Genomic DNA, 129,243 nt, shown 5'->3' with positions numbered 1-129,243 from the left:
CAACCAGCTAATTATTTGTGCCTCAGTCATACTGAGTCTAATACTTGATATCCATGCCATTATGACCCTGGTTCTACCTAAAGGATTCATTCATTAAAAAAAAGAAAAAAAAAGTCAATAAGCATTTACCACGTGCTGGAAATAAAGTTCCTGCACATTCCAGAAGGAGAATGCAGCAATAAATAAGTAAACTTTTATATACATATATGTAAATATATTAAAATTATATAGTAAATATAAATATATCAATATCATATATAATATTACATACATTATATGTATATAATATTTATGTATACACACGCAGGATAATTTCAGATTATAAAAAGTTCCAGAAGGAAATAGGGCAATATGATAGGGTGTACCTGGGGGAAGGAGGACACTTTAGATAGAACAGTCAGGAAAAACTGTTCTGTGCATTCCTTTTGATACACAAATATATACCATCACCCCCTATATACTATGAGACCACTTCTTTTTTATTTATAGGTGAAGAGTCATGATATATTTGTATAACCATACACTTCTAAAATGATAGGGAAAATTAGGTACAGCAATCCCAGGTACAGACACCTGGGTCATGTTATCGACTAGAATCAGGGCTGAAAATATGCAAAATACTCGTGAAGAACCAGTAAGTGTGGAGTGAAGAGCCCTCAGCCTAAGTGGGGACAGTGAAGACATCAATGGGATTAACACATGCGGTAAGAGCCCTACAAGAAGTTCAAGCTTCTATGAGAACACAGAAGAAAGAGAGGAAGAACTCATTTATCTGCGATTGCAATAGGCTCTGCTAATACCATTGATCTGAAAAACACAGAACGTGCAAGCTGATTAAAATTCTGAAACCGCCTACATTTTACGCTTTTAGCATTTTCTGAATTGCCTCTTTCTCATCAGCCAGTCTTTAGAAAAACATAAATGAGACTTTTAAAAGCAAAGGTAAAACGACCCTGTGTTTGTTCATTCAATTCCATATAAAATGTTTCCAACTCATTGTCTTTCTAACTGAGAAATTAAGCCCATAAAACTTTAGGGATCTTTTTTTCTTCTTGCAATCTATTTTTCTACTCCTAGTTAGTTTTTTTTCAATGTTTTCTCATTTTAATTAAGATATGAGGTCTCATAATATGGTAAGGAAAGGGCTCTGAGACTCAGGGGATCCACTATGAGACAGCGCGTTGTTTGGGGCATATATTCACAAGTCCTTGGTCTCAGTTATATGACACACCATTCAAAGCAATTTAATTATTGCCTGTCCATATCAGCCTGCTTGGTCAAGAGTTCCCCCCCAAGAAGGATGAAGATGGTCATTCTTTTCTGGTTCACTTTGCCAAATTAATTGTGAGTAGACACGCTGGAACACACCAAAGGAAGCGACTTTTCCATTTACTTTAAGGAAACAGATTTTGTTGCCACATTCCTAAGATTGTTCTACGTGGATGTTCTATGCAGTAGCTGGCCCCTGACACTTTCTGGGTTCCTGGGGAAGCAAATGAGGACAGGTGAGGAGAAAATCAAGCTCTCCCCATCAACACCAGAAGCCAAATACTCAGGTCTCCATCTTTCCTCCCTGTTACACCCAAGCCTGCCCATTACAGAGTGCCTTTTCTCCTGTCTCTAGCCTCCACTAATCTCAGTCTTTTTATACTAGCAGCCATTGTCACAGAATTCAGGAGGGCAAGGAATGTATTTAATAATTTCTTTGATCCTCTCCGCAGAATAAGCCTGGGACACAGGAGCGACCGAAAAACAAACTGTGACCGCTTGAACTTAAAATAACACTCTGGGGCTTCCCCGGTGGCGCAGTGGTTGAGAGTCCGCCTGCCGATGCAGGGGACACGGGTTCGTGCCCCAGTCCAGGAAGATCCCACATGCCGCGGAGCGGCTGGGCCCGTGAGCCATGGCCGCTGAGCCTGCGCTCCGCAACAGGAGAGGCCACAACAGTGAGAGGCCCGCGTACCGCAAAAAATAATAATAATAATAAAATAACACTCTGGTTTCGGTTTGAGGAATAGCTACACAAAATAGAGAAATCTAAATATTCTTCTAACTAGACAGTAAGGATACTCCTGCATTTGCTTAGAAGTTATCCCTCTTTTATACCTGACGATCTTTGAGGTCTCACTTTTTACATTTCTATTCTGGGTGTCTTTTTTTTTTTTTTTTTTAAGAATTTCTAAAGAGAAGAAAAAAGGGACAAGAAGAAAAGAAACAGCTTTATCTTCAATAGCGGTAGAAATACAGAAGCCATCCTTTGAGTCATTTAGAAATTCTGAGGGCCACTGAGACAATTGGTACCACCCCACTGGGTGTCAGAAAACCTGGGTTCTATTCTTCACTTTCTTTCCCAAAGAATGCGGACCAGAGTCAAAAGCCTCTTTCTCTGGGCCTCCACCCCACCTCTCCCTCTGCAAAAGAATCAATATTTCCTCTGTCCACCAACCTCTCCTCTTCCACTGTAAACCTTCTTTGCTGAAAGTACAGGGGACTTGGTCTCTATCTCTAATTCCATCACTAACTTGGCTAAGTGACTTTGAGCAAATTATTCCCTCTGGGATATGCCCATCTGTAAAATCAGGGGACCAGCAATGAGATCCATTCCCAAGGATAAGCGTCTTCAAGTCTATGGCTGAGACATTAAATTCAATTACTCCTCCAAGCAACTTCCTGATTAAATATATCTGACTCGGACCGTCTCGGTCCTGATGTACTCACACAGTGTGGTGGCTCTATATCAAATTTCCCCCGTATATAGCTCTTCACAATGAATCTCATGTCTTTTCTGAGTATCTGGACCTTCCGGGAACCAGGATGGTTGGTGTCTTGGTCTTTCTGTGTCCTGTGCCGCGCTGACCCTTAGCTCTGGGAGGACATGAATCCGCAGGGGCCCTGCCTCTCTTCCCATCCATCCATCCTAGTGCTTTTTCTGTCAGCTAAAGGCTTGGCCTGACTAGCAAATGCTCGATTTTTAAAGAAAAGATTCCAGTAAAAGACAGTTTTCGCCTCTGGAAGTAGTGCAGGAAATCCTGGAAGCCCGGCACCAAAGTCAGAGGAAAACAAAACTGGAAAAACACCCAAAGCGCCACCTCTGCCCGGTTCTGGCCATCGCCCCATCTCCTCCTGCCTCTCCTGAGAGCCACGCACCAAAGCAGGGCTTGCAACTCACAGCTGAAATGCCCCGACACCAGGACCAAGCTTTCTATGGGAATTTTCTGTCCTTAGTAATAAGCGATCAGACGCCCGGCTTCAACCTTGAGATCAGCTTAATTACACTTCAGAGCATATCCTCCAGCAGCCAGTAATAACCACCAGTTCAAAAAGATTAGACTTGAGTAGCTTTAATCTGCCTGGATATGCAAAGATGGGATGAAAGGGCAATTCATGGTGTGTCCGGCAAGTCTCCCCACCCCCGCCTTGGTGACAGGCACTTTCTCTGCTCTAGATTTTTACAGGACTGTAGGCCAGCCCTAGGTTCTATTTTGCTGGTAAATTTTCAATGAGAGGAGAGCAATCCTTTCAACGAACTGCATTTTAGCAATTAAGTTCACTTGATTCAACAAGATGTATTAACCACCTTCCACCACCAGGCTCTTCTGCAATCTCTTTTCCATAAGAAAATCGGATCAGGTTCATTCTGCCGAACTTGTATGAACAAAACAGCCTGGCTGACCAAACCTCACCAAACCATTTCACCCACTGGAAGGTGGGAAACAGCACTGCACTTAATCTCAGGGTGAGGCATTAGAGAGTATGTTTATGATGACCAAACACCTCAGAATTCCTGGGACAGCTCCTCTTCCAAAAAGTCTTGTCCCGACGTCCCCACAAATATACTCCAACTTGTCAGTTTTCAAGACCTGAGTTTTAGTTGAGAAAATAGGATAAGTATGATGTGGGGTGCAGATTTGTGCATATTCAAAAAGTATAACTGGGTTGTCACTGGAAAGGTAAACTTAGATATGACATCCAACCATCGTGTAGAAATCAATGCATAGGGGTCCCCCCTTCTAGCTGAGGCAACTCACATGGCAGGGAAGAAGGAAAAGAAGCCAAGTTCAGCTCACTGGATCTACTTTTCACGGCTGGGGAAACCCGCAAGATCCTGAGAGGCAGCAGGAAACAATGAATGGAATACTTTAAAACTATCCACCTAGCGTAGCTCAGTGACTCTAGGGCTGGAAGGGAGCCCACCGGGTAGGTAGCAGGCACACCCTTAAACTAGCTCAGGGCAAAATTCCATGTGGATCTAGTTCTCCTAACACTTTTCAACATGAATCAGCTCTTTCCTGAAGCAATGTAGCAAGGGGAGAGTCAGGGGCTGTCACATTTTGACAAGGTACAGGCACTGTCCCAGGAATGTGACACAGATTATCTTATTGAATTCTACAGCAAATCTGCAAGGCATGTGTAATATATAATTACCACTGAAGCCCAGGAAAGGAAAACTCAGGAGGTCAAAGGACTTGTGTGGGCTGTAAATCCTCTAGTGGCACACCCTGAACCAAAATCCCTGCCTGCAGAATCTGTGTTCTTTCTGTTTGGGTTTGTTTGCACTAACTATGACTGGGTTTGTTATTTTTTTCTGAATATAAAAGCGCATACCAAGTAAAGGAGCAAGTTAGAATTTTTTTTTTTTTTTTGGCCACACGGCGCAGCCTATGGGATCTTAGTTCCCCGACCAGGGATTGAACCCGGGTCCTCAGCAGTAAAAGCGTGGAGTCCTAACCTCTGGACTGCCAGGGAATTCCCAGCAAGTCAGAATTTAAGAACCAGCTGCCTCTCTGACCCCAATGCCCCCGGTTTTGCCATTTCACCAGGCAACCACGTCCTCCTTCACAGCGTTCCCTCCTTTCCTGATCAAGCACTGAAAATGCCCGGTAAATAGGTTCCAATGCAGGATCAGCAATGCAGGCAAAGCTCGTCAGAAACTGCGGTGCATTTGCAGGCAGCATCTGCGTGCTTCCCTTTTCCTTTCTGGAATGATCCCTGTCTCTTGGACTGGAACCTAAGCTAAGGACGCTCACTATCTACGGGGAGAAACACATAGACTAGCTACTGAGTGCTCAAGGCCTCTCCGCCTAAGACCACACACAAGACAAAGGAAGTGACCTTGGATAAGGGGGAACAGGGAAGGGAGCTTCAGAGTCTCCCAGTCTGGCCAGAGCTACGGCGAGCCAGGCTGCCCCGAGGGAGGACGGACGTCCAGGGTGGCGACTGTTTCCAGCTAAGACATCAAGACTCTCATGCTCACGTTTGCAGAGTCCTTGAGGGTCTGCCTGTGCGATGGTTTCTTTTTTTTTTTTTTCACACTACGATAGTTAATTTTATTTGTTCAAGGACTCATCTTGCAAGCATTAAACCAAGCTTGGGCTTTGATTCTGGGAGCCCAGATTCACATACTTAGGAAGATAAGAGCAGACTGTGCTCCATGTATAGGGATGAAAACTAAAGGCTCGTGGTTAATCACACTGCAGTTTTAAGTTTCTACAGCCTAGCGGCCAGATGTCACAGGTCCTTTAGGTCCTTCTGGATGTCCCAGATGATTTCTTTTTATACCCTCACAACGCTATGGAGTAAACAAGGCAGATTTTGCATCATTTTAACAGATGGGTACAATCCAGCAGACACTTGGAGACTTCAAGCACTTCGTCCAAAACCAGAGTCAGTTAGGGCAGGGCCTGGATGAGAAACCATGCTTCCTAATTTCTAGTCCCCTGTCTGTCCCCTACAGCTTGCTTCTTCTCCAAAGCATACAGGAAAGATAATAAATTCATAAATAATACTAATATAACAAAGAGAAAAAAGGAACGTGCGGGAATTACCATTTCTTCTTTCTACTCTGGATGGGTGGGTTCCTCTCTCCTTGGCATGGCCGCCACATCCCCACTTTAAAACATATTTATGGTAATTTCACAAGATTATGGTATGACTGCTAAAAGAAATCACAGCTATACAAATATCTTTCCCTTCTAGAATAATTACGTGTGTCTACATGGCTGGGCTTAACATGGTTAGTGGATTGTATTTTCTTCTCACTTAAGACTCTGTACCTACCTCCTAAATTTCTCATGAACTGAGACTGATAAGAAGAGAACTAAGAAATGTGTTGTAGAGAAAGGCGGAGGCTCTAAGATGTCTTTAAAGACACCAAACACAATGCCTGGTTTCATAATCTGTGGGAGAAAATGCGTGAGAGATAAAAGTACTGATGTAGATTAGGAAATCCTGTATTCATCTTTACACAGACTGAAGGAACTTACACACAGAATCAGAAAGCAAACACCAATAAAAATGCTTGTGTGGGGCCTCCCTGGTGGCGCAGTGGTTAAGAATCTGCCTGCCAATGCAGGGGACACGGGTATGAGCCCTGGTCCGGGAAGATCTCACATGCCGCTTGCAGAGCAACTCAGCCCATGCGCCACAACTACTGAGCCTGCGCTCTAGAGCCCGTGAGCCACAGCTACTGAGTCCGCTCACCACAACTACTGAGCCCATGCGCCACAACTACCGAAGCCCGTGTGCCTAGAACCCATGCTCCGCAGCAAGAGAAGCCACTGCAATGAGAAACCCGTGCACCACAATGAAGAACAGCCCCCTCTCGCCGCAACTAGAGAAAGCTCGCGCGCAGCAACAAAGACCCAGTGCAGTCAAAAATAAATAAATTAAATAAATAAACTTATTTTTTTAAAAAACATGTGTGTGTACGCGCGCATGTCTCGGGGCGGGGGGGCGGTGATTGAAACCTACAGATCTGAGTTCCCTTAACTTTTTTCCCAGTGAATCATAGTATTTAAGGCTTGTTACTTTTTTTAATATAATATTTATTTATTTATCTAGGCTGCGCCGGGTCTTAGTTGCAGCACGGAGGATCTTCATTGCAGCATGTTTATTTGCAGCACGTAGGCTCTTAGTTGCGGCACGCGGGATCTAGTTCCCTGACCAAGGGTCAAACCTGGGTCCCCTGGATTGGGAGCATGGAGTCTTACCCGCTGGACCACCAGGGAAGCCCCAAGGCTGGCTACTTTGACATACAGATGTTTGAGAAAGCATTTCAGAAATTCTGCCTGAAGTGAACTGTCAATGCTTTAGGAAGGGACAGAAAAAAGAAAGCCAAGATTTCCATTTGAAATGGATCATTTCTGAATGGGTGAGCATGCTATCAAAAGAAGGAGCAGATTCTCAGCCCTATCAACTGATTAACATCCCCACAATGAATACCTTCTAGTCAACCAATAGCAGCTATAAGACATCTAAAAAATAACTCACAACAACAAAATAATTATTTTATGAGATGTCAAGATTAAGATGGGAAATGTGCTGCCCCCCCCCGAGAGGAGGGTGGAATTTTCTTTTTTTTTTTTTTTAACTTAGAACTCAATTCTGCTATTAAATAGTGGAACTTCCACATAGGAAATCCTCAACCAGAGCTTAAAAGATTTTGGAAACACAAATACAGGAATCATATTTCTTCCTCCCTGGCTCACTTATTTCTCATTCCTAGTCAATAGCAGACTTGGCACAATTATCTGTGGACACGTACTAGACACAGATCATGAACTAAGCACAAGAGTTGTGTTTTAGCAAGAAGAAAACTCTAGCTCATTCCTGCTCTCCACTCTTGTAGATTTTTACAGCTGTAAAAATCTCATTTCCCAGTACTTATTAGCTAATACGTTTTTCACCACTCGCCAATTTCCAGAAAGACTATGTTGAGGAACTCACCCATCCATCAACCTCGTTACATCCACCACTAACCAATCGATTAACCGGAACCAGAGAGTGCTTTCAATAGAAGGAGATCGATGTAGGCAAAGGGCTTAAAACAGCATCTCTCCCCAGCTTGTGAGTTAAGAATTTACAGGTTAGCTCTCTCCTCGATGAAACATAAAGAGATCAAAAGATCACTTGCATTACAAGGCACTGTGCCCCAGGGGCCAGATGATTGGTTCAGGAGGAAGTGCTCCCATAGTCCAGAAGGAAACATTATGGATTGGTGTGTTTGGAGACACATTATGAAGAAAAAAGGACTTCAGCGGGGGCCTTGAAGGATGGGCAGGCGGAGAAAAATCACGTGCTTTTCCACAGAAGGGGTTGGTGATTTCTATTGCTGTGCTCCACCCTGGGAAACCAAAGCCCTGGGAAATGATCTTATACTAACTGCTAGAAGTTATGCTAGAATGAGTTTCGATTCCTGTTTTTAGTACAAGGGTCTAGAGTGAGGTGCTCCCAGTTACTTAGTAAGATTGGCTTTTGAGAGTTAAAATGTACAATCGATATATGACTGAAAAAAACTTAGACGAACTAAGCCACATAAGGAAAGAGACTGGCTCCCAGGCATTGAGTCGAGTCCTGACTAATCTCATTCACACATTGGGCCAGGGAATATATCTGTACATTCCTAGGAATTCTTAGTCAGCCATGGAAGCCTGGAAGATGCCTACAGAAGGCAAGACCTAATGATGCCTACCCACAAGGTCTCCAGGAAAGAGGAAACTTTAGAAAACAGTGTCTGTGCATTCACAGTGCCTGAGAAAGGAGCTTCCTAAAGTGGACATGGGTGCAGGCTTGTTGCCACAAGACTCAAGGTTCTTGGCCTCCTGCAAGATGGCTGCCCCAGGTGTTCTCAGCCTGATAATATTATTAAGTGCTAGATTTACCTTGCCTTGACTGTAAACCCACACACAAAACTTGTGATTATGGTTTATCAGGGAGAGAATGTGCTGGTTCCTCTGTCATTTCCCACTGACCTGGCATATCTTATTAGCATCCTAAGGTCAAACCATTGCTGCGAGAAACAGTACTATGAGTTGGCCTCAAAAAGAAGACTCTTCAGAGCATGGTTTAATGTGATTCATGTTCCAGCATCGGTAAGGTACACAGAAGGTAGAGAGTGCACCCTCATAGGAGCCCTCATGGGGCTGAGCACTGAAACAGTGACAAATGTCTATTCACTGGGATACACACAGAGGCTAAGAGCAGGTCCCTCAATTTCCCCATTGATAGACTGGTAATAATTACAGCTACTTTATAGGAGTGTTATGAGGATTAATAGTTCCTGGCACTTAGTAGGGACGATGTGTTTGCAGCTCTTACTATCCTTATAACTTTACAATCAGCATGCGAGTTGGGAAAATACTGACCTAATGATTATGCCCACCTCCTCCACCACCCACATCATCAACCGCTCTACATGGCGAAAGTGGGAATCTGCTGGTTATCAGCCATTGCGCTGTCCAGGTAAGATACACCCACTCCATACAGAGAGCTAATGAGTGGCCGATCCCTTGCAGCGGAACAGATGGGCTGAGGGCCCAGGAATAATGCCACAGGCTCCAAGCACCAGGGGCAAACTCACCACGTAGAGCTTGCGCCAGATGACGGCCCATTCCCGCAGTGTCGAGGTGAGCTCCTGTACCAGTGGGAGCTCCCCGGGAATCACAGTCTCGTGCTGCCTAAAGAGAACAGAAAGATGCTCCCTTCACTCTGGGTGGATCACCGTGGCTTTTCTTGATGGAGGTCATGATCCCCACAACTCAAAGATGGGAATGGGCTGGCTGGGCTTCAACCAAAAAAAAAACCTTGTCCATTTAGGGAAGGTTTGGGTAGAGAATTTTTACCACATCAAGCAGCTGAGAAAAGAGAAAGAGCTTAACACACCCCGATTTCTCAAAATGAATGGGTATAGAGCCCAGCCTCTATCTCCCCATTCTGGATCTTTACAGGAGCTTCAAATACCAACCAGGCTGGCTACAGCCATTGCCAGGGATGGAAGCCCAAATCCAGTACTTTCGCTTGTTCTGCCAAGCAGCCATTTCACTAGGGAGGGTGTGTGGGTGGAGAAGTGTTCATGGCACAAGGGTCCTGGGGCTTGGAGCCTCACACAGGACCTGCTGTGGGACTGAGGTGGGACCCTCTTCTGCAGTGGTACTAGGTTTGTTTCTCATCTGCTGTCTCACTGCACAGAAAACGTACATATACCCAAATCCTCACTTAAAGCAGACTTTTAACAAGGCAAACCTGACACTCATGCACATAAATCGCGTCTGGTATTTTTATGATTAGCAAAAGGAGAAAAGGAGAGAGCGAAAGCAGGCAAACAAATGGGGATTAGTGGTGGGACTGCCAGGCGTAAATAAGAATACAAGACACCCCGTTAGGTTTGGATTTCAGATAGATTAAAATAATTTTTAAGTGTAAGTATGTCTCAGGAAATATCTGAGACATGCATGCAAAAAATTACTTGTTATCTGAATTTCAAATTTAACTGGGCATCCTGCATTTTACCTGGCAACATTAGTTGGTTGGGAATATGCCCCCAACCCTGCCCTTCCACCAACGTGGCTGTAAGTCACCCTGGAGGCTGCCTAGGAATCAGAAAGAAGATTCTCCAGGAGGGCAAGACAACTGTTTTTCAGCCCCGATTATGTGTGAATTTGGGCACGTCTCCATCTCTCGTCTATAAAACGAGGGTGCAGGACTTATGGCTGAGAATGTTCTCTGCCGCTGTTAGCCACAGTGCCTCTGTGACCCACTCCACACTCTCTAACGGCCCTGGGATTCCTGCTCTAGGCTCTCTTTATTCCCTCCTTAACTCTCCTGTCCGCTGGCTCACCAGCTAAGTGGATTTTCTCTGCAGAGCGCATTCGCACACATTAGTTAGTTCATAATTTCATATCAAGTTCATGACCTACGTGGGGACGGGTTTGTTTTCTCTGATTTGCAGGGGGAAAGCCCCAGGTGCACTGACTCGTCCAAGGTTCAGAGCTGAATAGTGCAGGGTGTTGTATGCTCACCTATCACCCCCCAAGGTTCCCAAACAGGCGGCTCTCAGGTCTTAAGGGCCAAAGAGCACCAAATATTCGTGTACGTGCACACTCACGCGCGCACGCACACACACACGTGCACACGATCAGTGAGCAGCCAGTGCAAGAGGAAAGTAAAGGCCCTCTCCATTCATTATCTGTCTTTACTGTTCTGTGGAAGGAATAAGTATCGAAACAGAAGACAGAAGAAGGAAAGATGTCAGGAAACAGTTTTTATTCATTTCCCTTTCATCCGAGAAGTGGAATTGATGAGCTGAGACAATAATGCACAAAATGGTATTTTCTGACTTCATAAAATCTATAAGGATACTTTACATCTTCCTCACCTGGTAGGCGTCTTCCTACATTAGAACTTACCCACGGTCTTCTACAGTGGCCTCTTTCAAATGGATATATGTTTCAGGAAAAATACCCTACGGAGAGAAGAACTTGGGTTACGTGGCCGTAAAAATCTCAGCCCAAAGTAAGGAGCACAGACAGCAGCAAGGATGAGTGGGGGAGGGGAAAGGACGCCTGGATAACAGCTACAGTTTGCAGTCAAGGTTGCGGGACATCAATTACATCCCCTGCCTACCTAAATGAAAGCAAGCCTGAAACACTGAAAAGGTATAAATTAATCCTCGGGTTCAGAGAGCATAAAATAAATGCTCTGTAAATGACCAGGCATACATGCCCGGGTCAGCTCACAGCTGCCATAATGGTAAAGTGTTTAATAGTGAGATCTTAAAACCCCTCCAGGTCCTACATGCCATGATATGCTTCCCTTAAAGGGTTTCATATAATTAGTGAGATGGAGGGCTATGTACTTACTGGCCCATAAAATTATAGTGATTTTCTAGTGTCATTCCCCTCAGCACTTTCACTTAAACAAAATGCATGGAATCAATTAGGACTTGTTATCTGGTTATTTTTAGCACTTTCCAGTCTCAAATTGCTCTCCATTCTATGTCCCTAAGAGGCAATTCGTCGACGGTATTGTGACATTGCCCGTGGGGAAACTAAGCCCAGAAAGACCTAAGAGAAACACTGTAAAGTGGTGGGTAAAAACTGCAGAACTGAAGATTGCATCTAACCAACAGGAAGCAAGCCATGGATGTGAGTTTTCTTAAAAGCCGAAAGCTTCTGTTATTCAACCGCATGATATGCTCATCAATAAACAGACACTGCCATCTAGAAAAGCACTGCTGGTCCCTGTTTTATGGTACTTCTCAGGCCAGACCGGGAGAAGCAGAAGAAGCTGTTCAACAGGCCCCATTGGCTCAACTGCTCATAGCCCTGAGCCTGTAGATGTGCGACCACGTGGACACCCAACGTCAGGGGAGACTGATCACAGGATGGGAGAGGGATGGCTCACTCCCTGGGAGGCTGGGTCAGGGATGCGTGCGTACCCAGTGATCCTTAATCCATTCAGAGCCAGAAAACTAGTGCATTTCAACCCCGGTTGGTCTTGCGTCTAGTTTTATGTGCTATGTTTATCTGAGCAATTCTCTCCTTTCTCTCTTTTAATCCTTTGCCAGTAAAACAGGAAACAGCAAGAAAATTGGAGACTATGCTGCTCCCAGCATTGGTGATGACAAGGTAGATCCTGCCACTGCTCGAGTCAGAAGCAAAATGGCCATCCTTTCCCACCAGGCAGGAAGAACCAAAAAAAAAAAATCACAGGCATACCCGCCCTTCCTCGCGTTCAGAAACGGGCAGGTGTGGGGCATATGAGTGAGAAAGCATTATCCCAATCTTGTGACTCATGAAGACCCAGAACACACGTAGAGACAAGGTAACACCGACCTCTTTCATTATAGGGACAGGATTCAGAGTGATTTTGGAAAACCAATCAAAGAGTTAAATACAAACAAAAATTCAATGTGTGTGTAATTCCTTCTGGGCCAGATTAACGGGGTTCCAAAGCTCCAGATCTGTCCTAAGGATGCCTAAGAAACCTTGGGTGTTTCTTCTATCCGCTAGGTTGAGGTAAATGTTTTGTTGACGACGATCTTACGACGATCTTTGTGGAGAACCAGGCTTGGATGCCCATCGCTCACCTTGATGACAGGATGCTGAGTGAAATGAGCCAGACACGAAAGGACAATTACTGTCTGATCTCACTTGTATGAAGGACCTAGAGGAGTCAAATTCATAGGGACAGAAGTAGAACGGGGGTTAACAGGGGCTGGAGGAGGGAGGAAGGGGAAGTTTGCATTTAGTGGGTACAGAGTTTCAGTTTGGGATCATGAAAAAGTTCTAGAGTTGGATCGTGGTATGTTTGCACAACAATGTGAACGTACTTAATACCCCTGCACTGGCCATTTTAAAAGAGTTAACGTAGTAATTTTTTTATCAAGTATCTTTTACTACAATAAAAATGCTGTCCAGAAATCATAAAAAGGTGGAGCGTCGAAACCACTCAAAGTAGCAGTTATCAGGAGCCGTATTTGCAGGTTAAAATAAGATGTAACACCGCTGGTCCCAAGGAATATCCTGGCAGAAGATTTTTCAAATCAAGATAAAGGACCAATTAACTGTTTCAAACATCTATAATCTGATGACTGGTCTCCCAATAACTGGGAGAAATCCAAAATTGAAACATTCGTAATACAAGTGGCTTATTTTGTGATGTCTAAGCAGATAATTTATACTGGGTATACAGACATGATTTTCACATTAAGAGAGTATCTATGTTGTTGTATTTTCACTCTGTTACTTGCAGGCATCATCTTTCCATGATAACATAGGTCCACTTACAGCCATTTAATTGCTCTGGTAAATCGGAGGCTGTAGGCCCTTTCCTACACCATTCTGACACACAGAGAGCCAGAGTAAACCTAGGTAATATATTTCTGATTCACAGCCTATCTCTCAGTTTTGCTTGTGCTATCTCAATGCAACCTACCCACTTGAGGGGGGGGAAGAATGAACTGATGATTTTCCAGATATTGCCCTTATCTAGAATTCCATAATCCTGCCAGGATCAATAATCAGTTTCTGCAAAGCTCTTGCCTTCTTCCATTTGTAAAACCACTAGCATGTTTTATCACCACTCTAACCCGTTAGGTCTGCTTGTAAATAACACCAAAAATTTCCATTAAAACAATAGGCTTTTCAAATAGCTCTTCCCCTAAAGCCTGGCAAACAAGGAAATAGCATTAGGAATAGCATTTCAACTAGGCTGGATTCCCTAAGGAAGGGGTGTCAAAGTTGAGCATAATTCATGACAGCTGACTTGGAATTCCCTGTTTTTCCTACTACAAAGATATTTCAATTTATAAGTCAACAAAGAAATGCATGGCCCTTGTTTGTACTATTATTTCACTGAACTACAAAGTTTAGCTATCAAGAACTAAGAAAAGCTCTTACTGAAATAATTCTTTTCAAGAGTGAGATTGGAAGTTTAAAAGGGTTTCAAAAAACTTTAAAACACACCGAGACCTTGTCATTTATATCTTAGTGAAGCACCCCATCCACTCACTTTCCAAAGCAGACAACAGATGGGTTCTGATGTATCACAGGATACCTTAGAGATGTCCCGAAAAGATTCTTACAGACTGTAGACTCTCTGAAAGGGAAAACTGTGGTCTGGGGCCTTGTTTCAACACAATTCACATTCACCAGTCAAAAAATTCCCTTGGATCTTAAAGTTCAGATGATCTTATCTGAGAGTGGATTTTTGTTTATGTTTTAAAATTAACTTTTTTTTAAAGGATTGGTAATTAAGCGACATTAAGTATTGCTGCTCCTGAAGAAACTGAGAACTTCAAAATTGTTCACTCTATTCATGCTTTGAAAAATAACTACCACCTCCATAATTATGAGTAAAATAAACACTATACGGTTAAACCCAAACCAAGAAGCAGAGGTGGCTGTAAACGAGGTTCTCTAGTTAACAAGCATCCCAGAAGAAAAGCTCTTCTGCTTTGGTCCTATCATGCTCTCATTCACGCCAGAACGTCTGCTATCTTAGGTCCTTATATGAAAGCTTGGGGAAACTAAAGTCAGCAAGAGATTATTCATTTAATCAAATAATTTATCATTGTTTTCATTATAATTAAGCTGAAAATGAAGACATGGGACACAAGCATCCAACTGTGGGTAGAAAAATTCAGCATCAGGATTTGGGGAGGGATAAAAGGATCAAAATTGTGGGAGTTGATACCTGCATTAAAAGCAAATACGCCTTTATTTGGGTAGATGAGTAACCTGTCACAGTTAATAAACTGTGTGTGTACACACACATGCGCAAATACTGAGTGCTATCTGAGAGTCAACAACATAGAAAGCTTGAGTAGGACAGTCCTGTTTTTTGGGTTTTTTTGAGTGTACCACGCAGCACATGGGATCTTAGCTCCCTGACCAGAAATCGAACCCAAGCCTGCTGCACTGGAAGCATAGAGCCTTAACCATTGGACCACCAGGGAAGTCCAGGACAGTCCTGGTTTTAAATGGCCCTACACCTTGTGGGAAAGTGTTTTTCTGGGCCCGTAGCTCTTTTGAGACTGTGTGCTAGCATCACTTCTGTACTGTGCCACAACTGAAGAGTAAAGCCTGTGGATTTGTGAGGGGTTTTTTTGTTTTTGTTTTCTTTCCTTAGCTGTTGATAAATTCTAAAATGTTCCTCTCACCCCTCCCAATTCACTATTTTGCATGTGAACTAACTGTGAAACAGTACGACCCTATCCACTTTGTTCTTTTCAAAAGAAAAGTGCTGACAGGCTATGCTGTCCCAACGTGCAGTGTCACAGGAAAAGTGCTGACCTGACCTAAAATACACTGAGGGGGTATTAACCTAACTCACAGATTTTCTATAGCCTGATGATTAGCAGTTTTGGCACTGCCAAAAGGAACCCACGAGGGTCAGTATTTTTCAAACTCTTTGCCCGTGATGAGACAGCAACCCAGCACCACTATCATAAAATAGAATGAAAAATCCATAAAATACTGTAAAATATATACCTAACACAAAAGTTTCCTGAAACACTACTTACCGTCGCATTCTATTCTCTATTTTTCAGTGTTGTTTTTAAAGAAAATGTTGGTCATAACCCACTCTACTGATTTCAGTTTGAAAACTACTATTCTGGTTTAACCATTTTTTAATAAAGGAAAGAGTCAAGTGGAAATGGGGAGACCCTCTGGTTCTGAGATTTCAGCACTGGAACTAAAGGATAAAGGGAGAAGCCCACGTCCCCCCGCAAAACAGAGCAATGTCCCCGTGTGACCCTACGGCTCAGCTTGAGGGAACCAGTAGCAAGAAGTCCGCAGAGGCCCTACCTGGGGTGTCAAATTCACCTCCGGCCTTTATCCTTGAGTTGGCTGGTGGGAAATATGGCCAAGGTCAGAGAATTTGCTTTCAAATCTAAAGACTAGCCGTCAAAGAGAAAGCAAACTAGGTCTACAGACAGCAGATAATGGAATCAGATACGACCACACAAAACTAGCACACAGATTTCAAACTAAAACGATAAGCCATACCTTTTTAGATTTATTTTGGAGGGTATATCCTCTGTACCAACCTGTCAGGGTAGAAGAGAACACAAAATCTTTTGTTATCTGGGACAATATAAAGACATTAGCAATATACGTCCTCATCTTAGGATACTGGGATGGAATCTAGATCTACTTCAGAGCTTTATTCTCTTGATAACTAAAGGATTTAAAGTTCACTTAGAACCATGCCTCATCCCTACTCCTTTGGAGAAAGGATAGAACAACAAAAAAACAAACAAGACAGAAGGCAGCCCAACCTCTCAACACCTTAATACCTCCCAGCATTCAATGAATGTTTTTGTATAAATGAACATGAACTTTCATCCATTTATATACATTGTGAAAGTCACCTTATCCTATTACGATAGATTATACTATTAAAATAGATATTTTAAAATAATTTATATATATTCTCTCCCTCTCGCCTTCTCTCCTCCTCCCACTTCCCTCCTCCCAAGTTCCCAAGTTAAGAACCAATATTCTGGAACAATTTTAAATCGGAGTAGCAAACCTTATATGTATAAATATTTACACCTAAAAACAAACTGAAATAAATAATGAAACAACATTTTAAACAATTCTTGGCAATGCTACAATACCCCCTACAACGAAAAGATTTTATGTGTTTGCTTAACAAGGCTTTAAGTAAAGTCTTTAACTTCCTTTTAAAAATTCCGATCAATACACATATTCCAAAAAAAAATACACATATTCCTATGGATGTGTTTCCCACCCTCTATCTTGTAAAGGGAGTATACTAATCTAATCTGTCCGTAAACAGATACTGTATACAAAATATTTATTGAACACCTACTATAGGTAATTCACTGTAATAATTTTCCTCATTCCCCATGCCCATGAGGCATCAGTGTGGTCATCTTGCTTAAGTAAACCCTGTTGTCCGTGGTCCAGATGTGTAAAGTAGCCATACACACACAGTGAGCAGACGCAGGCTGTAATGAAAACTTTAGGCATCATATTTCTGGACAAAACTATTATATAACTGGAAAATATACACACACTCCCATGTTCATAGCAGCACTACTTACAATAGCCAAGACATGGAAACGACCTAAATGTCCACCAACCAATGAATGGATAAAGAAAATGTGGTACATATATACAATGGAATACTACTCAGCCATAATGCATTAACATGGATGGACCTAAAGATGATCATACTAAGTTATATGTGGAATCTAAAATACGACACAAGTAAACCTATCTACGAAACAGAAACAGACTCACAGACATAGAGAACAGACCTGTGGTTGCCAAGGGGGAGGGGGAGGGGGAAGTGATGGATTGGGAGTTTGGGATTAGCAAACTACTATATAGAGAATGGATAAACAACAAGATCCTACTGTATAGCACAGGGAACTATATCCGATATCCTGTAATAAACTATAATGGAAAAGAATACAAAAAAGAACATATATAACTGAATCACTTTGCTGTAGACCAGAAGCTAACACAACATTGTAAATCAACTACACTTCTATAAAAAAATAAATTAAAAAAATATTTCAGGCAGCTGTTAACAGCATTCTAGAACTCTCTTGTAATTTGTTCTATATGAAACCATCCAACACTGGACACGCAATCTGTTTTGGATATGTTAAAGCAGAGAGTTGAATTTACCTTCTTTGAGCATGGATTTATTAATATTTTCACAAATTTTTAAACTGTCAGTATTCACACATGTTAAGGATTTTGCTATTTTTTTACCAGTTAGAATGGGGTATTATGCTGTGAACTGGTTATAGGTTTGCATCAAGGCCCATGGTTGACAAAAAGATATCTGAACAGGAAAACACTGCTCCCAATTTAAGATGCCAAAATGCATGCGAGATCCAGTTATACCCACACCAAACAATTCTCCCAGGCCTCAAGAGTCTTCACCCATCTATACACACTTGCTTGGTTCTGCTAACACATGAAAATGACTTCCGCGGGACTTCCCTGGTGGCGCAGTGGTTAAGAATCCGCCTGCCAATGCAGGGGACACGGGTTCGAGCCCTGGTCCGGGAAGATCCTACATGCCGCGGAACAGCTAAGCCCGTGTGCCACAGGTACTGAGCCTACATTCAAGGGCTCGCGAGCCACAACTACTGAGCCCACTAGCCGCAACTAATGAAGCCCGCACACCTAGAGCCCGTGCTCCGCAACAAGAGAAGCCACGGCAATGAGAAGCCCGCGCACCGCAACTAGAAAAGCCTGCGCACAGCAACAGAGACCCAACACAGACAAAAATAAAAAATAAAATAAAATAAACTTATTTTAAAAAAGTAAAATGCCTTTTGCGTGAATAAATGGCTTCAACTCCATCCTGGGCTGGGGAGGGGGAGGCAAGCTGAGAAACAAGACTTTAGTCTCTTCCAAGCAGTTTTCATCTCTCTATGTCCTATAAACCCAAGATGTTACAACACAGACTGGGTCCACTTTCAGAGGGGAATTTATCTGTACTTTTGTCAATAATGTTTTTGCACAGCTGTCCATCACAGAATTATACTTCCGAAACCTGTCGTTTTTGAAAACTTTTTTTTTTAACCTCCTAAGTCTTCTCTAGAATTGTGGTGTGTGAATAACCCCTATCTAAAGGCTCAAAATTATGACGCTGAATTTTACAAAAGTGAACGCTCATGTTCCTTGGCATTAGGTAGTAGCAGAACACTGTCTATTTCTGGAGTTTTCATCATAAACTGTCAGGACTCCATAAATTCAATAGCTTAAATGCAAGGGATTAGTAATAGTTCAAGAGTAGGTTTGCTCATTTCCACATTACCAACCAGGGTTGTGATACAAGCAAGAACATGATTTTCCAATTAATCCCAACATTTAAAGCAAGATAATTACAGTTAAATATGGTATGCTACTGAATGCATATCAGCAAGCAGCTATAATCAATGAGCTGTGTGAACCGGTCAGACTCTCAGATGCTTTCTTAAGTGAGGAAATGGTGGGGGGATGGTGAGTCCAGAGGACTAGTCTCACTTATAATTAGGTGAAATGACCATCTCAAAAAGTAAGCTTCCAGCGACCACGTGGAACATCAAAAGTGATTCTACGCTAAGGGTTGCTCTTCGGTTCAGGAAAAGTCATTTCTGTTTTCCTGGGACTGTCCCATTCCAGAATAAAAATCTGTCCTCTCCAATTTAAAAATATCAGAGAGTCTCTAATTCCAGTGTCAAAGTCGCTTACTTTATCTGGTTTCTCAGATCATCTCCATCAGCCAAGACTCCACCACCTGCTCCATTTCACCTCACCTGTCCAGATGCATCTCTGGCCACTGCCCACTTCCTGGCTCCCATAGGACAGGTCCCTTACTCGGCTCTCTGCCCCCTCTACATGCAACCATTCAACAAATATTTATCAAGCACTAATTTAGATACCACGATGCAGTGGAGAGCAAGAGTTATCATGAAGATTACACTCTAATGTAAAATAAATACATATATAGAGAGATATATGATGATCTCAGAGAATGACAGTGCTAGGAAGAAGCACTCAAGGAGAGCACATGGCAGAAAATGATTAGTAAACATGGGACATGATGTCACATAAGGTGACCAAGGAAAGGCCACTGTGAGAAGCTAAATGGAACCAGTCACGAAAGAGGAGACAGCAACAAGAAGGTGGTCAGAGGGAGGCATGCTTCTGGGTCCTGACTGCCTATTAGATTCAAAATACCGATGCCTGGGCCACATCCCCAGTACTCTTGATTTAACTGGACTCGGGGGGGGGTCATGCTTCTAAAAAGTTCCCCTGGTGATGCTACCATGCACCACACACATAGGTATCATGGACCATGGAGGAACTGGGGTTTTAGCCTAAGCACAAGGGGAATCCCCTGGAAGGTTCTAAATGACATCATGCCTCACACTTTTAAAAGATCATGCTGCCTGCTCTAGAAGAATGGATTGTCGAAGTGAGACACGGTGGAGAAAGGACACCAGTGAGGAGACGGGCAGGTACAACGAAAACGGGGAGAGATAAAAAGACGGAGGACCTATTTGGAATCGATAAGAGTCGCTCGTGATTTAGCTGGGACTAGCCATTAACTGGGGAAAGAAAGGCAAATACTCAAGGGCACTTAGGTCTTGGGTGTAAGCAAAGGAGTGGACGGTATTCTTCTTTGGTAGGAGAAGACTGAAAAAAGAAAAACACGCGGGAATAGGAGACAGAGTCAGGAGACCTATTTGGTCTTCTGCTTCCCATCCTGAACAAGGGAGCCCTGAGCTATTAGGTGGGATGGGGCAACTTAGGCATCTGCAAAGGTGTGGCTGGGAGGATCCACACGGGACCAGGCTGGCATGGGTTGTCAGAGCCCAAGCAGAACAAGGTGTGTATCCACGTGAGCGTGCGGGGCTCACATGAGGCGTTAGAGCCTGAGTGGGGTGAGGAGAAGGCCATCCACATGGGACTTGGGGCGGGGGTGGACTGCCACGGGTTATCAGAGGTGAGGAAGCCGTCCACGCGGGAGAAGGTGGTAATGAAGAGGGGGAGGGGCTACACGCAGGGGAATTGATCAAATACGCAAACGTATTAGAAGTAGTGGAAGCCCGGCTTCCTGCTGTCACAGCAGGGGGTTACAAGTACAGAAAGCGAAAATACTAGAATGAACCCTGTGATGCTGAGTTGGAATTGAAGGTATCCCCATGCACTCATGACTTTTAAAATGCGTAGAGAGGTCAAAATTCATAGAGGTGTTCATCTATATTTATACACACATGCATATTAGCCCTAGCTCTGCTGACATACCTGTTGAGTTTCTATTTTTCTGACCCAGATGCAGCTGATGGAGATCTCAGAAAGAAGCCCTGGAACTGGCCCAGAGAGCATCCAGACCAAACTGAAGGCAGAGGACAGAGGATTCCATGAGGAACAAATCCAAGGAAAAAAATGGAGCTGTGAAATTATCTCATTTGTCTGAACATATTAGAGGGAGGCAAATGATTCTGTCAGAAAGTCTGGCTATGAAATCGAGGTAGGTCCACAGAGAACCAAGAAAAAAGAAATAACACCTCTAGAAAAACCTAGTATTCAAGAAAGGAAATGTTATCAAGGTACATGGATAGGTTCTGCTTGCTTATACCCCACGGGCATAATAATCTAAATAATAACTATCTTTAAAACAACAGGGCTTCCCTGGTGGCGCAGTGGTTGGGAGTCCGCCTGCCGATGCAGGGGACGCAGGTTCGTGCCCCGGTCCGGGAGGATCCCACATCCCGCGGAGCAGCTGGGCTCGTGAGTCATGGCCGCTGAGCCTGCGCTCCACAACAGGAGAGGCCACAACAGTGAGAGGCCCGCGTACCGCAAAAAGAATAATAAATAAATAAACAAACAAACAAACAAAAAATTATGATATATCTATATTGGGAGAGCTCCATTAGGGACAAATAGGTATATGTGTGCTTGGTGAGGAGTATAAGAGAACAAAATCCTTACCTTCCATAAAGAGCAGTGAATAAATAAAAATAAAAATGGAAATAGCAAGTAATAGAAGCATAGTTATTTAGAAATGAAAAAGGCATATATCACAAAATTGGCTGAAGGAGCTGAAAATGGAATCAGAAACCAAGAGGAATTGGCAAAGGACTGTTGTTTTTCATTATAAACTTTGTAGAAATGACTTCACTTTTAAAACTATATCATTTATGACAATGACAAAATTTTTTAAAAATACACTGCATTAAAAAAAAAAACCACAGCATACACTTCTTGGTAAGTCAGGGCTAGGCAAAGGCACAAAATAAGGAAAGAAAATAGATCAAGGTTGAGGGCGGCCTGGATTTGACTACAAAGGGACACGGGAGAATTCTGGGGGGCCGACAGAATTGTCCTATCTCTGGATTGGGGTGGTGTTTCATGATTGCATGCATTTGTCAAAAAACCTGCTGAACTACACTCAATGGGTGAATTTTACTTAATGCAAATGATACTTTAAAAAAAAGACATGAGGGCTTCCCTGGTGGCGCAGTGGTTTAGAGTCCGCCTGCCGATGCAGGGAACACGGGTTCATGCCCCGGTCCGGGAAGATCCCACATGCCGTGGAGCAGCTGGGCCCGTGAGCCATGGCCGCTGAGCCTGCGCTCCGCAACGGGAGAGGCCACAAGAGTGAGAGGCCTGCGTACCGCAAAAAAAAAAAAAAAAAAAAAAAAGACATGAGATACCATTATACCCCCACCGGAAGAGCTAAATTTAAAAAAGACTGACTGGATATGGCTAACTGGAACTCTCTTACGTTACTGGAAGTTTCTTTTAAGATTAAAGATACACATGACCTATGACCCAGAAATATCCCCACACTCCTAAGTATTTCCTCAAGATCAAAGAAAACCTGTATCTGTAAGAATACTTTACGAGAATACTCATCGAAGCATTCTGAATAGCCCCAAACTGGAACCCATCAAAATGTACATCAATTGAGTATCGACAAACTGTGGATATTCATATAATGGAATATTAGTTGGCGATAAAATGGAATGAACTACAGTTATAAGCAACATCATGGGTGAACCTAAAAACCATGTTGAATAAAAGAAACCAAATACAACAGACACGCATAATTCCATTTATATAAAGTTGAAGAGGAGGCAAACTAATCAATCCGTGGTGATCTAAATTAGAACAATAGTTGTTTTTTGGGAGTGGGAATTATATGGAAGAAGGTGACAGGGAACTTTCTGGAGCACAGGAAATATTCTATATCTTGACTGGGGTATTAGGCACATGTGGTACATTCATTTGTTAAAACTCCTTGAATTGCATACCTAAGATGAGTGCATTCCACTGTATATACATTTTACTGCCATTTCTAAAAACCATGACAAATGTACACTAGCAAATGAACGTGACAAAGTATCCAACCAAAGTGACACAGAATTCAACCATAAAGGCACCGTTCAAATATTACTGAACATTTTTGTTGGAAACTACCTTGAAACCAGTTTGAGTCACGTGTGAAAAATCAAAGCTTTTACTCCAGTTTCTCCACTGCTTTTACTTTGTTCCGTGCCTCTCCAATGACAGTATTAATCTTACTCACTTTGTGCGCCAAAACTGATTCTGAACGAGTCCTACTATTTCCAGAAGTTCAACACACATTGGAGATTCATTTATTCATTCAACAAACACATGCTTAGAAGAGCAAGACCTACAACATCTCCATCCTTCTTGGTCTTGTTTTATAACAGGAAGAGAAACATATATACATGTGAACACACAAAGCTATGAATAAAGTCATTTCATAACGGGCTAAAAGTTATGAAGGAAGGAGTGACAAGGCACCCCAGTGTTCACTGCAGCACTATTTACGATAGCCAAGATGTGCCTAAATGTCCATCGACACGAGAATGGATAAAGAAGATGTGGTATTTATATACAATGGAATATTGCTCAGCCATAAAAAAAAGAACGAAATAATGCCATTTGCAGCAACACGGATGGACCTAGAAATTAGTGTACTAAGTGAGGTAAGTTAGACAGAGAAAGACAAATACATGCATGCGGAATCTAAAACGATGATGCAAATGAACTTATTTACAAAAACAGAAACAGACTCAGACTTAGAAAACAAACTTATGGTCACCAGAGGCGAAAGGTTGGAGGGAGGGATAAATTAGGAGTTTGGGATTAACATTACATACTACTATATATAAAATAGATAACCAACAAGGGCCTACTATAGATCCCAGGGAACTCTACTCAATATTTTATAATAACCTATAAGGGAAAGGAATCTGTAAAAAAAGAATAAATACATACGTAAGTATATGTATGTTTAAATGAATCACTTTGCTGTACACCTGAAACTAACAGCACTGTAAATCAGCTATACTTCGAGTAAAAAAAAAAGAAGAGTGACACGTGGAAGTGGGGTTACTTCAGTGTATGTGGTTAGAAAATCCTCTCTGCGGACTAGCAACTGGAGCTGAAGATTCACATTGCTAATGTGGTCACTCATTTATTATACATAAAAACACTCATTCAAACCCAGCTGCCAGACACTGTCTTCAAGGAGGAAGGAAATAGATCGTAAACAAATAATGAAATACAAAAGGCCCTTTCTTTTTAAAACATCTTTATTGGAGTATAATTGCTTTACGATGGTGTGTTAGTTTCTGCTGTATAACAAAGTGAATCAGCTATAGATATACATACATCCCTATATGTCCTCCCTCTTGCGTCTCCCTCCCACCCTCCCTATCCCACCCCTCTAGGTGAACACAAAGCACTGAGCTGATCTCCCTGTGCTATGCGGCTACAAAAGGCCCTTTAATGGTAATGCTTGGAGACTGGCATACAAAGGGAGGGGTATGAATATGCTGAAGACAATTACTGACCGGGACTCTGAAGATCTTTTTGAACCGTAAAAGCACCATTTAGATGTGTAAGGCATGGAGCATTTTGCAAAATCTCTCCTCATTTTGCAGTCCCAGGATAAATTTGTTTCCTCTCCGCCCCCTCCATCAATAAATTATTTTTTTATTGTGGTAAATTATACATAACATAAAATTTAACATTTTAACCATTTTTAAGTATACAGTTCATTGGCATTAAACACATTCACACTGTTGTGCGATCATAAATAAATAATTTTTGACCTCCCGGGAATTAAAGGCAAGAAACAGATAGGGAGCCGTTGTTTCTATGTACCCTCACTGTGTGTGTGTCAGGGGAGGGTCCACAGAGGAGAAGCAGGTGCTAAATCCTGTTGTTTTTTTTAAGTGTCACTGGCCTGGTAGCTCCCTGGGTGAAGCACAGTTAATTAGGCCAAGGTCAAAGTTCCATCCCTCGTGGGCCAGGTAAGCCTGTCAGGTTTCCATGGCCACAGCCTGCCCTCCCATCCCCAGTAAGTGTCCCTCGGAGAGATGGCTGAGGTCCCTCCCTCTAGGGAAGCTGAGAAGTAGCCACACTGGGTGCAAACCCCTCCCGGGAGAGCCGGCTTCGTGGGTGCATCTTTATCTGAAGGCAGCACAGAGCCCTGGGGGTTCAGGATGTCCACTTTCTGAATGCAAGGACCATCTCAGTGAGGCTTTTGAAACTAAGTTCAAAGGCAGAAAGTGGAGGGATGCAAAGACAGTAAAAGACGATTCTATTCTTTTGTAACTTTTTGTGAGACAAATCAGTCATCTGGGTTAATGATCGGATCAATTTTGTGCCTCTGAGACAGGCACATCCAGTAACTGCTGGAAGTTTGAGCTCCAAAGAACTCAGAGTTCACGGAAACTTAACACCCTCACCTCAAAAAAGACGAAACACAGGCAAGGAACTGAACAGGTTGTCCAAAGTCAAGCGGTGACTTACTAGCTAAGCTGGGGGTCAGAGCACAGGTCTCCTACTGCCCAGTTCATAGTTCGCTGCCTCCCCAGCTCCCCTGCTGGGGGGATGGGGCAAAGGGATACTTGCTCAAGGCACTGCCTCTCAGAGGAAGGAAGCTTGGCCACAGAATCCTCTCAATATAAACCCCACATGCACAAGCAGGGCAAGTCAGCAGAAAAGAAAGAGATGTGGTTTCCATCTTTTATTTCTTGAATGAACAAGGAAGAGGCCTGTCTTTGCGGTACCTGGCACACAGCAGACACTCAATAAACTTCTGATGAATATATTAATGAGAGAGAGAACTCCTAGAGCTAGTGGCCATGGGTGGAATAGACTGATGGAAGGTCCGCTAAAATCTGCTCCTCTGGAGTGAGATCTGACTGCAAGGTCTGAGACACCCTTCACCTCTCTCCCGGGAATCCTATGCCCAGGGCCCGAGCACCTGCCCAGGAGGCCAGAAAAGAAGAGGCAGTGCTCCTTATAAGGAAGATTCCTTGAAATCAAAAGGCCTGGGTCTCCATCCTGGCTCTGCGCTCACTAGCTCTGCGGGACTCCATTTCTTCAACTATTAATTTCAAGTAATTAAGGCTCTGATCTCTCAAACATCCTTCCACCAAAACATTCCTTTTTCCTCCCCCATTTCCTCACCTCATAAAATCTAACTCCATAGCCAACAGGCAGAGGTTTGCTCTGGTTGCCTACTATAGATGGTGATGGTAAGACTTCTCCTTTCAACCAGCACACACCTCCTCAGACAAACGGAGACACCTGGTCCAGACAGTGGACCAGCGGGAGGAGTGGATCAAAGTCACAGCCGACAGAACGGAGGGGTGACATACCCAAACGTCCCCCACAAAACTGGGAAATCTCTCTGTGACCTCACAGACGCCCCTGAAGCTAAGTGAGAGGGAAGAAAGAATTTCCTCCAGTCTAATCAACCTACGGACTCTGGTTTGCCCATTCCCTTTCAATTGTCTAGACATGGCTTTTTCTTTCTTTTCTAAAGCAAAGTAATCCTGGCAGCCGTTCGTCCTTCTGGCTCTTGTCTCTAATTCCCCTCTTCTGTGGTCCGTTTCTCTAACTTATACAACCACTTCAAGCAAGCCAAAATGAATGGATGCAACATGTAGCTTTCTCAGTAGTAGCAATGAATTTGCTGTACCTTATTCTTCTATTGGTTTTGTTATCATCACACCAATATTTGCAAGATGGATGAGAAAGGGGTACAGGTTTGTGGCTGAGGAATCATTTCATCAAGCAAGATACATTGAAGGGGACTTCCCTGGTGGCGCAGTGGTCAAGAGTCCGCCTGCCAATGCAGGGAACATGGATTCGAGCCCCCGGCTGAGAAGATCCCACATGCCGCGGAGCAACTAAGCCCGTGTGCCACAACTACTGAGCCTGCACTCTAGAGCCCGTGTGCCACAACTACTGAACCCCGCACGCCTAGAGCCCATGCTCCGCAACAAGAGAAGCCCGCTTGTAGCAACGAAGACCCAAAGTAGCCAAAAATAAATAAATAACTAGATAGATAGATAAATTTATTTTAAAAAAATACATTGAAGGAGCCTCGCTTTTATAAGGAACTATCCTGGGCTCTGGTGGGGGGACCTCACTCAAGGAGTTTGGGCCTCTAATAAACCCCAACTCCTGATCTGGAAGACTTTCTAATCTAATTGCTAGTAAAACAGAGACACACAGGTGAGGGGGGAGATATAAACTTGCCTGTCTAGTTAACCAGGATTTCTGGAATTTCAGTGCAGACTGCTTTTTCCATGAAACCACCTAAGCTGCCTGAGAAGGACACTGAGATTAGAGGCGAGAGATGAAGGAGGGAGGGAGGCTCCAGTAAGATAGGAAACTCATCCCCAGGCAGAGGAGCTGGAAATACGTGAGCCTTCCCTCAGAGGACGAATCAGCTGAAGTGAGGAAAGCCCTCCAGTGTGACCCCGCCCTGAACCTAAGACCCCTTCCACCCGGTCCCCTAGAAACCTGCTCCAAGTTCCTCCGTGGAATGCCTCTTAAAAGTGAAGGTGCGAGACTACAGCATCAGACTCCAAACGTGAACCACAGGGCCCCACTTTGTGGACCCGGACAGCCAGGGGTGAGGAGATACCGCCAAGGGTGCGATAAGACAAGCAGTGACAGAAGCAGAGGTGGAACCCAAGAGTGGTGACAGCATTAAGAGTCCTGGTGGCAAAACATTAGAAGCAAGAGGAAGAATATGAACCACGTGGGACCTGCCCAGAGCGTCAGAGCCAAAGACCACTGGGTCCGATCCACGTGCCCTATTTACTAACTCAGGTGGGAGGGCACAGCTGCAGACCCGAGTTATACAACCACAGACACGCAGGGGGGAGAGACTGCCACGGGCTGGGGGGGTCAGAGACATTTCCAGAGACCTCTCTGCTTATCTCATCCCAGACCCACCTGCCAGACCTAAGAGGCTTGGACAGACTGTCTGTAACGGTTGCCCACTGCCTCCGTCATGCTACCCTGGAGCGTGTGGATTGCAGGAGGGGGACCAATCTCTGGCGGGGGGGGGAGATTCTGCTCTGCTCCCCAAACACAGACATGGCTACCTGCTCTGAGGAAGCCAGCTGTTGAAAACTGGCCGAGGAGGAGGTGTGTGTGGAGGGCAAATGAGGCACCCAGCACTGGGGGTGAAGCGGGTCCCAGCACGTAGTGAGCTCGGAGGGCAGGGAGGAAACCGCTGGCCAGAGTGACTAGTTTGCATGGAAGAGCCATGGAGCGAAGTTAAGTCCAGAAAGGGCTCACCCTGATACATCTGGGGTGACGGGAGACTCGTCTGATAGCCATTCAAAACGCAAAAGAACCTAACCCACTATGGAAAACTGTCCGTTATGTCCAAAAGAGAAGTGTTATTTCCCCAAAGGCCTTGGGACGTGGAAAGCACACTCTCCTTGGATTCCATGGGACCCTGGGTGGGAATCACAGCTCTGCCATTTCATAGCTGTGTGAATGTCTTCAAGTTTCCTAACCTTGACATTCACATTAAACAAGCATCAGTAACTCTGATCTCCCAGGATTGTAGGCACTGAGATGCAGTACGTGAAAGCCCTTCACTCAATGCCTGGCACGTAGAGGAATGGAAAACGCCAAAGTTGGAATGGTGAGGACCCCAGGACATAATCCAGGGACGAGCTCCTACTCTTAGTGCCGTCATCTGCTTCCTATGCTGATGACAGTAGGAGACGCTACATGGAGTTCTCATTCGTTTTCTGAGGCGTGTATCTGTGCTCTCTGGAAGGAGCAGAACCTCTCTAAATTATTATTAAATTACCGATGACAAACATAGCAGAAGGTGGAATCGTGCTGGGGGTAGCTTCTCCCCAGAGCCCTCGGGGCTGATAAGAAGACATACTTTTATTTTCCAACAGAATAAGTTCCCTGCCCCAAGAAAAGGGTAGAAAACATGACTTTAAGGGAACGAGAACAAGAAAAAGTAGAAGAAACAACTTGGGCGATAGAAAAACCATATGACAGTAGCTACAACAACCAAGAAACACGGTGCCGAACACCCCAGGGCCTGAGCAGAGACTGGATACAGCCTAAGGAGAACTCAAAGGTCACCAGAATAGGTGACTCTAAGGCCTGGTTAAACACTCAGTGGGCAATGAATCTGCCAGTAACACATATTGAAGAAGAAAAAGTCCCCCTGACCCATATCCTTCGTTTCCAACCATAACAACAGATTCTTATTCCTGCATCGTGAAAACTAAACAAGCATTCAAGGTTAGGAATTTAGTGTACATTGTTCCTGTCATTTAAAAGACAGGCTACACTGCTAGGTACAGCTATTTAAAATCTATTTCATGGGTTTCCCTGGTGGCTCAGTGGTTGAGAGTCCACCTGCCGATGCAGGGGACACGGGTTCGTGCCCCATTCCGGGAAGATCCCACATGCCGCGGAGTGGGTGGGCCCGTGAGCCATGGCCGCTGAGCCTGCACGTCCGGAGCCTGTGCTCCGCAACGGGAGAGGACGCAACAGTGAGAGGCCTGCGTATCGCAAAAAAAAAAAAAAAAAAAATCTATTTCATTTGTCAAAGTGAAATGCACACACATTTAATACTCCTGTTCAAAAGACAATCATTGAGGATGCCTATACAGAATATAAGGGTGAGACGAATAATTTTTTTTTTTTTTTTTTTTTTGCGGTACACAGACCTCTCACTGTTGTGGCATCTCCCGTTGCGGAGCACAGGCTCCGAACGCGCAGGCTCAGCGGCCATGGCTCACGGGCCCACCCACTCCGCGGCATGTGGGATCTTCCCGGACCGGGGCACGAACCCGTGTCCCCTGCATCGGCAGGCGGACTCTCAACCACTGAGCCACCAGGGAAGCCCTAGACGAATAATCTTTAACGAGAATCTTGCCTGTCTTGCCTTGTCCTTCCCTAGGTGTAGCCTGAATTACACATGGAGGTGAGGCCAGGAAAGGCACTGATGTCCTCGAGCTTTTGTAAGACTCCTTTGTAGCACAGACGTTTTACAGTAGCGTGTTGTCTGCTCCTACAACACTTTCTCCTGAATGATTTGCCTCCGTGGGTTGAATAAAATGGGGGCGCTCTAGCAGAGGGTGACTATTTATGACGCCTAGGCCTCCTCATATGCTTTGAAAGATCATTAATTACTGACATTACCATGAGCAGAGCAGAGGCATCTAGTTATCCTTCTCTCTCCAGATACAGGCAAGAGGAGAAATATCTAATTCCAACCTGCCCTCAATCAATTTCGAACTTTGCTCTAGGCCTTTTTCTTTCCAAGAACCCTTCAGAGTCTTACCCAGTCCCAGGATGGTTTGATGGGCTATATGTTGCACTAGGGATGAGACACGTAAGGCACTTTTGATAAAAGTTACGTGCCAGTGTGTGTGCATATGGCTGATTCGCTTTGCTGTGCAACAGAAACTAACACAGTATTGGGAAGCAATTATACTCCAATAAAGATCTATTTAAAAAAAAAAGTTACATACCAAGTAATGTCAATGGCCAGCATTCAGAGGTGAGAAGACAGCCTGAGTGGGCATGTACGTGCCTGGGACGCAAGGAGCCTGCTCATCACTCTGCCGCCTCTGGACCCCTTGATCCCACCAAGATCCCTTGGAGACCAAAACCAGAGGCTTCCTCACGAGAACCTTCCTCTACAGCATCCCCAGTACATCTCTGCTTTCAGGCTGAACTTGCCTCCTTCAGCACGCGGGCCACGGCCCAAATGGGCCAACGCCAAGTACCAGTTCACGACGAAGGAACCAAATGAGGGCTCCACTCAGAAGACGGTTCCGAACCTGATCCTAGAAGATTCTACACTTGCCTATACGCAAATAACACAAACTTTCAAGATGGAATTTTAGAAGAACATTCGAATGTATCTCAAAAGGAAAAACAGGACAAGGCGTTCTCTTTTGGATAAGATTAAATCTGAGGTGGGGGGAGGGATAAATTGGGAGATTGGGACTGACATATACACACTACTATATAAAAAATAGATAACTAATAAGGACTTACTATATAGCACAGGGAACTCTACTCAATACTCTGTAATGACCTACATGGGAAAAGAATCTAAAAAAGAGTGGATATACGTATACGTATAACGGATTCACTTTGCTGTATATCTGAAACTAACACAACATTGTAAGTCGACTATACTCTAATAAAAATTTTAAAAGATTAAACCTGAGATGAGACTTTTCACCAGCTCTACTTTTTAATTAGTTTTTTTTTTTTTGTAAACACCCTCCTACTGCCACACACATCTATGGAAAAACACATCTCGGGAACATGTGTCCCCAGGAGTAGTAGCTGACCAGCTGTCCTTAAGGTAAAGGTCAAACAGATGTGGGAAGTGACCGGCACACTCACCAAAATGCCACAAGGCCTACCTTGCGTTCAAGGCTCGAGCCAAAATGTTTGCACGCAATGCTTGTCGTAAAATCCAAGCTGTTGGGCTCACTGCCATTTACGTTTGAGAAAGGCAGTTGTTTTTCTAACTAGAACACGGTGAGGTTATGGATTCTGAATTACAATAAAGTTTCAATTATCTTGACTAATGGGGTAACAAAAGTAAATGAAAGTTACAAATACATCCAATGCCTTATTTCAGCTTAAACCCAGTAAACTTTTACACGTGCTGTTAAGAACTGATTTTTTTAAATCAATTTTGATTTTGTCTCTCACTAGTCTTACGGTCATTGGGCATGGCGGACCAAAGAGAGAAGGAAGTGAATAGAAAACAGGAACAATAAAGGGAGGACAAGACTGCCAGGCCGACTCACTGTTGCACAGGATAGTAGGAGATGACAACTTCTCAAATCAGAGAATCAGTTTTGAAAAGGTGTGATAGGACCTTACTGTATCATATGATCCAATGGAGGGTTTGAAAAGGTTTGAAAAGGACCTTACTGTATCATATGATCCAATGGAGGGTTCTTTTTCTGTTTTAATTTTATTGCAGTATAGTTGATTTACAATGTTGTGTTAATTTCTGCTGTAAAGTTATACACAAATTCTTTTTTCATATTCTTTTCCATGATGGTTTATCACAGGATACTGAATATAGTCCCCTGTGCTCTACAGTAGGACCTTGTTGTTTATCCATTCTATATATAATAGTCTGCATCTGCTAACCCCAAACTCCCAATCCTTCCTCCCCCCACTCCCCTTCCCCTTGGCAACCACAAGTCTGTTCTCTGTATTTGTGAGTCTCTTTTTGTTTTGTAGATATGTTCATTTGTGTCGTATTTTAGATTCCACATATAAGTGATATCTTATGGTATCTGTCTTTGACTTTCTGATTTACTTCACTTTGTACGATAACATCTAGGTCCATCCATATTGCTGCAAGTGGCATTATTTCATTCTTTTTTATGGCTCAGTAGTATTCCATACTATATATGTACCACGTCTTCTTTATCCATTCATCTGTCAATGGACATTTAAGTTGCTTCCGTGCCTTGGCTACTGTAAATAGTGCTGCTATGAACATAAGAGTGTGTGTATCTCTCTGAATTTTAGTTTTGTCTGGATATATGCCCAGGAGTGGAATTGCTGGATCATATGGTAATTCTATTTTTAGTTTTTTGAGGAACCTCCATACTGTTTTCCATAGTGGCTGCCCCAATTTACATTCCCACTAACAGTGTAGGAGGGTTCCCTTTTCCAATGGAGCGTTCTTAATACCACATCTCAGAAAGATGCCTATTAAACCTCTTCTTGGAAAAAACTCCTCAAATACACTCTCTTCTATTTTACGCCTCTGTTAGAAAGTTTTGTCAGCTACGGAGCTAAAATTTAGTGCCACGTAACTTTACCTACCCATCATAATACTGCCCTCTGGGCTTACTCAAAAAAGCTTGCTTTATTAAAGATGAGACTCAAAACGTCTATAGCCCAAGTCATAATCCATGTCTGTATCTTTTCATATCATAAGGTAGTGGATTTCTTGATTAAGGTGCATTTCAAAACTGGCCTCATTCCACACAGAAGAAATATATATGTTGGGGACCTCCCGTATACAGACAAATGCTCCTTTTTATTTCAACTTTTCAGGATCGCCTGTTTCCTCTGGTTCCAATACAATCATTTGTGCTCTCCTCTGGGTCTTTAACAAATTACACTGAAATAATATAAAACTTTATGCCGTACCTGCCTCTTCAGAGCTTGGAACACCTTTGAGACATTATCTCATTTTGTTATTTCCAACAGGAGCCAATTGTGTTATGTTTACCCCCAGAAATCACTGTTAACACCGGCCACCCTCTCTCTTAAGCTTGTGAGTGGTTTACGGAGCTGAAAATGAGTTAAATAACGGATATGAATCAAAGGTAGGAAACCAGTACCCATTGGTGGAACAACAAACCCCGAGCCTGAAATCACCTGTGACTGGAATTTGGATAATTACAGGAGAGGAGAGCTTCATGGCAGCAGGGATGCTGAAACCTTACTTTTCAAGGCACTTTCATTTAATCGCTTTTAATTCAAAGAGTGATCCGATTTTAGACGAAATGACCATGACACAAAGAGTGTTCAAATGTCTTGCCCACGGACAGTGACCCTAGATAAGATAGGGACAAAGCCATGCAAACTAAAGTGGTCCTTCTCCTTTCACTCTCCATCACCTTCATCTGCCTCTGGTCTATGTAACACCATCCTTTTCTCCCCATAGCACTTACAAGTATGTGAACGTTTTTGTTCACGTATTTTGTTCACTTGTTTTGTCTATCTCTTGAATGAAAACCCTGTGGGAGGGGAAACCTTGCCATTTTGTCACTCAGGTGACCTCAATGCCTAGAACATCTCTTGTGGTCAATAAATGTAGTTGGCACAGAAGAGCATAATACTTGCTCAGCGAGTCCTGTTGAATGAATAAATGACCACAACTGGAATCTCCCGCAGGTATCAGTGCTTTTTCAGTCATGCCCATGGATCTGGGGTGGGAAAGAACACTCAGACGGAGAACAGCTGTCTCACTACCAACACTTTTCTGGTTAAAGAAGCAAAGACATGGCAGTGACTACAGGCAGGCCGGTGCCAAAGCAGAAGAAAGGCAAGGACACTTGTTTTACTCCTTGAGGATTTCTGTTCCCTGAAAAAGTTTCTGAAGGCAAACAATTATTGGTGGTCTATTAAAAAGGAGCAATATACAGCCTGTCAGTCAATTCTACTCCCTTCCCTTATTTTTAGTAACGAATGACGTTCAGGGGCAAGGTTACAGAGAGGAACGGTGATAAGGGATGAGGAATGATTACTCTCTCATGTGGACTGTGGTCTCCTGTTCTGGAGCCAAATCTCAAGCAATCAGTCTGGCAGTTCCCCAAAAGGTTAAACACAGAGTTACTATATGATCCAGCAATTCCACTCCTAAGGAGACACCCAAGAGAAATGAAAACATATATCCACACAAAAACTTGTCGTTCACGGCAGCAGCATTATTCATAATAACTAAAAATTGTAGACAATCCAAATGTCCATCAACTGATGAAGAGATGAATACAATGTGAACTATGCCTACAATGAATATTTTTTAGCAATAGAAAGATATGAGGTACTGACACATGCTACCACATGGATGGGCCCCCAAAAGATCATTTTAAGTAGAAGACAGTCACAAAGGACCACACATTACATGATTCCACTTATGTGAATTGTCTAGAATAGGCAGACCTACAGAGACAGAAATTAGGTTGGTGGCTGCCTGGAGCTGGGGGGTAAAAACCACTTACGGGTAGAGGGTTTCTTTTGGGGATAATGAAAATGTTCTGAAAGTAGATAGTGATATGGTTGCCCTACTTTGTGAACAGAGTACTTTGTAAATAATTATTGAATTGGATACTTAAAATGGGTCAACTGGATGGTATTTGAGATCTCAATAAAGCCGTTATTGGAAAAAGCAGCTCACGTGGTAACCAAGTCCATCGTGTGGTCTGCACAGGGAAGGGCAATGCTGGCATCTCATAGGAGAAAAGCAGCCCTGCCCTGTGCTATCGGGAGTTCTGTGGAGGTGGCCCCGTCCCCCTTACCCTCCACACTACCTTGCTTTGCTCCCACAGGCTTGCCCTGGTCTCCCATTTATCTCACTCATACAACAGGCTTGCTGAGCACCTACTGTCTACTGGGAGCCACGCTAGGCACGGGCCCTGCCGATGAAGGAGGAGCAGGCCTTCAAGAAGCTACCACTTTTGGAATCATTCATTCAACCACAGGGCGGAAAACAGCAAAAGGAGAGTCCTAAGTGGTATTCTGTTGTGGGCAGAAAAGAATTTTTCAAGTCCGGGTCCCAGAAAGGTGAACTCATGTCCACACCAAAAGAGCCCACCCAGGTCTGGTACGCAAATATCTCAAAGGCAGGGTGTCTGGCGTGGTGGGACCCCTGGAGTCAGCACTGACAGGAAGCTGAAAGACACAACCCCCGCATCGCACGCCAGGGCCATGAAATGGTGCCCGTGCCACCCTTCAATTCCATCTGGCAGTACTGTGGGTGTTTCCACTTTGTTTATTTTTCTAAAGGAAAGAGGAGATGGGGGAGGAGGGCTTGAACACAAGTTATTACTCAGCATTTCCATCATGTTTAATGTCTGCAAAGCCCTCCTGCCCTCACTGCGTCCTGAACTGCCTTGAATAATCAAGAAACTTGAGAACCCAGCCAAGAACTCAAAGTACTTAGCAGATAGAAGTACCTATCACTGCGTCTGGCAATGCACGCACCATTAAAAAAATTAATCCCATAAGATAAACACTAATTTAAACCTTAAGCCAGTATAATCATCTCTGTAAAGCTGACCTGCCACTTGGCAGTTAATGAAGTGAATAAGCTCATACTCTAAATCTCGTCATTCACACCCTGACACATGTCCACTTTTACAGAACGGGCGCTGACATCCTTTTTTAAATTTTATTACTCATTTACTCGTTCATTCATTCATTTATTTACTTTCAGCCACGCCTTGCAGCGTGTGGGATCTTAGTTCCTGACCTGGGATCAAACCCATGCCCCCTGCCTTGGAAGCATGGAATCCTAACCACTGGACCACCAGGGAAGTCCCTGACGTCCTTCTTTGAAATGAAAGAATTCTATGGCTGGCCCCCAAGCATTTTATGGTAACAATTAACAAGAAAATTGGCTTCTTGCTGTCAGGACCTACAGCACCTGGATCATCATAGTCTAGATGCAGCAGTGATCAAGTAACAGTGTTTTGTATGAACTGGGCCAGCACTTCTGGCAAGTGTACCGCTGTGTAAGTTGTAATATATTAGGTGCACCGTGGCTTTTGGACTCAAGCTCCGGAAGGTATTTGAAACAGACGTGTTTGTGTGTTTACATTTATATTCAACCAAGCTTGGTGACCACATTAGCTTGGTTCATAGGAGTGCTACTTTTAGGAATGCTCATTGGTCAACTGGGAGATTGCTCAGTAAAGTAAAAATAATAAGCACACTTAAAATTACCATTAATATGAATCATGTGAGGACAAAGTATTTCAATCAACTATTTCAAGAAACATTGGGGTCACATAAAAATGAAAAAAAAACTTTGAAAATGTATTTAAAAGGTATCATCGGGCTTCCCTGGTGGCGCAGTGGTTGAGAGTCTGCCTGCCGATGCAGGGGACACGGGTTCGTGTCCCAGTCCGGGAAGATCCCACATGCCGCGGAGCGGCTGGGTCCGTGACCCATGGCCGCTGAGCTTGTGCGTCCGGAGCCCGTGCTCCGCACCGGGAGAGGCCACAACGGTGAGGGGCCCGTGTACCGCAAAAAAAAAAAAAAAAAAAAAAAAAGGTATCATCTACTTGACTTCAGATCAACTCTGTGCTCTTCCCTCCCACACTCTGCAGGTCAATTAGAAAAGCCTGACAATACAACACACACACACACACACACACACACACACACACACACACACACACACACACACACACACACACACACACACACACACACACACACACACACACACACACACACACACACACACACACACACGAGCTAACATGGTATAGTAAAGAATTACCACATCTAGATGTGAAAAAGAACAAACTCAGAAAGATGAGGCCAGCACTGGCGGCTGCTTTCCTCTTGGGGCATCTGCTGAATTAAGAAAAGATTCCTGAGCGGCTAAGCAGCATTTCTGACGGCCTTGTGGGGTCAGGAAAGCCCTGGCACTGCCAGTGAATTGGCTGCAATTTCAGACAAAAAAGACTAAGGAAAAAAGCCTTACTGCAGATGAAGATAATGATAAAAAGTTTTACAAACAGGAATTAAAAGTTGGAATTAATATAACAATTCTAAAGTTGTATGCACCTAAAAACAGTTCTGAGAATACAGAAAGCAAAAAAGTGACATCACTGTAAACTGACGCAAACTGCAATCATGGGGGAAGGTTTAACACAGTTCTCTCAGCAACAGAAAAAGCAGAAAGAAGGTTAGCATATGGCAAATTTGGGGAAAAAAAGTGACAAAATCACAATCTAATTGTCATCTATAGAACTTTGCACCCAGTAATCGTAAAATATACATTCTTTTCAAGCCCATGGAAACTGAACATGTGCCTTTTACCGGTATAATGGAAAATGTGTGTCCATAAAGACTAGGTAGAGTAGATTAATTTGGCCCAGACAAAGCTGTATGACCTAGTAAGGCTTGAAGAGACTATGGTTTCAATATGTAAAGGAGTTCAAGAAGATAAGTAGGACTTCCCCGGTGTGCAGTGGTTAAGAATCCGCCTGCCAATGCAGGGGACACGGGTTCGAGCCCTGGTCCAGGAAGATCCCACATGCCACGGAGCAACTAAGTCCGTGCGCCACAACTACTGAGCCTGAGCTCTAGAGCCCGCGAGCCACAACTACTGAAGCCCACGCACCTACAGGCCGTGCTCCGCAACAAAAGAAGCCACCACAATGAGAAGCCCACACACCGCAACAGTAGCCCCTGCTCGCTGCAGCTAAAGAAAGCCTGTGCACAGCAACGAAGACCCAATGAGCCATAAATAAATAAATAAATAAAATAAATTTATATTAAAAAAAAAGAAGATAAAGTAGATTATCCCTAGTGTCTTGGTGATGCCATGGAATCAATGTTTGGCTGGACCTAAGATGGTGAGAATAAAAATAGAAGACAGGGGCTTCCCTGGTCGTGCAGTGGTTAAGAATCCGCCTGCCAATGCAGTGGACACGGGTTCGAGCCCTGGTCCGGGAAGATCCCACATGCCGCGGAGCAACTAAGCCCGTGCGCCACAACTACTGAGCCTGCGCTCTACAGCCCGCGAGCCACAACTACTGAGCCCGTGAGCCACAACTACTGAAGCCCACACACCTAGAGCCTGTGCTCCACAACAAGTGAAGCCACTGCAATGAGAAGCCTGCGCACTGCAACAAAGAGTAGCCCCCACTTGCCACAACTAGAGAAAGCCTGCACACAGCAACGAAGACCCAACGCAGCCAAAAATAAAATAAATAAATAAATAAATTTATTTTTAAAAAAAAATAGAAGAGAAGGAATAGAGTGGGAAGCATCCACACAGCCCTCCCTCCCTTCCCCTGCCCCTGGCAGCTGCACGAAGACACTCTGAAGTGCGTGAAGGGGAGAAGGATGATGCAAACCACCAGCCCTCTGCCTAAAACTAAAGGAAGGAAGAGTAAAAACCGAGCCTTCTGTGCAATGCGGCAGACGGCTTAGCTTTCCTATGGCCGAGCCCTACTTCCTTTCCTTCGGACCTCCCATCTCCTCTTCCCCATCCTGCGTCTGTCTGCCTTGCCCTTGGAAGCCGCACTAGGTTCTAGACGACCACCCTTGCCATGCTATCATCAGAACCATTTACATGGGGGGGAGGGGCCAGACCTGCAAATCCAGAGTTCTTGTCCTAAGAAGCCTTACCCTATGAGAAAAATCTGCCTAGCTTCCCACCTCATGCCTGCCCCAATCTTCAGAGAGAATCAATGGACCCTCAATGTTCTTTGCTTTGATCCTCAATGTTAGGGGCCTCGAGACATGTTTGTTGTACTCTGGGCATTTGGATTAGAAATGTGGATACGTGGATGAGTCCCGTTAGGATTTAGAGAGCTTGAGTTGGAGCGAGAAGCCTGGGGGGTGGTGGTGGGGGTGCAGACATGACCTGTGCTCTTCAGATGACCTGGGAGCCCTGGGCAACTGCCCAACAACCCACTTACAGGTTAACTGGGACCCCCTCCCCAACCCGACCTAGTTGCAGGAAATATACTCGTAGGCTTTCCAGACCTAGAGTCGTCCGGACCTAATTCTCTGAAGGAATCTCAGCAACACCAGTAAGTCTCTCCCTCATTTCTCCCCGAGGCTGGGAACATTTAGTGCTGAGAAGAAAGGCCACTTCAGCAGCTGGGCTTCCTTCGAGCTCCCGCCAGACCAGAGGCCAGGGCCTTCTGCATCCGGTCACATTTTTTTTTGAATTTTTATCGGTTTATTTAGTTATTTTATCTGAGAGAATTTTTATCGGTTTATTTAGTTATTTTATCTGAGAGAATTTTTATCGGTTTATTTAGTTATTTTATCTGAGAGAATTTTACAAAGAAATAAATGTTTTTGCCTTTTAGAATGTGAGTTGAATTATATGCTTTTCCTATTTATTTTCAGTACTTATGAACAGATAGCATCTTTCATGTATTAAGGTCTTGCTTCAGGAGAAGCCGCTGGAAAGCAGCAGTGCTTCATCTCATGTGGCTCTGTCACTAGTTGTATGACGTGAGGCACCTTATTTACTCTGAACATCAGTTTTCTCAACTACGTTAAAAAAGTGAGCATGGGGCTTCCCCGGTGGCGCAGTGGTTGAGAGTCCGCCTGCCGATGCAGGGGACACGTGTTCATGCCCCGGTCCGAGAAGATCCCACATGCCGCGGAGCAGCTGGGCCCGTGAGCCATGGCCGCTGACCCTGCGCGTCCGGAGCCTGTGCTCCGCAACGGGAGCGGCCACAACAGTGAGAGGCCCGCATACCGCAAACAAAAACAAAAACAAAAACACAAAAGTGAGCATGGGTTAACTTGTGTAATTTTTAAGAGTTCTATATTTTTGAAAGTCAATAATACATATTTTTTCTTAATTAGAAAAAAACCCTTGCCCTGCCACCCTTAGAGGATTGCCGTAAGAATTAAATAGGATGGCATACGTATAACAGCACTGAAACCTCACAAAATGCAGAGTCACAGATTTTGGTTTTGGTTGTTTTAGCTACATGGCGTAGCATGCAGGATCTTAGTTCCCCAACCAGGGATCGAACCCATGCCCCCTGCAGTGGAAGCGCGGAGTCTTAACCACTGGAGCACCAGGGAATTCCCCAGAGTCACATATTTTGATGCTGGCCTCTGGGCATGTCTGCGCTCATGCACTCAGCTGGCTGTTCTGAAAACACCCACAGTCCAAAACTGTATACCCTAAGCACTTCCTGGATTTTTACTAGCATCACTTCACATGTAAAGCATGTTGATATTTGCTCTAAGTGCCTTATGAATAAGTAACTTCTACTGTTTGGGCCTTGCTCCGTGTCTGGCAGAAGGCCATCCGGACTTACCCTCATACATCTCCAGGATGTGAACCGTGTCTCCAACCTGCAAGGACAGCTCCACATCTTGAGAGGCATTGTAGTTGTAGATCGCTGGAAAGGAGAAATAAAAGAGGGACATGATGGCATCAGTGGCAGTTCAAATACAAGTCACCAAACACATTAAAAATAATAATAATAATACGAGTCACCAAAGAGCACATTGAGTGGTTAGTGAACCACTCCTCTAACAAATAACCCTCTCTTTAATCATTTCAGGTGAATCCCCCACTGAAAAGCAGAGGGCATCCTCCTGGACTCCCATTACTGGTATGTTACAGTCATACTTCCATCCAACAAATATTGGTTGGTTGCCTACCATGTACCACATACTGTGCTAGAGACTGGAGACAGAGTGTTGAAACACACAGATGGGGTCCCTGTACCAGGGATTTTTAACAGTTTAGTACGGGAAGAGATATAGTAAATATATTATTACAGAAACAACTCCTTAATTAAAATGGTGATAAGAGTTATCAGCCTATAACACCACTGAGCTTATGATCTCTAGGGCATAGGGCGAGCCGTCTCCCAGCTTCCCTGACACAGTAACAGGCAGCCAACGGACCACGTGTGAGTCCCACCTACCCCCCCAGTAATAGACTAACACTGGGTGGCTGCCTCACCCCAGCTCTAGGTACCCTGGGGAAATGGGGTGTCCCCAAGGTGACCTCCATCACCACAGTCCTTAGGACTGGCAATGACTGGACCACAATCATACAAAACAGTAGACAAACTCTTGTAACTCCAAAAGAAGAAGGCAATCCCATTTTAAGACGGGTAAGAGCTCTGAAGAGACATTTTACCGAGAATCATATATGATGACTAATAAGCACCAGAAAAGACGTCCAACAACCATTAGTCATCAGGGAAATGCAAACTAAAACCGCAACGAGATACAACTTCTCACCCACCAGAATGGCTATTAATTTTTAAAAGGCAGACTTGGCAGGAATGTGGAGAAACTGGAACCCTCATGCATCGCTAGTAGGAACATAAAATGACACAACCTCTTCAGAAAACGGTTTGGTAGTTTCTTAAAAAGTTAAACATAAATGTACGTGCAGCCCAGCAATTCCGCGCCCAGTTACCTACAAAGAGAAATGGAAACGTGCTGACACAGAAACTTCATGTGACTATCCACAGCTGTTGTGGTAGGCAGGATAATAGCCCCCAAAAGATATCCACATCCGAGTTCGGCATCTGTGAATGTTTCCTCAGGGGGCAAAAAGTGTGAGTTAGTTAAGGATACGGAGAGGAGGTTAATCTGGAAATTCAGGGTGTGGTCCAAACACAATCACACGTATCCAGATGACAGAGGGAGTTTTGAGAGTCTCACAGAAGAGAAGGCAACATGAGGACGGAGGCAGAGGTGGAAGTAACATGACCTCAGGTCAAGGACTGGCACCACCACTAGCAGCTAGAAAAGAAAAAGGACGGAATCTCCCCTAGAGCCTCTAGAAGGAGCACAGCCGGTCAACACCTTGATTTTAGACCTCTGGCCTTCAGAACTACGAGAGAATAAAATCCTCTTGTTTAAACAACCAAGTTTGTGGTAAGTTGCTAGGACAGCCACAAGAAACCAATATAGCAGCATTATTCACAACAGCTGAAAACTGGAAACAATTCATCCACTGAAGAATGAGTGGAGAAGTAAAAACAGGGTGTGTCCACACAATGGAATATCAGTCAGCAATAAAAAGGAATGAAATACGAACACATGCCACAACACGGATGCTTCAAAGACATGCGAAATGAAAGTCCCGTGCACAACACATACGTTAGGCTTCCATTTCCTTGTAACGTCCAGAAGAGGCAAGTCTATCAGCGACATAGGGCAGCTGATTGTTTCGTGGGTTGGGGGTGGGAATAGCGACAGAGCACAACAGGCACCAGGAAGCTTTACAGAGAGATGGAAACATCCTAAAACTGGATTGGATTGTAGTGATGGTCATATAACACTGCACATTTACTAAAAATCAATGCACTATATGCTTACAGTGGGTGGATTTTATGGTATATAAATTAGACTTCGATGAAGCTTCTTTTTTTTTTTTTTTTTTGCGTTACACGGGCCTCTCACCGTTGTGGCCTCCCCCGTTGCGGCCTCCCCCGTTGCGGAGCACAGGCTCCGGACACGCAGGCTCAGCGGCCATGGCTCACGGGCCCAGCCGCTCCGCGGCATGTGGGATCCTCCCGGACCGGGGCACGAACCCGTGTCCCCTGCATCGGCAGGCGGACTCTCAACCACTGCGCCACCAGGGAAGCCCTTTTTTTTTTTTTAAGGTAGATTTATTTCTTGCCCTCTCTCATGATGAGTGAGCTGCATCCTTTCAGGGAAAAAGAACCACCTTAGAGATTCGGTTCTAACCACTGACCTGACCATCCAAGGAACCCACGACGTTCCCCCTCTCTGCAGCTCTTATGAGCACATGAGGCTGGTCACTCAATCCATCAAACCATCTGCCAGATGCCACAAGGGTCATTAAGAAGGGAAGAAAGGCATCCAATCCAACCATGGTACCTACTGCTCTTTCCTGAGCCTGCGATGCCCCGAGATCAGCAGGCTGACTGCAGGCTCGTCACAGTCAATCTATCCCAGAACAGAAGGAGCAGACCTCTAGCCCCATGTTCTTCAAGTGGCCTCTCTTTTTGAAGAGAATCACCCAAATATGTGTTCTTCTGTAGTCTTGGCACAGAAGTCTGGACAGATGATACTGGAACTGGCTGACTACTGAGCTTGGGGACTATAATATGAATTCAGAATAAGATCAGGCATTCAGAAGGAGTTAGTTAGTTCCTGGTTCCTAGACTTCTTCGTGGGCCATGAGGCCACAGCTACTGATCCACTGAGGTTCACTTCTTTCGTCTAACTGCTACTTGATTCAAATGTTTTGCCCACTAGGTATACTGCTGGGTCTCCATACAAAATGTAGATCTCACATCCCTGAATCCCTCGAGCCCCCCATTCACTGCCTCCCCCCAAACGGGTTCCTCCCACTGGCCCCGCCAGCAGATGGAATCAGGAAGTAGAGAGCTTGCTGTGTCACAGCGTGTTGTGTAATCACCGAGCTTCACCTCTTTCTCGCCCTTAGTCACCAGGAAAGTAAGCAGAACTCTCAAAGGCAGCACCTGGCACTGTAGCTCCAAGCTACAAACACCTACCAAGGACTGCTGTAAACACACACACACACACACACACACACACACACACACACACACACACACACACACACACACACACACACACACACACACACACACACACACACACACACACCACAGACTATTGTTTCCTTAAATCCTAGATTCCAGAGCCTGACAATCAAAGTGCTCCCGAAATTATCCTGGCCTTCATTCTCCACCTTTGCCTCCATCATCTGTCAAATTCCACCCTCTGCTCCAGTCAGGACTCATAACCTCCCCTAAATTCTGTGCTCAGCTCACGGTTTACCTCTGCCTGGAACGACAGCTCATCTGTTTCTTCCTCACACTGTAAAGCTCACATTCACGATGCAGTTCGACAAACGATTCCTGACTCCCTATCACCCTGCAAGGATCTCTTTTTTTCCTCCGATGTCCCACAATTTTTCCTTTAACACGGTTTGGGCTTTAAATCACAGATAATCTTGTGTTATCATCTGCCAGCGATCAGAAGGTAAACCCTTCATGAATGGGGACCCGGTTACACATTACTTTGTGCCTTTCACATTCCAAGGCACTGGATGAGGCCCAAAGAAGGTGCTCAGGGCACAAGAGTGGCCTTTATAAAACCCACCAGTCGATTCAGTTATTCACCACTTCCTCCACAAACTTCAAGGTAATTCTGCTTCCCTCAGAAGCAGCAGGTGTGGTTTCCCACCACTCATGAAATGGGTTATCAAATCACCTCTCTGGCCTCTCTTTTGCTAATTACACGAGAGAATCTGCCCTTCCAACCCAAGCCTTCAAAGAGCTTCACATGGGAAACACACTCTTCAGCAATGCCTTTCGCTGGAGTGACAAGTCATCAGTTAGAGGGCATTTGTACTCCCTGTTGCATGCGTTTGGGCAGAAGTACTAACAAGATTTCCAGTCACTTACAATGTCATCTATTTGCGCCAACGATGCACTTTAGAACCACGCCTTCTCCATCTCCCTCCTTAATCCACTTCATTTCCGTTGTAGTTTATGATTTCTCTTCCATATGGAATATAGTAATAACTGTATGGAGTGGGTGCCAATTACCATATTATTTAATGAAGAAACTGAGACTCAGAAGGGGTCAGTACCTTGCCCCGAGGAGCCCAGCTTTTCCAGCAGCAGAGCTGTTACTGACGCCGTCCTATGAAGACCCATTTTACCAGGCTGGTCCACGATGCCAAAGGGATGCCCTGGAAGAGCCCGGCAGCAAAGAAAAGAACCTGATAGCGTCTCAGTATGTTGTCTGCCTTAGAATTCTCTCATTAAACGAGACCCCAACTTCCCCAAACACTCTTTATCACACTGGGTTGCCCAAAAAGTTTGCTCTGTTAGTGAATACATTGTTCAATGAAGTTCTTGGTGAAAATGAAAAACGTCTTTTATTTTTACTTAAAACCAAACAAACTTTGTGGCCACCCCAATACAGGTTGGTGATCATGTTGTCTGCTCGTCTGGCGCTATTTCAAAAACAGGCTTACAGCTCGCATGCTCAGTGGATCATGTTTTCTCCCTAGAATGTGAATAACTGTTACAGAGGAAGACAGAGAAAGGAGAAGTAAAGGAAACCCTTTGGGTTAAACAAAGCAGACCCAGTTCTATCAGTTACACATGCATGACCTTGGATGAGTTCGTCTGGGCCTCAGTTTCCCATCTGTAAACAAGGCATGGACCAGATGGCTCTAAGGGACCCTATGGCTCCAACAGCCTCTGATTCACGAGGTTATGATAAGAGGCAAGAGAAACAAGCTGTGTCGTCTCGAATCAGCAGGCACCACCGCAATGTCTTGTTTTGTCTGAGGAAATTAAACAAGAGAAGGGAGTCAGTCGCTGTGTACGAACCGCCCTGCTGGCTGCTACGTGCAAGGTTGGGAAAGACAAGCTGCTGGAATTCTGCCCCGAGCAGCTTACTGTTTATATGGCAAAAGTATAATTTTGCAGAGCCAACTAGATAAGACAGTATGTCTACAAATGTAAAGTAGTTTGCAATTTACCAAATCTTTGATTTGGCCTGGCCTTTTCTTTTAAACCAGACTTTCATGAGAGAGGAAAAGAGATGAAATGTGAGGTCTTAGCATCATGCAACAAGAAACCAACAGAATAAGAATAGTCTCTGATAGGCCCCAATACGAGGATTGATTTTGACAATGAAAAGTCGATGGGTTGCTAGTAGTTCATCTTTCTGAAAAATCAGGCTTTTTCATGAATCCTCAAATGACAACCCCCTGAAGAATTAACTAAAACATGACATTTTCTATTAGGTGTTTGGTAGCGTCTATGAAAGAAAGATACAGCAAACACAGAACGAGGTCCTGACTTGAGTTGTCTGCTATTCAGAATGTTATCAGGAGGATCACACTTCCTCTTTCTCATGATCATCTTGATCTGCCTACTTTCAGCCATTAGAACTATTAAGACTAAAAAGGCACATGTGTCTTTATCTTCACCCTGGGGTCAATGCAGTAATGTCTTAGAAGGCCAAGTGGACTTTTTCTTTTGCTCTTTAATTCCAGTCTACTACAAGGATGAGACGACAATCAGATTCAACAGGAAGTATGACCCCAGGAGTTTAAAAAAAATGTGGTTTTATGCTGACCATTCCAATTAGGCTCCAGACTGGTCATCCAAGTCAGGGGCTGTCAGATGAGAACAACAGCTTCTACTTGTCACCAACAGTACTCCACAGGAGCAGCTCTTACAGGATTCTTAACTTCGTTTTCTAGATCTTTAGGAGAATTTAATGGCCAGTTAGGAGATTTAATGACCGGTTCATTGGTTATTCTTTAGAAATCTCTATTTTAAGGATTATATCTATTTGTGGCTAGAACAGATAAATGTATCTTTAATGGGAGAGAGATTTCACAGATATAAACTCAACTATGGTTTATTTATTTCCTCACTGGTACCAAAGGATTACCTCCAAGCCATCTCATTTAAATTAGTATGAAATTAAATTTACGTGAAACATGTAAAGCTAAAACAAGGCAACTCAAAATTGCAGAATAGAAAGTCTTTGTTCTGCAAACACCAGGAGTTTCCCCACAGTTTGTCTACGTAAGAAATGGAGGTACCAGTATATTCTTCCAAAGAGGAGAATGTAGCAGAGCCTCTAGGAAGACGACAAGCCCTGGTAGACATAGGGTAAATGGCAGTCACCTTCCCTTTCCCCCTTTCTTGCCCTGTCTGGCTTCCCACTTCGGGCATGGAGGCAGGCACGTCCTCAAAGATGGACACAACTGCCCTCCCCAACAGGACAGTGGAAGTCATTCAATGAAAACTGGGGATCAGGAAGGTCTGTACAGGTAACGGAACAAGCTAGCCTCAACAGTCTTAACAAGGTAAAGTTGGACAACGAAGGGCAGATGTCCTTAAGGACAGCAAATGCATTTAATTGCAGGCAGGTAAGTACAAAGCGCCCCTTAGAAACAGCACGAGAATCGGGGAATAGTTCAGTATTTTCATCATTTTCTTGCTGCCCCTTCCAAGCATTTCTGCAGTGATTCAACTGAGGAGTCAGGGTGTTATTCAGAATACCAAGGATGCCTCAATCCTGGACTCACTATAGCACTCTCAATCTGGGTGTAACACTGAAAGTGCACATTCTAATGTTACCATGCTTATACTTCTACTAAGCTTCTATGCTTTTCAACTGAGCTCTTTCTTGTTAAGGAAAAGTAAAAGAGAAAAAAAATCAGAGGGCAAGTATGGCAGGCTTTTAATGAGGAAGTAAAAAAAATGAACTTACTAACAAGTCCGGAACACCTTCCCCTAATCAAATAAGGTATTATTATCAGGTTCTTCTCGGTATGCATTCTTATTAAATAAAAATGAGACAGATCTAAGATAAAAATGGTCAGATCTAAGACTGGGCTGAGTTTGCGGCATCTACCTTATGGACAGAAATCATAATTGAGGAATAGAGAATCTAAAAATAAAAGCCGGGACTTCCCTGGTGGTCCAGTGGTTAAGCATCCACGCTGCCACTGCAGGAGGCTCAGGTTCGATCCCTGGTCGGGGAACTAAGATCCCACATGTGGTGGCGAGGCCAAAAAAAAAAAAGAAAAGGAAAGATAAAAGCCACCAATTATTGCAGACTCTAGAACAAGCACTTTGAAATGACAGTCAAAAATGTTAGTGATGATTTTCTCCATATGTACATGAAATTTGAGACAAAGCACAGATAAACTGAGAAAATGAATGATCCCCTACCAGGCTAGAAAACCCATTAATTTAATATCACCAATCTGAAAATGCAAATACAAAGGCAGCAGCTTTTACGTCTGTCTCCACAGGGCCTGTCCCAGAACAAGCTCAGCTGGTCGCCCTTAGCCTCCGGGGCGCGTTCAGGAGGGTCTTAGAACAGCTTCTCCCGTATTATGTACACCAGAGTCACTGTACACCAGAGTCACGTCCTACTGAAAGCACCATGAGAAAACAGAATGTGTACATGTGGCTGGGAGCAAAGGGCGAATCAGAAAAGCAGAGAACTGAGGAGAAGGCCAGACACTGAAGAGATCTGGGAAACCTCCCTGTTTCATAAATGAAGAAATGGAAGCCCGGTGTGTACCAGACCAAGGTGACACCAAATTACAGTCAGGCTACTGAAGGTACTTTCTGCAGCTTGGCCAAAAACCTACCATTGCGGTAGGAAAGGCATTGAATATTTTGGGCTTCAGTTTCCTTATCAATAAAGTGACATTTGCAACCTGGTATTTTGCCTACCTCAGGGTTACTGTAAGAATAAAATAAAAAGAAACATAAAAACGAGTAAGTATTGGTAATGTCTCTGGAAGGTTCTTCACCATAACAGAAAAGAGAAGTATGAAATCAAAAAGATACATAACTCTGGGCTAATCGATTTGCATTGGAAATTCAGTATGAATTTGGAATATTTTTCTCTCTATTCAACTTAAAAATACGTATTCATTTAGACTTGTGGCCAAAGTGGACCACAGGGATCAGGGATCAGATGAACTATCATCTTGAACATCTAAAAAATGGACAAAAATATGACAGTGGTTTTCAGACACTGACCAGCATACAACACAGGAGGGTGATGCCTGAGAGAAGGGAAGCAGATGAGGGAAATCTTCAGTTGCATCTCCAGGCAAAAGTACAGGGAGGAGAAGCTGAAACACAGCCCAGGAATCACCCTAAGGTGAGGTCTCTGAGAGTTGAGAATTCAGGGAAGTCAAGGTGACTATAACATACAGAGCAGAGAATCAGAGAGGTGAGGGCTGCCTAAGTTTCCCTACTAGCTTAAGCTGATTACTGATCAGCCCATGCGTGTGAAGAAAATTCCCGAGGGCAAGGAAAAGAACCACTGGGAAAGAAAAGGAGGAGCTATTCCCAAGCCTCACACAGAGCTGGGAACAGTTCACATTCTCCACAACCAGAGCCAAGAAACCTTACGGTATGTGGCCACTGGTTTGGGTACTCAGAAGAGTATTGCCTTGGTAATGCAACCAAACTGGCCCCAGACTACAGGCTGTGCTGATCCCACCTAATAAAGATCAAATGCAAACCTGGAGAGAATGAAAGTTTCCTCATAATTCAACTCCATCCCAGAACAAGGCTCAAACTCCCAACATGATAAAATTTACGTCTGACATTCAGTTCATGATTATAAGACATGCAAGGAAGAAGGAAAATAATCACCTATAGTTAGGAGAAAAAGCAATCAATAGAAAAAGACCCAGAAATGACGCAGATCAGGCAACAGAAAAAGTCCCAGTTAACTGAAAAGTATTCAAATCATACAAAGCATGTTCTTTGACCACAACGGAATTAAATTAAAAATCAATAACAGAAAGACATTTAGAAAATCCCAAGATATTTGGAAACTGAACACCACACCTCTAAACAGCTCCAGGACCATTAAAAAAAATCAATGTAATCCACCACATTGAGATAAAAAGAGAGAAAAAATACGATCATCTCTATAGATGCAGAAAAGGCATTTGATAAAATCTGATACTCACTGATGATAAAAAGTGTCAGCAAATTATGAATATCTTTAATTTGATAAAAAGCATACACGATGCACCTATAGCAAACATACTGAACTGTCAAATATTAAATATGCTTCCCTAATACTGGGAACATGGCAAGGATATCTGCTCTGTATTCTACATTTTAATGTGGTTGTAACTAGTGCTATGATGCAAGAAAAAGAAATTAAAAGCTTACTAATTGGAAAGAATGTCATAAAGCTGTGTTTATTAGCAAATGATTTGGTCATCTATACAGAAAATTTTAAGGCATTTACAAAAGTTATTAGAACTAATGAGTGAGGTTAAGGAGGTTTTAGGCCCCAATTTTGGTCAATATACAAAAGAAAAAAAAGTCCACTGTATTTCTCTATACTATAACAAGCAAGCTGAAATTGCTGGATTATGATGTAAAGTGCATTTCTTCCTATAGATTTCAGGTCAAACAATTTGAAAAACCAGTGCCCCAGAGAAACTCTTGCACAAGTGTACCAAGAAATATATATAAGAATGTTCATAGTAGCAGTGTTTGTAGTTGCAAAAACTGGAACCAACCCAATGTCCATTGAAAGGAAAATGGGGAAATAGTTATGTTATATTCAAACATAGAATACAGCAGGGAAAATGAATACATTCTTTGCACACATACCACTAACAAAATGTTGGGCAAATTTTTTAAAAATACAGGAGCGATATACACAGATACCTTTAGATAAAATTTAAAATCTTGAAAAACTAAATGAATTAGGTTTTTAAAATATGCATATATATGTGGTAAAACTATAGGAAAAAATTATGAAAATAAAATACACTCATTTCAGAATACTTTTACTTCCAGGGTGGGGCTGTGGTGTCCGACTATTAGGGAGAAGCATGAGTGTGGGTCTAATATACAGTGAACTTTTTTTTGCAATTCATTAGATGCGGATACATGGGGGGTTTTGTTAGTTTGTTTTTATATAAGTGTTGTAAATATTCTTTTATGAGTTCAACATTTAATATTTCAGTGGTTCACAAATTGTTAAAACACAAGATTGCTGGGCCCCACCTTTAGTTTCTGAGTCAGAAGGTTAGGAATGGGGCCCCAGAGTTTGCATTTGAACACGTTCCCAGGTAGGAATGACACTGCTGGTTCAGTTCAACATTTCAAGAACCTCTGCATTACGTATCTGAGCCTCACACAAACCAGCGAAGAAGAAAGAGTGAACATGGGCCTCATTTTACAGATTTAAAAAAGTAATCTCTGAGCGATGAAGGGGTCGACAGGATTACACTACTGCTAATCATACCAGCTCTGGTCTCAGACTACCTGTGTCCAAACACTGGCTCTGTATTTACTGATTCTTATTGGAGGTAATTTAAATTCTTGATGCCCCAATTTCCTAACCTGTAAAATGGGTACAATTATAGCAATTCACATACAGGGTTCTTGTGAGCATTAAAGGATTATAAAGGTAAAGCACTTAAATTTGTTTCTGGTACATAGTAAATCCTGGGTAAACGTTAACTAACTTTAATACCACTACGTTAATTAAGTGGTAGAGTGAGACTTAAATCTAGGTATTCATTTTCATTCACTGTCAACACAAATGCCTTTTGGTACCACAAAACAACACTGGTGAGTTCCACAAAACTTATCTTTAAAAAAATTTTTTTAGAAACCTTTAAAACTGGATGACTTTAATGGAAATTCTAGATCCCACTGCTCTTTCCACTTACAAGAAAACTAAGAACCCAAGACCATACAGCTAGTTAGATTCAGTCTGGGATGAGCAAGCTGGAATAGCTTTTTCCAAAGGCCACATAACTAGTCTTTATAATAAATTTCACCCTGTATTGAATTGTACTTCTAACATAAACAATGAAAACAATGGAGGATTAAAAAACAAATGATCAATTACCATTTCTGGAATGAATGAATGAATCAAATAAGCAAGCAAGCCTCAGGCCTATGAACCTGAGGAACTAGGTTTCTGACTTGTTTACCTTCTTAATACATTTATTTTAGCAACCAAATAAAAATTTATTTACACAATACAATTAGCTGGAGTCAATTCAATGCAAAGATATGGAAATGTCCTTTCAATCTCATTTCCTCCTCTAGTCTCTAGAAAAGTAAATACAATATTTCTATGGCTTAATTTAAGAACAAATGAAAAATCTAAATTTGATTGTGTATCACCATAATCACTTCACATTTTAAAAAATTCACCAGAATTCCACTTTTTTTCACATACATTCGAAAATAATCAAAAATAAAGTAGCATGCAAATTCAAAACACCTCTTGAGTTATCCCCAAAGCATTAAAATATTTTAGGCATGAATGTTCATAAAAAGAAAATATTGCTCATAAAATAGAACAACCTAACTTACAGCACAATCTAAATGTTAATAGCATAATAACATTTTTCCAACCAGAAATCTAGCCTTGCTTGTTTTCTGGCATTTAAAAATAGAAATCAGGGACTTCTCTGGCGGTCCAGTGGTTAAAACTCCATGCTTCCACTACAGGGGGCGCAGGTTCGATCCCTGGTCAGGGAACTAAGATCCTGCATGCCACATACGGTGCAGCCAAAAAATAAAAATAAATAAAAAATAAAACTAGAAATCACGCTAAAGCTAGTGAAAAACATATTTCCTGGTCTTCCACACTAGTACATTATACTTTATTTCAGTATAACCAATTAATCAATAAGCCGTGACCTACAGTACAGTACAGATAAGGAGTAAAAACAAAGAGAGATGATTGGTGACTTTGCTCTTTTGAGTCACTTAGGCTTGACACCCATAGAGCCATCTTACACTTGCTGCTCTCCGTTTCCAGTCCTACAGTTTTAGTCTTTCCTTCACGATCTAGAACTCAGATTACTCTTCAAGATCTAGAAGTCAGATTACTACCTTTGGACCTTAACTGATCACCCTGCCTGCAGTCTCCCCTCTTGTGCAAAACGGGATGTTAAAAACCACAGGCCCAAAATGGCGTCACTTGTGCTAAAGCCCAAGATAGGAAACCTAGATTTAATACCTAACACCAAAAATGGAATCTTAATCAACCAATCTGGAATTTTCTGGTCAGCACCAATGAGGTCATCTGACAAGGGCACCCTATCCATCCTCCAGAGGAAGAAGAGGCAATCCACATGGTAAAACCCTTACTGTTCGCATCCTCCCACAAAAGAAATCCTGGCCTAAAAAATAAGCCTTTCTTTCCTTTTGCCAGTAGCTCCCTTGCCCTACCCTTCTTCCTATAAAAACCTTCCATTTCACACAACCTTTTAGAGCACCCTTCTAGTTGCTAGGTGGGATGCTGCAGGATTCATGAATCACCGAATAAAGCCAATTAGATCTTAAATTTACTTGGTTAGATTCTGTTTTTCAACAGGGACAGATAATAATAATTACATCATAGGGCAACTGTGGAGATTGAATAATAAAACTCTTACCAGGGGAAGAACTAGCTATTACTGATATTATAACATTACTTTGTATAACTGTGCCACTCTAATACTTTTTAACACTACCTATAGCATCTTATTCCCCAGTTCAAAAATCTTCTGAGAGTTCTCTATTTTCTACTGATGCACGTGATTTAAGAACTTCTGAAGCTCAGTTCTATCTGAGTCTTCTTTTGTAATCCCCTTGCTTGAATGGCCCTCTCTACTTTACTCCATTGGACCAAATCCTATCCATAAATTAAGTTTACAAAAGGCCAATTCAACCGCAAGCTCATCCCCAATTATCCCAGCCTTCCATGGTTTCACCTTTTCAGAGATTATACACCTCAACCTATTCTGCATAATTTAAAGCTTAACCAACTCAACCTAGTGTGTGACGGGACCTGCCCCGGTCCCTCCTGGGGCTCCATGCAAAGAGGAGCCCCACAACCAGAGGCTGACATCAGGCATGGCCCCCTGTAACCATGGTGATACAGAACCAAACTTGGGTCTGCTCGCCTGCTGCTCAGCAGAGCCAATCTACTGACACTGGGTTCTGGTGAAGGAAAGTGCAGCCTTTACTGCAGGTACCAAGCAAGGAGAACAGGTAGCTCATGCTCAAAAGTTCCAAACTCCCAGATGTGTTTCAGGGAAGGGCTTTTGAAAGCAATATTTGGGGTGAGGGTTACAGGGGGCATGACTCTCTTCTGATTGGTGGGTGGTGAGGTAACTGGGTGGTGTTTCAAGAATCTTAATCCTCAGTGGTTCCAGCCACTCTGGGACCTATGTGCTTGTGGTAAGCACACAGTCACCATCCTCCACCAGGTTGGGGGTCTTAGTTACTGCAGAAAAAGATATGTGTCCAATTGTTTTGTATATCCCTTGAGGAGGAATTAGAACTCTGTTTTTTCACTGAACTATTGTTTCTTGACTGCTTTTCCTCTGTTTCTGCATTCCCTTACTTCCTTAACTAGGAACTGCTTGAGTCTCTGCTCTTTGGAACTCAGGGAAGGCCTAGGAGATGAAAGCCTTTTTCTACAAACAAAACCAGGGGACACAGAGGAGCGTCTGTACCTGGGAAGGCCCCACAGGGTCCTGCTCAGTTTCAAATCCCCCTTTTCTTTGATACTCTGCAATCCTGAGGGGAACAGGGGGCAGGACAGGAAAGCAAATAAAGTTCTGGAGAGAAAGGTTAATCATAAACTCAGTAGGGGAACTCAATTTTAGGGGGACTCAGTTTCAATGGGCTTCTTGGGACAGGCCTTCCTGAGACGACTGCTCAACAGCGACAAAAGGGGACTTGTGCTGGTTAGTCTCTACTTCCCTAAATGATAAGACTTCATTAAATCCCTTCATTATATCTCCTCAAAAGGGAGCCAAGAGCATTCCTGGCAGCATCCCTCAGTCAGGTCCTGTCTGAACACCACGGTAGACAAATCTTTGTTTTTTCTCCTTATTTATACTATGCTCTGATACTGTGAAAAATTTCCTCTGTAGCAGATGGTGGGTTGGGGAAGTAATTTGGAGTGTGGTGTGTGTGAATAGAATACGTGATATATGAAAATGTGCCGAACTGGGGGGGTGGGGGGTGGGGGGGTGGTAAGGTTGGCAAAGCTCCCTAACAAATAGGGCTGATTCGAGGTTGCCTCTATCCTGATAGTTCTTTGGCCCTTTCAAGAAATTTCAGGAAGGGAAAATTTAGTTGCCTAAACTTGGCACCATATTTTCCCTCTCAAGTCTCCATAATTTAATGGAAAGTTTAACAATATTGTTATTGTTACAAATAGTTGCATCTCATTTTTATCATCTTACTTTGTGCTTTCTATTTTCTTTGTTTTGTTTTATCTCTTGCTCCGTGGACTCTGCTTTCCTTTTCCCCCTTCTGGCAATATAATAAGGTAATTCTCTGTACAGATAGAGAGGTTTTAACTGTATTTGTCAAAAACTGGAAACAACCCAAATGTCCTTCAACAAGAGAATGAAGAAACAAGCTGTGTTACATCTGTACACTGGAATTCTCCTCAGCAGTGAAAAGGAACAACTACTGTTACAACGTGATGAATCTCACATGCGTTATATCAAGTGAAAGAAGCCAGACTCAATAGGGTACATACATACTGTATGATTACATTTATAGAACATTCTGGAAAAGGTGAAAGGTACAGGGGAGGAACACAGACCAGTGGTTGCCAAGTGCTGGGGTTGAAAAGGGAGCTGACTACAAAGGAGCCCAGGAAAACTTTTGCAGGTGATAAAAGTATTCTACATTTTGATTGTGGTGATAGTTGCACAGCTAAATGAGTTTGTCAAAATTCACAGATTTATGCACTAAAATTATACCTTAATTAGGTATAATTAAATTATACTTTAATTTTTTTCATTTTAGTAAAAAAAACAAAAAAGTCCACTCTACTAGTGATTACTTTGACACTTAAAAAAAAAACCTCTTGAACCTACACTTAATTACCAATACCTATTTTTTCTTTTTTTTTTTTTTGTGGTACGCGGGCCTCTCACTGTTGTGGCCTCTCCCGTTGCAGAGCACAGGCTCCGGACGCGCAGGCTCAGCGGCCATGGCCCACGGGCCCAGCCGCTCCGCAGCATGTGGGATCTTCCCGGACCGGGGCACGAACCCGTGTCCCCTGCATCGGCAGGCGGACTCTCAACCACTGCGCCACCAGGGAAGCCCTATCAATACCTTTAATTAAACATCAATCAACTGACCTAAGAGAAAATCAATCACTATATCCTCAGACTCCTCCTCAAACTGCTTCCTAGTTTTTGTTCATACAACCTGGTCGTTTCACTGCATAATTTTATAGTTAATCAATAATTTTTATAGTATTTATCTGCTTTTTCAAAAATTACTGGTGCATGCTATTTTGCAACTATATTTAAAATAATTAGCTGTATGTAGTCATGTCTAATTGGTTTCTGATTTATCGCTAATCTTTTTATAGCATTACTTCCTTATTTCTGCATTATTTAGACGGAACTTTAGGTTGTCTAGAGTAAAATGCTTCTGTTCCCTGCCCCCCCACAGATTCATATGATGAAATCCTAACCCCCAAAGGTGATGGTATTGGTAGATGAGGCTTTGGGGGATGATTAGGTGATGAGCATGGAGCACTCATGATGAGATTAGTGCTGTTATAAAAAAGACCCTACAGAGCCACCAACCTCTTCTATGCGAGCATCCAGGGATAAATCTGAGACCTGGAAGAGGTCTCACCCAACCAAGCTGACACCCTAATCTCAGATTTCCAGCCTCCAGAACCGTGAGAAATAAATTTCTGGTGGTTATAAACCAACAAGTCTGTGATATTTTGTTACAGCAGCCTGAATGGACGAAGACAATCTCCAAGTAACTTAAGTTGAGCATATGTGTGGCACTCTTTCTTGGCTCTTGCATATGCAAATCTTTTCTTTTTTTTGGCCATGCAGCCCAGCTTGCGAGATCTCAGTTCCCCAGCCAGGGACTGAACTTGGACCACGGCAGTGAAAACACCAAGCCCTACCCTCTGGACCACCAGGGAACTCCGCAGCCTCAGCAAGTTTTTGTTGCCTTCAAGTTCAGCTGAGTTTAGAATTATTGGGTCAAATTTTTTGTTGTTGTTCAAAAGATTAGAGGATACAAGACTCAAGGAAATAGAAACATATGGTGCTCCTATAATGAAAATTTAATAGATCTCAGTAAAAATTTCAATGCTCTACGTAAAACATATACTCAATTAAATTCTAATTAAAATCCCAATGGATGTTTAAAGAGTTTGATACAGAAACAAATAAGTTCAACTGGAAGAATAAATGGTGAAAAAAATTTAAAATATTTTGAAAATGAAGAATTACCACAAGGAGACTTGCCCCAACACATTTAAGAATTACCCTAGGGACTTCCCTGGTTGCACAGTGGTTAAAAATCTGCCTGCCAATGCAGGGGACATGGGTTTGAGCTCTGGTCAGGGAAGATCCCACATGCCGCAGAGCAACTAAGCCCACGAACCACAACTACTGAGCCCGTGTACCGCAACTACTGAAGCCCACGTGCCTAGAGCCTGTGCTCCACAACAAGAGAAGCCACCGCAATGAGAAGTCCGCGCACCACAGCAAAGTGTAGCCGCTGCTTGCCACAACTAGAGAAAGCCCGCACATAGCAACTGAAGACCAAACACAGCCAAAAATAAAATAAAGTAAATTTATTCTTTTTAAAAAAGTGATTAAAAATTACCCTAAAGCTTCAGTAATGAAACCAAGGTGACTGTTTGGAATAGACAGGTAAGTTGAACACAATTTTATTTATTACTTTATTTTTTAATTTTTGGCCACTCTGCATGGCTTGTGAGATTTCCCTGATCAGGGATCAAACCTGTGCCACCTGCAGTTGAAGTGCAGAGTCCTAACCACTGGACCTCCAGGGAAGTCCCTGAACACAATTTTAAAAACCAATATAGACCTGAATACAGGAAAGTAGTAAATGATAAAATTGGCATTCAAATAAAATGGAATAGAAATAATTTATTTAAGAAATGTCAAAATAATTGCTTTGTGCAGGAGGCATAACCCTCCCATATGTCAGATGATACTACAAAGCTACAGTAATCAAAACAGTGTGGTATTGGCACAAAAACAGACATATGGATCAATGGAACAGAATAGAGAGCCCAGAAATAAACCCACACACCTACGGTCAATTAATCTTCAACAAAGAAGGCAAGAATATACAATATAGAAAAGACAGTCTCTTCAGCAGTGGTGTTGGGAAAGTTTGACAGCCACATGTAAATCAATGAAGTTAGAACACACCCTCACAGCACACACAAAAATGAACTCAAAATGGCTTAAAGACTTAAACACAAGAGATGACACTATAAAACTCCCAAAAGATATCACAGGCATAACATTCTCTGATATAAATCGTACCAATATTTCCTTAGGTCAGTCTCCCAAGGCAATAGAAATAAAAATAAACAAATGGCACCTAATCAAACTTATAAGCTTTTGCACAGCAAAGGAAACCATAAACAAAACAAAAAGACAATCTATGGAATGGGAGAATATATGTGCTAACAATGCAACCAACAAGGGCTTTATTTCCAAAACTTACAAACAGCTCACACAACTCAACAAGAGAAAAACAAACTCAATCAAAAAATAGGCAAAAGACATAAATAGACATTTCTCCAAAGAAGAAATACAGATGGCCAATAGCACATGAAAAGATGCTCAATATAACAAATTATTAGAGGAATGCAAATCAAAACTACAATGAGGTACCACCTTACACTGGTCAGAACAGCCAACATTAAAAAGTCTACAAATAACAGACAGAGAGGGTGTGGAGAAAAGGGAACTCTCCTACACTGTTGGTGGGAGTGTAAATTGCCACTATGGAGAACAGTAGGGAGGTTCCTCAAAACACTAAAAATACAATTACCATATGATCCAGCAATTCCACTCCTGGGCATATATCCAGAAAAAAACTATAATTCAAAAATATACATGCACCTCTATATTCATAGCAGCACTATTCATAATAGCCAAAACATGGAAGCAACTTAAATGTCCATCGACAGAGGAATGGATGAAGAAGATGTAGTACATATATACAATGAAGTACTACTCAGCCATTAAAAAAGAACAAAATAATGTTCTTTTGCAACATGGATGCAACTAGAGATTATCATACTAAGTGAAGTAAGTCAGAAAGAGAAAGACGAATACCATATGATATCACTTATATGTGGCATCTAAAATATGACACAAATGAACCTATCTACAAAACAGAAACAGATTTCACGGACATAGAGAACAGACTTCTGGTTGCCAACGGGGATGGGGGGGTGGGAGAGGGATGGAATGGGAGGTTGGGTTTAGCAGATGTAAGCTATCATATATAAAATGGATAGGGCTTCCCTGGTGGCACAGTAGTTGAGAGTCCGCCTGCCGATGCAGGGGGCGCAGGTTCGTGCCCCGGTCCAGCAGGATCCCACGTGCCGCGGAGCTGCTGGGCCCGTGAGCCATGGTCGCTGGACCTGCGCGTCCGAAGCCTGTGCTCCGCAACGGGAGGGGCCGCACCAGTGAGAAGCCCACACACCGCAAAAAAAAAAAAAAGGATAAACAAGGTCCTACTGTATATAGCACAGGGAACTATATTCAATATCCTATGATAAACCATAATGGAAAAGAATATTAAAAAAGAATGTATATATAACTGAATCACTTTGCTATAGAGCAGAAATTAACACAACATTGTAAATCAACTATACTTTGATAAAAAAACAAATGCTTTGCTGGGTAGACAAAACATGGGATGTTCCCTCACACCATATATGAAAACAAATTTTAGATGGATTAACGTAAAACATAAAATCACAAAAGTACTCAAGGAAAAATACAAAACAATATATTTACAACTTCGGAAAAAGAAAGGCCTTTCTTAGACTGCAAAAAGACTGCAGGTTTGATTGGATGAAAATTACAACTCCCATAGGGCAAAAACCCATAAATGACATGGAAAATGACTCACATACAGGAAGAAAATTTACAATATATTTATATGATCATAGCAATAGATGTTGAAAAAGCATTTGACAAAATCAAACACCCATTCATGATAAAAATTCTGGGTAATCTAGGAACAGAGGGGAACTTCCTCTATTTGATAAAGAATACCTACAAAAATCCTACAGCTGGACTTCCCTCGAGGCGCAGTGGTTAAGAATCCGCCTGCCGGGCTTCCCTGGTGGCGCAGTGGTTGAGAGTCCGCCTGCCGATGCAGGGGACACGGGTTCGTGCCCCGGTCTGGGAGGATTTTACATGCCGCGGTGCGGCTGGGCCCGTGAGCCGTGGCTCTGGGCCTGCGCGTCCGGAGCCTGTGGTCCGCAGCGGGAGAGGCCACAGCAGTGAGAGGCCTGTGTACCGCAAAAAAAAAAAAAAAAAAAAAAAGAATCCGCCTGCCAATGCAGGGGACACAGGTTCGAGCCCTGGTCCAGGAAGATCCCACATGCTGCGGAGCAACTAAGACCATGCACCACAACTACTGAGCCTGTGCTCTGAGCCCGCGAGCCACAACTACTGAAGCCCGCATGCCTAGAGCCTGTGCTCCGCAACAAGAGAAGCCTGCGCACCGCAACAAAGAGTAGCCCCTGCTAGCCACAACTAGCGAAAGCCCACGCACAGCAACAAAGACCCAACACAGCCATAAAGAAAGAAATAAATTTTTAAAAAAGAAAAAAAATGTCTTTGTTTGCAGATGACATGATCATCTATGTACAAAATCCCAAAGAATCTTTAAAAAAAAAAAAAGTTCCTGTAACAAATAAGCAATTAGTTATAGCAAGGTTGTAGGACACAAGGTTAATACACAAAAGTCAATCAGTTTCCTATTTACCAAAAATTAACAAGTGGAACTTGAAATTAAAGCACAATGGCATTTACATTAGCACCAAAAAAAAAAAAAGAGAGAGAGAGAAAGAAATACTTCAGGAATAAATCTAACAAAATATCTACCTAATGCACTGTGGTGACCTAACTGGGGGGAAGTCCAAAAGGGAGGGGATATGTGTATGTGTACAGCTGATTCATTTTGCTGTGCAGTAGAGGCTAACACAACTTTGTAAAGCAACCATACTCCAATAAAAATTAATTTTAAAAAAATTAATTAATTTAAAAAAGAAAGAAAGGGAAAAGAGGTAGAAGAGAAGAGAGGAAACAAATATGCTTACTGTGAAGTTGAGTGTGATTGCTGTAATTAGGCCTCAGTTTGGTTCTGAGCTTCCTGGCAGCCCAGGGGAAAAGAGAGATATTATGAATAACATAGTTTTTACAATCAGGAAAATGAATCCATACCATTTCTTATAAAGAGATAGAGCTGATCCTGAGTGATCAACTGTAGTGTTCATCTTAACATTTTTATGGCAAAGGCAGAAGCAGAAATCATAAAGCTGTTTGTGATAGTGATCAAAATAAAAGACGATGCTGTAACGTTGAAACACTTGTAAATCAAGCTAATATTTCATACGGTGAAGTTGTAGTTAATCTCTGCAGAGGTTTAATGAACCCAAAGACAGAAGAGCCTTGCATACCCTGAGGACTGGCTGGATTCCGAATCCCACAGACTGGTTGTTCTCAGTTTGAGTGTGTTCATAAGAATCAAATAAAGTTCTTGTTAAAAAAAAAATCTAACAAAATGTGTACAAGATCTTTATGAGGAAAACCACACCACTCTGATGAACAAAATGAAAGAATAAATGGAGAGATATTCCATGTTCATGGATAGGAAGATTCAGTATTGCCAAGATGTCAGTTCTTCCCAACTTGATCAATCTAGATTCAATGCAATCCCAATCAAAATCCCTTCAAGTGGATACTGACAAACTGATTCTAAAATTTATATAGAGAGTCAAAAGATCCAGCATAGCCAACACAATATTGAAGAAGAACCAAGCTGGAGAACTGACATTACTTGATTTCAAGACTTACTATAAAGCTACAATAATGGAAATAGTGGGGTACTGGTGAAAGAATAAACAAAGAGATCAGTGGAACAGAATAGAAAACCCAAAAATAGACCCACACAAATACAGTCAACTGGTCTCTGACAAAGGAGCAAAAGCAATACAATGGAGGAATGATTCCTTTCAACAAATGGTGCTGGGAGAACTGGACATCTAACATGCAAAAAAAAAAAAAAAAAATTTAGACACAGACCTCACACTCCTGACAAAAGTTAATTCAAAAGGGAGTTTTGTTGGCAAGAATGTGGAGCAACAGGAACTTTCGTTCATTGCTGGTAAAAATGCAAAATGATACAGCAACTTTGGAAGACAGTTTGACAGTTTCTTAAAAAATTAAACATACTTTTACCATATGCTCTAGCAATTACTACTCTTTGGTATTTATTCAAATGAACTGAAAACTTAAGCCACACAGAAACACGCACAGGGATGTTTACAGGAACTTTATTCATAGCTGCCAAGTTTTGGCAACTAAGCAACTAAGATGTCCTTCAGCAGGTGAATGGATAAATAAACTGGTACATTCAGACAAAGGAATATTATTCAGTGCTAAATGGGAGTGAGCTATCAAGCCATGAAAGGACGTGACGGAACTTTAGATGCACATTACTAAGTGAAAGAAGCCACTCTGAGAAGCCTACATACTGTATGATTCGAGCTATGTGACATTCTGGAAAAGACTAAACTATGGAGACAGTAGAGAAATCAGAGGTTGCTAAGGGTTGAGATGTAGGGAAGAATGAATAGGTGGGGCATTAGACAAGTGAAACTATTCTCTATGATACTATAGTGGTGGATACCTGTCATTATACATTTGTGCAAACCCACAGAATGTACAACAGAAAGGGTGAATCCTAATGCTAACCATAGACTTAGGGTGATTCTGATGTGTCCGTGTAGCTTCATCAATTGTAACAAATGTAACACTCTGCTGGGGGAAATTGATAATGGGAGAGGCTATGCATGTGTGCAGGCAGGAGGTATATGGGAACTCTCTGTACCTTCCTCTCAATTGTGCTGTGAACCTAAAACTGCTCTTTGAAAGAAGTAACAACATATATGACAAAGACAGAAAAATATGTTACCAACCATGAAGATAAAGGAAGGTTTTGGGGACTTCCCTGGTGGCACAGTGGTTAAGAATCCACCTGACAATGCAGGGGACACAGGTTCGAGCCCTGGTCCAGAAAGATCCCACATGCCACGGAGCAACTAAGCCCGTGCGCCACCACTACTGAGCCTGCGCTCTAGAGCCCATGCACCACAACTACTGAGCCCGTGTGCCACAACTACTGAAGCCTGCATGCCTATAGCTCGTGCTCCGCAACAAGAGAAGGCACCGCAATGAGAAACCCGCTCACCACAACTAGAGAAAGCCCATGTGCAGCAACAGAGACCCAACGCAGCCAAAAATAAATAAAATAATAAAATTTTAAAAAGGATGGTTTTTACCTGAGAGAAAAGTGAGCAAACAACACAAACAGACCAAACAGAAGAAATATAAATGTCCAATAAAAAATGTCCATTAGAAATAATAAAGTGGAAATTTAAGCAGCAATTTTTTTTAATCAAATTAGGCAATATTTTAAAATATGGGAATTCCCAAGGTTGGAAAAGTATGGAGACTGGTACTCTCAAACACAGCTAGCGGGAATACCAATGACACAGTTTTTGGAGGCTATTTTGGAAACATGTGTTACTTTTTTTTTTTTTTTTTTTTTTTTTTGCGGTACGCGGGCCTCTCAATGTTGTGGCCTCTCCCGTTGCGGAGCACAGGCTCTGGACGCGCAGGCTCAGCGGCCATGGCTCACGGGCCCACCCACTCCGCGGCATGTGGGATCTTCCCGGACCGGGGAGCGAACCCGTGTCCCCTGCATCGGCAGGCAGACTCTCAACCACTGAGCCTCCAGGGAAGCCCCATGTGTTACATTTTAAAAGAACATTTCTCTTGAAGTATAACAATCATAGGCATACAGGTTGATGAATCATTAAGAAATGAACATGTGCATGTAACCACCTCCAAGGTGAAGAATTTCTCAATTTCCTCCTCAAATGTAACCACTCTTCTGACACTAGAGATACCCCTTGTCCGTGTTAAACTTATATATAACCTGAATCACACAATAGATGTATGTAATTCATTCATGTTGTCACCTTTACTCTTAGTTTGCTTATATTTGTCGCTAACAGAATTCCATTTTATGAATCAATAATTTACTTATCCATGTGGGATGTTTCCAATTTGAGGCTATTGGGATATATGTTTCTATAAACAAACATTCTTACACCCGTCTTTACTATGCATGCATACTCAGTTCCGTGGGGTATTTACACAGGAATGTAATTGTTGGATCACATGGTACGTGTATGTTCAATTTTAGTAAGTACTGTCAAACAATTTTCAGTAGTGGTTATATCAAATTACACTCCCAACCCAACAGTGGGTGAGAGTTCCAGTTGCTCCACATCCTAACCAGCACTTGCTTTTAGAAAAGAAAAGATGAAAACCCAATGATGGAATCACCCAATCAGGAAGCTTGTAAAACACAAAACAAAAGCAAATTAAATGCAAAGTAGAAGGAAGGAAATAGAAGAAGAAAATAATAAAACAGAAAATAAACATTCCAATAGAAGGACGGACAAAGCCAAAAGTTGGTAGATATTAAAAACTTAATGTCAATAAATTTGAAAATTCAGATGAAATGCAAAATTGTTTTGAAAAATGTAACTTAACTAAATTGACACATGAAGAGAGAAAATCTGAACAGTACTATTAAATTATTAAAACTTTCTCCCAAACAAAACTCCTGGCACAGATGGCTTCACTGGTAAATTCTATCAATACATAATCTTTAAGGAAGAAACATTACCAGTCCTACATAAAGAAAGAAAAACATAGAACACTTCACAACTCTTTTTATGCATGAATTTTGGAAATGTTTGTAAACTCTGAGGTTGCAATCCCATGTACAGGAATTCATTCTACGATATACTGACTTAAATGCACAAAGATGAATGTGCAGGAATGATCACTGTGGTTCACTGTTAACTCTTGAATCGTGTCTCCCCAAATTCTTATGTTTAAGTTCTCAGCCCCAGAACCTCTGAATTTGACCATATTTGGAGATAAGGTCTTTGCAGAAGCGGTTAAGTTAAAATGAGCTCATAGACCAGTGGGCCCTAATCCTGCTAATATAACTGGTATCCTTTTAAGAAGAGAAACTGTGGACACAGACACACACAGAGTGAAGATGATGTGAAGACACAGGGAGAAGACAGCCATCTACAAGCCAAGGAGAAAAGACTGGAACAAATCTTTCCTTCACAGCCCTCACAAGGAACCAAGCCCTCTGACAAACTTCCAGGTTCCAGAACTCAAACTTCAAGCCTCCAGAACCATAGGGAAATAAATTTCTGTTGTTTAAGCCACCCAGTCTTTGGTACTTTATTAAGGCAGTCCTAGCAAACTAATACATTCATAAAAATGGAGGAGGAGAAAGCAATCAATTTATCTACCAGAAAAAATTATTCAGATAAATTACAATATACCTGTACTATGAAATAGTAGGGAGCCTACAGGAAAAATGAAGTATGTGTATGTATGGGTATTGAAACAGGGTTACTGATAAAATGTCCATAATTTTTCTTAAGTGGAAAAAAAAGTATGCTGTAACATCTGTGTATATTATGTTCCATTTTTGTTAAATAAATAATTAAATATGTGTTCAAAAGTACAGAAAACTGTCTGGAGGTTTATACAATAAATTGTTAACACATTCAGGAGATTAGAGAGAGTATTATTTATTACTTTATTGTTTTGTTGAAAATGAGTATAGTTTCCTTAATCATTAAAATTTGGGGGGTATACAAATACATACACAGACCACATTATATGTAAAAGATATAAAGATGATCAGAATCTCAATTGGACTTTTTGAAAATAACTGAAAAAATGATTTAAAAGTTCATGAGGATGGAAAAATATCTGAGAATGAACAAGAAAATGTTGAGAAGGGAAAATGGTAAGGGATTTTTCTTTTGACACATTAAATTGTATGCCTTCCATTTATACACTTATGTCAATAATTCTTAATAAAACTGGAAAACAATGATAAAATGTCTATACACTCAAAAAAATTAGCACTGATACAGAAATGGAAAATTAAATCAGTGGAATCAAATAGTCTAGAGAAATATCCAAATACCCATGATAATGGCATTTTAGTTTAGGGAAAATGATTTAATAAACAGTGCTGGCATCGTTGGCTATTCACCTGAAAGAAAACAAAATTAGACTTCCTACCTTGTCTCATATACCAAAAAAAAAAAAAAAAAAAGCCAAGAGCTAGTACCTTTTAAAAAGATACTCAACTTCACAACTACAAGTTTGAAAAATACTAGCAAATCATTATCCACCAGCAGATTGCAAAGTGTGATACCAGCAGGGAGGTCAACAAGCTGACATCTGCTAAAGTACTGTGTGAATGTGAAGTGCTTTAAATATTTAGGAAAACAGACGATACTCTTGACTTCGCAATTATTTTTGGAAGTCAGAGGAAATAATTCAGCAGTATATAAGGAAATACAAATAAAGCTGTTTATTACAGCCTCTCCTGTAGCGGCAACCACACTGGAAATAACCCAAAAGCTCAGAAAAGGGAAACATTAAATAAACCCCAGTACACACATCCTATGGATACTTAGTCATCTTTGAAAGACACATGAGTCAGATCAGTGCTCACTGACCTGGAAAGCTATCCATAATATGGGTTACATGGGTTAAACAGGAAAACAAGTTGCTGAGTAATGTATGTAATAAGATCACCTCACCTTTTTTTTTTTTTTTTTAAGCAAACAGGAGGCAAGCAGTGCCCTGTAGGCTTTTGGCTTATATGAGCACGGAGACAGGTGTGCATGGTACAGACTACCTTCTTTTTTTTTGTTTTCCTTAAATTTTGTTTTAACTGTGGTAAAATACATATAAATTAAAATTTACCATTTAAATCATTTTAAGTGTACAGTTCAGTTATGCTAAGTATATTCCCATTGTTGTGCAACTATCTCCAGAATTCTTTCATCTTGCAAAACTGAAACTTTGTACCCATTAAACAATAACTCCCCGTTTCCCCCTCCCCACCAGCCCTGGTAACCAACATTCTACTTTTTGTTGCTATGAATTTGACTACTAAGCTTAGGTACCTCATGTAAAGAGAATCACACAGTATCTGTCTTTCTGTAATTGGTTTATTTCACTCAGCATGATGTCCTTAGGTTCATCCATGTTGTAGCATATGTCAGAATTTCCTTCTTTTTTTTTTTTTTTTTTTTTTCCTTTTGCGGTACACGGGCCTCTCACTGTTGTGGCCTCTCCCGTTGCGCACGCTCAGCGGCCTCTCCGGTCGCGCAGGCTCAGCGGCCATGGCTCACGGGCTCAGCCGCTCCGCGGCATGTGGGATCTTCCCGGACCAGGGATAGAACCCGTGTCCCCTGCATTGGCAGGTGGATTCTTAACCACTGCGCCACCAGGGAAGCCCTCATTGTGGTTTTGATTTGCATTTCTCTAATGATTTGTGGTGTTGGGCATCTTTTCATATGCTTATTGGCCATTTGTATAACTTATTTGGAGAAATGTCTATTTAAGTCCTTTGCCCATCATTTCTTAATTGGGCAGCTTTTTGCTGTTAAATTATAGGTCAGGCCACCTTCTTAACATTGTCACCTAAGAGGGGTGCCAGGGTGGCCCCGACAGAAATGGGGGCAGAGAAACCAGTTACTATTTCTTCATACATCTCTATTATATGTATTGTTAGAAAAGGCATAGATTGCCTTTCTGATTGTTTTTATATCTAATGAATTATAGGGGAAAAAGATGAAGCTCTGTCCCCCATTGCAGAGGAGCCTCAAGCTGACCCTTGCAAGCTCTTGCCCATCTTCTCTCAACCTATTTTAAGTTCAAGTTTCTTTCTCCGAGTTGAAGAAAAATTTGTTTTTAGTTGATTTGTACCTTTTCCAACTGCAAGGGAGTGAGGTTCAGAGTAACCCATTTCTTGGTCTTTTTCTTACAGATATAAAAATATCCATAACATTTGCCATAGGGTGAAAAAGAGTTACTTGTTCTTTTATAGATATTATTAAAAATACTAAGAACTCAAGGATATTATATAAATGTAGGAAGCATAAAAAATGCTAAAGGTAAAAATGCCTTATTCATTCATTTAACAAACCTTAACTGAATGCAACTTGGTCTTGATCCAGTTGCTGGAGATACAGCAGTAAATAAAACAAGAAGAAGTTGGAAAGTGGTAAGTGTAGTACAAAGTAATGCTAGGTCAGGAGGATGGGGTCATATTTTGGTAGAATGGTCAGGGCAACTTTCTTGTACAAGGAGTCTCAGTTGTGATAGATGCTAAATGTCCATGCTTCATCCACAAGGGACAGGGTCTCCCTAATTAACAGAAATTTAATTGTCAGAAGGATTTTGACAAATTTAAATAATCATCTACTGAAAAGGGCCTAAATCCATCTTAATATATAAATATGCACTTATGACATTTTTTTTAAAAGAAGGTATTGGTAATGGAATGAGTGTGTCCCTCCCAAAATTCATATATTGAAGCCCTAAATGTCAATGTGATGGTATTTGGAGGTGGGCCTTTCGAAGCTAATTAGGGTTAGATGAGGTCATAAGGATGGGGCCCCCATGATGGGATTAGTGCCCTTATAAGATGAGGAAGAAACCAGACACAGCAAAAGGCAGCCATCTACAAGCCAGGAAGAAGGCCCTGACCAGAACCCAACCATGCCAGTATCCTGATCTCAGACTTTCTAGCTTCCAGAACTGTAAGAAATAAATGACCACTGTTTAAGCCACCCAGTCTATGATATTTCGTTACAGCAGCCCAAGCAGCCCAAGATACTACTTTTTTTTTTTTTTTTTTTTTTTTTGCGGTACACGGGCCTCTCCCTGTTGCGGCCTCTCCCGTTGCAGAGCACAGGCTCCAGACATGCAGGCTCAGTGGCCATGGCTCACGGGCCCAGCCACTCCATGGCATGTGGGATCTTCCCGGACCAGAGCACGAACCTGTGTCCCCTGCATCAGCAGGCGGACTCTCAACCACTGCGCCACCAGGGAAGCCCCAAGATATTACTTCTTGACAATAATTGCAATCCATTCTTATCACTCATTCTGATTTCATTTTATATGCTTTATTGTTAGGTATACTAAAAGCCCTTCACTTATTCATTTTTTCAATCATAAAACATTCCAGCACATGTGCTTTGTTTAATCGACTAAAACTGAAAACGCATATTCCAAATCGTGGTCCCTGAGTAAACTGCAGAGCCCTAGAAGGATGGGTGAGTCGGCACACAGTTCCAGGCCTTTCAATGGAAACACTCAGTTGACCAGAGCTAAGGCCTCAGCGCAGGAGTCTGAGTGAGCAGTGCTCCAATGGGTAAGAGGGAATCAGTGGATGGGGTTACATGGTGTGTTGTCTGCAGGGCAAGTGGTTGACAGTGGTTCCACGTGTGTAAGACACTTCGGTAAACTTCCTCCCATGTTTCATGCTTCCTGCAGATGGGAAAGTCTGCTTATAGTAAAGGAAATACTGATGGCCCACGGCCTTTATAAGAGTTTTTTTTAGCTGACTAGGCTATGGGCTTGCTAAAAAGAAGCAAAAGCCTCCCAAGGTTCACCAGAAGCCTCTGCTGAAAGGTAGGAACAGGTGAAACAAAGAGAGGTCAGATAGAAAGAAATGCTTTCTAATGATTTCCACCTCGGTGTGGTAATGTGGCAATAATTATGATTCCTGGTCTTCATCCTATCTGATTAGAGGGGGAAAAAAACCGAATTTACAGAGATCCTCTTTCTTATTCTCATGGAACTTCTGTGAAACAGCTATTGACAGGGTACATCATTCTTTTATTTATAATTGAGAAAATAAAGGACCATCTGAGACAAGGGGATATTCAGAGCTATCATATCCACTCATCCAGAAGTGAACATGATATGACCAATTGAATTATATTTCCATTTATTTTAAAGATGGGGTTTGGGAACTATTCCTACGCGATAAGGTAAAGGCTCTCAGGGGTACGGTCTGCCTCTCAGATCCCCTCGGAAATAATGGTGGAAATTATCAGAAGAAAGAAAAATCTGCATCCATCCTAGAAACCAGGCCAAAGCCCTTTCCACATGCCAGAGCCTTGGAGATATTCTTCCTACACCACAATGCAGAATGGAGCTGTATGAAGAAACTGAGAACACCAATTCACAGTTTTTTGTGGAGAGAAAATACAGTGTCCCCAGGAACAGCAAAGACCCCTAGCAAAAGCCAACACTCCTTGCTAACCTGGAGGGATGAAGGAGAGAGGGAAGGTAAGACTCTGAGCACATTTCTTTACTCCCAAATGCCCTGAAGATGAGCCCTGATAAGAAGCACAGGGCAGCCCTGGGGATGGTGGGCTGATAGGATCCGCATAACTAGGCAGTCAGGTGGGTCTGAATATGAGTCCCAGCTCTACCACCTACTAGCTCTGGAACCCTGGGCAGGTATTAAACTTCTCTAAGCCTCCCTTTTCTTCTCTGCCAAACTGGCTAGTAACTGTGCCTTTTGCACAGGATTGCTGTGAAGATTAAATGACGTAAGAGTGTAAAGTGCTTAAAATAGTCCCTGCAAGTGCTCATTTAGTAAGATGATGATGGTGGTGACGGTGATAGATATGATGGTGACGGATATGATGATGGTGGTCATGGTGACCGTGATAGATATGTTGATGGTAGTCACGGTGATGGTGACGGATATGTTGATGGTGGTCATGGTGACAGTGATGAATACAGTGATGGTGGTGATAGATATGATGACGATGATGATGATTAATTGTGAAACTGGAATTTAAGATTTGGCAGAATACAGCTAAAGCTTTTGAAAAGCTTCAAATACTTTAAATACTCTTACTCTTTGATCCAGTAATTCCACTTATTGGAAATATTCTCTGGGAAACAGAAACAGACAAAAGAATTCAAAGATAAAGTTCAGTTGTAGTTGGAAAAACAGGAAACAAGCTAATAAATACGTAACAACAGCAGAGGTTTTGGGGAGAAAACCTGTAGAAATAATGGGATCTACAATGGATAGATTGACCCCAATTATGGACAGACTGAAGAAACAGGTTGTCAGGACCAGGAAATTTGAGAGGCTGGATAAAATGAATGACATCCCCACCCCCTCCACACTTCCAGAGAACAATCCCTTCTCCACCCCCACAGGACACAGGAAGTCTATCCTCTGTAAAAACTGAATGAGAGATGTTCCCAACTCAGGGACACCACAGAACAGAGACAGATGTTGGCATGAAACAGGATGAATGGGTTTACATATTAAGTTGAGTTGATGACCCCAGCCCCCTCCTCCCACTGATGTCTCAGAGCCCTGGTGGCCAGGTATGTTCTGCCTATATTCGAAATTAGAAAATTTTTTCTGGGAGAATCTCAATTGCCCAGAGAAAATTCTACAGATAAAAGCATTTTTGCTTTAAAAAGTTTAAAACTTTAAAAAGTTTTTTGTTTTTTTTAAAAAAGAGAGCTGAGTTTCTCATTCTCCTATATGAACAAGTAGTCAAGGGATCAGTAAACATTTGGGGGAAATTCTCCAACATGAAGACTACAGCACAGAAAAGAGAAGAAAAAAAAAAGAAAAATAACCTGGCAGAAGGGGAGGTAGTACAAGTATCAGAATCATAGCAGCTACAGTAGCCAGCAAGATTGAGACTGCAAATGTTACAGGTGTTATGAACACACTGCACCTGAGACTTTCTATGTGGTGAAACCAGCGGTATTGAAAGACAATTCAAAGGAAATCATTTCCTCACTGTCTGATTCACTGTTACATTCATACCATGTACTGCATCATCTAAAATTCTCTCTGAAATCACAGACATGGTCCCCTTCTTGCTGGCTTGGGCAATAACATTCCCTCACAGCTGACCTTGAACCACTGTTCCCACCCCACCAAGCATCCAAGCTTGATTTCTGTGAACTGGGTCACTGGAACTAAAGGCACTAGAACTTTATGCCTGGTATCTGGCATATTCGATGCTGAAATCAGGTGGCACAGAAATAAGAACCCAAAACTCTCAAATAAAATAATCCCACAGACCGGGACTACCCCATGAGTACTAAATGCAGAAAACTGATGGTGACTCAAATAACTAACTTCAATTGCTCCTTTTTAAGATGCCCATGATTTAGGAGTCCAGAGATCATCAATATAATTAGTTGTTTTAAACACAAAAGACTTTGACAAATCCCCTCTCAATTATTATATGAAAGTGTGTGTGTGTATGTGTGTGTGTGTGTGTGTGTGCGCGCGCGCGTGTGAAGGGTTTGAAAAGATTAAGAAAAATCTGAGTTATTTTTTTTTTTGCGGTACGCGGGCCTCTCACTGTTGTGGCCTCTCCCGTTGCGGAGCACAGGCTCCGGTCGCGCAGGCTAAGCGGCCATGGCTCACAGGCCCAGCCGCTCCACGGCACATGGGGTCTTCGCGGATCGGGGTACGAACCCATGTCCCCTGCATCGGCAGGCGGACTCCCAACCACTGCGCCACCACGGAAGCTCGTGAGATGTTATTTTTAATAACTTAATATAGAAATTATAATAAGCTTTTATGCTATCCATATTGGGAGAAGTGATATCAAAGTTAATAGTTGTCACTTTACATTATTGTAAATTCTTTAACAATAGGATAACATTGCTTTAATAAATGGCCCTTTAATAAATGGTCTTATTTATGGTTTAAAAAAAAAAAGCCTGTGTTCCAGTGTTACACACTGTAGTCAGAAACATCGCTTGCCAGAAATAGAAATAACATAAAGTCCAAGAGATTGAGTAGGTTGCAAATTGCTCTCCTGCTTGGGAGGAACAATTCCTTTCTCCCCTATCTTTGCACTGTTCCTCCCTCAAAATGGATTACTACCATAACACATCCTACAAGTGGCCGTGGAGACCCTACCCAGGACCAGATAATGGGCTGGATCCTGGGGGGGGCCTGGAGGAAGCAATTCCTGCACTCAAAGAACTGAAATTTCACCTCCCTCTCCTCAATGTCTATGGATCCAGGACACGGGAAAAGAGAAACCTCCCCACCCCATACACAGTGACTCTTGTTTTGTTCAAAGGTGCTCTGTTCCCACAGTATACGCTGGCTGCCAGTCACTCTAGCTTATCCATGTTTTTAAAGCTGAAATCAAACTCACCACCCAATTCCCCCACGCTTTTCAGACAGACACAAAGAGTCCAGCTGAACCATTGTGAGGGCGCTCCCTGGTCTAAAGAACCATATCCCCACGGTGGAGAGGATGACTCCCTCTCGGAAACAGACTCCAGGATTTCCCCAGCTCAACAGCTCACACGTTTTCCCAAACTCCCACTCACAGATCACGTCCCTTCTTTCCAGGACTCACTGGGTGATGCACGGGAGAAATATATCCAGCCAGAATCATGTGAATTCTGTCATTCGAGCCACCAGCTTCCTGCTGGTTAGAGGCAATTTGGGGTTGGCCAGTGGAGGACAGAAACCACGTTGGGGTTTGGCAGCCCATTCTGGTCCTCTGTGCCGTGTCATCCACTCAGCTGGGCAGCCTGCGACAGACGGGGCCTCTCCCTGTGCCACAACCCAACGTCCCATTCTCTGTCCCCTTCACACGTACACAGCTGGCAAGAGAGCAACCGACCAACGTCCACTGAATTGATAGGACCTGCATCCACTAAGAAATGGGACGAGGGGCTGGCGTTCACCACGGGCTCTAAGGGACCAGAGAACCACCTGAGCTAAGGAGCCCTGAGACCAACCGTGTAGGTGGGGTGGGTCGGGGGAGGGGAGCGGCGGGTGACAGACTGTAGGGAAGGCTCTTCTCAGACCCTCAGACACTCCTGCAGAGAGAATCAGTGTGCAAAGTTAGAGACATTGACCATGAGTGTCCTACCTATGGAGGTTGAAGAGACAAAGATGAGAATGAAATCAAGAATTACTGGATCAGACTGAACTGTAGGTTCAGGTGTGAAAATGCCACTTCCCCTTTATCAGAGGTGCTCAGAAACGTCTGCCCCATCACGCCCCCTGGATTACTGACCCCCAAGCCACTTCCCACTCACAGGCCTGCGTTGGAGTCTCACTCATCCTTCTACACCCGCCTGTACACCAAATTCAACAGGAGCAGGAACAAAGCACTCAAGATTAAAATCAAAAGAGGAACAAGCAGGGCTTCCTTGGTGGCGCAGTGGTTGAGAGTCCACCTGCCGATGCAGGGGACACGGGTTCGTGCCCTGGTGCGGGAAGATCCCACATGCCGCGGAGCAGCTGGGCCCATGAGCCACGGCCACTGAGCCTGCGCGTCCGGAGCCTGTGCTCCGCAACGGGAGAGGCCACAACGGTGAGAGGCCCGTGTACCACAAAAGGAAAAAAAGAGGAACAAGCAAAGTGAAGCGAAGAATTCGTTCTCTAAAAGCAGAGGGGCAGGTGGCGGAGCAAACAGGACCTGGGAGCAGCTTTGCTCACCCCAGCATCAGCCTCCACCCTCTCTGAACATCCTATAGGGCCTCTTTGCCACAGTCAGAAGCGTACTATCTCCCAGTTTCACTGCACTCATTTTCAAGAGTAAATGTGTTTACGATGTCAGGATTAGAATGCCTGTAATTCTGGATGTGCATTTAATTTGCGTGCTTCCTTCTCCTTGGGGTGTGGGGAGGTATTCACAAAGAAAGTTTATTCCTCCCGGAAGGCTACTCAAAAGGATGCTCTAATTAAGCCCTGATGGAGCTCAAGGAAAACCCAAACGACTAAAAATGAGCTCTGCCTCCCAGGTCTCCAGCTTCTCACCTCTCGAAAACCTTCGGGAAAAGAGCACAACACACTCAGGACACAAAAGAGAAGCAACACTCAGTTTTCCCAGCCCAAAGAGGGACAAACAACCTAGAGATTATCGGCTCTGTTTTGCTACATTGATGCGTTGTTTTCCAGGCAGCTCCTGACTTTTTTGTGAAACAGAACAGCTGGGTCTAGGTGAGCTGAGCGCTGAACGGGAGTTACCCCAGGGAAGTTGCTGGAACACCCACCTCGCCTTTTCCATATTGCCGGCTCATTTCATGCCGGAAATAGAGAGGCCTCCCCCGCCTCTTGGGTCTGGCCCGATCCACAGGAAACTTCTCTCTTGATTAGACTCCCACTGAGCCAGGGGTTCAACTTTCCATCTTTCATTCCAACCCATACATCCCACCACTCCACCAAGGCCCAGCCAGGGGGCCTTTGCAAACAAACTCACCCATCCACGTCCACTGTGGGCAATCTACAAAGCTCAGGCTTTCTTGGAATCAAGATTATCCTTTGAACCACCAGGGAATACTCTCCAAACAGCAGATTTATCCTTATTTGCTTTTGGCAGTCACAATCCAGGGTCAATTAAACAGAGCCAAGCCCTAATGCTTAACCTCTTTCCTGAGCATTTATTTACATGCGACGGTGGAAGAGGGCGTAGCATTCTCTCAGCCCCATTTGGATGACAGCTCTGGAGATCACACTGGCCTTCCAGAGCCTTCTTTTCCCTAGGTTTTCCTCCAGTCCAGCACAAAGCAGGTCTCAACGCTCTCTCTCACTTGCAGGCATAGACAAAAGCAAAACGATGTCGACACTACTTTGGATGAATGGGTGACAGTCACATGACACATCTGGGTATGTCCTTTTAAAACAGACTTTCCAACTGAAATGGGATCCAGATGTTGTAAGGGCAGGCATGTATCCAGTCCCCTTCCTAGGTGGTACCTACGGAATGAAGACCCAACTTAATATGACTTTTATGTGTACTTCTTGTTTCCCCTACTACGATGTAAGCTCCTCCGGACCTCGGGCACGGAGCACTTGGCTGCTACGTGGAGCACAATGCTTAGCCCACGGTTGGTTCTTAAAAGCTGGTTCGTCCAATAAATCAAACAATAAGTGAATACAGTGAAGAAGGTTCAAATGTATCCGATTAAACCCCAATCGATGTTCAGGAACAAAAGGTTTCCTGTACAAGGTTATGCAGATAGATTTAGATTTGGGAAAATCTTGATTTCCTTGTTTACTAGGAGTAACCATCAAGCTAACAGCCAGATTATTTTCCCCCCTCTTTTGTAATAGCTGGCTGTTCGAATGTTCCTTACATGGAAGCCCTATTTATAAAATCTTTATTAGATGACAAACTACATAAACAGCATTTCATATTTCAGAGATTCTAACCATTCTTTAAGACCCAACTCCAATAACTGGTGACATTTATTGAGCACTTACTATGTGCCAGATTCTGTTTGGAAAGTTCTCAGGCACTTACTCACTTTGTCCTTACAACCCACTGATTGCATCCCCATTTCATGAGTGAAGAAACTGGCTCGGTTGTTCCTTGGGCCTCCCCTGTCCCCTCCAAAGGAAAGTATTCATTTCCTCTTCTGAAACCCTCCTTAGCATGTCCTGTGCTTCTCTTATGAAACATATATTCTCCCACGAGCATGGAGCAATTCAGGCATAATCCTACCCCCTCTGCTCCACTGAAAATGGGGCTACCTTTTCCCAATGGTACTTTTTCCCCACGCGGATCCAACAACTGCTTGTCAGAATCACCTGAGAAGTTTTTGAAACAAAACACAGCAGGGGCCTGGGCTTCACTCCCTAGAGAGTCTGGTCTTGGTGCTCTGGAACCTTTACCTTCAGAAAGCTGTCCAGGTGCTACTGACACACACCAGGTTTGAGGACCACTGTCTTATACAACAGCTCACGGCCTTGCACTTTGTGGGTAATGAACAAAATTTATCCAATGAATGGATGGCTTAATGAATAACCCATTTTTTGTGTGTGTGGTACGCGGGCCTCTCACTGCTGTGGCCTCTCCCGTTGCGGAGCACAGGCTCCGAATGCGCAGGCTCAGCGGCCATGGCTCACGGGCCCAGCCGCTCCGCGGCATGTGGGATCCTCCCGGACGGGGGCACGAACCCGTGTTCCCTGCATCGGCAGGCGGACTCTCAACCACTGCGCCACCAGGGAAGCCCTGAATAACCCATTATTATGAGATGTCGTTCCAGATATTTCCAGTTGTTTTCCAAGTGGACACAGAACTACCCACACCCAAACTCTGCCAAGCCCCCCGACGTAGCCCTTACCACTCCCTCCCAGCCCCCTTCGCTCATTCAGCTCCAGACACACTGGCCCTGGGTACTGCTCCTCAGTTGTCCCAAAATATCTGCCTGGACCATTCTTGCCCTAGATTTGCATGGCTCCTTTCCTTTTTTTTTTTTGGCCGTGCCACATGTCATGCGGGATCTTCCCCAACCAGGGATCGAACCCGGGGCCCCCTGTGTTAGGAGCACGGAGTCTTAACCACTGGACCACCAGGGAAGTCCTCCTTTCTACTTGTATTCAGATCTCTTCCCAAATGTCACCTCCTGAGAGAAGTGACCTGCCTGCCCCCACTAAACTAGAGCACTCACCCCGGCCCCCCATCATTCTTTATGGTATCACAGTCCTTTATCAAAATTCTCATGGCCCTTAACACTAACTGACATTATATTACATATACTTTAAATGTACTGTGTGTTTCTTTCCCTTAGAACACACATGTCAAGGTTATGGATTCTTCGAGGAAAACAGACAAGCTTCCCCTGCTGTTTAAGTCTTATTCTGTCTGAAGTGTTTCAGGGGAGTCTCGTGACAGAAAGGAGGGCCGGCCGTAGCTGACTTTCCGGGTCCCTTCCATGATCCAAAGTCTTAGAAAAAGGCATTTTTACAGATAGGAGAAAAGCTCGGACATCATCCAATGCAAGAGCTCTTCTTAATCTGGAGTTCAGGAGTCCTTGAAGATGTATAAACTTCCTAAAACTGTGAAATTTTGTCCGCGTGCATAAGCACAATTTTCTGTGGAAAGGATCCACAGCTCTCAATGGAGTTTCAAAGGAGCCTGATTTCCCAAACGAAAAGTTAAAATTCTCTAGGCAAAATCTTTCATTATGTAAGAGGAAACTGAGGCACCCTCCAAGAAACAACTTACAGAAGGTCAAACAGCTGGTTAGTGACAGAGTTCTAAGAAGAATCCACATTTGTTGATTCCCAAGCAGTCCCCCTCCCTCTGCCCCCAGCCCCCCATGAGATGTTCCCATAGAAAGAGAGGACCTGTCCCTCACCACACCAGATTGCCATTCTGAACCACTGGACTCTCAGAGTAGCTCCTCTCATAACTAAGCCTCTGGGCAAAAACACTGAAGCATGCCTTCCCCTAACAATTTCATTATTCACAAATTTGCGTGTAAGTGAGGACATCAGATGGCTCAAAACTGCCCTAAGCCTCTTTCAAATGGCATTTCATGCAAGGCAGTACAGGGCATCCGTCACATACCCTCACTCACCAGACGCTCTCAGCAAAGAAAGAACTCCTTTTCCTTCCCTACTGCTAATGGCTCCAATTTTCTCATGATTTTCTATCATGGTGAGTGCCAATGAAATATCACCCCCATCACACGTCCCACTGGCTATTCTTTCAACATCGTGGCTTCTAAAGCAGCCCTGCTGGAATGAAAACAAAATCATATCCACAAGCCATTCGGGAGGAGTGCAGAGAGGGAGGGCGTGCAATGAAATAAAGGGCAAGGGCGTACTGTAAGCTCAATCAGAAGCACATGATCTGTCCGCTACTCTGGAGAGATTTGCTGTATTCACGAAAGCCCTGCAAGGTACTTTGAGGTACCATAGAAACTTTTCCAGTTAGGTCACTGCACTGCAAGGAACAGAGACCCTCTCAAGGTACCCCCGGAAAAGGTCTGTTTTAGACCCGGAGTTGGAAAGCTGCTGAGAGCAAGGACAGCTCCAGGGCCTGGATCCCCCCCACCCCCTGCCTCCACCCTCCAGATTGCTGGAGGGTTTCTTTCCACACCTGTTTCCTTCTATCAGTCAGCTTCCTCAGTTTCCATATGGTTGTTTGGTGGGGTTTTTTTTTGGTGGTTTTTTTTTTTTGCGATAAGCGGGCCTCTCACTGTTGTGGCCTCTCCCGTTGCAGAGCACAGGCTCCGGGCGCCGCGGCATGCGGGATCCTCCCGGACCGGGGCACGAATCCGTATCCCCTGCATCGGCAGGCGGACTCCCATCCACTGCGCCACCAGGGGAGCCCTCCATATGGTTTTGTCATTCATAACTTTGGCTGCCATGTGACTTCAGTCTGCCATGGATCCAACTCTCTCAAATGACATCCTTTTAGCTTTCGCCTCTGGGGCAAAACATTTCCTGGGATTCCTTCATTTGAATTCCCAAGACAGGGAATCTGATTGTTTCTACTTATTTCTTTGGGCCAAGATCTACGTCATTGTCCAGACTATGGGACGGCCTCCCTGGGGCAGTGGGCGCACCCAGGCACCAATCAGCATGGCCGCGGGAGTGGGATACTGAGTAAAACTTGACTACCTCGGCCTTCCCCAGGTCTTCTGCAGGGGCTGTGCCCGGACTGGTACCGGAATGACTGTCACACAGGCACTAAACCAGGCTGGTCAACAGTGTGCTTGGACTTGCACGTGACAGCCAAATGTTAAATTTTCAAGAATTCTGAGAGCTCTTTGCTAATTCACCTGTAATTGGAAATTGGCCACAGTGGGAGGAGTATTTACACCGCAGGCATTGGCAAATGCCACAAAAATGGCGGATTTTGTTGGTTTTCCTAGAGAGCTCATTTGCCAGCGCACCTCTGCAGCATTAATGGTTAAAGAGGGAGAAAAACAAAATCAAGGTAAACAAGGCTTCCCAACAATCCGGCATAATCCACGTCACTTCCCTCTTCTCTTCAGCCAGCCTTCGCTGCAGCCAGAATGGACGGCTTCCTCATCCTCCTTGCAGCCAGCGCTCGTGCTACGTCACCTGTCAGCCTTCCCAAATGGCAATGCCCACCTCTGTCAAGTTCAACTTCTTCCCTGAAGCCTACCCATTTCCCTCTATTAGAACAACCTCTGCTTCTCTGAACTCCTGGAACCCAAAGTGTACTCCTCTGCACCCCTTTTCACGTTCAGCCTTTTACTATAGTTATTTCTGGCTTCATACTTTGAGTCCTTTCATTCATTTTAAACTTCCCAAGAATGGGATCTATGTCCATTTCTCTGGATCCTTCCAAGAGCCAACCATATACCTGCTCCTCACTTAGCTACCTGGTCAGCCCACGGTGAACGAATACAGAACACTTATTTCCACAAGTCTGCCACTTACAATTCCAGGCCTGCTAACCCACGAGTTCCCCCAACAGATCTGAGCCCTGACAACCGAATCAGCAGCAAGAGGATTCAAGTCTGCCAGGTGGCTACAGGCGTGGATCTGGCGTGTATGGGAATTATGTTCGCTAGATCCAAACTCCTGTAAGAGAAGGGCAAAGTGAGGGATTAAACACGGGGATTAAACTTTGATCTGACAACATCAGAGTCACACTTCAAACCACAGTCAACCCCCATCTCCCTTTAAGCCTTTGGGAAAAATGACTGGGAGCATTAGGGGGAAAATCTCAGAACCAGGAACCAGATGAAAAAGATCACAAGTTCACTGTCAAGTGGAGAACATTAGTTCTTCATGTCACGGATCACGTAACAGCCTGAAGAGTATATAAAAGCTGACAAGAAGTCAGAAGGAAAACTATCAGATTACAACTGGCATGTGAAGAAAAAGGCCAGGAAGAAATGGGCTTCTTTGCCCCAAAAGTTTTTTCTGGACAAAACCTCCTAAGTCTTCAGGCAGAAAGTTCAATGGCGTGTCAACTTTGGATCCTGGCATTCTGGGGTCCCTGAATGTGGCCTTACCAGCAAGGCTTAATTTGCAGAAGTATTCAAAACTTGAAAATTCTTCACACTCTGAGAATCTGGAAGGTTAGAAAATATTATCTCAGGAATTCCCTGGCAGTCTAGTGGTTACGACTCCATGCTTCCACTGCAGGGGGCACGGGTTCGATCCCTGGTCAGGGAACTAAGATCCCACAAGCCACACGGCACGGCCAAGAAATAAACAAATTAAATTTAAAAAAAAAAAGAAAAGAAAATATTACCTCTAGTTTACAGATGGAAAAACTAAGCTAAAGAGAGGCAAGTCACTTGACTGTGTCTGTAACAGACACTGAAACACAAACCCAGCTTCCTAATCCTGGTTTCAGTACCTCTCGGTTCACTTCATTCCACCCATCATCCCTCCAAACCCTAATGCCCTAGAATATAAAAAACAAGTGGCTTTTGTGAAATGGATAATTCCTGAAGCTTAATCCAAACACACGGTGTGAAAACTAGTTTCGAAAAAAAATTCTCAGAACTAAGGCAGACAAAAGAACATGGTAGGGTGACCATTTCAGCAAGAAAACAAGCTCTCTAATCTTCCCCAAGTATAAAACCCTGCCACTCAAGGCTGCTGATAAAAGCAAGAAGATAAAGACATATTATGGCAGAACACATGTTTCATTTTAGATATCATCTATATTTCCTCCATCTGTCTTTTCTTTTTTTTTTTTTTGCAGTACGCAGGCCTCTCACTGCTGTGGCCTCTCCCATTGCGGAGCACAGGCTCCGGACACGCAGGCTCAGTGGCCATGGCTCACGGGCCCAGCCGCTCCGCGGCATGTGGGATCTTCCTGGACCGGGGCACGAACCCATGTCCCCTGCATCGGCAGGGGACCCTCAACTACTGCACCACCAGGGAAGCCCTGTCTTTTCTTGATAGGCGTGGTTTTAGGAAGATAGGACCACAGAGATGCTGTACTTTCCTAAGACTTTATAACTGGTAGCTAAAGCCTCCTCAACGTGGAATTTTGCCCCCTGGGATCTAAAAGAAATCCATCTAGAAATAAAGAAGGAGGGCTTCCCTGGTGGCGCAGTGGTTGAGAGTCCGCCTGCCGATGCAGGGGAACACGGGTTCGTGCCCCGGTCCGGGAAGATCCCACACGCCGCGGAGCGGCTGGGCCCGTGCGCCACGGCCACTGGGCCTGCGCGTCCGGAGGCTGTGCTCCGCTGTGGGAGGAGCCACAACTGTGAGAGGCCCGCGTACCGCAAAAAAAAAAAAAAAAAAATGAAAGCAAAAGTTCACCTGTCCAGATGTCCTCCCTAACACACTCTGATTTGATCCTTAAAAATTTAGTCCTTTGAGCAACAAATGAGGGGCTGTTTTCCTGGTCTAAAATCCGCTTTAGGGACTTTCCTGGTGGTCCAATGGGTAAGACTCCATGCTCCCAATGCAGGGGGCCTGGGTTCGATCCGTGGTCAGGGAACTAGATCCCGCGGGCATGCCGCAACTAAAGATCCCGCATGCTGCAACCAGGACCTGGTCTAGCCATTAATTAATTAATTAATTATAAATTAATTAATTAATTAAATCAGCTTTAAATCAGAATCAAAACGTCCAGAGAGAAAGGTGATGGGATTACGGTTTGCTTCAAGGAGTGGGCCATTTGCTTCTGAAATAAGCCATGTGGTCACATCTGAACTGAGTGAGCAGGCGCATATCTAATTCAGGAAAGGAAATAAGAGACAGATTCACAATTTCCAAGGCACTTGGCTTCGATCAGAGCTCAAACATGAAAAGAATTCTTCTGCAGGCTCAAAAGCATTTCTGAATTTGTGAGCTTACAAAGAGACCTCCCTGAAGCTATCAAGTAGTTTGAAAACAAGCTTGACTGACAATCCTCACGTTGCAAAAGATGAAGCAGGAACCAGCCTCTCTCAGGGCATGCAAGGTTCTTGAAAAATGATTCCAGGGACTTTCCTGGTGGTCCAGTGGGTAAGACTCTGCACTCCCAATGCAGGGGGGCCCAGGTTCCATCCCTGGTCTGGGAACTAGATCCCACATGCCGCAACAAAGATCCTGCATGCCACAACTACAAAAGATCCCGCATGCCACAACTACAAAAGCTCCCACATGCCACAACGAAGATCCCACGTGCCACAACGAAGACCCAGCCTAGCCAAATAAATAAATATTTTTAAAACTAAAGTACATTAGGTCTCTAAATCATTATATAAATGCTTTAAAAAGAAAAGAAAAAGAAAATTCATTCCAGAGTATTCTAATGCCGACAACTCTTCAACTGAAGTAGCTACCAGTCTTCTTTAAGGAAGGCTACAGGCCCACAAGATAGTCATTCAGGATTCTGTCCTCAATGGATTCCTATTTTCTGATTCTATTATAATCTGTGTGGTAGGACCAGAAATGGCTGGCCTAGGGCTACTGGTCCCAAATGTCTCTGAATTCACGAGGCTGGAGATGACGTATATTGTGGCGCTCTGTCAGGCCAAAGCGAAGGCAACCAGCTGGTCTGAAGCCCTGTCCACTCCATGGATTCTCTATACATTCCTTATCTTATATAATAACCACCCCATGGGCCCCTGGAACATAACATGTGCTCAGAGAAAAGTCATAGGGAGTGCAGATTCAAATTCCAGTTGGCCTGAGTCAATACATCCATGTTAATGAGTCCAGTTAGTTATGTGTGAATTTATTATTTATTTATACCTCTTAGGATCCCAGACTATTCTAAGCCAGTAAGAGAGTGCTACCTAAAAGTACAGGAGGGAACTCTCTGGCAGTCTAGGATTAAGACTCAGTGCTTTCACTACTGTGGCACGGGTTCAATCCCTGGTCGGGGAACTAAGATCCCACAAGCTGTGTGGCACGGCCAAAGAAATATAATAGTAAAAATAAATATCAAAAAAAAAAAAAGTATAGAAACAGAGACTAAAGTCCCATCACCCAGAGACCCCTAGGAATTCAAACATGTTCCATGGAGATTCCTGCAAGCCCAGGCCAGGTCCAGCCTTAGGGGTTTTGAAATTGGAAATACTAGAATCTAGTCTGGACCTTTGAGGATGGCCTCAGCGCAAACCAACCTTCCCTACTTAGGAATCAAGCCTGCTCTGCAAACATGGGCACCTGATTGCCAGGCCAGCCTACTGTCGGGCAGGCTCCCGCCTAGTGAACTTTCAGATAATGATTACGTACTGCCCACTGCACCAGGAAGTGTGCTAATCTTATTCCTACCTCCTCACTTGGCTCAGAGCCTTCTATGATCTCACAAACGCAAAGAGTAATAAAAGTTAGAAGGCTTGGACTTCGAAATTCCAAACCACTAGAAGCTGTTCTCCAAAACTTCACTCTGTAGCAAATGGCTTTTGCCTCTACCTTGACGATTCTAATTTTAAGCATGGTTCGGCCACAAGGCACAAACTATGGTCTGCAGGACAGTAAACAGTAACCTTGGTTCTGATGTCAGCTTACCATGTGTCCCCGAGCAAATCAACATCTGCATCTCAATCTTCTTCAGTAACTCAAAACACGATTTACATTTTTAAGGCATGTCATATTAGTGATGCTGTTAGACTACAGAAATTATACACACACACACACACACAATGTTCTGTTTCATTAGTGAAATACTTTATTTTATGTAACATAAGACCAAGTCTTGTGTCTGCACCAGGATGTCCATTACCTCAACAAAAGAGGACTGTGGCATCATATTTTATTGTCTTCAAACAGATAGAGGAGTCAAAGTCTGAGATCTTACCCACCATAAAATAGCCATTTAGGGCTTCCCTGGTGGCGCAGTGGTTGGGAGTCCGCCTGCCAATGCGGGGGGCGCGGGTTCGTGCCCCGGCCTGGGGGGATCCCGCGTGCCGCGGAGCGGCTGGGCCCGTGGGCCATGGCCGCTGAGCCTGCGCGTCCGGAGCCTGTGCTCCACAACAGGAGAGGCCACGGCGGTGAGAGGCCCGCGTACCGCAAAAAAAAAAAAAAAAAAAAGCCATTTAGATCCTAAAAACAACCAGCAAATCAAAATGAGATGTGATTCCATGAGTTTTAAATTTTAGGATTATAAAGAGATGAGACTGGTATAAACATGAAAATTCCATTTTGCCCTTAATTGAAGCAAAATTTTGGATTGGGTTTTGATGATAAGCAGAGAGAAAGAATGTGTCGTAAGTAATTAACTGAATTGTAGAAAGCAAAGTGTATTCAATTACGGATGGTCATCAAGAATACAGGAAGGGGGCTTCCCGGTTGGCACAGTGGTTAAGCAACTGCCAATGCAGGGGACACGGGTTCCAGCCCTGGTCCGGGAAGATCCCACATGCCACGGAACAACTAAGTCTGTGCACCACAACTACTGAGCCTGCGCTCTAGAGCCCATGAGCCACAACTACTGAGCCCACGTGCCACAACTACTGAGCCCACGTGCCACAACTACTGAAGCCTGCATGCCTAGATCCCGTGCTCCGCAACAAGAGAAGCCACCGCAATGAGAAGCCCGCGCACCACAACAAAGAGTAGCCCCCGCTCGCCACAACCAGCACAGCAATGAAGACCCAACACAGCCAAAAACAAAATAAATTTATAAAAAAAAAAAACAAAATAAAGTGGTTGCATCAATTTACACTCCCACCAGTGCATGAGGCTCCCTATTGCCATATATCCTGCCAACAGTTGGAATTTCTGTTTTTTTGGGTTGTTTGTGCGGGTTTTTTTTCCCCCAATTTAGCCCTTCTGGTGGGGTTGTAGTTGTCTAGCACTACGTTTGCATCTCTGTGATGACAAATGGAGATCAACACCTTTCCAAATATTTATTGGACTTTGGATTATCATTTTTTGTGAAATGCCTATTCAAGTCTTTTTCCCATTTTTCAATTGGGTTATTGTTTTCTCTTATTGATTAATATTTCTTCACATATTCACAACAGGTTAGATATGTGTATTGGGACTGTCTTCGTTCTACTTTGTGGGTTGTCTTTTTAATCTCTTCTTAAGGGTGTCTTTCAGTGAATAGAAGTTCTTAATTTTAATATGACTCAGGATAATTTGTTTTTCTTTTAAAGTTAGTGTTTTTTGTGTCCCTTTAAGAAATCTCTGCCTACTCCAAGGTCAAGATGTTCTCTTATGCTTTTTTTTTCTGAAAGCTTTCACTGTTTTACCTTTCAGACATTTGGAATCAATCCTTTATATGGCATTAAGTAGGAGTCCAGTACATTTTTTCAATATAGATAACCAACTAACTCAGCACCACTTTTTGAAGATATCAGCCTTTAATCACTGCACGCCATTGTCATCTTTAGCAGACACCCTGTCACTGAGTCTGATTCTTTTTAATGGCTGTACGGTGTTCCACTGTATGCATGTTTCATAAGTAACAACCCATGCCCAACTGATTCCCATTTAAGCTGTTTTCATGTCTTTACTATAAAGAATGCTGTCATGAATAATCCTGTCCGTATACCATTGCTCACATGTGTTAGTATATCTGTAGGACAAACTCATAGAAATGGAGTCGCTAAGTCAAAAGGTGTGTGCATTTTTAAATCAATATTTGACAGAGGTTGTACCAATTTTAATTGGATTTTCAGATCACGGTGAACTGCGCACACAGTATTATTATAAGACCCAGTACAGGGGCTTCCCTGGTGGCACAGTAGTTGGGAATCCTCCTGCCAGCGGAGGGGACACAGGTTCGAGCCCTGGTCTGGGAAGATCCCACATGCCATGGAGCAACTGAGCCCATGCACCACAGCTGCGCTGTGGAGCCCGCGAGCCGCAACTGCTGGGCCCGCGTGCCACAACTACTGAAGCCCGCGCACCGCAATGAAGAGTGGCCCCCCGCTCACCGCAACTAAAGAAAGCCCACACACAGCAACAAGGACTCAATGCAGCCATAAATAAATAAATTAATTTTTTTTAAAAGACCCAGCACATTAGAACTTCAATTATACCAAAGTTCCCAACATTTTTGAGCCTTAGGATCCCTTTTTAAAAACCAATAAATGTGGGCTTCCCTGGTGGCGCAGTGGTTAAGAATCCGCCTGCCAATGCAGGGGACACGGGTTTGATCCCTGGTCCAGGAAGATCCCACATGCCGCAGAGCAGCTAAGCCCGTGAGCCACAGCTACTGAGCCTGCGCGCCACAACTACTTAGTCCATGTGCCACAACTACTGAAGCCCGTGCACCACAAGAGAAGCCACCGCAATGAGAAGCCCACGCACTGCAACCAAGAGTAGCCCTGGCTCGCCACAACTAGAGAAAGCCCACGCACAGCAACGAAGACCCAACGCAGCCAAATACATAAATAAAATAAACAAATTTATTTGAAAAAAACAATAAATGTTTAACTATGCTTCTAGTATCCACTGACTGGAAAATATGTATATAACCATGTAATTCACAGACACTGTGCCTCAGGACCTAAGAAATGGAAAGTAACCAAAGTGAATCATGCTGTCATGCTCTGAGGCGCAGGCTCCTCTGCTTAACACAGTAAAGAGCAAGGGCACCTGCTATCTGCACCTGGTCTGAAGGAAGCTCAAAGCTCAGGGCAATCAGGTCAAGGAGCCTTACCCAACCTGCTCCCAGGTCAAGTGTTCAGAATAAAGCATCATCATTTTGTTCAAAACACAAGTCTAAAAGAACTCCAATGGGCTTTCACTTCCAGGCCAGCACTATAATTATAATCCTTTATGATCAATACGCAATTCTCCCTTCGCCCATCAGCACCTTGTAAACCACAGTAACACTTGTTCTCAAACATGCCTGTAACATCATGAGAATGTCACGCTACTTATTGATTTTGTGACTGACATCAATGTCAACACCACAGTGCTGAGGACCAAAGACATGGGGCCCGCTGCCGGCCTGAGACATTGTGACTACCACAGAATGCACAGCATGACTTCCACTTTGCAGCCTCAGACCTCTGAACACACTCCCTTCCCAGAACGCTTCAAAAGGGGAAGGTGCTTGGCAAAAGAAACCGTCAACAAAATGAAAAGGCAACCAACCGAAAGGAAGAAAATATTCATAAATCATACATCTGATAAGGGGTTAATGTCCAAAATAGGTAAAGAACTCATTCAATTCAATATCAAAAACAAAAAAAACAAATAATCCAATCGAAAAATGGGCAAAGGATCTGAATAGACATTTTTTCAAAGACATACAGATGGCCAAAAGATGCTCAACATCACTAATCATCAGGGAAATGCAAATCAAAACCACAATGAGATCTCACCTCACATCTGTCAGAATGGCCTATCAAAAAGACAAGAGATAACGATCACTGGCGAGAGTGGAGAAAAGAGAGCCCCTGTGCACTGCTGGTGGGAATGTAAATTGGTGCAGCCGCTATGGAGAACAGTATGGAGGTGTCTCAAAAAAAATCAAAAACAGAACTATCGTATGATCTAGCAATTCCGCTTCTGGGCATTTACCTGAAGGAAACAAAAACACTAACACAAAAATATGGAATAACCATAAAATACAAGGAAATCCTGCCATTTGCAATGACATCAGTGGACCTTGAGGTCGCTGTGCTTAGTGAAATAAGTCAGAGAATGAAAGACGAATACTCTATAATATTACTCATAGGTGGAATCTAAAAACCACAACAACATAAATACAGAGAACAGACTGGTGGTTTCCAGGTGGACGCGGGGTTGGGGGAGGAGAGATTGGTGAATGTGGTCAAAAGGTACAAACTTCCAGTTATAAGATAAATAAGTCCTGGGAATGCGATGTACAGCATGCTGACTACAGTTAATAATAGCTACTAAGAGAGTAGAACTTTTAAGTTCTCATGAAAAAAAAGAAAGTAATTTGTAACCCTGTGGGGTGATTGATGCTACCCAGAGTTACTGTGTGATCATTTCACAATGTAAACAAATATCAAATAATGATATTGTACACCTGAAACAAACAGAATATTATATGTCACTTATATCTCAGAAAAAACGGGGGGAGATGATTTAATAGCTGGATCTTGTTTATAACAAAACCTCCACCTGGAAAAAACCCAGGGATGACACAGCCTTCCTCCTGTGTGGAGAGAACTTACTCTTTAGAACCTTATGTAGACATGATAAAGAAACTTACTTTCTCCAGAGTTATGAAGAAAAAGGAAGCAGCTAGAAGACAAGTTAAGACAAGCAAGACATTTGCTACGAGCTCTGGGATTTTGCTGAAGTCATTTTATGCCTCTGGGGCATACTTTTCCAATAAAATAAAGTGTTAGCCAAGAGGTGACACATATAGAATCTAGCTCTTAATCTTTTATGATTCTAGACACAAAAGGGCAAAGAAGTTAGATTTTTATGACTTATTCTTATAACTGGTCTGTGGCAGGAAGGCTGGGGAGTGACAGCCCTCTAGTTCCAGGCTCACAGAAAGTACAAATAAAAGACAACGCATCCTGCCACAGGTACACAGGTAACAAACCAGTCGGGGGATGCATTCACCTTGGGTGAGTCAGCAAAGAGCTATTTGCAAGAAGGAGTCAATCTCTGCTGCAATTTCCTTCCCTCGAGTTTTTTGGTTTTTTTTTTTAATTGAAATACTCCCGCAATGGGAGAGGCCACAACAGTGAGAGGCCCGTGTACCGCAAAAAAAAAAAAAGTAGACAACCAAGATTCTTAGAGGGCGTCTTGGGCATCTTCCAGTCCCTTGGGGAGCATGGAAATGTAAGAGAAAACGGCACAACCCAGAAAGGTGGACGCATCTGAACAACAGCAGCTTTGCAATGGCACGGAGGTTTGTGAAAAGACAAAGATCACTTTTTTGTTGTTGTTGCGGTACGCGGGCCTCTCACTGTTGTGGCCTCTCCCATTGCGGAGCACAGGCTCCGCACGCGCAGGCTCAGCGGCCGTGGCTCACGGGCCCAGCCACTCCGCGCCATGTGGGATCTTCCCGGACCGGGGCACGAACCCGTGTCCCCTGCATCGGCAGGCGGACCCTCAAACACTGCGCCACCAGGGAAGCCCCAAAGATTACTTTTGCCTCTTGCTTAGGTACTGGCTGCCAGCAATTCAGACGATCGTCTGAGTGAGCTGATGGCCAGCCCAGGCTCTGAGAAGACGTGACCTGGACATCACTTGGAAAAATTAAATTAACGCAAGCATCCTCTGCTTTTGCTCACCCAAATCTCTGCCTCAAAAGCATTTCTTAGCCTGATCTCAAAAGCACTTTTTTAAGCTTAAAACTAAAACCCTATTATTCCTGAGGTATGCTGGAAGCTAATACTTATAAACCAAGGTCAAAGGACTCCCAAAGGATTTATCATAGCCTTTAATGTCCACACACAGCGGACATTTCATAGGTGATTTTACCTATTTGATGAGGGAGAAAACTGTTTTTCCCTCCTTTTAAATATTCAGTGAAAAACAAACTATGTGACCATACTCAAGTTTGTGGCCCATAGATAGGGGTCAAATTCTATTATAATTCTATTACAACTCATTTTGAAGAACTGAAATGAGTTATAAGAGATTTTGACCCATATTCCTCTTCTTATTCTTTTGACAGTATTAAAATATTTTATATATATAAAGTTATTGTGTTATTATATTGGGTATTGCTGGAGAAAAAACTAGAAGTTGGAAAATTTTTCCTTTATGGAAAAAAATCATTGTAATGAGATTTGAGTCCTTACCCTGAAACCCCACTGGTTTGTTTCTGAAAATTTAGATGAGGAGAAAGCACAAATTAAGTTGCAGCTAACATGTAGGCAGACAGGACCACGACAAAAAGCCTTCTGTAAATTTGGACAGACTAAATTTTGAGTAACTACTACCTTTGCTTCAAAGCCCCTCACCAGTACTCTAAATTACTTTTCTTCTCCACATTACTGTGATCTCATATTTTTTGTTTAATTACCCTGCGTACAATATAGATGTGCTTATCGTAAGGCATCTCAACTCCTTTTGGGTAATGGGAAGTAACGGATGAATTTAAATGCCTTGTTTCTTCCATTAGATTGCACTGTTCCTTTCCAACTCGTGCTCAACGAACTAATCCAATGAGTCAGAACCTCCTAAACCCTATTCACCACCGTGGTCAAGCCTTTTCTTTCCATTTAGCCAATCCTACAACACATCTTCCTCCAGGAAGCCTCCACAAATAATGAAGAAATAAAAAGGAACAGCAGCAAATTACCACTGTTCCCTTCCCAAGAATGCATTATTCAGGATTTCAATTCCTTTCCCACCCCACGATCCTTTGCTTAAACAGTTATTAAATCTCTTTTATCTATTCTTTAAATGTTCCTTTTCTTATTGCATTTTTTTAAATTTTTTATTTATTTATTTATTTTGGGCTGTGTTGGGTCTTTGTTGCTTTGCACGGTCTTTGTTGTGGCGAGCAGGGGCTACTCTTTGTTGCAGTGCACGGGCTTCTCATTGCAGTGGCTTTTCTTGTTGGCGGAGCTCGGGCTCTAAGCGCACAGGATTCAGTAGCTGTGGCTCGCAGGCTCTAGAGCGCAGGCTCAGTAGTTGTGGCACACGGGCTTAGTTGCTCCACAGCATGTGGGAGTCTCCCAGACCAGGGATCGAACCCGTGCCCCCTGCATTGGCAGGCGGATTCTTCACCACTGCACCACCAGGGAAATCCTTCTTACTGCTTTTGACTGTATCTCATTGGAAGTGCACGTAGGGCAAAATATTCCATAACGTGGGGAAAAATTTCCTCTTCCGGCACACAAGACAAATTTAGGTAGATAACGGAATTCATTTATTCCTTCATCATTTATTTACTGAGTGCTGACCACGTGCCAGGTGCCATCCTGGGAGCGGGGGGGAGCACTAATGAAAAGGATAAAGTTCCTGTCCTCATAACTCTATATTCCAGTATGGGAGACAGACAGTAAACACAAACAAATAGGACAATTAGGGAAAAGGAGAGACATAAAGACAGTAGTGTCTTTTTTTTTTTTTTTTTTTTTTTTTTTGCGGTACGCGGGCCTCTCACTGTTGTGGCCTCTCCCATTGCGCTCCGGACGCACAGGCTCAGCGGCCATGGCTCACGGGCCCAGCCGCTCCGCGGCATGTGGGATCTTCCCGGACGGGGGCACGAACCCGTGTCCCCTGCATCGGCAGGCGGACTCTCAACCACTGCACCACCAGGGAAGCCCAAGACAGTAGTGTCTTTAGCTGGGGTCCTCAGAAAGCTCTAAGGAGGGATTATTCCAACAGACGCCTGAATAATACAGGAATGTTATTCCATTTTTAATTCTTTTTTACCTAACTACAGGTTGATCCTCATTATTCGCAGATTCTATGGTATTTGTGAATTCTCCCACTCGCTAAAATTTACTTAACCCCCAAATCAACACTCCTGGTGCTTTCGAGGTCATTCCCAGTCATGTGCAGAGGGGCAAAATGTGACATGCAAGTTCCCATCTGAGGTTGGACAAGGAGACACTGCCTTTTTGTTTCAGTTCTCATACGGTAAACCAGAGTCCTTCACATGGTCTTAACTTTAGTGCCATGTTTTTCTTATTTTGTGCTTTCTGTTAATGATTTTGCTACTTAAATGGCCCCCAAGCATAGTGCTGAAGTGCTGTGTCGTGTTCCCAAGCCCAAAAAGGCTGTGATTTACCTTACAGAGAAAATGCATGTGTTAGATAAGCTTCCTTCAGGCTTGAGTTTACATATAGGGTGTGGGCCGTGAGTTCAATGTTAGTGAATCAGCGATGTAAACCTTCTGTTTAAGGTCTTTAAACCTTAAACATAAACACACATGACATATGGTTATATGTTGATCAGCTGATGAAAACGTGACCAGAGGCTCACAGGAACCTGACCTTGTATTACCCCTAGGAGCAATGGTAACATATTAGCTAAGTCAGTGTTCTTGGGGACTTTACAGAACATTAACTACCACAAAAAACGAGAATCCACAGTATATCGAAGAGAAAGTTGGGCACCAGCCTCCTCCCTCTTTAATGGAGAAAACGGTTTGATGGCCAACAGCATGGAGCCAGAATCCAATATGCTGCTATTTTATTTTTGTTGCCTTTATTTTTAAGGTTGCCACTTTCTGGAGCAAGTGATGCTGGTTCCCCTTTAATGGCAGGAATGTAAGGTTTTCTTTTTCAATCACTGTTTTAAGTAAAAATTAAAAAACAGGCAGGGCTTCCCTGGTGGCGTACTGGTTGAGAGTCCGCCTGCCGATGCAGGAAACACGGGTTCATGCCCCGGTCCGGGAAGATCCCACATGCCGTGGAGCGGCTGAGCCCGTGAGCCCTGGCCGCTGAGCCTGCGCGTCCGGAGCCTGTGCTCCGCAACGGAAGAGGCCACAACAGTGAGAGGCCCGCGGACCACAGTAAAAAAAAAAAAAAAAAAAAAAAAAACCAAGGCAACATAAAATATTAAGTAAAAAATAACAAATTCCACTTATATGTGTAACCTAAAAAAATGATACAAATGAACTTATTTTCAAAACAGACTTAGAAAACAAACTTATGGTAACCAAAGAGGAAAGGTAGAGGGGCATGGATAAATTAGGACTTTGGCATTAACATATACACACTGCTTTATATAAAATAATCAACAAGGACCTACTGCATACCACAGAGAACTGTACTCAACATTCTGTAACAACCTATATGGGAAAATAACCTGAAAAGAAAGGATATATGTATATGTATAACTGAATCACTTTGCTGTACACCTGAAACTAACGCAACATGGTAAATCAACTACACTCCAATATAAAATAAAAATTAAAAAAATAATAAATTCAATGGGGAAGAAAGAGATGGTTCGTTCAAAAGTAAGTCTCCAAAAGTGAGTATATAAGATAGTCCTTTGGGACTCAAGAATAAAGTATCAGAACTTTTACTTATATTTATTTTTATCTTAAAAAAGATAAAGAAATTAAGCTCTAATACTTACGAACTAACAACAAAAAAAAAAGAAAAGGCAAATGGGTAAGGCAATAGGCATGAAGCAGCTACACAAGAGTACCTGGTGTAAAAATTAATACAGAAACAGAAACATCAATTAAAATAGTCAGGAGGCCAGAAGTGGGAGCCGTGGCACCCTACAGGATAGCAGAGCCCAACAGGAAGAAAGACTTCCCCTTCTTGCCCGGCAAGAGCTCAGCCAGTGGGAGCCTGTCACAACTCAGCCAATGAAAAGCCACTGTACTTCAAACACTCAATTCCTCCAATGGACTCTTTGTTTACTACAGCCCTCCCAACTTCCTTTTCCCCTCTATAAAAGAGTTCTCCTCTCCTGGTTGCAGGGATGTGCATGTGGCTTGCAGACGCACTGAGGGTTGCAAACCCTGAATTGCAATTCTTAGCTGATTCTGAATAAATCCATTTTTTGCTGGAGAACTAACTGGCAGTCTCTTTGTTTCACGTCAACACTGGACATGGCAGAGATCAAAGTGACAGATGAACAACTGAAGTTTGGGAAACACATATGGAGTTGATTTTGGGCTTAGGAGTGAGATTATATGCATATGGATGAAAAATTTATGCTGTATGAACCTTAGTTTTCTTATCTGGAAAGGAGACAATATATGAGAATTACAGCATTATCACAATGATTTAAAGAAATAATGTGTAAAGCAGCAGTGTTGAAAGTTTTGAGCCTCAGAACCCCTTTAACACTCTGAAAAGTTATTGAGAATTCCAAAGAGTTTTTGTTTATGTGGGTTATATCTGTCACTATTTATCATAATAGAAATTCAATCTGAGAAATTTTAAAAATACTTATTCGTTAATTAAAGTAACCATAATAAACCCCAATACATGCTAGCAATATATATATATTAGATCAAACTACTTTTCCAAACAAAAACACTTAGAAGAGCAGCATTGCTTTGCATATTTGTAAATCTCTTTGATGTCTGGCTTCACAAAAGGCCTTTGGATTCTCATACCTGCTTCTGCATTCAATCTGTCCCAGTATCACAGTCAATGTAGCCTCTGGGAAACTATACTGTATACTCATACCAGAACAGAGTAAAAACAGGCCAATAACATCTTAGTATTATTACCAAAAAAGTTTTAACCTCATGGGCCACCCGAAAGTGTCTCCAAGAGCCCCACATGTACCTGGGACAGACTGAAATAAAGGGCTCAGAACAGTGCCTTTCATGAGGTAAATGCCTAATAAATATTAATTCTCTATTCCTTTTATTCTCAGCCTCAATGTTGTTAGAACATGAATGTATTAGGGCAAGGACTTCTTCAATTCATTACAATTGTATAATATCTAGCTTGGTCATGTTACTAACTGGTTCTGTAACTAACTAGCTGTGTGATCTTCATAGCCAAGGATTCTTAATCTGTGTTCAAATTCAGAGGATCATGGACTTGAAAAGGGAAAAAAAGCTACATCTCTGTTTTCTGACACTCAGCATTTACTTCAATGATGACCAGAGGCAATAAACCACAGGTGTACTGCTGATGCTGGCCTCAACTGAAATCACAGGTGTCTTATATATAAAATAGATAACCGACAAGGGCCTACTGTAGAGCACAGAGAACTATATTCAATATCTTGTAATAAGCTGTAATGGAAAAGAATCTGAAAAAGAAAAGATATATATACGTATAACTTTGCTATACACCTGAAACTAACACCACTGTAAATCAACTATACTTCAATTAAAAAATAAATTAAACTCTCCTCCACTGTTGGTGGGAATGTAAACTGGTACAAACATTACGGAGAAGAGTATGGAGGTTCCTTTAAAAACTACATATAGAACTACCATATGATTCAGCAATCCCACTCTTGGGCATATATCTGGAGAAAACAGTAATTTGAAAAGATACGTGCACCCGAATGTTCATTGCAGCACTATTTACAACAGCCAAGACATGGAAGCAACCTAAATGTCCATCGACAGAGGAATGGATAAAGAAGATGTAGTATATACACACAATGGGATATTACTCCGCCATAAAAAAGAATGAAATAATGCCATTTGCAGCAACATGGATGGACACAGAGATTATCATACTAAGTGAAGTAAGTCAGACAAAGACAAATATCATGATATCACTTATATGTGGAATCTAATAAAAAATGATAAAAATGAACTTTTTTATAAGACAAAAACAGACTCACAGATCTTAAAATCAAACTTATGGTTATCAAAAGGGAAACGTTGAGGGGGAAGTGATATATTAGGAGATTGGGATTAACAAATACACACTACTATATATAAAATAGATAACTAACAAGGACCTACTGTATAGCACAGGGAACTCTATTCGGTATTCTGTAATAACCTATATGGGACAAGAATCTGAAAAAGAATGGATATATGTATAGGTATAGATGATTCACTTTACTGTGCACCTGAAACTAACTCAATATTGTAAATCAACTCTACTCCAATAAAAAATTTATTAAAGAAATCACAGGCATTTTCCTATATTATGGTTACTACAGATATCTTGAAAAATTGTATATGCTCATCACTAATTCAAAAGTATGGTAGTTATTATGCATTAATAAAGAAGCACATATATTACAATATCACAAATTTTTGAAAACTATCTTGACAGCTGTAGTTCAATTACAGGTGGCTTCAATTTTCAGTCCTTCATATTTGACTATGCAATTAAGAACATTGTTCTGAGAAAGTGGGCCACCTTAAGGGTTTAACCTGATTGGCCAAAGGCATTCATGTAACCAAAAAAGTAAGAACAACTTATGTTAAGCAATTCACTTTACCTCTTTAGGCATCAAGTTCCTCTCTTTAAAAGGGAACTGAACTAATCATTCTGAGACCAAATTCCACCCCTCCAGCTAGAGTCTATGGAACACGGTGCCGGTGGTGAGGAAGAACTGAATGGGGACCCACAGCACACCTCAGTGCATTAACAAAGCACAAGAATCCGGTTTGGGTTTTTACACTAACATTTGAGAATCTACAAAGTTAAATGCTCTTAGACTAACTGGGCCTAGCACAGCGAAATAGTCGAAAAGCTAACAGTGAAGCAAATATTCCCCCAAACTACCTTTTATCACAATATAAAAACGTACAGGACAAATCCCACCCAACAATAATGAATGATTTTGCAAAGGTTCCATCATCAACATAATCTGGGTCTGTTCTTAATAGAAACAGCTTGTTTGGGAACAGACTTAAGAAATGTTTCGATAAATGTATCACTGTTTGCTTAACATCTAAATAAAAGTTTTCCACCTTCATATCTTAAAACACGCAAAATGAGAGAAATAATAAAGGAAAAGAAAACAAGAAAAAAAAAATGAAGGGAGAAAGAAAAGAGTTTTCCATGGCTGTGGGGCAGCCCTCAGCACTCAGCACTTCACATCAGGGCACTAATGGCCCAGAAGTTTAAAGAACCAAGTCTGTGGTCCTCTTACCCGATATTAAGCCCACCTGATGCTAGAGGTTGAGTCAACAGTTGAAGAAATAAGAAAGCCCAGACATGTTGCATTTCAGTCCCTGTAGAAATATCTAGCTGTCAGGGATAGCCAATAGTGGCACCAAGATAAGTAGAGACAGCTAGCTTCACCGTGCACAGTTCAAACTGAGATCAAACACTACCCTCACGCAGAGGAGCTGTAAGTCATTAACATGCTTCAAAACGGCCATCACATGGTTTCCTTCCAGCAGAAACGAAATCTGTCCAGCAGACCCTCAGAAAGGACAATAATCCCCCCACCATAAGTCGAACAAGCCAGTTTCCCCAATCATATTTAAGCAAGTCTGTCTACTCCATGCCTGTTTTCTCAGCAGCACACCTCCTTTTTTTTACTTGCAAAGATAAAGACAGACTGAAGGCTCTCGCTTCATCCATCTAACGGATGGATGGATGGATCTAACAGAACAAAATAAAAGTCATATTGGAGTGAATGAGATGCTGAAACCTAATGGGGAAAAATACTGCACTAAATCATCATAGAAATTAGGTTGGCGCTTTAGAACGCCACCCCAACGCCAAGGACAGAGCAGTTACTGCTCCATAGCGGTATCCCTCTCGAGTCACAGGAATACAAAACCATAACCTTCTGATTCACTGAACCAAAGGATAAGTAATAAAATGTAGGAATGGTGAGGGAGAGGCGTGAAGGTTAGGAGGTCCGGGGAACACCAAATCTGAAGGAGGCAGTGGGTAGGGCTTTGAGGCCTGGGTGAAAGGCCGGACTGTGGGATGCAGAGGTGGGAGGGCACTCCGAACAGGGGACAAGCACAGGGGAGCAAAGTCCCAAAGGAGGGACTCTCCATGGTATATTGCACAAGAGGGAGAAGGGCAGTGTCTGCGCCACAGGGTTGATGGAAGAAGCTGTGAGAGAGATGGTTTGTGAAGATATTGCCGAACTGGATTCTCAGAACCTTGAAAAGTGGGCTCAGTTTAGACATTACCCGGTAGGTCAAGGAAGGCTTCCAAGCAGGGAGGTAACATGAACAACCATGTGTTTTAGGAATAAACAATGGACATTGATCTCATCAGCTCATCTGTCCTAACAGTGGGCCCTTGTGTCAAATCCAGATTAATCAGAACCTATTGTGTCTAGTGAAATAAATTTCCCAAATTATATCTTGGGGCAATTTTGCTACCACATATGCTTTGGAAATGCAGTTCACTTTTCTTGTCTGATGATAAATAACAGACTCTAGAACAGGAAAAAAAAAAAGAAAGAAAAATTAAAAAGAAAATACCATCCTTGTTCCTATGACTACGGCAATAAAACCCACATTTTTCGGATATGTTTGCATTAACTACACCAAAGTCATAATAGTTTTGGAAAGCGTTTCTCCTGTTAAACAAAATTAGAACTGATAACTTTTTTGTGAGTAGTAATTATTGATTAGGTATTGCTAAATCTACTTTAATTTAGGAGTTAGTACCCAATAACACTCACAAATAAAGAAACCGACTCCGACTCATTTCCACAACTACTGGCTACTTACTGGCACCTGATGAGGAACACCTGTCTGAAATTTTATGACCAATTCGTGAGGGGGACGGTCTGGCGCAGAAGTAACAACATGCACCCATTTCTGAGTTACAACCATAGGAGAGTGCAAGGATTCTAAAAGAAATTTAAAGGAAAGAAAGTGTTTGCAACAGAGGGAAAACAAGGAATTACATGCATGTTATTATATGCACACACACACACACACATATATACATAAAGGATCACAATCTAAAAGTAATCAATGTGAGAAGGTTGGTTTGTTTTTCGTAACTGACTACAGAGTTGAAATGCACATAGAGATGTTAAGATACAGTATCTCTGAAACAGACGTAGTCGTCAGAAAGTATAGAACAGGTTCAGGGACCGCTCCCTGGTAACCACTGAGGTGAGGAAAAAAAATGGGGGCGGGATGGGAGTGAAGTCGAAGACTAACTTCCAAATAGGCCCAATGAATGACCCTGACAGGAAGTGATAAAATTCTCAACGCACACAACTGTGTTTATACTAGGGAATCGCACCCAAGCCTAATAGCCACTGTAATTGCCCCGCTAAGTGGCAGTCTTCCCACAAGACCTCAGCAACCTCACCCCTTGATAAAAGTAGGACCAAGGTTTTTCACCTGGGTCAAAACCCGCTTATCCACTTGTTTCGGATCGAAACTAATACAAAAGCAATTCCCCACACATCCTGGGGGCCCTCCAGCACCGCTGTTATGAATGCCAAGTGCCTAGCATGGGACCTGTCACAGTTTTCTTAATAAAATGTCCTCGATCTAATCCCACGACGGGATCGGAATTCTGAAGGCAGTCTGAAATCCTCCCCATACACGCTCCGGTAGGGGATGACTGTCCGCACAACCAGCCCCGGGGGCCAGCCACCCCCGTCCCCATGCCACACACTTCCTGTCGCTTCCATCACCTCCACACCACAACTTGAGTTTCCCGATCAGTTTACAACTGCTATCAGGATCCCAGTGCCTGGAAGGAACGAGGGGAGGGGGGCTTCCTACCCCCAACTCTTCTCTTTAGGTTTCAGAGAGAACCTACGACGAGGGAGGGCAGAAAGCACTGGGGCAGCCAGCCGACTTCGCGTTCTGCCGGCCTCGGCTGGTTACAAAGTACTGAATGAAGCCACACGGACAGGAAGGAGGGGGGCGAGCACCAGACCTGGGTGCCCCAAATGAACCACAGGCGAACGCCCTCACTTTGCACGTTTCTACGCTGCAAAGCGCTGCAGCTTTGGGCGCGGGGGCAGGATTGCCAGTCCCGGAGCCCAACTGCACTTTTAGCCACCCGGATTCCCCAAACCCAGGATGACTTCCCCCACGGGGCTCCCGGAGAGGGCTCCGACTCCCACCGCCCGCTCTGTGGGACGGCTGCAGCTGGAGCCGAACCCTCTCGGCGCCCCCGCGGGCAGCGGGAGACGGAGCCGGGTCCCGGGCAGGCGGGCACCGAGTGGCCCGGCGTCCGCCGCCCAACTTGGCGCGGGGCAGGGCCGCTCCCGCGAACTTGGCGGCGGCCGGGTCGGGGGCGGGGTGGGGCGAGCACTCACCAACTCCGTACTTCTGCCTCTTGGTCGGGATCCAGCGGGCCATGGCGGCGACCTCGCCCCGCGGCAACGGCGGCGGCGGCGGCTACAGCTCCCAGGGCTCCGGCTGCCACCGCGCCGCGCTCCTGCGCGCCCCGGACTCTTCCGCCATGTTCCGCCAAACTTCGCCCGGCCCCGCGCGCCGTCTCCTCGCGGCGCTGCCCGCGATACGCTCCGGCTCCAACCCCGGGCCGCGGTCACCTGCTGGGCCCGGCGGCCGCGGCGCCGTGCGCGCCCCTCCCGGCACCGCCCCGGCCCCTCCCGCAGGCCGCGCCCTCCGCCCGCCGAGGCCGCCTCCGCGCCCCGACCCGCGGGCGCCCGGCCTCTCCCGCCGGCCCGCCCCGTACTCCGCGCTCTCCCTGGCCGGGGCTGGCTCCGCCTTGCGCACTTCCCGGGAGCAGTTCCCCAGCACAGACTGGGGTACAGTTTTTTTCCTTCTGGTGTTTTGCTTTTTTCCCCGCCTTCCCCACCCAGACTAAACCCCTTGGATCCCGGGGGGCGGGTTCCCCGCCGCGGGTGTCCGGAGAGCTGCGCTGGAGGCGCCGGGCACCCCCAGGCGGGGCGGCCGAGGATGCGGGGTCCGCTCCCACCGCGCGCGCCGGAGCATCTGGGGGAACGAGGATGAGTGAATAAGCAACTAGGATCTAGGATGAGTTGTTTCTCTCCCCCGGGGCACCCGCAGTGCCTGGCACTCCGCGGGCGCTCAATAAATATTTGTTGAATGAATGAGCAGTTGCCTACTGCGTTCACCCCCTAGAGCTTTCGCTGACACCACGAGAGCCGGAAGCCGGACTCCAGGGCAGACATGATCTCCTGTGGCCACTGTTTATAGCCTTCAAGGCAGGAACATTTGTCTTCTGGTAAATAAAGAACTCATGCAAGGGAGCCGGGCTCCTCAGAAGTATCAAATAGTTTCCGAGGGGAGCCTCTGTGGGAAAATTATGTAGAGAGCCCTGACTTGGAAATCCTGTGTTCCCGAAACACCCGGACGCTTCCCCAGCTGAAGATATTCAGACCCAGCTGAAGAAACTCAGACCCTCATGCTCAAGGGAAAAGCCCGCCACAAAGACCTTTTCCAACAGCCCAGCAGCCCAAAGAGCGTCCCTGAGGAGAAGGGAACCAAGCACATCCAAGCCGCTCTCGTTCACTAGCTGTATTGGTGGGAGAAAACCAAACGCAGGGACTGCTCATTTGAACTGCCCTAAACTGTGGGCGTCCTCTGAAAACTCTCCTCCCGGAACTCAATTCCTCCTGGAGAGACCTCAAGGATGAAGATTGGATCTGAATCCCAGGCGGGAGTGGGCCCCCTTGCTACCTCACCCCTAGAAGTAAAACCTCAGAGTAAATTAGCAGCTGGTTTACGTTCACCGTCTGAAAAACTGCCTCTTGAAAGACACTGTTTTGCCCTTGTAGTCTGTCTATTCGGAACACGAAAGGAAGATGAAATCAACATGTAGTGAAATAGAGTGAAACTTCATTGAAGACAGTGCATTTAACATTGGTAACTTTTTGCAAAGTTACCAAACTTTGTAACTGACAATTTTTTTTCAAGGTTTTGTTCATGGTGGGTAACTCCTAGGGCTTCCTGTCTTCTCCACCACCAAATTGGTATTTATTTACCAACTGCAATGATAATTTAAGAAATCAGTCACTTGAGACTTAACATCCAGAAGGAATTCCACCATCTCTCCCCCAAATTTATGTTCCTCTTCCAATGACATCATGATTAACCTAACTCCCCAGGTTAGGTAATTTCTTTTTCTTTCCATAAATACTTATTTAAGTGCCTGCTAGGTGTCAGGCATTGTTCTAAGAATGGAGGCACAGCAGTGAATAAAGAAAAAATCCCTACCCTCATAGAGCTTATAGTCTAGAGGAGGAGAGTAAAACAATGAACAAATTATGCCAAATGAGGCTAAGCCTGTAAAGAAAAATCCAAAGCAAGGAGGATCAGATGTGTGTGTTGGAGGGGGCCGTGCACTACAGTTTTATATCAAGTGGTCTGGGAAGGCATCTCTGCTAAAGTGACCTTGAAGTGCAGACCTGCAGGAAGTGAGGATTTCAGAGGAAAGTATTCAGACATCAAGAACAGCAAATGCAAAAGCCAGGGGGCATGTTTGGCTGGTTCCAAAACCAGGGAGAAACAGCAAGGATTCCTGGGTGGCAAGAGGTGTTAGTAAGGGGCAGAGTATGGGAGGGAACTTGTTCCAAGAGACATAGGGTGAGCCAATAAAGCAGGACCCTGAAAGGCATAGTGAGGACTTTATATATTGCTATGAAAAAAAATTTGGGGGGGATGTTGAACCAAGCAAGGACATAATCTAATTTGCCTGCTGTGAGATGGATAGACTGTAAAGACACCAGGGAAGATGCAGGAAGATCAGATGGTTGGAAGGCTATTTCAGTAGTTCAGGCAAGACATGAAGGTAGTTGGGTCCAGGATGTTAGGGGTGGAGATGGAAAAGAGGTTCTTGGCATATATGAAGGTAGAAACAACTGGAGGGTAGTGTGGGCAGAAGGGGATTTACTGAGGGAGGCTTCCGGACCCCTCAGTGTACTTTCATCAGCATATGTTTTTCAAAAGTTTGGTGGATCTATCTATCATCTATCGACCTATGTTTGTATTATTTAACAGCCTGACTGTATAGGCTTCAGGCCCTAGAAACTCTGGATCTTGCCTCCTTGTGTGAGATACCAGATGGGTCAAGGATAACCCTAAGAAGATAGGAATGGGTGATCCTGGGTCTGTTCGCCCATGTGCAGTAAAGCAATCTACTGAAACCGGGTCGTGGTGAAGGAAAGTGCAGCATCTATTGCAGGGCACCAAGCAAGAAGTTCAGGACAGCTAGTGCTCAAAACACCTAAATTCCCCATGGATTGCATCCAAACATTTTTAAAAGGCCAAATGAGGGAGGGGCATCCCAGGGTGTGTGATCAGCTCGTGCACAATTCTCTGATTGGTTGATTGATGGTGAGTTAACAGGGCGGTGGTTAACATCATCTATCTATCCTTAGGCCCCAGTAGGCCTGGGGGCTACGTGCTCTTGGTCATCAAGTAGTTAACTTCTTCCATTTGGTGTGGGTTTTAGCATCTGTAAAACAACTCAGGAAATGTGCATCAGACACAATTATCTGGGTACTTCAGAGAGGAGCTATAGCAGGGGACCTGGGGGAGGGGTCTGTCCTGGGAAGGCCGGTTATACAACTACTAAATAGAGCTGCCATTTTCATGGTCATCTGTGATATCTGCCTGTCTTCACCTTTTATATCCAAGTTGTCCTGGACTGAAGTTTTCCTTTGATATTTCCTTAGGACTCACTTCACACCTTCCTCAACTCCAGGTGGACCGTTTGGAGCTCAAGTATTTTGCGCTGTGGAATAGGGGCATCACAAAGTTACTTCAGTTACCTGTGTCTGAGAAAATTGGATGACCGATGTTCTGTAACCCCTGGTGTATTTTAAATTTAATACCTGTCAGAGTGTTAATGCTCATTCAGTAGAGCTGGATTTCTACCAAAATGATTTCAGCTGCCTCACCCCTCCCCCGCAAAACACTCACACTCCACCCCGCCCCTGCCCCTACCCCAGCACCTTGAATTGGAGGCTGTTTGCAAAACTTAAGGTTTGAATTTGGTTGCTGGATATTTCAAGTGTGACAATAATTGCAATAAAAGGATTGGAGAAAAATGGAAATTTTTAGTTAACAGCTTTCAGGATGTTTATTCTTTTTCCTCTAAAGACTGAAGTCCACCCACTTTGTTATATCAGATGGTTAAATCCCAATTTGAAAGTCCATTTAAATCATAAAAGCAGAGCTATTCAAAGTCTTTTATTAAAATGTGGCTTAAAATTAGAGAGTCAACTAGATGAGTAGGTGGAATAACAGCAGGATTCCCAGAAATATCCTTTACTTTTCCCTCTGATATCTTTTCAGAAGAAACATTAAGCGTATTCCACGAGCAGGGATGTTCAGACTCCAAAACCCACACAAACACACTTAAGCACTCCTAGCATGCTCTGTTAGAAGGTGCCTTGGAGAAAGAAATGAGGATAAATGAATTTGGAGACTAGTTTGACATGAATATTGTGACTCCCCCTGACAGTGCCTAAGAGAACAGATGGATGTGCAGACAACTGTCAAGAGCCTGGCTTCCGGGGCTTCCCTGGGGGTTCAGTGGATAGGAATCTGCCTGCCAGTGCAGGGGACACAGGTTCGATCCCTAGTCCAGGAGGATCCCACATGCCGCGGAGCAACTAAGCCCCTACGCCACAACTACTGAAGCCCGCGCGCCTAGAGCCCGTGCTCTGCAACAAGAGAAGCCACCGCAATGAGAAGCCCGCGCACCACAACGAAGGGTAGCCCCCGCTCACAGAAAGCCCGCGTGCATCAATGAAGACCCAACGCAGCCAAAAATAAATAAATAAATAAGTTTTTTTTTTTAAAAAAAGAGCCTGGCTTCCTCCTTTGATTACCAGGTTTGTTTTGCCAAATCTGGCTGACTTAATTGCTTCTCTCAAAGAAGCTATGGATTCCGTTAAAATCTTTTTTTCCTAGACAGAGGAGGCTCATTCTTTGATCCTACATATGGGTGAATGTAGTTACTAGAACCATAATAAAAAGGGGGGGGGATATATTTGACTCTAAGCACCACTTTGCAATCTTCTAAGGGCAAACACTTTGGGACGGGGTAAGCCAGGGATGGGGCGATGCATGGTAATTTGGGACCCATGAGCTAAACTGGACAAAGGAACAGGTCTCTACAGGCCCAGAAACACCTTTTCCATATTCAGACTCACATCACTATCTATTCTCTGTTCCCAAATGCTTTGGTGAACGTCTCTGGGTCTGTCCTTGGCTCTGCTCTGTGGCTTTGGAGTTCCAGTTTCTCTGATGAATGGGGAGATGATGGCCAGGGTCTAAAGCTATTCACACCCTCATCCCCATCACTGTGAGACTGATGCTTGGTGAGCACTTTCATAGCAGAAAGCTTTTAGCTTTGTTTCTAGAATGCTCTTTGCTGCAAATATCTAAATGTGCTCCAAGCCCCCCTTTGGGAGAAGTTGATGACATAGCAATTTGAAGTCATTAGTTTAATGAAAACTGGGTTGATCAATAGGGAAGAAAAAATGAAAACTACTTGACTTTTAAAAAAAAAAACTATATTCATATATATCTTGAAAAACATATATATATGTTGAAAAATTATCTCCATAAAACTGTTTGAAACAAGAGACGATGAAAACTAAGAAGCAAAATGGAAAAATTAAGATGTAAACTTAAGTAAAAATAATTCAACTGTATATACCATAATATGATTGTAACTACATAAAATTATATATTTACATGGGAAATGACTGTAGAGAAAAATGGGGAAAAAAAAGAACACTTTATTCAACCTTCTTCAGAACAAAATAAAAAAAAAACTACTTAAAAAAAAAAAAAAAAAAAAAAAACTACTTAGTTGTTGAGATTCCCTGGACTATGTATTATAGAAAAGCGGGAAGTTAAATGCCTACATTTGACTTTTATTGGGGGCAGGAGAGAAGTTTCACTCTGCAGCCCCTTCGTAAGAAGGACACTATTCTTCAGGTGACTCTCATATTCAGCAGACTTTTCTTTGAGGTCAGTTAAGAAGCAACTGTTTGATCCAGAACTTTTCTTTAGTACCAACCAGATTTTCCACGGTCACGAGCTGTAGTGTAACAACAGTAATTAACATGCATGGCCTGTGCCTGGTCCTATTCTAGTTCAACTTGTTTACTCCCCACACAACCTAATGAGGTAAATAGAACTGTTGTCATCCCCACCTTACAAATGTGAAAATTGTGGCTCACCACACGTTAGGGTATTGCCTACATAATTAGTTAGTGGCAGGACTACATTCAAACCCCAGGCAGACTGGCTCCAGGATCCAGGGTCTAAACCAAAGGTCAGTGAACTTTTATTGTAAAGGACCCATACATGTACTTTAGACTTTGCAGGCCTTATGCGACCACTCCACTCTGCAATTGTAGCAGAAAAGCAGCCATAGACAATACATAAAAAAATGAATGTGGGGCTTCCCTGGTGGCGCAGTGGTTGAGAGTCCGCCTGCCGATGCAGGGGACACGGGTTCGTGCCCCGGTCCGGGAAGATCCCACATGCTGCGGAGCGGCTGGGCCCGTGAGCCATGGCCGCTGAGCCTGCGCGTCCGGAGCCTGTTGCTCCGCAACGGGAGAGGCCACAACAGGGAGAGGCCCGCGTACCTCAAAAAAAAAAAAAAAAAAAAAAAAAGTGTGGCTATGTGTCAGTAAAACTTTATTTGTAGGCTTGGCATTTGAATTTCATGTAATTTTCATATGTTATGAAATACTATTCCTCTCTTGATTTTTTCCAATTATTTAAAAACGTAAAAAACATTCTTGCAGACCGTACAAAAACAGGTGGTCGTCAGCTGGATTTGGCTTGAGGCCCATAGTTTGCCAACCCCTGCTCTACACTATGACTGCCACCCTTCGAAGTGCGTGGGAAGGTGGGAGGGTGGGATGGGGGGGGAGAGGTGTCGGGGAGGGGGCCTCCAGGAGAAGGACCGGAGAATGAAGGAGGCACTGATGTGGGACTTACCCACCAGAAGTCTGTTACATAAAGATTTGAGAGAAGCTTCTGGAAGAGAAGTCATTGGAAGAGAAGAACTCCAAGTAGCAACGGATGCCTTAGAAATCAGAGGATGGGGCACTTCTGAGAACAGTTGAGTATCTGTTTTGGGGAATTGTCTACTGGCCTAGCCCCTCTGAACTCTATTCTAAATGATGGAAACTATGAATTAAAAAAAAAATAACTAAATCTCTGTAAGACAGTAGCACATAAACAACTGCTTTGGTACCCATTGAACAAGCAGACTTCTTAAGAGGGGAGGCAGGTTCATTGCAGCATATTCACAGTAGCCAAGATGTGAAAATGACCTAAGTGTCCATCGAGGGATGAATGGATAAAGAAGATGTGGTATATACATACAATGGAATATTATTCATCCATGAGAAAGAAGGAAATCCTGCCATTTGCAAAAACATTGAGGACCTTGAGGACACCATGCTAAGTAAACTAAGTCAGCCAGAAAGATAAATACTGTATGATCTACGAACTCATAGAAACAGAGAGTAGAATGGTGGTTGCCAGGAGCTGGTGGGATGGGGGGTAAGTGGGGGGTGGGTGGGGGAATGAGGAAATGTTCGTCAAAGGTTACAAACTTGCAGCTAGAAAATGGGTGAGTTCTGAAGATCTCATGTACAGGCATGATGACTATCGTTAACAATGCTATATTATACACTCGAAAGTCGCTAAGAGAGTAGATCTTAAATGTTTTCACCTAGACTAGGTAGAAAAGCGTATGGTAATTAATTATGTGATGCGATGAAGGTGTTAGCTATAGCTGTGGTGGTAACCATTTCGCAGTATATAAGTATTGAATCAACATGTTGTATACCTTAAGCTTATACAATGTTATGTGTTAATTATATCTCAATTAAGCTGGGGGGGAAAGAGTGGAGGGAGGCATTCTCATAGCTGTCCTACTGGAAATGACAGTGCCGCCTGGCTGAAGTCATGGTGCTAGAAGGACATGTGAAAAAGTGTGAAAAGATTTGCAAGGCCTTGTAGATACTGGTGACACCACCTGGCAAAGGTCAGAGGAGAAAATAAAAGAAAACTGGCCAGAGTGTTGTAAGGACTGAGATACATTCTGGGGTTTTCCATAAATACTTGAAGGGGGTCTTGTCAGGGAAGTGAGAGTGTTGAAACTATAGAGCCAGCATGAGATAGGTAATCTTTTTTTTCAGCTTACTGAGATATAATTGACATGTAATTGTACATATAAGGTGTAAAGTGTGATGATTCGATGCACATATACATTGTGAAATGATTCCCACAATAAGATGAGTTAACACCTCCAGCACTTCACGGGATTAACATGTGTGTGTGTATGTGTGTGTGGTAAAACATTGAAGGTTTACTCTCAGCAACTTTCAAGTATATAACACATATAATACAGTATTGTTACCTGTAGTCACTATATTGTACATTAGATCTCCAGAACTTATTCATCTTATAACTGGAAGCTTGTGCCCTTTGACCAACTTCTCCCCATTTCCCACATCCCCCAGCTCCCGGCAACCACCGTTCTACTCTCTGTTTCTGTGAGTTCATGTTTGTTTTTTTTACGATTCCACATATGAGTGAGATCATATAGTATTTGTCCTTCTCTCTCTGACATATCTCACTTGGCATGATGCCCTCAAGGCCCATCCATGTAGTCAGAAACGGCAGGATTTCCTTCTTTCTCATGGCTGAATAATATTCCATTGTCTATATACACCACATTTTCTTTATCTATCCATCTGTTGATGGACACTTAGGTAATTTCCACACTTTGGCTATGGTGTATAATGCCGTAATCAATATGTGGAACGCACATATCCCTTCGCTATCCAGTTTTCATTTCCTGCAGATATACACATGGGTAATATTTTTAACTGCTTTTATGTTCATGAGCTCACTGAGATTGGAACAGCTATCTGCTGTCTTCTACTGGTCCTTGGCCTCAGAATTCATGTTTTAGAATGTCAAATCTTTTTATCCTCTTGGGAGAATCTGCATTTAGCATAGAGTTGTTACTGCCACAATGAAAGTGACTCAAGGTTTTAGGGATTGTTCATTTGGAAGGTAAGATTTTAAATTTGGATATTTTGAAAGTTATTCTTTGAATCAAGCAAATACGTGCTTGCAAAGCCCATGAATGGTAGCTTAACAACAAACCTTTAATGTTAACTTGTAGGCAACATTATGGAAGTAGTTTTTCTTGTAGAGCCTTCAATCACAGGGTATGGCTTCATCTCAGGATTCTTTTGCATCATATTTGGGCAATATTCCTGAAATCGCTTCTTTCGCAATAACAAGTTATCTTTAAATGCTTTGCAGCAATCACCTGGCCCAGCTGGATCGGGAGGACAGCGCCCTGGGGTTCCTTACTTACACAGTTTCTTAGTCATGTTACTGTGGCATACTGTTCTTGTTTGTTTTTTTGGGTTTTTTTTTTTTTTTGCGGTACGCGGGCCTCTCACTGTTGTGGCTTTTCCCGTTGCGGAGCACAGGCTCCGGACGCGCAGGCTCAGCGGCCATGGCTCACGGGCCCAGCCGCTCCGCGGCATGTGGGATCTTCCCGGACCGGGGCACGAACCCGTGTCCCCTGCATTGGCAGGCGGACTCTCAACCACTGCGCCACCAGGGAAGCCCCGGCATACTGTTCTTACTTAAACAAGCCCTTCCCTCCATAAAATGATGCCTCAGGGTTTGTTTCTCAGAACGACTCAGACCACAGACGCAAAAAGTCTCTTAGGAGGAGAAATAAACTCACTTATGTTCTTTCTGGAGGCAAACTCCACTTAGAAATGATCTGACTGTTAAAGTCTGTCCTTATTAACTTTGGGCTTGGCCCACACTTCAAGTGCCAAGAGAGAGCTTGGCCCTGGGAATTGTATTTTGTTTTGTTTTTTTTAAATAAATTTATTTATTTTATTTTTGGCTGCGTTGGGTCTTCGTTGCTGCACGCGGGCTTTCTCTAGTTTTGGTGAGCGGGGGCTACGCTTCGTTGTGGTGCGCGGGCTTCTCATTGCAGTAGCTTCTCTCGTTGCAGAGCACGGGCTCTAGGCACGCGGGCTTCAGTAGTTGTGGCACGTGGGCTCAGTAGTTGTGGCTCAGTAGTTGTGGCGCATGGGCTTAGTTGCTCCGTGGCATGTGGGATCTTCCGGACCAGGGAAGTGTCCCCTGCATTGGCAGGCAGATTCTTAACCACTGCACCTCCAGGGAAGTCCGGAATTGTGTTTTGATTTCTCCTGTAATTTGCAAAAAAGACCTCACTTGACTTCCTATTTTTAAAATTGTCGTTGTAATTCATGGTCTGGGTACAAATGTTAGAATTCTTCGGAATGGTGTATTATTTGAAGATAGGAAAGTCTTGTTTACCTAGAATGTGAACAACAGGAAAATTAAAATGGCCATATATTTTGCTTAATGTTCTGTAAGCCATTTGAAGTAGAAGTATACCGATAAAATGAATAGATCTGGAGTGAATCTAGTCAAGAGTAAAAGAAAAATGTAAATACTGTACACACAGTTAGGAATACGAAAGGATACAGGACCACAGTTGTAGAAAAGCAAATTTATAAGAGACTATGCTGTATAGTTCTTAATTAATAAACTATAAGAGTCACAATGAAAGACAGAATTCACTAGGAAAATGCAGGTGAACGAAATTGAGCCAAGAAGTAGAAAATCTGAGCTGACCAAACAGCACAGAAGGCGTGGAAAATATGGTCCAAATATAACATCTAAAAAATGTACCAGCTCTAATATAAAGGCATATACTTCTGTATACTAAAAGAATAGATCAGTTGAATGTAATATTAACTATTCCATAGAAAAAGATGTAATGCTTCCTAATTTATTTTATGAAACAACACAACCCTGGCAGAAAAACTCATTAAGACGTACAAGAAAAAATATAAATGCAAACTTACATTTGTACAGAAACAGCTATAAATAGAGATGCAAAATAAAATATTAGTGAACCTCATTATGTGCTCAATGAAAAGAACAATGCAGAATGACAAGTTTTATTCTAACAGTAGAAGGGTGGTTCAGTAGTGGGAGATTTAGCAACAGAATTTATCTCATCAAAAGGTCTCATGGTGGGGAGGGATAAATGGGGAGATTGGAATTGACATATACACACTACTGTATATTAAATAGATAACTAATAAGGACCTACTGTATAGCGCAGGGAGCTCTACTCAATACTCTGTAATGGCCTATATGGGAAAAGAATCTATTTATTTATTTATTTTCTTCTATTTATTTATTTATTTTTTGAGGCCCGCAAAGCTCATCGTTGTGCTGCGTGGGCTTCTCTCTAGCTGTGGTGTGCAGGTTTTCTCTCTCTAGTTTGGCACACGGGCTCCAGTGCGCGTGGGCTCTCTCCTGGAGGCGTGTGAGCTCAGTAGTTGTGGCGCATGGGCTTAGTTGCCCCACGACACGTGGGATCTTAGTTCCCTGACAGAGAATTGAACCCACATCCCCTGCATTGGAAGGCAGATTCTTTACCGCTGGACCACCAGGGAAGTCCCCGAAAGAATCCGAAAAAGAGTAGATATATGTACATATAAAACCAATTCACTTTGCTGTACACCTGAAACTAACACAACATTGTCAATCAACTATACTCCAATAAGAATTAAAAAAAATAAAGGTCTCAGAGAAAAACCAAATGATCATCCGGATAGATGTGCAAAAGTATTTGATAAAATTAACATTCATTCTTGATCCAAACTCTTAGTCAACTAAGAATAGGATATACATCCTTAATTTGATGAAGAATATATATTGGAAACCAGCAGCTTGCATCACACTGAAGTTCAAATTGTCATGTAGTCCCATTCACCAGAAATAAGAAATTAAGTCCTCTAACACCATCATTAGATCAGTATTCAGGACTGCTCTGTCCAACGCAGGGAAATGTGAGACAGGAACCGAGGACACCAAATTGTCATTATTTGCTAGTAGCATAACTGGCTAACAGAATCAACAGTGAATATTTTCAAATAAACCTGAATTTTATCATAACTGTTCTCTCTTGTTTTGATGTTCATGTGAGGGGACCTCATGGGCAAAAAAAAAAAAAAAAATAGGGCCATTTCATGAAATTTACTACTTGACTATAACACGCGTGACGTTTCAGTTTCTACAAAGTTTAGTTTTCTCCTTAAACTTATGTCTTTAAACACAGAAGAGAATTTAGGTTTAAAGTGATTTCACTTGTTACAGAGAAGCTTAAATAGGTCAACCCAATTACTGTTATTTTGTCACTAGTGTATGCTCTTGGAGGGAATGAGCCTTTCGGTGGGCTGCAGGACGTCACTGTGAATTCCTCCCTCAAAGCTGGTGTCACTGTTCCCTTAAAAGGCATTAGCAGGACCCTCAGAGCTCACCTCCCAGCCAGGTGTGAGCTGACAGCTCCGCCCTTGTGGTCGATCTTTCTTAATACCACCATTTGTGCTCTGACCACAGAATTATGGTTACAAACGAGACTCTGGGGTGTGGTTGCACGAATATGTTTTGCACAGAGGCTGTGTTTGCCTTCAGTTGGCTCTGAGTGAGCATCTTGCTGTGAGGGACTGAGTTAACTCTTAGAGGGTCTCTGAACTGAGTTAACTCTTAGAGGGTCTCTGAACTCTGTAATGCAAGGGAGCCCGGGGCCATGTCACAGTTCAAGCCTGATGCAACCTAATAAAGTCAGACCTGTGGCTTCCTAGCTGGGCTAGAGAATGACCTGCCGTTAGTTGCAATGGCAGCAACATAGGAAATTACATACACCAAGATATTGTGACAGCAATGCAAATTGAATTGGAAAATATAATGATCATTGCTGCTGAATGACCCATGAGCGATTTAAAAATGATTTCAGAATCATTGGTACGCTCAAAGTCTTTTCTTCAAACATTCCTTCTAATAAATGCATATCCTATGGTATTCTGGAAAAGGGGGCTTGAACTTTTCTTAGGATTAAAGGAGACCACAGATGTAAAATATTCTTATTTCAATGCCCATAGGTAACAATACAGTCAAACTTAGAGAACGAATAGAAAGAGGGCAAAACTTCAAAATAAATTTTTAAAATTTCATGAAATCAGCCCATGGCAATTTGTGTCTGCATTAAAAATACTAGGGCTTCCCTGGTGGCGCAGTGGTTAAGAATCTGCTTGCCAGTGCAGGGGACGTAGGTTCGAGCCCTGGTCCAGGAAGACCCCACATGCTGCCGAGCAACTAAGCCTGTGCACCACAACTACTGAGCCCTTGTGCGTAGAGACTGTGCTCCGCAACAAGAGAAGCCACCACAGTGAGAAGCCCGTGCACTGCAATGAAGACCCAATGCAGCCAAAAAAAATGCACAAAACAAAACAAAACCAAAAAAAACTAAAAATAGAAATAATTTACTCTGCTATGCTACTGAATAGCCTACTAAACCATAGAGGGATAACAAAAATTAAAAGATCAAGGGGGAAATGCTCCTATTTCTGGAAAAGAAAGCTGAAAATGAATGCTTAAAAAAAAAAAAAAAAAAAAATCAGGGGACATGTAGTCCCAGATAAATATGGTACTAGTGCCACCTGCTGTTTTAAGTATAAATTGCAGCTACACAATAGCTGATCTGTTGTGAATATTCAGAATTTTTTAAAAACCTGCTCTCTTATGGCAGGAACAGGGGTTTTATGTTGCTTTCAATATTACCAGTTACCCAAATCTTACTAAGCTCTAAGAGTAACTGTGATAAGAGATTTACATAGACCCTCTCATTTACTTGCTGTAGTAACTCTACCAGGTAAGTAGTATTTTTATCCCCATTTATATAGGTGAACAAAATAGAGCTTGAGAGTCACTAAGGAACTTATCCAAGGTCAGGTACGTGGTGAGTGGCAGAGGCAAAGTTAGAACTTAGACTATCTGATCAGAAGCTAACCTTAAGGTCGTTATTCTGCCTTTTTATCCTATGTTGCTTTGTATTGGGAGCTCCCTTTTGGGAGATCTTTCAGAATATGTTTCCATCACTTCAGCCTTGGTTTACCAACTTCAAAAGGGTTCATACAGAGAAATGAATTATTATAAAACATGATTAGAGCAAAGAAGAGGGTCTTTTCCACTTTCATAAAAAATGCTTATCAAATTTCAGACCTTTGTATGCCTTTGTGCAAATTTGCTGTCTGACACTAATAACTTGTACATTTTCAGAGTACCACAGTTTAGCTATAGGAAGACGGGCCAGATTTTCCCTGAAAGGAGCCCCTTAGACTGAGGATTCCACAACCATTGTACTTCTATCAGGAGGACAAGCATGGCTTTTGGTCCTTATTCTGTATATATGGCTTATTATTATCAAACCTTCTTTGGTTATTGTATGCAGATGCTAAGAACACTTAGCACTATCTTCTAACAGATTCCAGAGTTTGTGGCTAAATATAATGTATTTTGTGTCCAAGTTTTAAAAACATAAAGCAGAGAGGGATGAAGCAAATGGAAAAGTATAGCAGTAGATGGAGTCCAGTAAGCAGAGGGCAAAAGTGGAGGGAGACACCGGCAGGGTAGCAAATCCAGCGAGAGGAAAGAAGCAAAATCAGAAGACTGTACCCAGGAGCCAGTTGCTGGAAGAGTGGAAGTTGGAGATCCAGTCCCAGCACATACCCACAAGCAGCACAGACAGCTGGAGCGATGCAGAGTCCAGGCTGATTAGAGGCAAGCGCTGGGGACTCCATGACAGTGTGTGTTGCTTCTTAGGAGAACATCTCCGAAACCAGATACTATTAGTGTTCTCCTTAAAAAAAAAAAAACAACTCCCCTATAATTCTCAATATATAAACTTTTCAAAATAGATAAAATAATAAAACATCTATTTTTAATATTTATTACATTTTTTCTTTTCCATTAGAGTTTATTACAAGATACTGACTATAGTGCCGTGTGCTGTACAGTAGGACCTTGTTGTTTATCTAATTTATCCCTTCCCCTCTCCTTTCCCGTTAGGTAATCATAAGTGTTTTCTATGTCTGTGAGTCTGTTTCTGTTTTGTAAATGACTTCATTAATATTTATGACATTTTAAACTCACACATTTAAAATCACATTATCTAAAAATATATTAACTAGAAATATTGCTTTGATCCATTTCCACTTTACCTGAAACAATATTCAAACTCTAAATCAATGTCTCTAGTACTACTAGAGCCTCTTTGGAAGACAATTCCTCATAAAATTCAGCTGTAAAGGATTGAATAAAGATTTATCCACTGTCTTTGTGTGAGAAGGACTGAGCTAGCTATGTACTGTGAGCAACCAAGGATCTGCCTCAATCCACCTCCTCTCCTCTGCAGATTTGGCACTGGCAGCATTTAATTCAATCCACCCGTGAAGAGTTGAAAACCTCAGTAGCTCAGTTCCAATCTGATCAAGCATGGTGTACCCAAAAGCTATGGCTTAGTTACCTAGTTACAATTTAGATTGGCATCTCAAAGCTGTGTAACTGATTCCTGGGCCAGCATCCACTTTTCACCTAGAGAATTTTGCTTCTTATGTGTGTGTATGTGTGTGTGTGTGTGTGTGTGTGTGTGTGTGTGTGTGTGTGTGTGTGTGTGTAAAAACACATAAAATTTACAGACTCACAGATATAGAGGACAAACTAGTGGTTACCAGTAGGGAGAGGAAAGCAGGGGGAGGGGCAAGATGGGGGTAAGCGATTAAGAGGTACAAACTACTCTGTATGAAAGAAATAAGCTACAAGGATGTATCGCGCAGCACAGAGAATACAGCCAATATTTTAGAATAACTTTAAATGGAGTATAATCTAAAAAATTTGGAATCACTATGTTGTACAACTGAAACTAATATAACATTGTACATCAACTGTATCTCAGTTTAAAAAAAAAAAAACACATGAAATTTACCATCTTAATCATTTTAAAAGGCCAGTTCAGTCTCATGAAGTTTATTTAGGCTGTTGTGCAACAGATCTCTTGAACTTTCTCTTCTTGCAAAACTGAAACTGTATACCCATTAAAACAAATCCCTCCTCCCTCCTCCCTCCTCCCTCCAGCCCTTGGTAACCACCTTTCTACTTTCTGTTTCTGTGGCTTTGACTACCTTACATATGTCCTAAGAGTGGAATCACACAGTGTTTGTCTTTCTGTGTCCCAGCAGTCTAGGGAGTGTTGATGGAAACCGAGGCAGAAGGACGGTCAGAAGCTAAATGTCTCAGGAAACAGAGCACGTGGGAGAATTCTACGCTTCCATGCTTCACTGCCTGTAAATCTCACTTAGAAAAAATAATGTACCTTTCATCATGCCCTCTTTGGTTTATAGAAAGGCAATCTTGTAACAAAGGGCTAGGTCTTTTCTTCAATGATCCAGCTGTGTTCCGTAGCTCAGATCTCCAGTGTCCTTGTATATGTATCTCTCAGAGATTTTTGTGAGTCATCACCATCTACTTCCAGCCTGGAGACATATGTGCTTTGTCAAATTCCACAAAAGGAGGCACGCTGGAGGGGAAGAAAGAGCATAGATTCTGAAGTCTAGACCTTAAGGACACTGATTTTAGTCCATTGCTTTTAAACTTGGGTAAATCATTTCAATTCTTTAAATTTCAGCTCTCTTGTCAAGTGAGGATGGTAATACAAACTACAATTTTTTGGTGAGGATTTAATGAGTGCGACTGTAACAATTTTAAAAAAGTGTTATATAAACATTGACTACGTTTGTTTTAATATCAGTATAATAGCATTTCTCGCCAATTTGTTTCAACTTGTTGTCTGTTAGCTGCTTCTTTTCTCTTTCTAACTCCGAGGAGAGCAAGCTTCTTTATCAGATCCCCTTCAGAGTTCTGAAAAGTAAATTCTCTTTTCTCCATAATGGAAAAAAAATGCCCGCGTCCTCCTCGGGGTTTGCAGTTACTTTGAATACAGAAATAATTACTCAAGATTTATCAACTCGTGAAAACGTTTGTGGGTGTGTCAGAGATTGCTACTTTTCCCTGGGTATCCATTCTCCATAATCCTTTAATAACAGAACTTCCAATTTTTAGCTGGACGCGTAGCAGCCTAGAATAAAGATGAATATTTCTCAGCCTCCATTGTGACTAGCTATGGTTAGGTGCTGAGTTCTGGCCAATTGAAATTGTATCAACCTACACATTTTTTAAGCAAAAAAGTTAATACAGGCAATTAACCTTTCTCAAAGCAATTGGGGGAGGGGATTGCAGGAGGCAGCCTTAAGAGCTGCCGAGTTCCAAAACACTTTGTCATTGCTTCAATCCATCTGGTAGCATGAAGGAGAAGCCAAGCAACGATCCTGGTCGCCTGATGATTATGGAGTTATCAAATAGGACCCTTTGAGGCATGGTTTATGGACAAGTGAAGTAAAGTTCTTTCTTGTTTACGTCACTGTTGCTTTGGATTTTCTGTCACTCAGAATGGAACCAGCTCCCAACTGATTCAGGCTGATCGTGATCATAATTATTACACACTTAGTATTTTTGCACATAGTACTACTTTAAAAAATCCACACCGGGCCTCCCTGGTGGCGCAGTGGTTGAGAGTCCGCCTGCCGATGCAGCGGACGCGGGTTCGTGCCCCGGTCCGGGAGGATCCCACATGCCGCGGAGTGGCTGGGTCCGTGAGCCATGGCCGCTGAGCCTGCGCGTCCGGAGCCTGTGCTCCGCAACGGGAGAGGCCACAGCAGTGAGAGGCCCGCGTACCGCAGAAAAAAAAAAAAAAAAAAATCCACACCACACGTGGTGATCTGTGCCTAGCACATCCGAAAACATAGAAAGGGTTCATGTGTTAATGTGGTAGAGACAGCTGGCTTAACTAAGAAGCAGAAATCACTTGAATATTTAAACAGAGCTGCCAATCCCAGGTACTGGTTACACAGGGAATGGAAGAGCCCAACAGAGGAAGGACAATGAACTAAACTAGAGATTATCAACAGCTGCTACCGCTGCTAGGGTAAAGGGACTGAGGAAGGTGATGGTACAGACTGTATTATTGTTTCTGTTTTTATTCACTGCTCTCCCAGGAAGAGGGCCATCCATCCACCCTGCCTCGTTGATATGTGATTTGCTTTGGCTAATAAACGTGAGAAGTGACATAGACTACTTCCAGGAAGAATCACATGACACGAGTAAGACGACAGGCGCGCACAAGGTTTCTAAGAGGTAGGCAGCTTGATAAAGGAGGAAGCCCTGGGCTTGGAGTCAGGACATCTGCTTTCAATTCCTGGCTCTGCCACTTACTATCTAATAGGCCTTGGGCCAGTCACTGAGGTTTACTCAATGTCAATTTCTTCACTGGAGGAATGGGCTCAATCATGGATTTATAATGGTCTCTCAGCATCCTTTCATCTTGCTGTAATATACCCTGGATCAACCATACATTAACAATTCCTTAAAGGAAAACTTCTTGTCCCTAGATCGAGTACTTTTCTTTCCTGTACGTGTCACTTCAACTAAACATTATTCTTGTCCCGGTACTTACTTACCAAGTGGGATTTTTGTTTTTACTCCTAAGAATGAATATTTCCTCCATGAACTAAAGCAGTGCAAAGTCTACTCATTCCAGTTTTTAATAGAACAATTCCATTAGCTGGAAACAAGAGTGTCGGTTTCAGGAGTGACTTAGCAGGTGCAGGAAAAGCATAACACTTAAGGGCTTTGGAGAAATGCAGATCCTTTCAAGTGGTGTTAAGTGTTTTGATGGAGAAATTTTCAAAATGCAGCTGTAATGCACACTTTAAGTCCCTGGCCCCCACTCCAACCACATTTCAAAGTTGCCAGTTGGACTTGTCACCTGCCCTGTCACCACCTTCTTTTCCTATTCTTCAGTGGGAGAAAGATCTTATTTCACTTGAGTTCTACCAACAGGATTTCCTGAGCTAGGATGACCAAGGCCATCTCTGGGAGTTTTAAATCTTACACACCACTGTGATAAAAGTTGGGGTTGGTGGGACTTCCCTGGCGCTCCAGTGGTTAGGACTCCACAATTTCCCTGCCAAGGGCCTGGGTTCAATCCCTAGTCGGGGAACTAAGATCCCATAAGCCATGCGGCAAGGCCAAAAAAAAAAAATTGTGCAAAAAAAATGGGGTTGACAGTGAGGAGTGCCTTTCTGAATGAGCAGCTATAAGACCAAGAGTTGTGGTGCTTTCCAAATCACCATATCAGTGTAAGTTAGTGATGTGCTTCGAAGTCATCCTGTTAGGTACTTCTTCTAAAGGGTAAAGTCCTGGCATTGGGGGTGGGGGAAAGACCACTCAGAAGAAAGGTAGAGTGGAGTGGAACCCTGGTAAAAGAAGGGAGGCCTGCTACCTGCCTGGTTGAAACAGCCTACGTCCCATCTCTCCTAGGCACTGTCCTGTGATCTCGTACCTAACCTTTTGACCGGTGGCCACACTGACTTCCAAACAAATGGCCATGAGCAGGGCAGGTGGGGGCATCCCTCCATCACCCTCTAACAGGGCCTAGCTTTGTCCTTATGCGTGGCCCTAGGCTTGTTCTCCGTGCTAGCCTTCTGGGTCAGCTGCAGATGGGTAGGATGGTAGAAAGCTTCTTCCAGGTTGAGTGTTTCGGGACAGAACAGTGTCTGATAATCCAGTATTTGGGCTTCCATGAAAATGGATCTTCCACAGTTTTCCTGGCCTAGCTAAACTTCCCAAACTAATACATACAAAATGAGAACATGGCCTTCCCTACCTTCCCCAAGGAAAAAGGGTGGGACTTGATTCCATTTGTCACATTTTCTCCACTGACAGCCTATGGGATTGTTGCCATTTCTTTTAATTTTTAAAAGTAGTACAGTAAGTCCCCTACATACAAACGAGTTCTGTTCCGAGAGCACGTTCGTAAGTCCAGTTTGTTTGTAAGTCCAACGAAGTTAGCCTAGGTACCCAACTAACACAATCAGCTATATAGTACCATACTGTAATACGGTTATAATACTCTTCACACAAATGATACATAGAAAAACAAACACAAAAAATAAAGAAACATATTTAATCTTACAGTGCAGTACCTTGGAAAGTACAGTAGTACAGAACAACAGCTGGCATCCAGGGGCTGGCATGGAGTGAACAGGCAAGAAGAGTTACTGACTGGAGGAGGGAGAGGAGGTGGGAGATGGTAGAGCTGAAGGATGATCAGCGATAGGAGAGGGAGGGCAGGCTGCAATGCCACTCACGCCTGACGTTGATGGCGTAGGTTCTGGTTCCTTGCTGGATTCAATTCTATCTACCCTCTTGAAAAAATGATCTAGTGATGTCTGGGTAGTAGCTCTTTTCTTCTCATCATTGATGACATGGTAGCACTGGATTGCATTCTGCACGGCTGCTGCTACCTTCGCGTACTGTTCTGTTTGTGGTACACATTCTAAGTCCTGTGCCTTAAAAACCAGCAGTGCCTCCTCAAATAAAGAAAATCCCCTTGCCATTTCCTGTGTTGGGAATCGCTTCAGTTCCTCGGTTACTTCTTCTTCCTCTTGTCTCTCTTTGTCCTTTCTCTGGGCCTCCAATTCCATCAGGTCTTCATTAGTAAGCTCCTCATGTTACACAGCAAGGAGTTCAGTGAAGTCGTCCTCTTGCAGATCTAGCTTGAAATAAAGATACTGTACTGCTGTACCCTATACAGTACTGTACAGGAAAGTATACAAAAGCACAGCCAGTCGTAGAAGATGCACACACGTGACAATGTACACCAAACACGTAAACTAACTTACGTGATTGGACATGTGAATGCAAGTTCGCAACTTGAAGGTTCGTATGTAGGGGACTTACTGTACAAGTGATACAGGCATCGTGTATTAATTTCCTGTCGATGCTGCAACAAATTACCGCAAATTTTAGTGGCTTAAGACAACACATCTCTATTATCTTCCAGTTCTGCAGGTCAGAAGTTCAAAATGAGTCTTAAGGGTTAAATCAATGTATTGGGATAACCGTGTTCCTTCTGGAGCTGTAGGGGAGAATCCTTTCCCCTGCATTTCCCAGCTTCTAGAAGCCACCTGCATTCATTGGCTCCTGGCCCTTCCCCCATCTTCAAAGTGTATCACTTCAACCTGTGCTTCCATCGTCCTATCTCCTCTCTGCCTCTTACCCTCTGCCTCCCTCTTATAAGGACCCTTGTGATTACATTGTGCTCATCCTGATTAAGGAGGATAATCGCCCATCTCAAGAGCCTTAACTTAATCATATCTGCAAAGTCACTTTTGCCGTTAAGGTCACCACTCACAGCTTCCAAGGATTAGGAAATGAACATTTTGAGGATCATTGTTCTACCGAAGACACATAATAAAAAAAAATAATAAATAGTAAAAATAAAAAGTAAAATATCCCCCCCCAGATAATTTTAACTGTTCCTATTATTATTTCATCTGCTTGTTTGCTACCGAACTCTAAATAACATGCTTATATATTTCTATTTTTTGATTTATCAACTTTAAAAATGTCTATTGACTCCCTGAATTGAACACTCTCACCTCCCTTCTCTTGCCTCTCAACACTCCCTCACCCCTCCAATTTAGTTATATATCAACTGACTTTGACTTTATTTATTTAAAAAATTTATTTATTTTTGGTTGCATTGGGTCTTCGTTGCTGCGTGGTGTGTGGGCTTCTCACTGCAGTGGCTTCTCTTGTTGCGGAGCACGGGCTCTAGGTGCTCAGCCTTAAGTAGTTGTGGCACACAGGCTTACTTGCTCCACGGCATATGGGATCTTCCCGGACCGGGGCACGAACCCGTGTCCCCTGCATCGGCAGGCAGACTCTCAACCACTGCGCCACCAGGGAAGCCCCGATTTTTATATTTTTAATTGAAGAGTTAAAAATATTTATGTAGTCAATTTATCAATCTTTTCTTTTATGGCTGCTGAATTTTGAGTTTTCCTTAGGAAAAAAATCTTCCCTGCTCTAAAGTTTTAATAGAATTTACCCATGTTTTCTTTTATATTTTTATTTTTTTCTTGTAAATATTTGATCCATTGGGAATTTAGTCTGGTGTACAGTGTGAGCTTTTTGTACAACTTTTCCCTTTCCAAATCTCTTCTTAGTTGTCTGAATACCATTTACTGATATGAGATTTACCTTTATCACATACTAAATTCCCATATATATTTTGGTTAATGTCTGGACTTTCCATTCTGTTGTGTTTATTCATTCATGTCTCAATAGCAAACTATTTTAATTTTTGTGATTTCAATAATACGTTGCAATATTTAGTAGGACAATTCAATGTTCATTTTTTCTTTTTAATTTCAAAAATGTCCTGGCTCTTGCTTTTCTTTTTGGCCACACCAAGCAACTTGCAGGATGTGGGAGCTTAATTCCCCTGGCTCTTGCTTTCTTATTTACATATATACAGTTGAGAATCTGCTTCTCCCAGAGATCTAATATACATAAACAGATGTTTTCATTTTTACTCACTACACTCTCTTTCTTTAGGACTTAGACATTTTAATGTACTCCTTCCCTTTGATGATAAGGTTTCATCACAGACCCAAACTTACACACCTCTCTTTTTTCCCTATGATGAGTGTATCCTAAGAGACTCCTTGGACTCTAACATGACCCACTTCTGCCAGGGACCCTGCATCCTCCAATCCGAATTCTATGATTGTCTCAGTTCAGGCTTGAGCTGGACCTTGATGACATAGTCATTCACGCTTTCAGTATTTGTTAGCACCTTCTCAAATATCCAGGAATAGTATGAATTAAATAAGAAATGAATAGCCCTAAAAGAAGAAGATTATGAAACTTTTCAGAAGGAAATATTCCAGTAATTAAAACTCTGTGACACTAGTGAAGACTAATGGAATAAAATATGAGACCTAGAAAAAGACCAACTATATATGAGAACTTGGTTTGTGGTATGATGACATTTCAAATCAGATGAGGAAATATATTCAAAAACGGTGGTATTGGGATACAGGCTGAGCCATTTCAACAAAGTCCCAGAAATACAGTTGCTACTCCATGTGTGGTCTGCACACTGTGGTCCATGATGAAGTAGGTTCTGAAACTGTGTAAGCATTTAGAAACTTTCATAGAAATTTGACCTTGCTGTCACCTGCAAGTGCATGACGGTCTCACTCAACAGAGTGTATTGCAGTACGGATGTTGAGAACACAGGTGTGGTGAAGGTCATGTGACATCTTCGGCGTACTAGTCATGGGCAGTAGGACCCTGTTACAGCGTGTGATATTTTAATTTCAGTTTGAGAAAATGTCATGATTTAAAAACTTTTCAAAACATTACTAATTATTGATAGTTATAATACTATTTTAAAAATTCATAATTATTTGATTTCTTAACCCAGCCTGTGTGTGTGCGTGTGTGTGTGTGTGTGTGTGTGTTAAAAGGAACTTTCTTGGATGTTGGGGGTTCAGATGAGGTCCATGAGGATATCATCCTCCATGACGCTGGGCTGCAGGCCTGGCTGGGGGACTGGGCCCCGGGGAACCCTGCTGAGCAGCCTCTGACCTGGCAGTGGAGCCCTGGGGGGAGGCTGCGCAGGCCAGGACTGGACGGGCGGCTGGTGCGGTGGGGACAGCAGTGCAGGGGCCCCTGGTGGCTGGAGGTGGTGGAGAGAGGCCTGAGGCGGGGGGACCCCAGTCTAGGGTGGTGGCGGGTTGAAGAGGAGGCTCCGCAGTTGGGGGTCGGCCCCGGGGTTCTGGGGCCGATGGGTGGGTCCGGGAGGGGGTGAGCGGGGGGCCACTCCAGGAGGGCCTTGTGGGGCGCCTGGGCAGTCCCCTGAGGCTGGTGCTGGGGCGGCCAGAGCTGCTGCTCTAGCTTCTGCTGCTGGAGTTGCTTGTGGTTGGCGATGACCTCCCGGATGCCGCTGACAAAGTGTCTCTGGTCTTAGGGGATGAGGCCCGTGAAGACCTTCCTGAATGAGTACGGCAGCATGAGCACACGCACCTCGCAGGGGGCCGCGTGGGGAAGCGCACACAGCCAGCAAAGCCGTTGCCCAGGATGTGGTAGAGACCTCGGAGGGAGTCCAGGTCCTTGTTGGTGAAGTGGAAATGGACCATCCCTGAGTCCCACAAAGGGCGCAGGGTGCTCAGCAGCTGCTGGGGGATGGGCTTCATGATCAGCGCTGTCCTCTTTTCAGCTTCTCGCCGTGACTCAGGTAGACCTGAGAAGGCAGTGACCGACTCAGCTTGGTGTTGGCGTCACAGAGGCAGGTTTGGGCTTCTCCTGCCACTCGGGGACCCCGCTCCAGGCCAGGAGTATGTTGGAGACTGACTGCTGCCCGCCGAGGGCCAGGGTCCCGAGCTGGGCCGGAGAACCGTGCCCGCCCTGAACAGTGCCCCGGGCTGCCCAGTTGGGGGGCCAGGACCGGGCCAGGGGCCACAGTGGAGACCAGGCTGGGCTGGGAAGGGGGGAGGCCCGGGCCTGGCTGTAGGGGTGGACCCACTCCTAGAGAGGCTTGCTGAAGAGGGTTGATGGGCGCCGCGAGGGCCCAGCCCAGCCTTCAGGTTCTTGGCGGCCTCCACGGCACTCTGGGCAGCCACCTGAGCTGCACTCAGAGGACCTGGTACTGCGGGGGGACAGAGGGCAGAGGCTGCTGGGGGGCTGCCAAGAGCGGGGCGCCCGAGGGAGGATCTAGAGGCAGGGGCACGGGCGGCTTTGGCTGGAGGGGGCCTGGGTCTGAGCCACCCCCGACGGGCAGCACAAGCCCCCGCACCAGCACCATGTGCCTCGGGTCCTGGCTCACGTCTGTTGGTGGCTGCAGTGGCCCCAGCCTGGCGGGAGGAGCCGCCTTCTCGAACAGAAGCTGCAGGGCAGGCAGCTTCCAGGGCAGGACGATGGAGAAGTAGACTCCTCACTCCCCAGCCTTCTGCACGAGGGTCTCCGTCGTGCACCCGGAGTATGTGTTGCCCTCGACAGCAGGCAGCAGGTAGGGGGGCGAGTTACAGTAAGGAGGCAGAGTCGGTGTGTCTGGCCAGTCTGCTCGGGCATCTTCTTGAAGTCATCGAACAGCTGCAGAGCCCTGCTGACGCCTTCAGCGATGAGGCTGCAGCTCGGGCCCCGCCCACCCCCACCCCGCCATGAACTTCATGCCATCGAGCCAGATGACAAACCCATAGGCGCTGCTGGTAGGAGCGTGATATTGTACTTAGGACTCGGGAGCGCAGTCCACTCTGTTGAACACCACGAGGCTGTACTGGGGCCCCGCATAGTCTCCCCCGAAGTCCGTCTCGGCAGCAGGACCACCATTAAAATACTTGATGGCCAGGAGCAGGTAGTGCTTGCAGAGGCCCTCGAAGTAGGGCCCCAGGTTGGCTGTGCCCTCAATCGCAAACACCACGTCAGCTACGAGGCCCCCGGCCCAGCCGCCAAGCCAGTTTGAAATTCATAGTTTAACATTATTAGCCCAATGAAATACATTTTTTTTTTTTTTTTTTGCGGTACGCGGGCCTCTCACTGCTGTGGCCTCTCCCGTTGCGGAGCACAGGCTCCGGACGCGCAGGCTCGGCGGCCATGGCTCACGGGCCCAGCCGCTCCGCGGCATGTGGGATCTTCCTGGACTGGGGCACGAACCGGTGTCCCCTGTATCGGCAGGCGGACTCTCAACCACTGTGCCACCAGGGAAGCCCAGAAAAACATTTTTTTATGGTTTATGTTTCTTGTGTCCTAAAACAACATTGCCTACCTCAAGGTTTTAAAGATTGTCGACTTAGGTTCTTTCCTAAAAGCTTTGCAATTTTTTGTTTTTTCATTTAGATTTATGATACACTTGTAATTTTTGTGATGTGTGAGGTAAGGATTAATGTTCAGTTTTTAAAAATTCAGATATCCTGTCGTCCATCACTATTTGTAGAAAAGACTTTCCCTTCTCTGTTGAATTACCTTGGCATGTTTGTGGAAAATAAACTTACCGTAGATAAGTGGTTCTACTTCTGGAGTAACTTTCCTGTTCCAGTCATCTTTACGTGGATTCTTTTACCAAAACCACGTTGTCTTAATTATTGTAGCTTTATAGTAAATCATGAAATCAGATCGTTTTCTCCACCTTCACTCTTTTTAAAAATGACTTTTGCTGTTCTAGGTCCATAGGAATTTCCATTACAAATTTCACAATTAGCTTGTCAGTTTCACCCAAAGTGTCTGCAGGAATTTTGATCAGAATTGCATTGAATCTATAAATCAACATGGGCAGAATTAATAATATTGAGTTTTCCAATCCAAAAACATATTATATTACACCATTTATTTAGGTCTTCTTTAATTTCTTAGAGCAATATTCTATTCTTTTCAGTGAAGAAGTGTTGCATGTCTTCTGTTATGTTTAATGTGCCTAGTTTTATAACATGTCTGTGTTGTTTATTATTATATTTTTTGAAATATAATTTTGTTATCAATATTATGGAGGCAAATAGTAAAACATTTGGAAATTGTCTCCGTTTTTTTATTCATTTCATGTTTTCTAGAGATTTAATTTTATAGTATATTTCAAAAGTATTCTTCCATGAGAGATTGTCCTCCATCACAGATAGAGAAGTACTCGTCTACAGATACAGAGTCTAGGTCTGGTCAGTGTCTGAAGTTCTTATCATCTTCCGAGCATTCTTGGGAAGGGGGCAAGAACAGCCAGGGAAGTGCATACCTAACTCTTCTGAAAATGATCTGGAAGTGGCACGTATCAATCCTGCTCACATCTCATGGATCCCGTTTGCTGCAAGGGAGGCTGAGAAGTGTAGCTTTTGGTGGCTGACATGAGTCCAGTAATGGCTGTCATTATGGAAGAAGGGAGGCACGGATGTAAATAAAAACAAAAATAAACAAATGGGACCTAATTAAACTTAAAAGCTTTTGCACAGCAAAGGAAACCATAAACAAAATGAAAAGACAACCTACAGAATGGGAGAAAATATTTGCAAACAAAGTGACTGACAAGGGATTAATCTCCAAAATAGATAAACAGCTCCTGCAGTTCAATATCAAAAAAACAAACAACCCAATCAAAAAATGGGCAGAAGATCTAAATAGACATTTCTCCAAAGAAGACATACAGATGGTCAATAGGCACATGAAAAGATGCTCAACATCACTAATTATTAGAGAAATGAAAATCAAAACTATAATGAGGTATCACCTCACACCAGCCAGAATGGCCATGATAAAAAATCTACAAACAATAAATGCTGGAAAGGGTGTGGAGAAAAGGGAACCTTCTTGCACTGTTGATGGGAATGTAAATTGGTACAGCCACTGTGGAAAACATCATGGAGGTTCCTTAGAAAACTAAAAATAAGGTTACCATATGATCCAGCAGTCTCACTCCTGGGCATATATCTGGAGAAAACCATAATTCAAGAAGATACATGCACCCCAATATTCATTGCAGCACTATTTACAATAGCCAGGACATGGAAACAACCTAAATGTCCATTGATACAGGAATGGATAAAGAAGATAAATGGATAAATGGATAAAGAAGATACACACACACACACACACACACACACACACACACACAATGGAATATTACTCAGCCATAAAAAGAACAAAATAATGCCATTTGCAGCAACATGGATGGACCTAGAGATTGTCATACTGAGTGAGGTACGTCAGACAAAGACAAATATAATATGATATCACTTATATGTGGAATCTAAAAAAAATGGTACACGTGAACTTGTTTACAAAGCAGAAATAGAGTCACAGATGTAGAAAACAAACTTATGTAGAAGGGGAGGGCAGGGATAAATTGGGAGTTTGGGGTTGACATATACAACACTACTATATATAAAACAGATAACTAATAAGGACCTACTGTATAGCACAGGGAACTCTACTCAATACTTTGTAATGATCTATATGAGAACAGAATCTGAAAAAGAGTGGATATATGTATATATATAACTGATTCACTTTGCTATACTCCTGAAACTAACACAACATTATATATCAACTATACTCCAATAAAAATTAAAATAAGAAGTGGGGCATGGATACGGCTATGGTTAGATCTCTGTCACTGTTGATCCTTTTGGATCCCAAAATGTTAATGCTCTCCTCTCTTCCAATGCAGAGAAGGTACTCACACCTCCTCAAGTGAGACGCCTCATCCAGTTTAATAGCTAGGATATCAAGTTGTTACGCGTCCTCCTCCATCAAGTTTAGATATAGCTTCTCATGATCTGATGACCGACTGTGGAGCAGAGTACCACGCACCAGTTACCAATCCCAGGGGAGGACTCCAACTGAAGGAAGCATAGCAAAGTTCACCACTATGCCGACCAGCAGGAATAGAAGTCCAAACTTCTTCCCATTGCATCTTGTATCAAAGTGGCCAAGGAAGACAGCACTGGATGAAATAAAGCTTTACTTACACAGAAAGGAGACAGAGTAAGATTAGCTTCAATTGTGTGCCTTAGCGTTCCCTGGCCAGTGGCTTGTTCCTGGCAGTGACACAGGGCGGTTGGCCTATACGTACTCTTTTGGTGCTGCAGTTGAAGGAATCTTGTCCCTTCCCTGCAAAGGACAGACATAGCTGTGGGGTTGGCCAGCTGCCCTTTGACACACACGCTTTAAGCAGAGACAAAAGAGTACTCATTGAGCATGAAACAAGGAAAGATACTCCCACACAGGGCGATAAGCCCAGCACAGGCTGTGTGGGCCCTTTATCTCTTGGTAGGAAGTGTTTCAGGCCCAAGGCCCATTCTGATGCAGCAGAGTTGGGGCCCAAAGACTGCGTGCATGAGACAGCCTTTGCAACATGTACAAAACAAAACCCACATTGTCTGTGGTCCCTCCCAGAGATGCAGTACGAAATGGTAGACTAGGACAAGGACAGCTGCTATAAAAATCCTTATTTGGAAAAGAAAAAAAATTGGAAACCCGGCACCCAGTGGTCCATAGTGTTGATCAATTTCTGCAGGACAAGATGTGAAGGCCCCCTGCCCTGGCAGTGGAGTAACTTTTAGGCAAGACTCTGGTTCTGCTCTCTGAGAACAGCTCTTTTGTCCGCTGTTCTCTCTGAAACCTAGTTTTGTAATGAAATTGACACTAGAGAGTCGGGCCACTTAAAGTCTGCGTCACGTTTACAACCTGCTTCCTGCTGGTGCAGGACACACTCAGCTCCTCCTCGAGGGAGGCAGCCCGATGTCTAAACAAGTCATTGCATCTCTGTCAAAACCTAGGGCCTGGTGTCAATGCACGGTCTTTTCCATGGTGTGCTGAGGGTGTAATCATCTAGGCCAGGAGGTAGCGCTCACTATCTCTCTCCAGTCTTATTGGCTAGAACTTTTCATGTGTACACACCTGGTTGCAAGAGAACAGGAAATGGAGACTTCAGCTGGGTATATCCATATCCTTAGCTAGAACTCAGAAGTCCTGTTTGGAAAGATGTATTGAATAGATGAAGGATGCTCGTGAACAGCTAGTCTGTCTCGGCCACACTCAGGCACGAAGTCTCCCTCCTACACCACTCACAAACGTGGAACTGAGCACGTTTCCATGACTA

The 129,243-nt window shown here is 43.3% G+C and overlaps 1 protein-coding gene and 1 pseudogene across 1 annotated transcript; both read right to left on the bottom strand.

The window, feature by feature from the left end:
* Positions 1 to 9,358: 9,358 nt before the first annotated feature.
* On the bottom strand, positions 9,359 to 100,370 carry LOC132523878 (dedicator of cytokinesis protein 5-like). The gene is made up of 5 exons (XM_060155711.1): positions 100,124 to 100,370; positions 40,682 to 40,765; positions 16,290 to 16,330; positions 11,153 to 11,239; positions 9,359 to 9,455 (listed from the first exon to the last, which is right to left on the bottom strand). The coding sequence occupies exons 1-4, from the start codon at positions 100,164 to 100,166 to the stop codon at positions 11,180 to 11,182; spliced, it is 228 nt and encodes a 75-aa protein (XP_060011694.1). The 5' UTR covers positions 100,167 to 100,370; the 3' UTR covers positions 9,359 to 9,455; positions 11,153 to 11,179.
* A 22,774-nt stretch (positions 100,371 to 123,144) lies between these two features.
* On the bottom strand, positions 123,145 to 125,115 carry LOC132522691 (mediator of RNA polymerase II transcription subunit 25-like; annotated as a pseudogene).
* Between the last annotated feature and the right edge of the window lie 4,128 nt (positions 125,116 to 129,243).

This window comes from Lagenorhynchus albirostris, chromosome 7 (assembly GCF_949774975.1).
Source record: "Lagenorhynchus albirostris chromosome 7, mLagAlb1.1, whole genome shotgun sequence".
NCBI lineage: Eukaryota > Metazoa > Chordata > Mammalia > Artiodactyla > Delphinidae > Lagenorhynchus > Lagenorhynchus albirostris.
This window is presented reverse-complemented; position numbering and strand designations above follow the sequence as displayed.

Bases quoted from the DNA above. Each gene is read 5' to 3' on its own strand.
- LOC132523878 (XM_060155711.1), bottom strand. From the start codon at position 100,166: ATGGCCCGCTGGATCCCGACCAAGAGGCAGAAGTACGGAGTTG. The intron at 40,766-100,123 runs GTGAGTGCTCGC...TCTCCTTTCCAG, and splicing joins GAGGCAGAAGTACGGAGTTG to CGATCTACAACTACAATGCC. The intron at 16,331-40,681 runs GTAAGTCCGGAT...CTACCCTGACAG, and splicing joins CATCCTGGAGATGTATGAGG to GTTGGTACAGAGGATATACC.